Raw genomic sequence first — 117,437 nt, 5'->3', positions numbered from 1 at the left:
TCCTCTTTTTTTTCCTGTAGTCCACAATCATCTCCTTTGTCTTGGTCACGTTGAGGGAGAGGTTGTTGTCCTGGCACCACACGGCCAGATCTCTGACCTCCTCCCTATAGGCTGTCTCATCGTTGTCGGTGATCAGGCCTACCACTGTTGTGTCGTCGGCAAACTTAATGATGGTGTTGGAGTCGTGCCTGGCCATGCAGTCATGGGTGAACAGAGAGTACAGGAGGGGACTGAGCACGCACCCCTGAGGGGCCCCCGTGTTGAGGATCAGTGTGGCAGATGTGTTGTTACCTACCCTTACCACCTGGGGGCGGCCCGTCAGGAAGTCCAGGATCCAGTTGCAGAGGGAGTTGTTTAGTCCCAGGATCCTTAGCTTAGTGATGAGCTTAGAGGGCACTATGGTGTTGAATGCTGAGCTGTAGTCAATGAATAGCATTCTCACGTAGGTGTTCCTCTTGTCCAGGTGGGAAAGGGCAGTGCGGAGTGCGATAGAGATTGCATCATCTGTGGATCTGTTGGGGCGGTATGCAAATTGGAGTGGGTCTAGGGTTTCTGGGATTATGCTGTTGATGTGAGCCATGACCAGTCTTTCAAAGCACTTCATGGCTACAGACGTCAGTGCTACGGGTCGGTAGTCATTTAGGCAGGTTATCTTAGAGTTCTTGGGCACGGGGACTATGGTGGTCTGCTTGAAACATGTTGGTATTACAGACTCAGTCAGGGACATGTTGAAAATGTCAGTGAAGACACTTGCCAGTTGGTCAGCACATGCTCGGAGTACACGTCCTGGTAATCCGTCTGGCCCTGCGGCCTTGTGAATGTTGACCTGCTTAAATATCCTGATTATGGTAAACAGCAGCCTATGCAAGATCTCAGATGAGCTTTAGCTCTGCCACTGATGTTCGTGTTTACATGGCTATCTAGGAGTAATGTTAGAGGCTTTGATTCAGTTAGTCTACTGGGAGGAGAAGATTTGTCTTTCCCCAGGATACCCTTGCTTGTGGAGATAATGCTAGCAACCGAATGCTTTAATAAAGGATGAAGGTATAGTAGACCCAAGTAGCCTATTGTAAACTGTAACACATCTCACAATTAGAGTAACATGCAATTTTATCATTGGGGACATCACACTTTGTGCTATAGAGTATAGACTGTTGGGTTTAACAACATTTCCAAAACTCTATACCTGATCATAGGCTTTTGTTTTGAAATGTGTATGCCAGTAATGTTAATTTTATCACCAGCACTTTTGGAACCATAGCACCACTGTAGCTATATAATCCAACCACCTTGACTGATGACTGTCAATTCCTGCTGGAAGTTTCTAACTTTCACAGACTAACCAACCTTTTCTAACTTTCACAGACTGACCAAACTTTTTTCACAAACGTTTTTAGAGTAAGATTGTTGGTCATGAAGATGTCCCTTTCCTAAAATATTGTAGCAAACAAGGGGCGGGGAAGCGAACCCACGTTACATGCGTGAAAGGCACACACCCTACGCATCGCTCCAACAGATTTAACCCACTTGGTCAGAATTGTAATGTGGCTCACTGTATTAGCGAGGATCACTACACCGTTTCGACCACTTTGACCACCAATATGCAGCCTACAGTTTTTTAGAGAGACAATAGATTTGTGGGAGTCCTTCGTAATTAAAACACTAACCAGCCGTAACATACGCATTCGATTTCTATTGTCTGCCATTTTCTTTTAGCCTCTGATTACTTTTATCTCCTAATGAAGATGTGTGTTGGTGTACTGGTTTTCCTTAAAAGCCACCCTCTTTGGATGTATTATTGTTGCCGGCTGTACAGCCAGAGCTTGTGTGCTCGCCCAGGGTTTCAATTTTAGTCTATTTTAGGATTAGGGTTATGTCATGAAACATGGGCTACTAGGCCTACATTATAAATATGATACAATCAGCATTTCACTTTGGATATGAATAATCCAAATTATCAATCAGTTATCAAAACGCTCAGATATAACCACCAGGGCAGGAGGGCGAAGAGATGAGAAGAGTAGGCTATCTCAGCTGATTTATGCAGGAGATTTAAAATAATAATGTAAAACATATCTGTAGGCTTTTTAGTAACTATTTGAATGATGTTTTAGTCCAATGCATGTTGGTTGAACGCTTTGACACCTTGAACGTGAAAGTGAGTGGTTCAGGTGAGTGTCTCCGCCTAGAACATCACAGAGCTGATGAACGCAGCAACGTTCTTTTTCAGAACCATGGCGAGCGCATTGTGACGCTGTCCCTTCTACTCCTACTCAGAGCCATTGATACAGTATTTTCTAAATGGTTATACTCCTACTGTTCTCTAAACAATGGTTTCATAGTTTACAATTGTATAAACTCCCAAATCATGCTCAAAATTCAATTTAATTGATGTCACTGTTGAGTGTTTTTTAATCAGTTTGATAAACATGTTTGTCCCATTGTGACATAGCCAACCATGACTTATGGAAGAATTTGACGTATTAATGGTCCCTATAAAACCCTGTAATTCTAAGAAAGAATTGTCAGATGGTTTTGAACTCAGTCAAAATCACTGCAGTATGTAGAGCGATAATGAGTAGGTCTATGTTCAGTCGTTTGTTGACAGCGACCCCGCTGAGATTCCTCCGCGAGAGGCCGCTTCTGAGTGCAGCTGGCCTGTTGTTTGCGTCCGGTTCGGCAGTCTACTTTTATAGCAAATATTACGGTATTGGTGAGGATGCACTGGCCACCGTGGAGAGCGTGGACCGTGTTGTCACGGTTGAGGAGGGTAAGTTTACATATTTGACAATGTCTAAATAGTAATAGTCCCAAATGCCACCCAATACCCTATTTCTTATTTTGACCAGGACCCATAGTTCTATGGTTAAAAGGCGCTGGTCAAAAGTAGTGCACTAAATAGGGAATAGGGTGTCATTTAGGTAGCAATCATGGTGATGACATTTTTTACAGTGTAGCCCTAGATTAACAACAACAAACAAACTTGCTCCTTTGAAACCAAACCTTTGCTTTAGGTTTAATTGAACATGTTTGTACATTATGCAGACACATAAATACATTTGATGTCATACAATATAAAACACAAGTAAATATATGATCAGCCTAACTACATGGACAGATGTCTGGTGTCTTGTAGCTAGTATTTCTTAAACTTAGAGAAAACAATCCTTTATTGTTTTTCTTAAAGATAATGAGCCCACCCTGGACCAGGAGGACCCAGTCCTTGTTCAGGTAAGAATGCTGCAGGCCTATCAATAGCTTGGGTGCCAGTCTTTCTGCTCTCTTGCCAATTCCATCGTGGCAATATGATATTGGCATCACAATCCCATAAGGAGTGGACAGAGAGCTGAAACAGACTGGCACCCAGGCTATAACAATACTGCTTCATTAGCAGGATTGGTTCAATAACAATCTGTCATTCAAACTGTCATTTTACTGACTCATAAATTGATCCTGATTTTCTTCCTTAGTATGTGGTTGAGGAGGTTGGGCACCGGCCCTGTCTGGCTTTAATCCCTTGGTCTGGACCTCTGTGGGTTCCCAGCTCTGTAAGTCCATCCATTCTGATACTCTTTGGTCTTCTCTCTGGTCTTAAAACTGGTTTATGTACTTTAAACATAAACATGACGTTTTCTGAAGAACAATATGGAAATACATTTCTGTAAACATATTCCCTATTTTTTATAACTGCAGCCAACATATTACCTTACCCATGCTGGGAGGATGCTGCTGAGAGAGCTGGCAGTGTTAAAAACTCAGGTAACCATGCAGATTATTGGACAAAGCTCATCTGATCTAATAGGCAGGATTACCTTCAGTATCCACTACGGTAGTGAAATACTTTGATGTTCGTTCCCTCATTTTCTCACAGATAGCTAGGAGGATGGTATGGAATGAACTGTCCTCTCAAAATGAACAGGTAGCCATTCATATGCAGGTACCTCAGATGTTTCCTTAACCTTTCAACACAGACCTGTGTAGTGTCTCAGAATCTATCATGCAGTAGCCTCCTCTTGTGATCCTCCCTATAGCAGTCTGTCAGACCTATAGGCTACCTGTCTATCATTCAAACTGACTTTTAATTTGATCCTGTCTTGTTCCTTAGTATGTGGATGAGGAGGTTGGGCAGCGGACCTGTCTGGCTTTAATCCCTTGGTCTGGTCCTCTGTGGGTTCCCAGCTCTGTAAGTCCATCCATTCTGATACTCTTTGGTCTTTAGACTGGTTTATGTAACTTAAACATAAACATGATGCTTTCTGTAGAACAATATGAAAATACATTTCTGTAAACATATTCCCTATTTTTGTAATAGTCTGTAACACTGCAGCCAATTTATTACCTTACCCATGCTGGACGGATGCTGGTGAGAGAGCTGGCAGTGTTAAACACACAGGTAACCATGCAGATTATTGGACAAAGCTCATTTTATCTAATTGGCAGGATTACCTTCAGTATCTACTATGGTAGTGGGATACTTTGATGCCCTTAAAACTGTTCCCTCATTTTCTTACAGATTTGCAAGACTGAGCAGCACATTTTCATCTCTCGTGCTGGCATGATGGTATTGGATGAACTATCCTCTCAGCTTGAAGAGGTAGCCATTCATCTGCAGGTACTTCAGACATGTTCTTAACATTTATATCTCAGACCTGTGTATTTCAACTATTATCATTGCAGTGGCCTCCTCTTGCAATCTTCCCTATGCCAATATTTTACTCCTATACAGTACCAGTCTATCATTCAAACTGACTCTTAAATTGATCCTGTCTTGTTCCTTAGTACGTTGATGAGGAGGTTGGGCACCGGTCCTGTCTGGCTTTAATCCCTTGGTCTGGACCCTTGTGTGTTCCTATCTTTGTGAGTCTATCCATTCTGATACTCTCTGGTCTTTAGAGGATATTAAAGATTAACATCAAGTCACTAGTTTTCTATAAAACCACATAATGAAAAAACATATTCCCTTGTCTTCATAGCCTGTCTTCTCCAAGGCCAAACCAGTCTACTACCTCACTCGTGCTGGGAGAATGCTGGTAACAGAGCTTGCAGTGTTAAACACACAGGTAACCAAACACATTATTAACCAAAGCTCATCTGATCTTATAGGGAGAATTTACTTTACCCTGTTCCCTTTTTTTTCACAGACTTCCAAATTGGTTATTGAGGAGCCTACCATTCACCTCACTGAAGCTGGGAGGCTAGTGCTTGACGAACTGTCAGCACCTTCAGATAGCCATTCACAGGTAGTCAATCACATTATTAGACAGTCATAGCTGATTAGTAATAGTACACATTACCATGTCCTCTATCTCCACAATTGTGTGTCTTATTAATCACAGAGCAATCTCTATAATTAGGGGATGTCTTTGTTTTTCAGCCAAATAGGGAAGACTCTGGTTTTCCCTATGAGAAGTTGCAGCTGGTTGGGAACTGGGGTTCGTTTCATTTCCATTACTGGAATATCCATTATGGACGAGTGCAGGTACTTCAGACATATTCTTAACATTTATGAACACACCTGTGTATTTGAACTCCCAATTGTCTCTGGGTTTTCTTTTGTATGTCTGTCCCTAATTGAAACCTAGGGGAAACTTGTCATACGAACATCATGTGGGCTCTATATCACTGCCAGGGATTATACTCAGAACTGAAATCGCCTGCCAAATGTTATAGACATCTACAGCTAACATATAGAGAGAGGTCTGGAGACTGAAGGAGTTTTTTCTTTATAGCAAAATGAAGAGGACATGCATCACCTGTGCATTGTGAGGGGAGTGGAGAAGCAGCTGTGGTGGAGCAGAGTCATCCAGGAAAAAATCCTGGACCCATGGGTGAGAGATTCTCAACTGGTCTTTCGTCTCAAATGCACCTGATTTGTGTCAAATGACGCACATGCTATAGGTCTACTTATATTTCCTGGATGAAATGTAATGTTTCTCTGTCTCTTTTAAAGGGTCTCGTCCAGGTGGTCCTCACCAACAAGAAGCTGATTGGTATTAAGGTACAGTCAGGCAATTTTTCACAGAAAAAATGTAAAGTGGCAAATGTCCATTTACCTATTTGAATAAATACATGTTGACAGAAAATGAAATTACACGTTCTAATCTCTTGCCTCATTTTTAGTTCCTTGGTAGCAGGATCCATGGACTCATGTCCGGCCTTGTCAAGAGGAGGTCTGAGTTCACCTATTATGAGGATGCCCAGGTACACCCCGTGTTATGATTTATTTCAGTGTTTGGTTGAGGGGTTTTCAATATGGTGGTTTTCAGTGTTGGGCTGACAGTGTCACATGTTGTGTGTTAAACAGCAGGTGGATATCTCCACCACAGTGGAGGGGTACCAGGAGAGGGGGGATGAGATGATGGCATATCAGTTCTCCACCTCTGACATCATCACCACCCCTCATGAGCCGTCCTCTGGCTCCTCTCACCAGTTCCCCCAGAATTCTCCGCCTCCCCCTTTCCCTTCCGATTCCCCTCCCAGTCCCCCTCCACCTTACCACTCCACCCAGGACCAGGACCAGACCCCTGACAGCACTCCTCAGGTAAAACTCTTTCTACAGTCAATAATTCTTATTTCATTTGTACTTGTGTGTACAGGTGTGTGTCATTGTTTTGGTATCGATAGGTTTGTGTTGTCTGTCAAGGGTCAAGTTGTTAGGTCAAGATGAAAGTATTGTTATGATGTCACTGAATGTTTTGTCTGCTTCAGTTGATGTTGCAGGTGAAATGCAGTTTAGTAGAGTTTAAGTTAATGTGATGTCTGTTTTAGGAGTTTGAGGAGGAGTTTGTGGAGGAGCAAAATAATGCTGCAGATGTGCCCCAGTTGCGGTGGGTTCGCTTTCATGTGTTCATCTATAGTAAAAACCTTTGCTTTGAAATAATCTGCCCAATATTGTAGTTATACAGATGTAGGATCTTAATTTGAGACAGTTTGCTACAGCAGGAAAATAATCCTGCAGCAACAGGATACATTTTTCGTTAGGGCAAATCAATCGAGTCTAAAATTTCAAAGTGGAAATTACAAACTTGAAAATTCCAAATACGCTACAAGTTTGCATTTCCTGCCGTGCAGGAAAATTCTCAGCAACAAAAGAGTGATCAAATTAAGATCCTACATTGGTATGGTCTTTCTGAATCCTGCAGTTATAATATAGGCTAACATAAAATTATTTCTTAATTTCATGGCACTGATGTTTTAGCTTCTTAGGTTTAACATTTGTTATTGAACATTTCTATTTACAGGCGTTACTTTGAAAACCAAGGGACAACCAACTTCTCTCTGAGGCTGGCCGCTATCAGACGTGCTATGGAGGTGAGAAAATGTGAATTTAGCACCTTTTGTATTTCACATCATGAACATTTCTGGACTATTTGTAAATGTACTGTCTTGTTCTCACAGGCTCTGACATCCTCAGACAGTACCTCCCTCAATTACCTCACCCACGCTGGGAGGATGGTGTTGAGTGGACTATCCGAGCTCAACCAGCAGGTAACCAATTACATAATTGTGCAACGTTCATCAGACCAGATATATAGTTCCCACTGGGCACAGATGTCATTTCAACGTCTCGTTTTGATTTACATTTGGTTGAGTTGTCAACTAATGTGAATTCAATGTGAAATCCCCCCAAAAATTAACGTAATTGGATTTAGGTTAAAAGACGAAATTCCCTTACGTTGATGACTTCTTTCAAATCCAATCAGTTTCCCACTTTGATTCAACATCATCACATTGACATTTTTTATTGATACAACATTGATTCAACCAGTTCTTGCACAGTGGGTTACATTTAGGCAACAGTGATTCATAGGGTTTAGTTGAAAAGTTTCAACGTCATACTAGCCAAACAATCGGAGGCCCTTTGAATTACAGACCTGAATCTTTGAGTTTATGATCTAAGTTTTAAGGAATTTTATGATTGTTTTGTTTTGAGGATGTGAGGCAGTTTCAGCAGGCCTACGACCTACTGGTGAACTTCATTAATGAGCCAGCAAACAGGGAGCGACTAGAGCAGGAGATGGCTCTCGTAGGAGTAGGTCTACATGCAAGCTTGAGCGTTAGCTGCAGGCACCGTCTTCTCATCTAACATCTACTCAATGAGACTTTCTAAAGTGCTTGTCAATGAAGATTATGTAATTATCCTATTTGTTTGACTTCAGATCGACCGCATCAACTTCGCAGATGTTTTTTATGAATTCGTTCTACTAAGCCTTCTAGAAGGAAAGACATCTCTTCCTATATCTGTAAGTGGCCCTAAGAATGGAACATCCTGTTGTTTATCTATGCTATACACACTGTTGTCATATCAGATCTGAAGACACTCACTCATGTCCCCTGTTCCTTCTCCAGGAGCCTGGTAGCTTCCTTTATCTGCTCCTGCAAGTCATAATGAGGATTGACCCTCCTGGAGGAGCCTGGACAGAGGCTGCTGAGAACTTCTACCTCCTCGTTAAGGTACATTTGTCTCTCTCTCTCTCTCTCTCTCTCTCTCTCTCTCTCTCTCTCTCTCTCTCTCTCTCTCTCTCTCTCTCTCAATAATAGTTGATGATGTGTCTGTTGTCAACAGGACCAGATGAAGGCATGGCTAGAATCCATCTTCAACCTCAATGAGTCAATCTATGAAAGCCGAGATAGGCTCTCGGGGGAGGTGATGCGGAATCTAGAAATACAGGTTGAGTTCCTGCTGTCCAGCCTGGATTAAGGTTCCCAAACTGAGCTGAGGGCCCCATCACAAAATAAAGTGTTTTGCATTTAAACATTATCTGTCAATCGTAAACAAATGTTACATCATGTGTAGGGGAGAGTGGGGTAAGTTTAGCAATTTTTTACATTCAGCATTACTCTGTCAAGGGAAATATAGTATTCTTTCAAAAATATACAGTATCTGTCACGACTTCCTCCGAGGCTGCCCCTCTCCTTGTTCGGGCAGGCTTCGGCGTTTGTCGTCACTGGCCTTCTAGCCACTGCCGCTCCTCATCTCATCATTCCATTTGTTTTGTTTTGTTTATTATACACACCTGGTTCATATCCCCTCATTAGTACCTGTATAAGTGTTCCCTCTGCCCCCTTGTCTTTGTGTGTGATTGTTTATTGTGGAGGAGAGAGAAGCTCGGTGGAGCTCCATGTATTTTGTATCGCCAGGAATATTCCCTGTGTGCCTTGTATTTTCCAGTGCCCCTGTTTTGTGCACTGGAGTGTTTTTACTAGGGGTGTAACGATCCATCTACTACATCGATGTATCGATTTATATTCCTATGATCCAACTACATCGATCTGTGCTCGGCAAGTTGGCCTTTTGGACAACATATATCGATCTAACATCGTTTTAAAATGTAATAAATCGATTGTATCGATACTAGGAAATAACCCATTGGATTTAAGCACGTCAGACTTTATATGGATGTTTTTTCTTAGCACTTTTAATGATAAAGTCTTTAAACATTACTCGATTCACTCTGCCTATCCGTGAAGTCATCGCGCCAGCAGCAGCGCAAAGGCGCCAAGACAACAAAGCATAGCATGGCGGATGACAGAGGAGAAGCCGACGAGCTAGAAATTATCAAGCCACCATTGCGGTCCTTACAAGAAACAGGAATCTAGGAAACTTCACCTGCACTGTCCAGTATCCAGGTATTTATTTCAGTCACACTGGTTGAATTTTTGGCTAAAAGGTTACTGAATCGATTTCAAGTCACTGAATCGTTTCGGATCGTATCGTTCTAAATGAACCAATATCGTCCTTGAATCGTATCGACAACCACGAATCGTGATACAAATCGAATCGTTGTTAAAACGAATCGTTACACCCCTAGTAGTAGGTGCCAGGCACATGCGGTTTGAGTGTGTCAAGGACTGCAACGCTGCTGGGTTGTTCACCCTCAACTGTTTCCCGTGTGTATCAAGAATGGCCCAAGGACATCCAGCCAACTTGAGACAACTGTGGGACGCATTGGAGTCAACATGGGCCAGCATCCCTGTGGAACGCTTTCGACACCTTGTAGAGTCCATGCCCAGACAAAGTAGCTATAACCCTAGCATTAGAAGTTATTGGCTGCATTCACACAGGCAGCCCAATTCTGATATTTTTTCACTAATTGGTCTTTTGACCAATCACATCAGAGCTGATCAGTCAAAAGACCAACTAGTGAACATACTAGAATTGGGCTGCCCGTCTCAACACAGCCATAGTGGCATCAGCGCTGCAAATTATTAGTATTCATAATATTTATTTAAAATCGCCAGTTGATTACAATAGCCTACCATAGCACGTTGAGCGTCATTCCATATTAAACTGCTGAACTAACAATAGTCGAGGCTAGTCTATCCTTTATGGGAAACTGTATAAATCTACTGCAACACAAACTACTAGTCTGAATGAATGTCTATATATGTCATATTTATCAAAATGTTAAAAACCAAGAAAAGTAAAAAACTAAACAATTTCCGATTTATTGAATGAGTCATGCATTTAGTCTCGACATGATAAAAGGTCAGTCTCTGTACCACGTGAATGTTCAAAACAAGGAGAAATAAAACAGTCCAACAGACAGAGGAATGAGAGAAACACTCCCATTATTTACATAATCTGCTCAAGGACAACCCTCTCTCTGGATTGGCCCGATGTCACGAACGTCAGGGTAAGGAGTAGACCAAGGCGCAGCGTTGCAGGCAAACATACTCATTTATTAATCGAAACGATATCAAAAACAACAAAAGACGGAAACGTGACAGTACATGGTATAACACAACCAACTCGAAACAAGAACCCACAAACACAAAGTGAAAACAGACAATTTAAATATGGCTCCCAATCAGAGACAGCCAGCAAACAGCTGACACTCGTTGCCTCTGATTGGGAGTCACTTAGGCCAACACAGAAAACAACAACCTAGAACACCCAACATAGAAACAACCCACACAGAACGAACACACCCTGGCTCAACATACAGAGTCCCGGAGCCAGAGCGTGACAGTACTGCCCCCTAAAGGCGCGGACTGCGACCGCGCCTCAAAAAGAGCAAAACAGGGGAGGGCTGGGTGGGCATACCTCCTCGGCGGCGGTTCCGGCTCCGGGCTTGACCACCACCCCTCCATAATCCCCCCATAGCTTCCCTGGTCCGGTCTGACCCCGCTGGCTGGATCTGGACTGGACATCGACGGAGCAGATTGCTTAAGCTCCGTTGTGGAGCAGCTGACCTGTACCTGATCATGTACCGGACTGACGACGCGCACCCCTGGCTTGGCGCGTGAGGCAGGAACGGACCGGACCTGGCTGACGATGCGCACCCCTGGCTTGGTGCGTGGAGCAGCAACGGACCGGACCGGGCTGACGATACGCACCCCTGGCTTGGTGCGTGGAGCCGGAACGGGCCTCACCGGACTGACGACTCGCATCCCTGGCTTGGTGCGAGTAGCAGGAACAGGCCGGGTCGGCCTGGCGACGCGCACCGTAGGTTTGGTGCGAGTGGCAGGAACAGGCCGGACCGGGCTGGCGACGCGCACCGTAGGTTTGGTGCGAGTGGCAGGAAAAGGCCGGGTCGGGCTGGCGACGCACACCGTAAACTTGGTGCGGGTGGCAGGAACAGGCCGGACCGGGCTGGTGACGCACACCGTAGGCTTGGTGCGTGGAGCAGGGATGGGCCGGACTGGGCTGGCGACGAGCACCACAGACTTGGTGCGGAGAGCAGGAACGGGCCGGACAGGGCTGATGAAACGCACCACAGACTTGGTGCGGAGAGCAGGAACGGGCCGGACAGGGCTGACGAAACGCACCACAGACTTGGTGCGGGGAGCAGGAACAGGCCATACACCAATGGTTGTTATAGTCCTTTTTCCCCTCTCTTCGGGTTGGCTCATTCTTGATAACCACAGAACTTTCAGAGAACAAAGAAAATGTCCATTAGAAAACCTCAGCAATTGATATGTCTTGTGCTTTCGTTGTCGTTACATAGTGGTTTCTCAACTTCTCAAAGTCAATTTTGCTCTAAGAACAAAAATAAGTACATATATTCTATATATATATTCTATATGTACTGCTTTGTGATGCTCTTGCACAATTGATCTACAGTTATTCATTTTTCATCCATTCTGAGAAAAGTCTTCTTGGCTCCTCTGAATATAGACCACTCCCACATTGCCCCTCCCCCTTTTCAATGAAGTACCTTCTCCGATATTGATACTTATCCTTTTCGTGTGTGATTTGAACTGTGCGTTATGCCTCGTTTTAGAACAGTCAATGCGGTAAATGTCCTATGGATAGGAGGACAAGAGGGAGAGGAGGTGCGGACTCCCCCTCCACAAGGCCAAAACAAGGAGGGGGTAAACAGTGGTCCGTCTAAGACAAAGAACATACCGAGTTTGCAAACAGGTCCTGTAGCACTAGTCTATACACAAGTCCATTTTCCTAAATGTGCTGCTATGGCAAGCACACATGCGTGAGTCCATATGCACATGTTCACCACCATCTTTATATGTATGTTTGCTTGCTCTCCCATGTGGTTGTCCCATGTAGTAGAGTTTGGTGTCGAACTGTTCACATGATGCCGTTGGTGAAGTACTGGAAGCCGTCGTAAAGCTTGGTGGTGATGGAGCGCATGGAGCCATCCACCATCTGCTCCACCAGCACCTGTAGCTGCTCCTCCGTCAGGCTCATGTGGAAACGTTCCTTCAGGTAGCGGATGGTGCTGGAGCCATGGAAGCAGGGTAGGTGAGAGCCTGGTGGGGGAGGAGAGAGGGGAGACCCAGGGAGAGGGAGTCAGAGGAGTTGCAATCCCAAGACCACAGAGAAACCGGGCAGATAGATAATGTTTATGGAAAAAAACCACAACACACTGGTCATGCTAATATACCGTTTTAGCTAACAGTACCTTGCTGCATGATCTCCACTATTTGGACCACCTTCTCCATGTGTTTGCGAGCAGCTATAAGGCCCTGGAGCATCAGCATCTTGTAGTAGTTGAACATGTCTCCATCCAGGCCTCCCATCACCTGAGAGAACCACAGACAACAGAGGTTAGTCTTTACACATAAAAAACCAACAGGTTATGCAGGCTACTGCAGCTAACCAGCAAACTCGCTAATAGCATCTTTGAACACTAACAAATGTATGCATTTATGCAGTGAACATTTTGTGAGGTTTCTAGCTAGATTGTTAGGCAGCTAGTTGTATGATCAATTCCACAGTGTTCTCCAGTTTACACTTATATGACAATGCAAATTCGCATGCAGTATAATTCATTTGACTCACATCCACAAATTCGCTGGTGAGCTTAAAAGCGGAGGTCTCAAAGCCCAGGTTCCTGGGCGAGCTGGACAGGATGAAGCCAAAGTCAATGTTGATTATGTGGCCCTGAGTCCAGGAGGATGTTTCCATTGTGTCTGGAGAAAGACAGAAAGGAGATGAGGGATAGGGGAACTGAGTAAAGGGTATAGGAATAGAGGAGAGGGTGGGATGTGGTAGTTGATATCAGACCACAAAAACTGTGTTTACACAGGCAGCCCAATTCTGACCTTCTGACCAATTATTGGCAAAAGATCAGAATTGTGCAGCCTGTGTAAATGTAGCCAAACAGGCTCAAAGACAAAGGAAGCTAAGAGGGGAAATGGAATATGTGAGTAATGTAATGAGTGAAACTGAAGAGGGGTGAAAAGGGAGGGCTGCCCACCTGTCTTTAACCTGCAGCAGGTAGCAGATGAGACTGTAGCCGGCGCAGCTCTCCACAAAGTTGCACTGGGCGGTGAGGAAGGCCTCGGTGGTGTAGCTGCCGTGCTCCTGCAGGAAGTAGTCCAGCAGAGACAGCTGGCTCTGCTTCCTCACCTGGAGCACAGAAACAGCATTTTGTATGAAATAGCAACAGACACAGTATTCCATTAGAAAAAGCTACCGACACGGCATTCCATTAGAATTAGCAACTGACACGAAATTCCAGTGCGTGATCAACCATTACTTAGATTATCAAAATCTTTCATCCCAAGAGGTACTGGATTACATAGCTAAACAACTCGGCTTGAAGTTATTGTTAGGCAACTTTGTCATGAGATTTCAAGTGCACAATTGGGTCCATCTCATTTTCTCTGCTCACCTGGTGCAGAGAGACAGCGTTCAGCACGGGCTCGATCATCCCGCTGTCCGATGACATCACCAGGATCTTATAGGGCTTGATCCACAGGGGGACGTGCTCCTGCTCCCAGATGGACTGGAGAGGAAAGGGGAGTAGTGGAGCGAATTAGTGATTGAATGAATGCTAATAAGAATAAATAATTCAGAGCATTTCTGTGGAATGGGACTCTACTGTGGAGAGTCAAGTACCTGTAGCTGGCTGAGCACCTGGAAGGCCAGTAGCTCTTGCCTCAGGTCGTCCCCACACTTCACGATGACCGACAGCAGCCGCCAGTTTGGCAGGTGACCGTAAGGGGAGCCCTCCCTTATCCGCCTGAGGGATGGAGAGAGCGGAAAGAAATAGTGAGACACAGCAAATGACTTTACAATGCCACAATGTGTTGTCTTCGCTGCACTAAGTGGGACAGACATGTATCCTCGGGTGGGGGATTGTGTATGCCCATCCATTTTGTCTCTTCTAGTAATTACACTGCTCAAAAAAATAAAGGGAACACTTAAACAACACAATGTAACTCCAAGTCAATCACACTTCTGTGAAATCAAACTGTCCACTTATGAAGCAACACTGATTGACAATATATTTCACATGCTGTTGTGCAAATGGAATAGACAACAGGTGGAAATTATAGGCAATTAGCAAGACACCCCCAATAAAGGAGTGGTTCTGCAGGTGGTGACCACAGACCACTTCTCAGTTCCTATGCTTCCTGGCTGATGTTTTGGTAGTGGTAGCATGAGATGGAGTCTACAACCCACACAAGTGGCTCAGGTAGTGCAGCTCATCCAGGATGGCACATCAATGCGAGCTGTGGCAATAAGGTTTGCTGTGTCTGTCAGCGTAGTGTCCAGAGCATGGAGGCGCTACCAGGAGACAGGCCAGTACATCAGGAGACGTGTAGGAGGCTGTAGGAGTGTGCATGTGCATGTGTCTGCTCAAACGGTCAGAAACAGACTCCGTGAGGGTGGTATGAGGGCCCGACGTCCACAGGTGGGGTTTGTGCTTACAGCCCAACACCGTGCAGGACGTTTGGCATTTGCCAGAGAACACCAAGATTGGCAAATTCGCCACTGGCGCCCTGTGCTCTTCACAGATGAAAGCAGGTTCACACTGAGCACGTGACAGAGTCTGGAGACGCCGTGGAGAACGTTCTGCTGCCTGCAACATCCTCCAGCATCACCGGTTTGGCGGTGGGTCAGTCATGGTGTGGGGTGGCATTTCTTTGGGGGGCCGCACAGCCCTCCATGTGCTCGCCAGAGGTAGCCTGACTGCCATTAGTTACCGAGATGAGATCCTCAGACCCCTTGTGAGACCATATGCTGGCCCTGGGTTCCTCCTAATGCAAGACAATGCTAGACCTCATGTGGCTGGAGTGTGTCAGCAGTTCCTGCAAGAGGAAGGCATTGATGCTATGACTGAATCCAATTGAGCACATCTGGGACATCATGTCTCGCTCCATCCACCAACGCCACGTTGCACCACAGACTGTCCAGGAGTTGGCGGATGCTTTAGTCCAGGTCTGGGAGGAGATCCCTCAGGAGACCATCCGCCACCTCATCAGGAGCATGCCCAGGCGTTGTAGGGAGGGCATACAGGCACGTGGAGGCCACACACACACACACACTACTGAGCCTCATTTTGACTTGTTTTAAGGACATTACATCAAAGATGGATCAGCCTGTAGTGTGGTTTTCCACTTTAATTTTGAGGGTGACTCCAAATCCAGACCTCCATGGGTTGATACATTTGATTTCCATTGATAATTGTTGTGTGATTTTGTTGTCAGCACATTCAACTATGTAAAGAAAAAAGTATTTAATAAGATTATTTCATTCATTCAGATCTAGGATGTGTTATTTTAGTGTTCCCTTAATTTTTTTGAGCAGTGTATATTTCTATGTACCAATCACCCACCTGACTTTCTCCTGCCAGGGCTCCTTGAGCGCCACAGCGGACGGGTCCTCCGGATCTTTCCGGAACGTTGTGGGGGTGTGGGCCAGGTTCTCTGATAGACGTCGCCTAAGACAAAAGAAACATGCGGTTGTAAAACAGCTATCCAGACCAAAACTCTATAACAAGAAAGTCTTAAAGACAAACTACAAGCTAGCAGGGCAATTCTGTCAGGCAGTGACCCTGTACCTGATGTCGCCAGCGGCGATGAAGACAGGCTCCTTGCTCTCCGTGCTGGTGATGCTGTCCACAGAGAACTGGGAGATGTTGTCACTGCTACTGGTGTGGCCTTCTGGGAGCTGGAACCATAGAAGGACCCCAGAGTTAAAAGTACATTCAAATCTGATTCACCTCCTCCTTCCCCAACAACCTAGTCATCAAAATGTGACTTAAAGTCAGACGGTGCCACCATGTGGTTGCCATGGGTACCTACCTCCACTTCCAACTTGCCGATGTCATCCACGGCCCAGGCCTCGTCGTCGTTGTCGTATTTGGGCACGGTGGAGAAACTGCCGGCGCGCTGCTCGGCTGTGATGCCAACGCACTCCGGGAGGAGGTTGTCCACAGAGCGGGCGCTGCGGATGCATGTCTCCGGGATGCGCAGGGGAATGCCGGACGTCTCGAACCTCTCACACTCCAGCACCTCCACGTAGATGATGTACGGGGCCTGAGACGAAGGGGAGAATGAAGAGGTCACTGGAGTTCTAGACCTATTTTTGTAAGGTACATTTATGCAGGAAGTCCCATTGACAAAGAGCATTGGGGCCCACTCCATCTAAACTCCAGGCTCCTCAGGAAATAAATAACAAACGAACAAATGAGTTAACTAATTAATCGTGTCAAACTACTAGGCATTCTGGTCACCTTGTTTTTGGAGCCTGTTGTGTGTGTGTACCTCCTTATACATGTGTATTACAACAAGTTGCCTCACCTTATCTTTGGAGTTGAGCACCACGGCCTGTGTGTGGGGCACGCGCACCACGTGGTGGTCGAAGGCTGCAGTGGGCAGCCAGACGCGGGCTGGCAGCTTGTGGTTGAGCTGTGACAGCTCTGAGATGAGCTGCCAGGTCTTCTGCTCCTTGGTGGGCAGCGTGGCCAGCCGCTTTCCGATGCCCATCAGAGACTTGATGAACTCCCTCTGCAGCGTCAGGCGCAACGGCTACAGAGAGGAGGAGCAAGGTTAGGAGGAGGAGAGCTGGTTAGAATCTAGATCAAGACAGATGTCTTTTTGTGTTCTGAAGACATTTACAACAAGCTACAGCAAATAACAAGTGGCACATCTTTTTTTTAGGGTCCTTCCTTGAATGACTGCACACACAAAAAAAAAAAAAAGAGGCTGAGAAAGGAGGGAGGAAGATGTGTATAATGGGAATTGAAAGAAGGATGTTTTAGGAGCGGAATCTGAAGAGAAAACCAAGGGGAGGTATAAGACTAAGAATGCATGGGCACAGGGAGAAAGAAGCAAATAAATTAAATTCTGTCAACCCATTGCAGTACCACATTCCAGCACCAGAGATCAACACCACAATGGTTAAAATGAGAGACTTGAGCGAAACCCAGATACCAAACAAGCTCTTGGGCCTTGGAGATGTTTAGTCAACTTATGGTGTCCAATATCTTCATATTTAAAGTATGAGCAATATTCAATACCATTATAGTAGGTCAAAGTACAAATCTAGGAAGTCCTTTGTTCTACAGTCCACCATTAAGGCTACTTTGAAATTAGATAACATCTCAATCATAAGGTTACTATATAAAAAAAGTACTTACATTTTGTTTTGTTATGGAAACAAGTTCCAATTAAGTAGGCTAACATATGGGACAGTTAACATTTTTGTTAAAATACTTAACACACAAGAAAAAAAGGTTAATTTGTTAGTTCTTAGTTAAAGGTAGACTCAGTGAAATGTATGTTGCCACGAGCAGCACAGGAGATATTGAGATGAGCGAGATAAAATACTTTGCTCACACAGTCGCACTGTTACAGCATGGTAGCCAAGGGACCAAAACAGCGGAGAAGTGTCACGATCGTCTGAAGAAGCGGACCAATACGCAGCGCGTGGAGTGAACATGATGACTTTATTTAATAAAGCAACCACGAAAAACAACAAATGACGATAGTGAAGTCCTCTGTAACACTGACAGAAACATGGAACAAAAACCCACAACCCAAGGAGAAACCACACAGTTTAAATATGGCTCCCAATCAGAGATAACGAGCCGACAGCTGACACTCGTTACCTCCGATTGGGAGTCATATGACTAATCAAGAACAATACCCAAACATAGAAATGAACAACTAGAATACCCAACATAGAAATACACCCAAACAATGAAAGTGAACAACCCTGGCTCAAATAATCAAAGTCCATGGAGCCAGAGTATCACAGTACCCCCCCCTAAAGGTGCGAACTCCGGGCGCACCAGCCTACAGTCTAGGGGAGGGTCTGGGTGGGCGTCTGTCCATGGTGGCGGCTCTGGCCCAGGTCGTGGTCCCCACCCCACCTTAGTCACTATTCGCTTCCGTAGCCCCCTCCACCTGACCACCCCCCAATTAAACCCCACTGGATTAAGGGGCGGCACCGGACTAAGGGGCAGCACCGGACTAAGGGGCAGCACCGGACTAAGGGACAGTACCTGACTAAGGGGCAGCACCGGACTGAATGGCGGATCCTGGCTGGCTGGCTCTGGCGGATCCTGGCTGGACGGCTCTGGCGGATCCTGGCTGGCGGAAGGCTCTGGCTGATCCTGTCTGGCGGAAGGCTCTGGCTGATCCTGTCTGGCGGAAGGCTCTGGCTGATCCTGTCTGGCGGAAGGCTCTGGCTGATCCTGTCTGGCGGAAGGCTCTGGCTGATCCTGTCTGGCGGAAGGCTCTGGCTGATCCTGTCTGGCGGAAGGCTCTGGCTGATCCTGTCTGGCGGAAGGCTCTGGCTGATCCTGTCTGGCGGAAGGCTCTGGCTGCTCCTGTCTGGCGGAAGGCTCTGGCTGATCCTGTCTGGCGGAAGGCTCTGGCTGCTCCTGTCTGGCGGAGAGCTCTAGCGGCTCCGGTCTGGCGGACGGCTCTGAAGGCTCATGGCAGACGGGCGGCTTTGCAGGCTCAGTACAGACGGGCAGTTCCTGCGGCGCTTGGCAGACGGACAGTTCAGACGGCGTTGGGCAGACGGGCAGTTCAGACGGCGCTGGGCAGACGGACAGTTCAGGCCCCGTTGGGCAGACGGCAGACTCTGGCCGTCTGAGGCGCATCGTAGGCCTGGTGCGTGGTGCCGGAACAGGAGGTACCGGGCTGAGGACACGCATCTCAGGGCTAGTGCGGGAAGCAGCAACAGGGCATGCTTGGCCCTGGGGACGCACCGTAGGCCTGATGCGTGGTGCCGGAACTGGAGGTACCGGGCTGAGGACACGCATCTCAGGGCTAGTGCGGGGAGAAGCAACAGGGTATGCTGGACCCTGGGAACGCACATAAGGGCTAGTGCGGAGAGCCGGAACAGGGCATGCTGGACCCTGGGGACTCACATTAAGCCTAGTGCGGAGAGCAGCAACAGGACGCACAGGACTCGGGAGACACACAGGAGGCTTGGGGCGTGGTGTAGGCACTGGTGGGAAAGGGCTGGCGACGCGCACCGTATCCCTGGTGCGAGTGGCCGGAACAGGCCGGGCCGGGCTGGCGAAGCGCACCGTATCCCTGGTGCGAGTGGCCGGAACAGGCCGGGCTGGGCTGGCGAAGCGCACCGTATCCCTGGTGCGAGTGGCCGGAACAGGCCGGGCTGGGCTGGCGAAGTGCACCGTATCCCTGGTGCGAGTGGCCGGAACAGGCCGGGCGGGGCTGGCGACGCGCACCGTATCCCTGGTGCGAGTGGCCGGAACAGGCCGGGCCGGGCTGGCGAAGCGCACCGTATCCCTGGTGCGTGGAGTAGGAACAGGCCGGGCTGAGCTGGCGACGCGCACCGTATCCCTGGTGCGAGTGGCCGGAACAGGCCGGGCCGGGCTGGCGAAGCGCACCGTATCCCTGGTGCGAGTGGCCGGAACAGGCCGGGCTGGGCTGGCGACGCGCACCGTAGGCTTCGTATGAGGCTCAGGAACAGGCCGGGCTGGGCTGGCGACGCGCACCGTACACTTAGTGCGAGGGGCCGGAACAGGCCGTACCGTACTGGGGACACACACTACTGGCTGTACCTCGGGATTAGGAACGGGCCGGACCGGACTGGTTACACACCCCAGTACCTCTCGCCGTGCCTCTACACCTTCCTTCCCTGCTTTTCCCAGTAGCCCCCTTAACCTGGTAGCCTCCTGAATCCGTCCCTTCTCTGCCTCCGTCAGCCCCCTTAACCTGGTAGCCTTCTGAATCTGCCTTGTGGCAGCCTCCTGCTGCTCAGTCGCCCAAGCCATGTGCCCCCCCCCAAAAACTTTTTGGGGTTGCCTCTCGTCCTTCCGACGATGGCCCTGCCGATGCCGTTGCTCCTCTCGCCGTCGCCTCTCCACCGTCTCGTTCCATGGTCGGCGATCCATACCATCCAGGATCTCCTCCCAAGTCCAGGACCCTTTACCGTCCAACAGTTCCATCCATGTCCAGACCCTTTGCTCCTGGACGCGCTGCTTGGTCCTTTTATGGTGGGTTTTTCTGTCACGATCGTCTGAAGAAGCGGACCAATACGCAGCGCGTGGAGTGAACATGATGACTTTATTTAATAAAGCAACCACGAAAAACAACAAATGACGATAGTGAAGTCCTCTGTAACACTGACAGAAACATGGAACAAAAACCCACAACCCAAGGAGAAACCACACAGTTTAAATATGCCTCCCAATCAGAGATAACGAGCCGACAGCTGACACTCGTTACCTCCGATTGGGAGTCATATGACTAATCAAGAACAATACCCAAACATAGAAATGAACAACTAGAATACCCAACATAGAAATACACCCAAACAATGAAAGTGAACAACCCTGGCTCAAATAATCAAAGTCCATGGAGCCAGAGTATCACAAGAAGTTGAGCCTCGCACTTCAACGCTCTTAGTTGTTGTGGAAATTGACCCACTATGCTGTTTACTTTCTGCATCTACGTCATCCCACTGAGTCTACCTTTAATACCAGGTAGGCCAATTTTTGCCACATGAACTACTGCCAGTGGCGTATTTGTTGCTTAGGACTACCATGTAAAATGTGTAAACGTGTGTAATTATGACTGACTTTGACTGACTCTCCTTCAGTAAAGGTTACTCCAGGTGTCTTTACATTTAGCTGAGTCTCCCCATTCCAAAACTCCCAGAAGCATTTTTCAAAAACATGAAGCAAGTTATCCGATTACAGAGAGAAAAACAACCCAAGGGGTTGAGACCATTGCACTACATGCCAATGTCCATACTTTTATACCACAAAGAAATCATGCCCAATGCATACATGTGCTAGTTGGTGTGGACATTGAAACAGAGCCTAGAGGTGGCGTTGACACACAGATTAGGGCTAGGGCTGTTGCGGTGACCTTATTACCGCCAGTCACGAGTCGTGACCGCAGTTAAATTCCCGTTGGTAAAGGTACTCCCAATCCAAAACTGCGCAAATGAACGGTGCTGATGGATAGCCTACCAAACTTGCTAATGGCCTGGAACTCAGTGCTCTATTGTCCCTCTAATCACATCATGATTTAATTTGAATAATCTGAATGATGAGGACAAATAATTATGGGAGTTACAGTTCCTGTTCCGAAATGGACACGGGAAAGCCCCGGACCCAATATGCATACATTTTTAAAAACTCTCCCGAAAGGACAACTGGTCTGATCCGAGTGAGGGAAGCAGCAGAAAAGCCAATTGTTTTGCTACTTTATTCAACGGGACCCATGGGAGGGGAGAGAGCGAGAGCGAGGCTGTTAGGGAGTGGAGGCCGTTCGGTGTGTGTGTGAATGTATGAGTAAGCACCATGAGCCTGAGAGAGAGACCGCAACCACTGTTAACTTCTTGCTAGTTATTTATCATCCAATCCGATTATTCAGTACCTGTCTTGACTGTATCAAACTGAGAGAAGCTAGCTAACTCGGCTAATTGAGCCTAGCCATAACATTACTGCGCTTTTCACCGTCCTACAGTTAGCCTACACATAACTCCACTCAGACTATAGCGTAAATAGCAGCATACCCGTTGGCTTTTGGTCGTGTTAGCCTCTCATTTCACTTTTAATTCCATCTTCCATTGATTAGATCTCCCCCTCTCCAAATCATCAATATATAGAGTTGCATCATGCAGCCCTTTATGTTTTGATTTCTAAGACATTCCCTGGTTTATAAGCCTATCACAACTAAATCAATAATGGATTTTATTGTGATGGCTATATTAAAAATGTACTTTGACTTTTTAAAATCTAGATGTTCCAAAAGCGCGCTAAACATGTTTATGTTACTTAACGGTCAATTACCGTGAGACCGGCAGTCATTTGCATGACAATTACCGCCTGCCAAAATTTCATGACCGCCACAGCCCTAGTTAGGCCTATTCAAAACCACAGATTTTCCAGGACGAGGAACCTGTATTTCATAGCATTTCCTTGGTCTTTTTGTGTTGACAGGCAAACCAAGCAGCTTCCTTAGCATTCTACTTTTGTAGTCAAATGTCAAAATGCCTTTCCTGTGAAGAAGTGTATTTTCTGGATCATGACCAAACGTCATGACTTCCTGACATTACTTCCAGAGTGGACAGGACGTTCTGTTGAGGAAGGGTCCCCGAGTGTTACTGGGATCGGATTTCCCTATTCAAAACAACTGATTCTGGACCCATGCTTAACGAGGCAAAATAATTGGTGTTCCAAGTGGCTGTGTAACACTTCCCAAAATGTAATTCATAGATTTGAAAAGGTAGAGTGGATATCTGCTCTATCATATAGAGTCGAGTCCTGTTAGGGCTGGCACAATTACCGTATATATTTTACCTTTATTTAACTAGGCAAAGTCAGTTAAGAACATATTCTTATTTACAATGACGGCCTACACCAGCCAAACCCAGACGACGCTGGGCCAATTCTGCACCGCCCTATGGGACTCCCAATCACAGCAAGTTGTGATACAGCCTGGAATCGAACCAGGGGGTCTGTAGTGACGCCTCAAGCACTGAGATGCAGTGCCTTAGACCACTGCGCCACTCGGTTATGGATGAAGCAAGCACAAAAATAAAATAACCTGTCTTTTTTTTTGTGGAACAACTGTTCATGGACTCAACAACATGATGAAACTTTGCTCCTTGCTGAAACAAGCAAGGTGTTGTAGTAAACGAGTCTTCTGCTCTATTGCACTCCATTGTAAAGTGCAAGGGTGACAATGTACACTACATTACCAAAAGTATGTAGACACCTGCTTGTCAAATATCTCATTACAAAATCGTGGGCATGTTGGAAGATGTTGGAACATTGCTGCGGGTACTTGCTTCTACTCAACCACAAGAGCATTCGTGAGGTCGGGCACTGATGTTGGGCGATTAGGCCTGGCTCGCAGTCAGCGTTCCAATTCATCCCAAAGGTGTTCGATGGGGTTGAGGACAGGGCTCTGTGCAGGCCAGTCAAGTTCTTCCACACCGATCTCAACAAACCATTTCTGTACAGACCTCGCTTTGTGCACAGGGGCATTGTCATGCTGAAACAGGAAAGGGCCTTCCCAAAACTGTTGCCACAAAGTTGGAAGCACAGAATCGTCTAGAATGTCATTGTATGCTGTAGCGTTAAGATTTCCCTTCACTGGAACTTAAGGGCTTAGCCCGAACATTGAAAAACAGCCCCAGACCATTATTCATCCTCCACCAAACTTTACAGTTGGCACTATGCATTTGGGCAGGTAGCGTTCTCCTGGCATCCGCCAAACCTAGATTAGTCCGTCGGACTGCCAAATGGTGAAGCATGATTCATCACTCCAGAGAACGCGTTTCCACTGCTCCAGAGTCCAATGGCGGTGAGCTTTACACCACTCCAGCCGACACTTGGCATTGCGTATGGTGATCTTAGGCTTGTGTGCAGCTGCTCGGCCATGGGAACCCACTTCACGTTGCTTCCAGAGGCAGTTTGGAACCCGAAGACAGACGATTTTTATGCGGCATGCGCTTCAGCACTCGCCGGTCTCGTTCAGTGAGCTTGTGTGGCCTACCACTTTGCGGCTGAGCCGTTGTTGCTCCTAGACGTTTCCACTTCACAATAACAGTACTTACAGTTTACCGGGGAAGCTCTAGCAGGGCAGGAATTTGACAAACTGACTTGTTGGAAAGGTGGCATCCTATGACGGTGCCACGTAGAAAGTCACTGAGCTCTTCAGTAAGGTCATTCTACTGCCATGGTTTGTCTATGGAGATCACATGGCTGTGCTCGATTTTATACACCTGTCAGCAACAGGTGTGGCTGAAATAGCCAAATCCACTAATTTGAAGGGGTGTCCACATACTTTTGTATATATAGTGTATTTGACCGCAACTGGATCCAAATAACTGAAAATGTAATTCTCATGCTGATTAGATTTTCAAATATGTAATGCATTTCAGGAGTCTAGCCTAAAATGAGCAATTAGCTGTAGGATACTTTCCGGAATGTACCTGTATAGACAGTAACTGCTCACCCAATAGACATGTAACCAAAGTACACGTTGCTGATGACAACTGCCTTGGGGATAGAGTCGACAGGGAGACCGAGCCTGAGGCTTGGGTTACCTGCAGAACACAACAAGGTGTGGCAGAAATGCATTTTCTCTGTGTGCATGTACGTCAGCAGTAGAGCAGACGCCCTTTGCACTTGTTGTCCAGGTGATTGTTGAACACAGGGCGACGTGTTAGAATACCATTTTGTAAGGGCGGAGCTAAAATCGGGTGACAACGCATAGCTCCTCTGTACTAGCCTATCTGATGAGGAAGTCAGTCTAAAGACCTACAACTGATTTTACAGCAGTCAAATCAATGTTGAGGCATTTGCCTGCCACCGAACGTCTTTATGTTCAAGTGAATAATGCTGGGCCCGACATTGATGCTTGACCGAACGGATAAGTAAAAAACAATAAATCACGCTAAAAATCAAACAATTATGCTACCCCAATCAGAATTTGATCAAAGTGTCCTCTGTTATTGTAGGCCTACAGGCACGAGTGGTCTTTCAATCATGCAGTCGCAAGATGTGTTTTTGAGATCAAAGCGAGACTAGCTCCACGTGAACATGTTGATATTTAATGCTAGTTAGTGAGCTATTTACCCAGTTATAGCCAATTTTTGGTCAGCAATGAAAATCTTGGAAAAGTCATGGTGTGTCCATCACCTGCATGTGTTCAAGTGGGTAGTTGCCAGAGGAGAGAGGGGGTGAGAGACATTGCGCAGCAGGTAAAATAATGATATCGCCTATAGACTAACTAGATAGCCATTTCAAAACATAGTGAGTGGCTGGTTCTCGCTAGTTAACTATTAGCATGTATTAATGTCATTGTCATGTCAGATGTCCTATATCCAGATAAACTTTCCACCGGCACTCACGTATAACCGCAAATGGCCGACATGCAGTTGATACAGGTGTGTTGATGAAACCAATATTGCATACTCCGGTTGTAAAACAGTCTCTCAAACGCTCAGAATTTGCTAGCATTCTCCTCTATTCAATACTGGCCATGTAATTCTGACATATATATACACACACATATATATACACACACACACACACACTACTGTTCAAATGTTTGGGGTCACTTAGAAATGTCCTTGTTTTCAAAAGAAAAGCAATTTTTCGTCCATTAAAATAACATCAAATTGATCAGAAATACAGAGTAATACGCGCTTTCTATTCTGGTTAGAGCGCTGTTCTGTGAAGGGAGTAGTACACAGCGTTGTACAAGATCTTCAGTTTCTTGGCATTTCTCGCATGGAATAGCCTTCATTTCTCAGAACAAGAATAGACTGACGAGTTTCAGAAGAAAGTTCTTTGTTTCTGGCCATTTTGAGCCTGTAATCGAACCCACAATTGCTGATGCACCAGATACTCAACTAGTCTCAAGAAGGCCAGTTTTATTGCTCCTTTAAAATCAGCACAACAGTTTTCAGCTGTGCTAACATAATTGCAAAATGGTTTTCTAATGATCAATTAGCCTTTTAAAATGATAAACTTGGATTAGCAAACACAACGTGCCATTGGAACACAGGACAGATGGTTGCTGATAATTGACCTCTGTACGCCTATGTAGACATTCCATTAAAAATCTGCCGTTTCCAGCTACAACATTAACAATGTCTACACTGTATTTCTGATCAATTTGATGTTATTTTAAAAATGGACAAAGAAAATGCTTTTCTTTCAAAAACAAGGACATTTCTAAGTGACCCCAAACTTTTGAACGGTAGTGTATATAGAAACAGAAATAATTTGTGTAAAGCGACAGCTGCATCTGTAGTTAAACTCCTCATGTATGTTTACATTGAATCCCACTCTGGGGGGGAAATGGTGCTATCTGAATCCACCACAGTGCCCCAGCCCGGCGGCTATGTTGCCAAGACGACGCGAGGTGGGCAGGAAGAGGGAAGTATTGTGGCGGAGAGGGCATACCTGGGCACTGACAGCTGAGCCCAGACTGTAAACAAAAAAGGGCTGTAATGCAACACCCACCCAATCTGCACTGCGGGGGTGGAACCACTCACATTACAGCGCGGCTCAAAATTGTGGACATATTTCACAGCATTCTTCTTCCTCTTCACTGTGATTGGTGCCTCTTGGTTTTTCCTCACTGTTGCAATCCAGCCAGAGGCCAAGTAAAAAGATCAAAACAAAATTAGTCAGGTCAGTCCTTAGGCCAATAACCAGGACTAACAAGATGGCGTGTGAAGCCTTATCAATAAGGACTATCAGTACAGTATTTATTATCAAAGCAAAATTGACTGCTTGGCATCCAACTAGTGATCACTGTGTACTAATACCACAGAGTTTCTAAACCCAGAGGCGCAACACGCGAGACTTCCCATAATGCTTGCGAAGCAGACTCAGCAGACCAGACCAGGGTTTGGTAAGTTAATGGGAGATGTGAAAAATGTATTCTTAGTTGTTAAGTTTCTCGAAATCTAAATGCAACACAGATTCAAGCTAGGCTTAAGTAGCGGAAACTGTCATTACTACAACCTCATGAAAGTGACAGGTTTTTATTTGACAAAAACTTTGATATAAAGTTGTTTTTGTTGAAAATAAAAACCTGTCACTTTCATGAGGTTGTAGTAATGACAGTTTCCGCTACTTAAGCCTAGCTTGAATCTATGTGCCTTTGATTTGACGGCCTGCACGACCGTTAAACCCGACAATGTGTTTCTGCACATGAGCTTAGCTAGCTAACGTTGCCAAAACATCACCTACAAGCGTGATCGGGGATTTCTATTGGAGAAGCAGTTTCTGCCCATCTTTGCTAATACATCCTAAAGAGCAAAGTCAATAAAGCGAAGTGCCCTTGAACTCCTTTGGGCTGTTGGTTGCATTCTGTGGATTGTTAATGTGCTCCACCTGCCCTACAGGATTCTTCACAGCACAGACACAGATTAAACAGGGATCACTGGCCACAACAACATCAGCAGGGAGGTTTGATGCAGGCATATGTGGGGAAGGGAGGGGAGGAAAACAGAGTGAGGGAGAGCGAAAGAGAAGGAGAGGAGATTAGCTGAGAGAGGGATGGGTAGAGGATTTTAAAAAAGGATGACAAAAACAGGCACAAAAAACAGAATAGAGAGAGGTGAGAGAGAGACTAGAGGTGAGAGGAAACATTGGTAGTAGGGAGAAAATGCATTACACAGCAAAATGCCTGGGAGAGTCCAAGAAAGCTTTGAACGAGGGGAGAGGGACCGTCTTTCTGCTATAGTTCAGGACCTTGGCCCATCTAAAACTACCCAATTTGATTTCTCATAAAATAACTGATCCCATGATGAGAGAGAGAGAGGACTGACAGAAGGTTGCAAGCCAGACAATCAGTGAGACCGAGAGAAAGGCCAGACAAGAGGAAGCAGAAAACTTCCACCAGAACCATATCGCTCGTCAACACTGACACAAATCATGCCCCAACACAAACATGCTCACAATAGCATCTGCTAAACAATCTAATGTCTGCAATGATAGAAAGTGACCAATTTTTTCACCAAGCTCTCCATTCGAGAGGGACCCACCCTCAACCTCACTCTGACACCAGCTGCAGAGCAATCTGGCTGAGACGTCCAGCCAAAAAGGAGAGGGAGGACACTGCACGCCCAAAACAATAGGGAGGGAACTCTGGAGATGTGGGACAGATGCTACCTAACCCCACCCCCTTCTTTATTAGTTAGACTGAGGGTAGTCTGGCTAGACCATAGAAAGAGCTGGAATAACGCTCTTCAATGTCCAAAACTCGTACTCCTGGGCTCCCAAAGAATGTTCAATTTTGACAGAACAGTTTTTGCACAAGTAATATTATTGTGAGACATGGAAGATGAGCCTGCAAGTCGCAAGCAAACGCTGCACCTGCGAATAATAAAAAGTATTGCTGACTCAGCACACTTCAGCATGGCTGATCCAAGCTTCCCTTGCTGAATCCCACAGTGTTCTGTAGGACAACCATTTACTACTGACACACAGATGGAGAAAAACTTGGTATTCAGGTTACTCAGGGTTTCCTGTGCTTTATCATCCATAGGGACTATAAAAGAGAACATGTATGCAACAGTCCTACTATTAAAGATTAAAAACGTACAAAGACATTCTATACTCTACAACTCTGATCCCACTCTCCCTTCCCTCTTTTTGTATGACAAAATATGTTAAAAAAGGTACTCACCTCATCGTAGCCGCTTTCCACCTTGGGGTTGCTGGCTGTTCTCCTGAGGCTACTCCCCAGGCTTGTGCAATGCGTGGCGTCCGACTTGGATCGCTGATGTGTCCGCTTGGAAGGCGAGAGGTAGGCATCGGCAGGGATGATTTGGCTGTCGGGGGCCGGGGGCGGCTCCACGGTGTGCCGCTGGTGGTGTCGAATGTGGGCAACGTCCCGCAGCCCAGGGCTGGCGTCCGCAGCACCGGCGGGACCCACACCTTTAGAAGCTGAGTGGGGCTTTAGTTCGTCTGAGAGGATTAGCTTGCGCAGCTTGGTGCCGCGCGAGTGGCGCTGGGTAGAGATGTGCATGTCGGAGGAGTAGGCGCCGAGCAGCCATGCCGTCTGCAGGGAGAAGGCAATGCTCTGGCGGCAGCGGTGCACCACGTAGGGCCGGATGGCGTCGCCCATATCCTCGTCCATATAGGAGATGCAAAAAAGTTTGGTTAAAATTAGAGCTAAAGTTAAAGATGACTATATGGGAGTAAGAGAAGAAGAGTCCCATTTAAAGGTCCAATGCAGCTGTTTTATCTCAATTTAAAATAGTTTCTGGGTAACAATTAAGTACCTTACTGTGATTTATTTGAAATTAAAATGGTCAAAAAGAAACTAATAGCTTCTTAGCAAAGAGACATTTCTCAAGCAAGAATTTTGATAGGACTGTCTGGGAGTGGTGTGAGTGGGGAGGGGAAAACTAGCTGTTATTGACAGCGGTTTGGAGGTGTGATGTCACCAGGCAGGCCAACATTTCGTCTCACCACCATAGAATGACATTTCAGGCGTCTTTTAAAATGGCTCTTACACTAAAAACGGCATTGTAATCTTTCAGAATTTCACTGTTATTCCAACCTCAGTGTGGAATATATATAAAACACAGGAAAATCATGTTGACTACACTAAGGTTTTTAAGCAAACCTGGGACTTGAACCAACTATGAGAAGTCGGCATTTGATTTACAGTACTTACGAACAAAGGTCAGTTCAGGCGGTTACTGCAGTTTTGCGAAGGTCGGATATACAGGCCCTTTTGAAGTAGCTTCAGGGGGAGGGAATTTCAGCAACACACTACAGTACTAGACCACACCTTGAAGTCTTAATCGTCGCCACTTCTTGCTTTGTATTTAATTTGTCATGTCAGTAAAGGAAAATCTAAACAAACTCATGGTGTCCAATGACTAATTTGTCTGGTGAATGTCATTCATTATTTCACAATTGACTCATTCAACCAATATGTAATGATACTGTACACAGCTGGTTTTATATCTGTTGTTTTTACCTGCCAAGCTCCATTTTCTAATTCTTGTGGAAACATTTTTGAATGTTCTTAAAGGGTTACAGTGGAACCGGACACTAAAATGGAAGTTACTCACGCATACAAACACACATATTTATTTTCCACTTGTTGCAGGACCATTGCAGTTTTTCCAAAACCAATCATAGGTTTTTCTTCCCTTGCAGCCTCTTCTCTTCTGGCTGCCTTTGTGTTCTTTGGTTTCCACCTTTCTCATATCTTCCTTTGTCTTGAGGTCCTCCTGTTTCTTCTAGTCAGCTTTAATCCGTTTCTGTGTAAGTTTATCCCACTCGTTCTCACTCTTAAAAGCAGCCAGATACTTGTTTCTGACTACCTTGACCCATTTCTCCTTTATGAAATCCTTCTGGGCCTTCTTAAACTTAATATCTTTGTGATGCCTCTTTTGTCCCAACTTCTTGTTCTTCTCCTACTTCTGTCTCTCATTTTCCATCTTTTTCTGCTCCATCTTTGATGGCTCTTTCCATGACAGACCAGGGGAAAGCTATTATCCTATTGATGTCACTTGTTAAATCCACTTCAAATCAGCGTAGATGAAGGGGAGGAGAGGATAAAGCCTGGAGACATGGATTGTGTATGTATGCCATTCAGAGGGTCAATGGGCAAGACAAAATATTTAAGTGCCTTTGAACGGGGTATGGTACACTGATACGTTCTCATACTTACAGCTATACATACTCACACTTTCATACTCACATTCACACACGAACCCCACCTTCAACAGATCTGATCACATACAAGGCCCCTGGATAGGCAATCGAGTAGGCTACTTCCTTACATCAAACTAGATGTAGCTCCGGCGCTGATGTGCTCTGGCATTTACAGGACAGAGCGTACTCACCAATTCTTGCCCTCTCACTGTTTATTCTCTTCCCCTTGTGCCTTATCGCTCTATATTTGTATCTGTTTATGCAACCTATCTTCCTTGGCCATGCATGTATGTGATAGAGACAGAGATACTAATACTTTATGGGAATTAACCCTGTTCTTAGAATCAGCACTGTAGAACATAGCGTGTATAATAAGTATAGTGTTAATTGCAGTGTAGCCTAGGTTGCCTCTGGCTATGAATGTTTCTGTACTTGTATCAGTACATTTTTGGTTAAAAACATAGACCTAAGAATTATTGTAAATGTGTGTTTACCTTGTGTTATAATAACCTATTTTCAATTTAAATGATAGGACTGACTGAAAAGCTGACTTCCTTCATTATAGGCTCCTGGTTGTAATTATTACATGTGTAAGACCACAACAGCATTGCTGTTAGATAGCTTCATTTATTTAGTTAGCTATACGAAATTAATAATAGCCTAAAACGTATATTAGCTATATGGCTAGCTTTATTCAAAATAGCAGAACATACCTGCCAGGCGACAAGTCAGCTCTCCCGCGCTGCCTCTCTTTACGCGAAAATCGTCATGCAGACTTGTGCCCTCATGGAGATTCCGTGCAGTGGATAATTAATACTGAGGTATTAATTTGTGATACTTCACTAGGCTAAAACAAGGTTTACTCGTTCATTCGTGTCGGTCAACCACTGAAAACATAAATGTGTCAAACTTTGTCTGCCTCTTCTTATCCATTTGGTGGAATTTCAACCATGCTCCGTCTTCTCTGCTTCCCACCCCTCCTCGTGCACTTCTCCAATCCTTCCTCTCAGTCTCACAACAAGAGGATAATGCTAGTGTCTCGTTTCCCCTAGCAACCAGTTGCTATAGGAATATTCCTTAGTAATTCAAAGTGTTGATGATGATGATGAAGAGTCCAGATGTATGACCACGATAGTTAGATTAGGCTAGTTATTCAATCAAACACATTTATTTTACAATTATAGACCCCTAACCTAGGAAGAAATGTGTCTCTTATAAACGTCTGTGTGCAGTTACAGGTAGCATACTCCAAAAACTAGAGAAAATTTGACAAAAAATATATTAAATCCACCTTTTGCACAGTCCTCGGCATTTTAGCTGTGCACATCTCACATTTCCCAACACCGTTGCAGTAACTAGTCGTTTCTATGCGAATCGCTCAATACAAAAAGTGGATTTAATATTTTTCTGAATATTCTCTGTTTTTTGGAGTTCCACCTGCAACTGCACACATATGTTCATAAGAGACAAGTTTCTTCCGAATCGAGAACAAAGAAAGTATCGCCAAGGTTTGTAAAAAAATATCCTGATTATGGTAAACAGCAGCCTATGCAAGATCTCAGATGAGCTTTAGCTCTGCCACTGAGGTTCGTGTTTACATGGCTATCTAGCAGTAATGTTAGAGGCTTTGATTCAGTTAGTCTACTGGGAGGAGAAGATTTGTCTTTCCCCAGGATACCCTTGCTTGTGGAGATAATGCTAGCAACCGAATGCTTTAATAAAGGATGAAGGTATAGTAGACCCAAGTAGCCTATTGTAAACTGTAACACATCTCACAATTAGAGTAACATGCAATTTTATCATTGGGGACATCACACTTTGTGCTATAGAGTATAGACTGTTGGGTTTAACAACATTTCCAAAACTCCATACCTGATCATAGGCTTTTGTTTTGAAATGTGTATGCCAGTAATGTTAATTTTATCACCAGCACTTTTGGAACCATAGCACCACTGTAGCTATATAATCCAACCACCTTGACTCATGACTGTCAATTCCTGCTGGAAGTTTCTAACTTTCACAGACTAACCAACCTTTTCTAACTTTCACAGACTGACCAAACTTTTTTCACAAACGTTTTTAGAGTAAGATTGTTGGTCATGAAGATGTCCCTTTCCTAAAATAGTGTAGCAAACAAGGGGCGGGGAAGCGAACCCAGGTTACATGCGTGAAAGGCACACACCCTACGCATCGCTCCAACAGATTTAACCCACTTGGTCAGAATTGTAATGTGGCTCACTGTATTAGCGAGGATCACTACACCGTTTCGACCACTTTGACCACCAATATGCAGCCTACAGTTTTTTAGAGAGACAATAGATTTGTGGGAGTCCTTCGTAATTAAAACACTAACCAGCCGTAACATACGCATTCGATTTCTATTGTCTGCCATTTTCTTTTAGCCTCTGATTACTTTTATCTCCTAATGAAGATGTGTGTTGGTGTACTGGTTTTCCTCAACAGCCACCCTCTTTGGATGTATTATTGTTGCCGGCTGTACAGCCAGAGCTTGTGTGCTCGCCCAGGGTTTCAATTTTAGTCTATTTTAGGATTAGGGTTATGTCATGAAACGTGGGCTACTAGGCCTACATTATAAATATGACACAATCAGCATTTCACTTTGGATATGAATAATCCAAATTATCAATCAGTTATCAAAACGCTCAGATATAACCACCAGGGCAGGAGGGCGAAGAGATGAGAAGAGTAGGCTATCTCAGCTGATTTATGCAGGAGATTTAAAATAATAATGTAAAACATATCTGTAGGCTTTTTAGTAACTATTTGAATGATGTTTTAGTCCAATGCATGTTGGTTGAACGCTTTGACACCTTGAACGTGAAAGTGAGTGGTTCAGTGAGTGTCTCCGCCTAGAACATCACAGAGCTGATGAACGCAGCAACGTTATTTTTCAGAACCATGGCGAGCGCATTGTGACGCTGTCCCTTCTACTCCTACTCAGAGCCATTGATACAGTATTTTCTAAATGGTTATACTCCTACTGTTCTCTAAACAATGGTTTCATAGTTTACAATTGTATAAACTCCCAAATCATGCTCAAAATTCAATTTAATTGATGTCACTGTTGAGTGTTTTTTAATCAGTTTGATAAACATGTTTGTCCCATTGTGACATAGCCAACCATGACTTATGGAAGAATTTGACGTATTAATGGTCCCTATAAAACCCTGTAATTCTAAGAAAGAATTGTCAGATGGTTTTGAACTCAGTCAAAATCACTGCAGTATGTAGAGCGATAATGAGTAGGTCTATGTTCAGTCGTTTGTTGACAGCGACCCCGCTGAGATTCCTCCGCGAGAGGCCGCTTCTGAGTGCAGCTGGCCTGTTGTTTGCGTCCGGTTCGGCAGTCTACTTTTATAGCAAATATTACGGTATCGGTGAGGATGCACTGGCCACCGTGGAGAGCGTGGACCGTGTTGTCACGGTTGAGGAGGGTAAGTTTACATATTTGACAATGTCTAAATAGTAATAGTCCCAAATGCCACCCAATACCCTATTTCTTATTTTGACCAGGACCCATAGTTCTATGGTTAAAAGGCGCTGGTCAAAAGTAGTGCACTAAATAGGGAATAGGGTGTCATTTAGGTAGCAATCATGGTGATTACATTTTTTACAGTGTAGCCCTAGATTAACAACAACAAACAAACTTGCTCCTTTGAAACCAAACCTTTGCTTTAGGTTTAATTGAACATGTTGGTACATTATGCAGACACATAAATACATTTGATGTCATACAATATAAAACACAAGTAAATATATGATCAGCCTAACTACATGGACAGATGTCTGGTGTCTTGTAGCTAGTATTTCTTAAACTTAGAGAAAACAATCCTTTATTGTTTTTCATAAAGATAATGAGCCCACCCTGGACCAGGAGGACCCAGTCCTTGTTCAGGTAAGAATGCTGCAGGCCTATCAATAGCTTGGGTGCCAGTCTTTCTGCTCTCTTGCCAATTCCATCGTGGCAATATGATATTGGCATCACAATCCCATAAGGAGTGGACAGAGAGCTGAAACAGACTGGCACCCAGGCTATAACAATACTGCTTCATTAGCAGGATTTGTTCAATAACAATCTGTCATTCAAACTGTCATTTTACTGACTCATAAATTGATCCTGATTTTCTTCCTTAGTATGTGGTTGAGGAGGTTGGGCACCGGCCCTGTCTGGCTTTAATCCCTTGGTCTGGACCTCTGTGGGTTCCCAGCTCTGTAAGTCCATCCATTCTGATACTCTTTGGTCTTCTCTCTGGTCTTAAAACTGGTTAATGTACTTTAAACATAAACATGACGTTTTCTGAAGAACAATATGGAAATACATTTCTGTAAACATATTCCCTATTTTTTATAACTGCAGCCAACATATTACCTTACCCATGCTGGGAGGATGCTGCTGAGAGAGCTGGCAGTGTTAAACACGCAGGTAACCATGCAGATTATTGGACAAAGCTCATCTGATCTAATAGGCAGGATTACCTTCAGTATCCACTACGGTAGTGAAATACTTTGATGTTCGTTCCCTCATTTTATCACAGATAGCTAGGAGGATGGTATGGAATGAACTGTCCTCTCAAAATGAACAGGTAGCCATTCATATGCAGGTACCTCAGATGTTTCCTTAACCTTTCAACACAGACCTGTGTAGTGTCTCAGAATCTATCATGCAGTAGCCTCCTCTTGTGATCCTCCCTATAGCAGTCTGTCAGACCTATAGGCTACCTGTCTATCATTCAAACTGACTTTTAATTTGATCCTGTCTTGTTCCTTAGTATGTGGATGAGGAGGTTGGGCAGCGGACCTGTCTGGCTTTAATCCCTTGGTCTGGTCCTCTGTGGGTTCCCAGCTATGTAAGTCCATCCATTCTGATACTCTTTGGTCTTTAGACTGGTTTATGTAACTTAAACATAAACATGATGCTTTCTGTAGAACAATATGAAAATACATTTCTGTAAACATATTCCCTATTTTTGTAATAGTCTGTAACACTGCAGCCAACTTATTACCTTACCCATGCTGGACGGATGCTGGTGAGAGAGCTGGCAGTGTTAAACACACAGGTAACCATGCAGATTATTGGACAAAGCTCATTTTATCTAATTGGCAGGATTACCTTCAGTATCTACTATGGTAGTGGGATACTTTGATGCCCTTAAAACTGTTCCCTCATTTTCTTACAGATTTGCAAGACTGAGCAGCACATTTTCATCTCTCGTGCTGGCATGATGGTATTGGATGAACTGTCCTCTCAGCTTGAAGAGGTAGCCATTCATCTGCAGGTACTTCAGACATGTTCTTAACATTTATATCTCAGACCTGTGTATTTCAACTATTATCATTGCAGTGGCCTCCTCTTGCAATCTTCCCTATACCAATATTTTACTCCTATACAGTACCAGTCTATCATTCAAACTGACTCTTAAATTGATCCTGTCTTGTTCCTTAGTACGTTGATGAGGAGGTTGGGCACCGGTCCTGTCTGGCTTTAATCCCTTGGTCTGGACCCTTGTGTGTTCCTATCTTTGTGAGTCTATCCATTCTGATACTCTCTGGTCTTTAGAGGATATTAAAGATTAACATCAAGTCACTAGTTTTCTATAAAACCACATAATGAAAAAACATATTCCCTTGTCTTCATAGCCTGTCTTCTCCAAGGCCAAACCAGTCTACTACCTCACTCGTGCTGGGAGAATGCTGGTAACTGAGCTTGCAGTGTTAAACACACAGGTAACCAAACACATTATTAACCAAAGCTCATCTGATCTTATAGGGAGAATTTACTTTACCCTGTTCCCTTTTTTTTCACAGACTTCCAAATTGGTTATTGAGGAGCCTACCATTCACCTCACTGAAGCTGGGAGGCTAGTGCTTGACGAACTGTCAGCACCTTCAGATAGCCATTCACAGGTAGTCAATCACATTATTAGACAGTCATAGCTGATTAGTAATAGTACACATTACCATGTCCTCTATCTCCACAATTGTGTGTCTTATTAATCACAGAGCAATCTCTATAATTAGGGGATGTCTTTGTTTTTCAGCCAAATAGGGAAGACTCTGGTTTTCCCTATGAGAAGTTGCAGCTGGTTGGGAACTGGGGTTCGTTTAATTTCCATTACTGGAATATCCATTATGGACGAGTGCAGGTACTTCAGACATATTCTTAACATTTATGAACACACCTGTGTATTTGAACTCCCAATTGTCTCTGGGTTTTCTTTTGTATGTCTGTCCCTAATTGAAACCTAGGGGAAACTTGTCGTACGAACATCATGTGGGCTCTATATCACTGCCAGGGATTATACTCAGAACTGAAATCGCCTGCCAAATGTTATAGACATCTACAGCTAACATATAGAGAGAGGTCTGGAGACTGAAGGAGTTTTTTCTTTATAGCAAAATGAAGAGGACATGCATCACCTGTGCATTGTGAGGGGAGTGGAGAAGCAGCTGTGGTGGAGCAGAGTCATCCAGGAAAAAATCCTGGACCCATGGGTGAGAGATTCTCAACTGGTCTTTCGTCTCAAATGCACCTGATTTGTGTCAAATGACGCACATGCTATAGGTCTACTTATATTTCCTGGATGAAATGTAATGTTTCTCTGTCTCTTTTAAAGGGTCTCGTCCAGGTGGTCCTCACCAACAAGAAGCTGATTGGTATTAAGGTACAGTCAGGCAATTTTTCACAGAAAAAATGTAAAGTGGCAAATGTCCATTTACCTATTTGAATAAATACATGTTGACAGAAAATGAAATTACACGTTCTAATCTCTTGCCTCATTTTTAGTTCCTTGGTAGAAGGATCCATGGACTCATGTCCGGCCTTGTCAAGAGGAGGTCTGAGTTCACCTATTATGAGGATGCCCAGGTACACCCCGTGTTATGATTTATTTCAGTGTTTGGTTGAGGGGTTTTCAATATGGTGGTTTTCAGTGTTGGGCTGACAGTGTCACATGTTGTGTGTTAAACAGCAGGTGGATATCTCCACCACAGTGGAGGGGTACCAGGAGAGGGGGGATGAGATGATGGCATATCAGTTCTCCACCTCTGACATCATCACCACCCCTCATGAGCCGTCCTCTGGCTCCTCTCACCAGTTCCCCCAGAATTCTCCGCCTCCCCCTTTCCCTTCCGATTCCCCTCCCAGTCCCCCTCCACCTTACCACTCCACCCAGGACCAGGACCAGACCCCTGACAGCACTCCTCAGGTAAAACTCTTTCTACAGTCAATAATTCTTATTTCATTTGTACTTGTGTGTACAGGTGTGTGTCATTGTTTTGGTATCGATAGGTTTGTGTTGTCTGTCAAGGGTCAAGTTGTTAGGTCAAGATGAAAGTATTGTTATGATGTCACTGAATGTTTTGTCTGCTTCAGTTGATGTTGCAGGTGAAATGCAGTTTAGTAGAGTTTAAGTTAATGTGATGTCTGTTTTAGGAGTTTGAGGAGGAGTTTGTGGAGGAGCAAAATAATGCTGCAGATGTGCCCCAGTTGCGGTGGGTTCGCTTTCATGTGTTCATCTATAGTAAAAACCTTTGCTTTGAAATAATCTGCCCAATATTGTAGTTATACAGATGTAGGATCTTAATTTGAGACAGTTTGCTACAGCAGGAAAATAATCCTCCAGCAACAGGATAAATTTTTCGTTAGGGCAAATCGAGTCTAAAATTTCAAAGTGGAAATTACAAACTTGAAAATTCCAAATACGCTACAAGTTTGCATTTCCTGCCGTGCAGGAAAATTCTCAGCAACAAAAGAGTGATCAAATTAAGATCCTACATTGGTATGGTCTTTCTGAATCCTGCAGTTATAATATAGGCTAACATAAAATTATTTCTTAATTTCATGGCACTGATGTTTTAGCTTCTTAGGTTGAACATTTGTTATTGAACATTTCTATTTACAGGCGTTACTTTGAAAACCAAGGGACAACCAACTTCTCTCTGAGGCTGGCCGCTATCAGACGTGCTATGGAGGTGAGAAAATGTGAATTTAGCACCTTTTGTATTTCACTTCATGAACATTTCTGGACTATTTGTAAATGTACTGTCTTGTTCTCACAGGCTCTGACATCCTCAGACAGTACCTCCCTCAATTACCTCACCCACGCTGGGAGGATGGTGTTGAGTGGACTATCCGAGCTCAACCAGCAGGTAACCAATTACATAATTGTGCAACGTTCATCAGACCAGATATATAGTTCCCACTGGGCACAGATGTCATTTCAACGTCTCGTTTTGATTTACATTTGGTTGAGTTGTCAACTAATGTGAATTCAATGTGAAATCCCCCCAAAAATTAACGTAATTGGATTTAGGTTAAAAGACGAAATTCCCTTACGTTGATGACTTCTTTCAAATCCAATCAGTTTCCCACTTTGATTCAACATCATCACATTGACATTTTTTATTGATACAACATTGATTCAACCAGTTCTTGCACAGTGGGTTACCTTTAGGCAACAGTGATTCATAGGGTTTAGTTGAAAAGTTTCAACGTCATACTAGCCAAACAATCGGAGGCCCTTTGAATTACAGACCTGAATCTTTGAGTTTATGATCTAAGTTTTAAGGAATTTTATGATTGTTTTGTTTTGAGGATGTGAGGCAGTTTCAGCAGGCCTACGACCTACTGGTGAACTTCATTAATGAGCCAGCAAACAGGGAGCGACTAGAGCAGGAGATGGCTCTCGTAGGAGTAGGTCTACATGCAAGCTTGAGCGTTAGCTGCAGGCACCGTCTTCTCATCTAACATCTACTCAATGAGACTTTCTAAAGTGCTTGTCAATGAAGATTATGTAATTATCCTATTTGTTTGACTTCAGATCGACCGCATCAACTTCGCAGATGTTTTTTATGAATTCGTTCTACTAAGCCTTCTAGAAGGAAAGACATCTCTTCCTATATCTGTAAGTGGCCCTAAGAATGGAACATCCTGTTGTTTATCTATGCTATACACACTGTTGTCATATCAGATCTGTAGACACTCACTCATGTCCCCTGTTCCTTCTCCAGGAGCCTGGTAGCTTCCTTTATCTGCTCCTGCAAGTCATAATGAGGATTGACCCTCCTGGAGGAGCCTGGACAGAGGCTGCTGAGAACTTCTACCTCCTCGTTAAGGTACATTTGTCTCTCTCTCTCTCTCTCTCTCTCTCTCTCTCTCTCTCTCTCTCTCTCTCTCTCTCTCTCAATAATAGTTGATGATGTGTCTGTTGTCAACAGGACCAGATGAAGGCATGGCTACAATCCATCTTCAACCTCAATGAGTCAATCTATGAAAGCCCAGAGAGGCTCTCGGGGGAGGTGATGCGGAATCTAGAAATACAGGTTGAGTTCCTGCTGTCCAGCCTGGATTAAGGTTCCCAAACTGAGCTGAGGGCCCCATCACAAAATAAAGTGTTTTGCATTCAAACATTATCTGTCAATCGTAAACAAATGTTACATCATGTGTAGGGGAGAGTGGGGTAAGTTGAGCCATTTTTTACATTCAGCATTACTCTGTCAAGGGAAATATAGTATTCTTTCAAAAATATACAGTATCTGTCACAACTTCCTCCGAGGCTGCCCCTCTCCTTGTTCAGGCAGGCTTCGGCGTTTGTCGTCACCGGCCTTCTAGCCACTGCCGCTCCTCATCTCATCATTCCATTTGTTTTGTCTTGTTTATTACACACACCTGGTTCATATCCCCTCATTAGTACCTGTATAAGTGTTCCCTCTGCCACCTTGTCTTTGTGTGTGATTGTTTATTGTGGAGGAGAGAGAAGCTCGGTGGAGCTCCATGTATTTTGTATCGCCGGGAATATTCCCTGTGTGCCTTGTATTTTCCAGTGCCCCTGTTTTGCGCACTGGAGTGTTTTTATTAGGGGTGTAACGATCCATCTACTACATCGATGTATCGATTTATATTCCTATGATCCAACTACATCGATCTGTGCTCGGCGAGTTGGCCTTTTGGACAACATATATCGATCTAACATCGTTTTAAATGTAATAAATCGATTGTTTCGATACTAGGAAATAACCCATTGGATTTAAGCACGTCAGACTTTATATGGATGTTTTTTCTTAGCACTTTTAATGATAAAGGCTTTAAACATTACTCGATTCACTCTGCCTATCCGTGACGTCATCGCGCCAGCAGCAGCGCAAAGGCGCCAAGACAACAAAGCATAGCATGGTGGATGACAGAGGAGAAGCCGACGAGCGAGAAATTATCAAGCCACCATTGCGGTCCTTACAAGAAACAGGAATCTAGGAAACTTCACCTGCACTGTCCAGTATCCAGGTATTTATTTCAGTCATATTGGTTGAATTTTTGGCTAAAATGTTACTGAATCGATTTCAAGTCACTGAATCGTTTCGGATCGTATCGTTCTAAATGAACCAATATCGTCCTTGAATCGTATCAACAACCACAAATCGTGATGCAAATCGAATCGTTGTTAAAACGAATCGTTACACCCCTAGTAGTAGGTGCCTGGCACATGCGGTTTGAGTGTGTCAAGGACTGCAACACTGCTGGGTTGTTCACCCTCAACTGTTTCCCGTGTGTATCAAGAATGGCCCAAGGACATCCAGCCAATTTGAGACAACTGTGGGACGCATTGGAGTCAACATGGGCCAGCATCCCTGTGGAACGCTTTCGACACCTTGTAGAGTCAGACAAAGTAGCTATAACCCTAGCATTAGAAGTTATTGGCTGCATTCACACAGGCAGCCCAATTCTGATATTTTTTCACTAATTGGTCTTTTGACCAATCACATCAGAGCTGATCAGTCAAAAGACCAACTAGTGAAAATACTAGAATTGGGCTGCCCGTCTCAACACAGCCATAGTGGCATCAGCGCTGCAAATTATTAGTATTCATAATATTTATTTAAAATCGCCAGTTGATTACAATAGCCTACCATAGCACGTTGAGCGTCATTCCATATTAAACTGCTGAACTAACAATAGTCGAGGCTAGTCTATCCTTTATGGGAAACTGTATAAATCTACTGCAACACAAACTACTAGTCTGAATGAATGTCTATATATGTCATATTTATCAAAATGTTAAAAACCAAGAAAAGTAAAAAACTAAACAATTTCCGATTTATTGAATGAGTCATGCATTTAGTCTCGACATGATAAAAGGTCAGTCTCTGTACCACGTGAATGAAAAGTGAAACAGAATTAGAACGCTTCTTAAGTGTTAGTGTTTTGATACAATGTAAAGTGGACAATATTTCTTCCCCTGTACATTCTAAATGTCTTTAGTATCAAGGTCAAGGCACTCCATATCAACCATAGTTAATTTACTGGAATAAATGCTTTGCTTGGTGTGAACCAATTCCGTCTAAAACCATGTCTCTTTCAGGAAGGCACAATGTTCAGAACTTTGAAGGCAAAAATCATACATATAGAGCAGACATCACTTTCGATTTGAAACAAGTGTGATCTATACAATACATTTCTATCTGGAGCAGTCTGAACATTGTTCTGCACTGAATATACCCCTTGGCCTCAGGGCCATCTGAATGGACAAGCATTTATCTGGTGTGACACTGGACGAAGACAAAAATTCTGCTTCTCCATGGTTCTGAATGGGGAGACATCAAAATCAACACCCAGGTTTGACTGACAGAACCCGCTCCAGCAAAGATAAATGCACTTTAGTTATTTATATAATCTTACAGAATAATGTTTGGGTTGGAATGAATGAAGGGAAAGGCAATGAAGTAGTATTTAGAGAAAAGTAAGCAGGAGTGTTAAACTGATAAAAGCACTTCCTGGGTACATGACCTGTACACCCTTGTCCCAACTGTTGCATTGATAAAAGTTGTACCTCCCGTACATCAAGGCATCTGTTTGCTCACAGGAATGACTGCATTTTGGAGAGACAAGTTGTCCGTTTTTCTACACACAAAAGCCCCCCACCAACGACTTAGCTTTCAAACATAAGACATGAGCAGGTAATAAGTTATCCAAGCATGTAGCTCTTGAAACCGCTCTCTTCAATACTGAATACATGCTTGTGTTTGAGACTGCAAAAAAAAAGAAGTAATATTTTAAAAATTCACATAAATCAAGGAAGTTGACTTGTGATAGCGAGCTCATACTGTTCAAAACAAGGAGAAATAAAACAGTCCAACAGACAGAGGAATGAGAGAAACACTCCCATTATTTACATAATCTGCTCAAGGACAACCCTCTCTCTGGATTGGCCCGAGTTATTCACAGGAATGCATCCGAGAGCCAACCAGAGGAACGTTTGAGCATTCTTTAAATATGCAACCTAAGTTAACATAACATACAATAATAATAATGTGTTAATATACACATTTTGTTAGAGATTAAAGACTAACATTAGTGGAACAGCAATGTTGAGTTTTTGCATAAATCCATTGTAATGGTTTTGTAAATTTAACCACAGGTAGCCATTTTGGTTCAACATAACTGTCATCAAGTGCATGAGGCTCATTACTACATTAATGTTCCTTCAAGTATGGTGGTTTACAGAGTGAAACTAGAAAATATCTACATGATGCATGTTGGTATGACACAGTCTGCATATTCAAATGGTAAAATGTCCTGCCCTTTCCTGATGGTTTCAGATACTAGACAGACTGTTGCATGGTGCTTATTCAGTAAGGACAAGAGTCCCTAGAGAATTGAACTGTGACGATAGAGAACAGTCTCTTTTCTATTCATTGCATTTCTATCTATAACACTAAGTGCGTTACAGATGTGCCCTACTGAATGAGCCCCAGTTGTCCAAAACCCAGATTGAAATGAAACTGCACCTGCTATTAAGGATGGGAACAAAAACACTTACAACCAGCAGCTTTGCTGCATGCTTGGACCCCTAATAAGAGATTAGTTGGTCCTAGTTCAATTTTCCAGTTCAAGTTTAAACATCGTTCAAAACACATAAAAACCTTGGATTAAGGAGTTGTTTTCCAGACAGATAACACTCATACACCAATGGTTGTTATAGTCCTTTTTCCCCTTTCTTCGGGTTGGCTCATTCTTGATAACCACAGAACTTTCAGAGAACAAAGAAAATGTCCATTAGAAAACCTCAGCAATTGATATGTCTTGTGCTTTCGTTGTCGTTACATAGTGGTTTCTCAACTTCTCAAAGTCAATTTTGCTCTAAGAACAAAAATAAGTACATATATTCTATATGTACTGCTTTGTGATGCTCTTGCACAATTGATCTACAGTTATTCATTTTTCATCCATTCTGAGAAAAGTCTTCTTGGCTCCTCTGAATATAGACCACTCCCACATTGCCCCTCCCCCTTTTCAATGAAGTACCTTCTCCGATATTGATACTTATCCTTTTCGTGTGTGATTTGAACTGTGCGTTATGCCTCGTTTTAGAACAGTCAATGCGGTAAATGTCCTACGGATAGGAGGACAAGAGGGAGAGGAGGTGCGGACTCCCCCTCCACAAGGCCAAAACAAGGAGGGGGTAAACAGTGGTCCGTCTAAGACAAAGAACATACCAAGTTTGCAAACAGGTCCTGTAGCACTAGTCTATACACAAGTCCATTTTCCTAAATGTGCTGCTATGGCAAGCACACATGCGTGAGTCCATATGCACATGTTCACCACCATCTTTATATGTAAGTTTGCTTGCTCTCCCATGTGGTTGTCCCATGTAGTAGAGTTTGGTGTCGAACTGTTCACATGATGCCGTTGGTGAAGTACTGGAAGCCGTCGTAAAGCTTGGTGGTGATGGAGTGCATGGAGCCATCCACCATCTGCTCCACCAGCACCTGTAGCTGCTCCTCCGTCAGGCTCATGTGGAAACGTTCCTTCAGGTAGCGGATGGTGCTGGAGCCATGGAAGCAGGGTAGGTGAGAGCCTGGTGGGGGAGGAGAGAGGGGAGACCCAGGGAGAGGGAGTCAGAGGAGTTGCAATCCCAAGACCACAGAGAAACCGGGCAGATAGATAATGTTTATGGAAAAACACCACAACACATTGGTCATGCTAATATACCGTTTTAGCTAACAGTACCTTGCTGCATGATCTCCACTATTTGGACCACCTTCTCCATGTGTTTGCGAGCAGCTATCAGGCCCTGGAGCATCAGCATCTTGTAGTAGTTGAACATGTCTCCATCCAGGCCTCCCATCACCTGAGAGAACCACAGACAACAGAGGTTAGTCTTTACACATAAAAAACCAACAGGTTATGCAGGCTACTGCAGCTAACCAGCAAACTCGCTAATAGCATCTTTGAACACTAACAAATGTATGCATTTATGCAGTGAACATTTTGTGAGGTTTATAGCTAGATTGTATGATCAATTCCACAGTGTTCTCCAGTTTACACTTATATGACAATGCAAATTCGCATGCAGTATAATTCATTTGACTCACATCCACAAATTCGCTGGTGAGCTTAAAAGCGGAGGTCTCAAAGCCCAGGTTCCTGGGCGAGCTGGACAGGATGAAGCCAAAGTCAATGTGGATTATGTGGCCCTCTGAGTCCAGGAGGATGTTTCCATTGTGTCTGGAGAAAGACAGAAAGGAGATGAGGGATAGGGGAACTGAGTAAAGGGTATAGGAATAGAGGAGAGGGTGGGATGTGGTAGTTGATATCAGACCACAAAAACTGTGTTTACACAGGCAGGCCAATTCTGACCTTCTGCCCAATTATTGGCAAAAGATCAGAATTGTGCAGCCTGTGTAAATGTAGCCAAACAGGCTCAAAGACAAAGGAAGCTAAGAGGGGAAATGGAACATGTGAGTAATGTAACGAGTGAAACTGAAGAGGGGTGAAAAGGGAGGGCTGCCCACCTGTCTTTAACCTGCAGCAGGTAGCAGATGAGACTGTAGCCGGCGCAGCTCTCCACAAAGTTGCACTGGGCGGTGAGGAAGGCCTCGGTGGTGTAGCTGCCGTGCTCCTGCAGGAAGTAGTCCAGCAGAGACAGCTGGTTCTGCTTCCTCACCTGGAGCACAGAAACAGCATTTTGTATGAAATAGCAACAGACACAGTATTCCATTAGAAAAAGCTACCGACACGGCATTCCATTAGAATTAGCAACTGACACGAAATTCCAGTGCGTGATCAACCATTACTTAGATTATCAAAATCTTTCATCCCAAGAGGTACTGGATTACATAGCTAAACAACTCGCCTTGAAGTTATTGTTAGGCAACTTTGTCATGAGATTTCAAGTGCACAATTGGGTCCATCTCATTTTCTCTGCTCACCTGGTGCAGAGAGACAGCGTTCAGCACGGGCTCGATCATCCCGCTGTCCGATGACATCACCAGGATCTTATAGGGCTTGATCCACAGGGGGACGTGCTCCTGCTCCCAGATGGACTGGAGAGGAAAGGGGAGTAGTGGAGCGAATTAGTGATTGAATGAATGCTAATAAGAATAAATAATTCAGAGCATTTCTGTGGAATGGGACTCTACTGTGGAGAGTCAAGTACCTGTAGCTGGCTGAGCACCTGGAAGGCCAGTAGCTCTTGCCTCAGGTCGTCCCCACACTTCACGATGACCGACAGCAGCCGCCAGTTTGGCAGGTGACCGTAAGGGGAGCCCTCCCTTATCCGCCTGAGGGATGGAGAGAGCGGAAAGAAATAGTGAGACACAGCAAATGACTTTACAATGCCACAATGTGTTGTCTTCGCTGCACTAAGTGGGACAGACATGTATCCTCGGGTGGGGGATTGTGTATGCCCATCCATTTTGTCTCTTCTAGTAATTACACTGCTCAAAAAAATAAAAGGGAACACTTAAACAACACAATGTAACTCCAAGTCAATCACACTTCTGTGAAATCAAACTGTCCACTTAGGAAGCAACACTGATTGACAATATATTTCACATGCTGTTGTGCAAATGGAATAGACAACAGGTGGAAATTATAGGCAATTAGCAAGACACCCCCAATAAAGGAGTGGTTCTGCAGGTGGTGACCACAGACCACTTCTCAGTTCCTATGCTTCCTGGCTGATGTTTTGGTAGTGGTAGCATGAGACGGAGTCTACAACCCACACAAGTGGCTCAGGTAGTGCAGCTCATCCAGGATGGCACATCAATGCGAGCTGTGGCAAGAAGGTTTGCTGTGTCTGTCACCGTAGTGTCCAGAGCATGGAGGCGCTACCAGGAGACAGGCCAGTACATCAGGAGACGTGGAGGAGGCCGTAGGAGGGCAACAACCCAGCAGCAGGACCGCTACCTCCGCCTTTGTGCAAGGAGGAGCAGGAGGAGCACTGCCAGAGCCCTGCAAAATGACCTCCAGCAGGCCACAAATGTGCATGTGTCTGCTCAAACGGTCAGAAACAGACTCCATGAGGGTGGTATGAGGGCCCGACGTCCATAGGTGGGGGTTGTGCTTACAGCCCAACACCGTGCAGGACGTTTGGCATTTGCCAGAGAACACCAAGATTGGCAAATTCGCCACTGGCGCCCTGTGCTCTTCACAGATGAAAGCAGGTTCACACTGAGCACATGTGACAGACGTGACAGAGTCTGGAGACGCCGTGGAGAACGTTCTGCTGCCTGCAACATCCTCCAGCATGACCGGTTTGGCGGTGGGTCAGTCATGGTGTGGGGTGGCATTTCTTTGGGGGGCCGCACAGCCCTCCATGTGCTCGCCAGAGGTAGCCTGACTGCCATTAGGTACCGAGATGAGATCCTCAGACCCCTTGTGAGACCATATGCTGGCCCTGGGTTCCTCCTAATGCAAGACAATGCTAGACCTCATGTGGCTGGAGTGTGTCAGCAGTTCCTGCAAGAGGAAGGCATTGATGCTATGACTGAATCCAATTGAGCACATCTGGGACATCATGTCTCGCTCCATCCACCAACGCCACGTTGCACCAAAGACTGTCCAGGAGTTGGCGGATGCTTTAGTCCAGGTCTGGGAGGAGATCCCTCAGGAGACCATCCGCCACCTCATCAGGAGCATGCCCAGGCGTTGTAGGGAGGGCATACAGGCACGTGGAGGCCACACACACACACACTACTGAGCCTCATTTTGACTTGTTTTAAGGACATTACATCAAAGATGGATCAGCCTGTAGTGTGGTTTTCCACTTTAATTTTGAGGGTGACTCCAAATCCAGGCATCCATGGGTTGATACATTTGATTTCCATTGATAATTTTTGTGTGATTTTGTTGTCCGCACATTCAACTATGTAAAGAAAAAAGTATTTAATAAGATTATTTCATTCATTCAGATCTAGGATGTGTTATTTTAGTGTTCCCTTAATTTTTTTGAGCAGTGTATATTTCTATGTACCAATCACCCACCTGACTTTCTCCTGCCAGGGCTCCTTGAGCGCCACAGCGGACGGGTCCTCCGGATCTTTCCGGAACGTTGTGGGGGTGTGGGCCAGGTTCTCTGATAGACGTCGCCTAAGACAAAAGAAACACGCGGTTGTAAAACAGCTATCCAGACCAAAACTCTATAACAAGAAAGTCTTAAAGACAAACTACAAGCTAGCAGGGCAATTCTGTCAGGCAGTGACCCTGTACCTGATGTCGCCAGCGGCGATGAAGACAGGCTCCTTGCTCTCCGTGCTGGTGATGCTGTCCACAGAGAACTGGGAGATGTTGTCACTGCTACTGGTGTGGCCTTCTGGGAGCTGGAACCATAGAAGGACCCCAGAGTTAAAGTACATTCAAATCTGATTCACCTCCTCCTTCCCCAACAACCTAGTCATCAAAATGTGACTTAAAGTCAGACGGTGCCACCATGTGGTTGCCATGGGTACCCACCTCCACTTCCAACTGGCCAATGTCATCCACGGCCCAGGCCTCGTCGTCGTTGTCGTAGTTGGGCACGGTGGAGAAACTGCCGGCGCGCTGCTCGGCTGTGATGCCAACGCACTCCGGGAGGAGGTTGTCCACAGAGCGGGCGCTGCGGATGCATGTCTCCGGGATGCGCAGGGGAATGCCGGACGTCTCGAACCTCTCGCACTCCAGCACCTCCACGTAGATGATGTACGGGGCCTGAGAGGAAGGGGAGAATGAAGAGGTCACTGGAGTTCTAGACCTATTTTTGTAAGGTACATTTATGCAGGAAGTCCCATTGACAAAGAGCATTGGGGCCCACTCCATCTAAACTCCAGGCTCCTCAGGAAATAAATAACAAACGAACAAATGAGTTAACTAATTAATCGTGTCAAACTACTAGGCATTCTGGTCACCTTGTTTTTGGAGCCTGTTGTGTGTGTACCTCCTTATACATGTGTATTACAACAAGTTGCCTCACCTTATCTTTGGAGTTGAGCACCACGGCCTGTGTGTGGGGAACGCGCACCACGTGGTGGTCGAAGGCTGCAGTGGGCAGCCAGACGCGGGCTGGCAGCTTGTGGTTGAGCTGTGACAGCTCTGAGATGAGCTGCCAGGTCTTCTGCTCCTTGGTGGGCAGCGTGGCCAGCCGCTTTCCGATGCCCATCAGAGACTTGATGAACTCCCTCTGCAGCGTCAGGCGCAACGGCTACAGAGAGGAGGAGCAAGGTTAGGAGGAGGAGAGCTGGTTAGAATCTAGATCAAGACAGATGTCTTTTTGTGTTCTGAAGACATTTACAACAAGCTACAGCAAATAACAAGTGGCACATCTTTTTTTTAGGGTCCTTCCTTGAATGACTGCACACACAAAAAATAAAATAAATAAATAAAAAGAGGCTGAGAAAGGAGGGAGGAAGATGGGTATGATGGGAATTGAAAGAAGGATGTTTTAGGAGCGGAATCTGAAGAGAAAACCAAGGGGAGGTATAAGACTAAGAATGCATGGGCACAGGGAGAAAGAAGCAAATAAATTAAATTCTGTCAACCCATTGCAGTACCACATACCAGCACCAGAGATCAGTACCACAATGGTTAAAATGAGAGAGACTTGAGCGAAACCCAGATACCAAACAAGCTCTTGGGCCTTGGAGATGTTTAGTCAACTTATGGTGTCCAATATCTTCATATTTAAAAGTATGAGCAATATTCAATACCATTATAGTAGGTCAAAGTACAAATCTAGGAAGTCCTTTGTTCTACAGTCCACCATTAAGGCTACTTTGAAATTAGATAACATCTCAATCATAAGGTTACTATATAAAACAAGTACTTACATTTTGTTTTGTTATGGAAACAAGTTCCAATTAAGTAGGCTAACATATGGGACAGTTAACATTTTTGTTAAAATACTTAACACACAAGAAAAAAAGGTTAATTTGTTAGTTCTTAGTTAAAGGTAGACTCAGTGAAATGTATGTTGCCACGAGCAGCACCGCAGATATTGAGATGAGCGAGATAAAATACTTTGCTCACACAGTCGCACTGTTACAGCATGGTAGCCAAGGGACCAAAACAGCGGAGAAGTTGAGCCTCGCACTTCAACGCTCTTAGTTGTTGTGGAAATTGACCCACTATGCTGTTTACTTTCTGCATCTACGTCATCCCACTGAGTCTACCTTTAATACCAGGTAGGCCAATTTTTGCCACATGAACTACTGCCAGTGGCGTATTTGTTGCTTAGGACTACCATGTAAAATGTGTAAACGTGTGTAATTATGACTGACTTTGACTGACTCTCCTTCAGTAAAGGTTACTCCAGGTGTCTTTACATTTAGCTGAGTCTCCCCATTCCAAAACTCCCAGAAGCATTTTTCAAAAACATGAAGCAAGTTATCCGATTACAGAGAGAAAAACAACCCAAGGGGTTGAGACCATTGCACTACATGCCAATGTCCATACTTTTATACCACAAAGAAATCATGCCCAATGCATACATGTGCTAGTTGGTGTGGACATTGAAACAGAGCCTAAAGGTGGCGTTGACACACAGATTAGGGCTAGGGCTGTTGCGGTGACCTTATTACCGCCAGTCACTAGTCGTGACCGCAGTTAAATTCCTGTTGGTAAAGGTACTCCCAATCCAAAACTGCGCAAATGAACGGTGCTGATGGATAGCCTACCAAACTTGCTAATGGCCTGGAACTCAGTGCTCTATTGTCCCTCTAATCACATCATGATTTAATTTGAATAATCTGAATGATGAGGACAAATAATTATGGGAGTTACAGTTCCTGTTCCGAAATGGACACGGGAAAGCCCCGGACCCTGTCACGATCGTCTGAAGGAGCGGACCAATACGCAGCGCGTGGAGTGAACATGATGACTTTATTTAATTAAAGCAACCACGAAAAAACAACAAATGACGATACGTGAAGTTCTATACTGAATACGACTAACAGCAACAAAGAAACAATAACCCACAAAACAAAGGTGAAAACACACAGAATATATGGCTCCCAATCAGAGATAACGAGCCGACAGCTGACACTCGTTACCTCCGATTGGGAGTCATTAACCAATCACCACTAAATACAAACAAAATGAAACTCACCCAACCCCAACACCACCAAATGAGATACACCCTGGCTCACATATACAAGTCCTAGAGCCAGAGTGTCACAGTACCCCCCCCTAAAGGTGCGAACTCCGGGCGCACCAACATCAGGACTAGGGGAGGGTCTGGGTGGGCGTCTGTCCATGGTGGCGGTTCTGGCCCCGGTCGTGATCCCCACCCCACCACAGTCACAACCTGCTTCGGTAGCCTCCTCCCAATGACCACCCTCCAACTAACCCCACCTGGACTAAGGGGCAACACCGGACTAAGGGGCAGCATCGGCCTAAGGGGCAGCACCGGGATAAGGGGCAGCACCGGAACAAGGGGCAGCACCGGGCTAAGGGGCAGCACCGGACTAAGGGGCCGCACCGGGCTAAGGGGCCGCACCGGACTAAGGGGCAGCACCGGGCTAAGGGGCAGCACCTGACTAGATGGCGGATCCTGGCTGGCTGGCTCTCGCGGATCCTGGCGGGACGGCTCTGGCGGATCCCGGCGGGACGGCTCTGGCGGATCCCGGCGGGACGGCTCTGGCGGATCCCGGCGGGACGGCTCTGGCGGATCCCGGCGGGACGGCTCTGGCGGATCCCGGCGGGACGGCTCTGGCGGATCCCGGCGGGACGGCTCTGGCGGATCCCGGCTGGACGGCTCTGGCGGATCCCGGCTGGACGGCTCTGGCGGATCCCGGCTGGACGGCTCTGGCGGATCCCGGCTGGACGGCTCTGGCGGATCCCGGCTGGACGGCTCTGGCGGATCCCGGCTGGACGGCTCTGGCGGATCCCGGCTGGACGGCTCTGGCGGATCCTGGCTAGACGGCTCTGGCGGATCCTGGCTGGACGACTCTGGCGGATCCTGGCTGGACGGCTCTGGCGGATCCTGGCTGGCTGACGGATCTGGCTGCTCATGGCTGGCTGACGGATCTGGCTGCTCATGGCTGGCTGACGGATCTGGCTGCTCATGGCTGGCTGACGGATCTGGCTGCTCATGGCTGGCTGACGGATCTGGCTGCTCATGGCTGGCTGACGGGTCTGGCTGCTCATGGCTGGCTGACGGGTCTGGCTGCTCATGGCTGGCTGACGGATCTGGCTGCTCATGGCTGGCTGACGGATCTGGCTGCTCATGGCTGGCTGACGGATCTGGCTGCTCATGGCTGGCTGACGGATCTGGCTGCTCATGGCTGGCTGACGGATCTGGCTGCTCATGGCTGGCTGACGGATCTGGCTGCTCATGGCTGGCTGACGGATCTGGCTGCTCATGGCTGGCTGACGGATCTGGCTGCTCATGGCTGGCTGACGGATCTGGCTGCTCATGGCTGGCTGACGGGTCTGGCTGCTCACGGCTGGCTGACGGATCTGGCTGCTCATGGCTGGCTGATGGTGCTGGCTGGGCGGCTGGCGGTGGAGGCGGACCCCAGCCTCGGATTGCAGTCATCACCTCCAGCAGGGCGGCTCCCATCTGCAGGAGCTGCTCTTTCTGGTCCCGAACCTGAGCTTCCAGTCTAGTATGGGCTGCGTCGGCTCCTGCTGATTCCATAGCAAGTGTATGATTCTGTCTGGCGGAAGGCTCTAGCGGCTCCTGTCTGGCGGAAGGCTCTAGCGGCTCCGATCTGGCGGACGGCTCTGAAGGCTCATGGCAGACGGGCGGCTTTGCAGGCTCAGTACAGACGGGCGGCTTATGCAGCGCTTGGCAGACGGGCAGTTCAGACGCCATAGGGCAGACGGGCAGTTCCAGCGCCGTTGGGCAGATGGCCAGTTCAGGCGCCGTTGGGCAGACGGCAGACTCTGGCCGGCTGGCGACGCACCCCGTAGGCTTCGTGCGTGGAGCAGGAACAGGCCGGGCCGGGCTGGCGACGCACATCGTGGACCTGGTGCGTGGAGTAGGAACAGGCCGGTCCGTACCGGGAACACACACCACTGGCCTTAACTGGGGATCAGGAACGGGCCGGACCGGACTGGTAACACACTTCAGTCTCTCATGCCGTGCCACAACAACTTCCCTCCTTCTACTCGCCAATGACTCCCGTACTCCATTAGCCTTCTCTCCTTTTCTCCCTGTGGCAGCCTCCTGCTGCTCCGTCGCCCAAGCCATGTGCCCCCCCCAAAAAATTTCTTGGGGTTGCCTCTCTTCCACGGGCTTCCAGCCTCGCCTTCGCGCTGCCTCCTCGTACCACCTCCTCTCGGCTTTGGCTGCCTCCAGCTCTTCACGAGGGCGGTGATATTCCTCCGGTTGTGCCCAAGGACCCTTTCCAGCCCGAATCTCCTCCCATGTCCAAAAATCCTTAGGAGGCGTCCATAACTCCTGTGTAGGTAGGTCCTGTTGCCGCTTGTTACGCTGCTTGGTCCTTTTGTGGTGGGTTATTCTGTCACGATCGTCTGAAGGAGCGGACCAATACGCAGCGCGTGGAGTGAACATGATGACTTTATTTAATTAAAGCAACCACGAAAAAACAACAAATGACGATACGTGAAGTTCTATACTGAATACGACTAACAGCAACAAAGAAACAATAACCCACAAAACAAAGGTGAAAACACACAGAATATATATGGCTCCCAATCAGAGATAACGAGCCGACAGCTGACACTCGTTACCTCCGATTGGGAGTCATTAACCAATCACCACTAAATACAAACAAAATGAAACTCACCCATCCCCAACACCACCAAATGAGATACACCCTGGCTCACATATACAAGTCCTAGAGCCAGAGTGTCACAGACCCAATATGCATACATTTTTAAAAACTCTCCCGAAAGGACAACTGGTCTGATCCGAGTGAGGGAAGCAGCAGAAAAGCCAATTGTTTTGCTACTTTATTCAACCGGACCCATGGGAGGGGAGAGAGCGAGAGCGAGGCTGTTAGGGAGTGGAGGCCGTTCGGTGTGTGTGTGAATGTATGAGTAAGCACCATGAGCCTGAGAGAGAGACCGCAACCACTGTTAACTTCTTGGTAGTTATTTATCATCCAATCCGATTATTCAGTACCTGTCTTGACTGTATCAAACTGAGAGAAGCTAGCTAACTCGGCTAATTGAGCCTAGCCATAACATTACATACATTTACATTTTAGTCATTTAGCAGACGCTCTTATCCAGAGCGACTTACAGTTAGTGAATACATATATTTTTTTATACTGGCCCCCAGTTAGCCTACACATAACTCCACTCAGACTATAGCGTAAATAGCAGCATACCCGTTGGCTTTTGGTCGTTGTAGCCTCTCATTTCACTTTTAATTCCATCTTCCATTGATTAGATCTCCCCCTCTCCAAATCATCAATATATAGAGTTGCATCATGCAGCCCTTTATGTTTTGATTTCTAAGACATTCCCTGGTTTATAAGCCTATCACAACTAAATCAATAATGGATTTTATTGTGATGGCTATATTAAAAATGTACTTTGACTTTTTAAAATCTAGATGTTCCAAAAGCGAGCTAAACATGTTTATGTTAATTAACGGTCAATTACCGTGAGACCGGCAGTCATTTGCATGACAATTACCGCCTGCCAAAATTTCATGACCGCCACAGCCCTAGTTAGGCCTATTCAAAACCACAGATTTTCCAGGACGAGGAACCTGTATTTCATAGCATTTCCTTGGTCTTTTTGTGTTGACAGGCAAACCAAGCAGCTTCCTTAGCATTCTACTTTTGTAGTCAAATGTCAAAATGCCTTTCCTGTGAAGAAGTGTATTTTCTGGATCATGACCAAACGTTATGACTTCCTGACATTACTTCCAGAGTGGACAGGACGTTCTGTTGAGGAAGGGTCCCCGAGTGTTACTGGGATCGGATTTCCCTATTCAAAACAACTGATTCTGGACCCATGCTTAACGAGGCAAAATAATTGGTGTTCCAATCAAATAAAGTGGCTGGGTAACACTTCCCAAAATGTAATTAATAGATTTGAAAAGGTAGAGTGGATGTCTGCTCTATCATATAGAGTCAAGTCCTGTTAGGGCTGGCACAATTACCGTATATATATTTTTATTTTACCAGGCAAGTCAGTTAAGAACATATTCTTATTTACAATGACGGCCTACACCAGCCAAACCCAGACAACGCTGGGCCAATTCTGCGCCGCCCTATGGGACTCCCAATCACGGCAAGTTGTGATACAGCCTGGAATCAAACCAGGGGGTCTGTAGTGACGCCTCAAGCACTGAGATGCAGTGCCTTAGACCACTGCGCCACTCGGTTATGGATGAAGCCGGCACGAAAATAAAATAACCCGTCTTTTTTTTTGTGGAACAACTGTTCATGGACTCAACAACATGATGAAACTTTGCTCCTTGCTGAAACAAGCAAGGTGTTGTAGCAAACGAGTCTTCTGCTCTATTGCACTCCATTGTAAAGTGCAAGGGTGACAATATACACTACATTACCAAAAGTATGTAGACACCTGCTTGTCAAATATCTCATTACAAAATCGTGGGCATGTTGGAAGATGTTGGAACATTGCTGCGGGTACTTGCTTCTACTCAACCACAAGAGCATTCGTGAGGTCGGGCACTGATGTTGGGCGATTAGGCCTGGCTCGCAGTCAGCATTCCAATTCATCCCAAAGGTGTTCGATGGGGTTGAGGACAGGGCTCTGTGCAGGCCAGTCAAGTTCTTCCACACCGATCTCAACAAACCATTTCTGTACAGACCTCGCTTCGTGCACAGGGGCATTGTCATGCTGAAACAGGAAAGGGCCTTCCCCAAACTGTTGCCACAAAGTTGGAAGCACAGAATCGTCTAGAATGTCATTGTATGCTGTAGCGTTAAGATTTCCCTACACTGGAACTAAAGGGCTTAGCCCGAACCATGAAAAACAGCCCCAGACCATTATTCATCCTCCACCAAACTTTACAGTTGGCACTATGCATTTGGGCAGGTAGCGTTCTCCTGGCATCCGCCAAACCTAGATTAGTCCGTCGGACTGCCAAATGGTGAAGCATGATTCATCACTCCAGAGAACGCGTTTCCACTGCTCCAGAGTCCAATGGCGGTGAGCTTTACACCACTCCAGCCGACACTTGGCATTGCGTATGGTGATCTTAGGCTTGTGTGCAGCTGCTCGGCCATGGGAACCCACTTCACGTTGCTTCCAGAGGCAGTTTGGAACCCGAAGACAGACGATTTTTATGCGCCATGCGCTTCAGCACTCGCCGGTCTCGTTCAGTGAGCTTGTGTGGCCTACCACTTTGCGGCTGAGCCGTTGTTGCTCCTAGACGTTTCCACTTCACAATAACAGTACTTACAGTTTACCGGGGAAGCTCTAGCAGGGCAGGAATTTGACAAACTGACTTGTTGGAAAGGTGGCATCCTATGACGGTGCCACGTAGAAAGTCACTGAGCTCTTCAGTAAGGTCATTCTACTGCCATGGTTTGTCTATGGAGATCACATGGCTGTGCTTGATTTTATACACCTGTCAGCAACAGTTGTGGCTGAAATAGCCAAATCCACTAATTTGAAGGGGTGTCCACATACTTTTGTATATATAGTGTATTTGACCGCAACTGGATCCAAATAACTGAAAATGTAATTCTCATGCTGATTAGATTTTCAAATATGTAATGCATTTCAGGAGTCTAGCCTAAAATGAGCAATTAGCTGTAGGATACTTTCCGGAATGTACCTGTATAGACAGTAACTGCTCACCCAATAGACATGTAACCAAAGTACACGTTGCTGATGACAACTGCCTTGGGGATAGAGTCGACAGGGAGACAGAGCCTGAGGCTTGGGTTACCTGCAGAACACAACAAGGTGTGGCAGAAATGCATTTTCTCTGTGTGCATGTACGTCAGCAGTAGAGCAGACTTCCTTTGCACTTGTTGTCCAGGTGATTGTTGAACACAGGGCGACGTGTTAGAATACCATTTTGTAAGGGCGGAGCTGACAACGCATAGCTCCTCTGTACTAGCCTATCTGATAAGGAAGTCAGTCTAAAGACCTACAACTGATTTTACAGCAGTCAAATCAATGTTGAGGCATTTGCCTGCCACCGAACGTCTTTATGTTCAAGTGAATAATGCTGGGCCCGACATTGATGCTTGACCGAACGGATAAGTAAAAAAAAAAAAAAATTCACGCTAAAAATCACAAAAATCAAACAATTATGCTACCCCAATCAGAATTTGATCAAAGTGTCCTCTGTTATTGTAGGCCTACAGGCACGAGTGGTCTTTCAATCATGCAGTCGCAAGATGTGTTTTTGAGATCAAAGCGAGACTAGCTCCACGTGAACATGTTGATATTGATGGCTAGTTAGTGAGCTATTTACCCAGTTATAGACAATTTTTGGTCAGCAATGAAAATCTTGGAAAAGTAATGGTGTGTCCATCACCTGCATGTGTTCAAGTGGGTAGTTGCCAGAGGAGAGAGGGGGTGAGAGACATTGCGCAGCAGGTAAAATAATGATATCGCCTATAGACTAACTAGATAGCCATTTCAAAACATAGTGAGTGGCTGGTTCTCGCTAGTTAACTATTAGCATGTATTAATGTCATTGTCATGTCAGATGTCCTATATCCAGATAAACTTTCCACCGGCACTCACGTATAACCGCAAATGGCCGACATGCAGTTGATACAGGTGTGTTGATGAAACCAATATTGCATACTCCGGTTGTAAAACAGTCTCTCAAACGCTCAGAATTTGCTAGGATTCTCCTCTATTCAATACTGGTGTCACGCCCTGGCTCTGGGGACAATGTTATGTTGAGCCAGGGTGTGTATTCTATGTTTGATTTTCTATGTTGGGCTGAGTGACTCCCAATCAGAGGCAACGAGTGACAGCTGGTTGTCTCTGATTGGGAGCCATATTTAACTATCGGTCTTTTCACTTTGTGTTGTGGTTTCTTGTTCCTTTTGGTTTGTGTATCGAAGGACTTCATGTTTCGTTCATTGTTTTGATCGTGTGATCTAGTTAATAAATATAAATATGTTCACCCGCAACGCTGCGCCTTGGTCCTCCTCATTAGACGATCGTGACAACTGGCCATGTAATTCTGACATATATATATATACACACACATATATATACACACACACACTACTGTTCAAAAGTTTGGGGTCACTTAGAAATGTCCTTGTTTTCAAAAGAAAAGCAATTTTTTTGTCCATTAAAATAACATCAAATTGATCAGAAATACAGTGTAATACGCGCTTTCTATTCTGGTTAGAGCGCTGTTCTGTGAAGGGAGTAGTACACAGCGTTGTACAAGATCTTCAGTTTCTTGGCATTTCTCGCATGGAATAGCCTTCATTTCTCAGAACAAGAATAGACTGACGAGTTTCAGAAGAAAGTTGTTTGTTTCTGGCCATTTTGAGCCTGTAATCGAACCCACAATTGCTGATGCTCCAGATACTCAACTAGTCTCAAGAAGGCCAGTTTTATAGCTTCTTTAATCAGCCCAACAGTTTTCAGCTGTGCTAACATAATTGCAAAAGGGTTTTCTAATGATCAATTAGCCTTTTAAAATGATAAACTTGGATTAGCAAACACAACGTGCCATTGGAACATAGGACAGATGGTTGCTGATAATTGGCCTCTGTACGCCTATGTAGATATTCCATTAAAAATCTGCCGTTTCCAGCTACAACATTAACAATGTCTACACTGTATTTCTGATCAATTTGATGTTATTTTAAAAATGGACAAAGAAAATGCTTTTCTTTCAAAAACAAGGACATTTCTAAGTGACCCCAAACTTTTGAAAGGTAGTGTATATAGAAACAGAAATAATTAGTGTAAAGCGACAGCTGCATCTGTAGTTAAACCCCTCATGTATGTTTCCATTGAATCCCACTCTGGGGGGAAAATGGTGCTATCTGAATCCACCACAGTGCCCCAGCCCGGCGGCTATGTTGCCAAGACGACGCGAGGTGGGCAGGAAGAGGGAAGTAGTGAGGCGGAGAGGGCATACCTGGGCACTGACAGCTGAGCCCAGACTGTAAACAAAAAAGGGCTGTAATGCAACACCCACCCAATCTGCACTGCGGGGGTGGTCCCACTCACATTACAGCGCGGCTCAAAATTGTGGACATATTTCACAGCATTCTTCTTCCTCTTCACTGTGATTGGTGCATCTTGGTTTTTCCTCACTGTTGCAATCCAGCCAGAGGCCAAGTAAAAAGATCAAATCAAAATTAGTCAGGTCAGTCCTTAGGCCAATAACCAGGACTAACAAGATGGCGTGTGAAGCCTTATCAATAAGGACTATCAGTACAGTATTTATTATCAAAGCAAAATGGACTGCTTGGCATCCAACTAGTGATCACTGTGTACTAATACCACAGAGTTTCTAAACCCAGAGGCGCAACACGCGAGACTTCCCATAATGCTTGCGAAGCAGACTCAGCAGACCAGACCAGGGTTTGGTAAGTTAATGGGAGAAGTGAAAAATGTATTCTTAGTTGTTAAGTTTCTCGAAATCTAAATGCAACACATAGATTCAAGCTAGGCTTAAGTAGCGGAAACTGTCATTACTACAACCTCATGAAAGTGACAGGTTTTTATTTGACAAAAACTTTGATATAAAGTTGTTTTTGTTGAAAATAAAAACCTGTCACTTTCATGAGGTTGTAGTAATGACAGTTTCCGCTACTTAAGCCTAGCTTGAATCTATGTGCCTTTGATTTGAAGGCCTGCACGACCGTTAAACCTGACGATGTGTTTTTGCACATGAGCTTAGCTAGCTAACGTTGCCAAAACATCACCTACAAGCGTGATCGGGGATTTCTATTGGAGAAGCAGTTTCTGCCCATCTTTGCTAATACATCCTAAAGTGCAAAGTCAATAAAGCGAAGTGCCCTTGAACTCCTTTGGGCTGTTGGTTGCATTCTGTGGATTGTTAATGTGCTCCGCCTGCCCTACAGGATTCTTCACAGCACAGACACAGATTAAACAGGGATCACTGGCCACAACAACATCAGCAGGGAGGTTTGATGCAGGCATACGTGGGGAAGGGAGGGGAGGAAAACAGAGTGAGGGAGAGCGAAAGAGAAGGAGAGGAGATTAGCTGAGAGAGGGATGGGTAGAGGATTTTTTAAAAGGATGACAAAAACAGGCACAAAAAACAGAATAGAGAGAGGTGAGAGAGAGACTAGAGGTGAGAGGAAACATTGGTAGTAGGGAGAAAATGCATAACACAGCAAGATGCCTGGGAGAGTCCAAGAAAGCGCTGAACGAGGGGAGAGGGACCATCTTTCTGCTATAGTTCAGGACCTTGTCCCATCTAAAACTACCCAATTTGATTTCTCATAAAATAACTGATCCCCTGATGAGAGAGAGAGAGGGCTGACAGAAGGTTGCAAGCCAGACAATCAGTGAGACCGAGAGAAAGGCCAGATAAGAGGAAGCAGAAAACTTCCACCAGAACCATATCGCTCGTCAACACTGACACAAATCCTGCCCCAACACAAACATGCTCACAATAGCATCTGCTAAACAATCTAATGTCTGCAATGATAGAAAGTGACCAATTTTTTCACCAAGCTCTCCATTCGAGAGGGACCCACCCTCAACCTCACTCTGACACCAGCTGCAGAGCAATCTGGCTGAGAAGTCCAGCCAAAAAGGAGAGGGAGGACACTGCACGCCCAAAACAATAGGGAGGGAACTCTGGAGATGTGGGACAGATGCTACCTAACCCCACCCCCTTCTTTATTAGTTAGACTGAGGGTAGTCTGGCTAGACCATAGAAAGAGCTGGAATAACACTCTTCAATGTCCAAAACTCGTACTCCTGGGCTCCCAAAGAATGTTCAATTTTGACAGAACAGTTTTTGCACAAGTAATATTATTGTGAGACATGGAAGATGAGCCTGCAAGTCGCAAGCAAACGCTGCACCTGCGAATAATAAAAAGTATTGCTGACTCAGCACACTCCAGCATGGCTGATCTAAGTTTCCCTTGCTGAATCCCACAGTGTTCTGTAGGACAACCATTTACTACTGACACACAGATGGAGAAAAACTTGGTATTCAGGTTACTCAGGGTTTCCTGTGCTTTATCATCCATAGGGACTATAAAAGAGAACATGTATGCAACAGGCCTACTATTAAAGATTAAAAACGTACAAAGACATTCTATACTCTACAACTCTGATCCCACTCTCCCTTCCCTCTTTTTGTATGACAAAATATGTTAAAAAAGGTACTCACCTCATCGTAGCCGCTTTCCACCTTGCGGTTGCTGGCTGTTCTCCTGAGGCTACTCCCCAGGCTTGTGCAATGCGTGGCGTCCGACTTGGATCGCTGATGTGTCCGCTTGGAAGGCGAGAGGTAGGCATCGGCAGGGATGATTTGGCTGTCGGGGGCCGGGGGCGGCTCCACGGTGTGCCGCTGGTGGTGTCGAATGTGGGCAACGTCCCGCAGCCCAGGGCTGGCGTCCGCAGCACCGGCGGGACCCACACCTTTAGAAGCTGAGTGGGGCTTTAGTTCGTCTGAGAGGATTAGCTTGCGCAGCTTGGTGCCGCGCGAGTGGCGCTGGGTAGAGATGTGCATGTCGGAGGAGTAGGCGCCGATATCTGTTGTTTTTACCTGCCAAGCTCCATTTTCTAATTCTTGTGGAAACGTTTTTGAATGTTCTTAAAGGGTTACAGTGGAACCGGACACTAAAATGGAAGTTACTCACGCATACAAACACACAGATTTATTTTCCACTTGTTGCAGGACCATTGCAGTTTTTCCAAAACCAATCATAGGTTTTTCTTCCCTTGCAGCCTCTTCTCTTCTGGCTGCCTTTGTGTTCTTTGGTTTCCACCTTTCTCATATCTTCCTTTGTCTTGAGGTCCTCCTGTTTCTTCTAGTCAGCTTTAATCCGTTTCTGTGTAAGTTTGTCCCACTCGTTCTCACTCTTAAAAGCAGCCAGATACTTGTTTCTGACTACCTTGACCCATTTCTCCTTTATGAAATCCTTCTGGGCCTTCTTAAACTTCATATCTTTGTGATGCCTCTTTTGTCCCAACTTCTTGTTCTTCTCCTACTTCTGTCTCTCATTTTCCATCTTTTTCTGCTCCATCTTTGATGGCTCTTTCCATGACAGACCAGGGGAAAGCTATTATCCTATTGATGTCACTTGTTAAATCCACTTCAAATCAGCGTAGATGAAGGGGAGGAGAGGTTAAAGCCTGGAGACATGGATTGTGTATGCGTGCCATTCAGAGGGTCAATGGGCAAGACACAATATTTAAGTGCCTTTGAACGGGGTATGGTACACTGATACGTTCTCATACTTACAGCTATACATACTCACACTTTCATACTCACATTCACACACGAACCCCACCTTCAACAGGTCTGATCACATACAAGGCCCCTGGATAGGCAATCGAGTAGGCTACTTCCTTACATCAAACTAGATGTAGCTCCGGCGCTGATGTGCTCTGGCATTTACAGGACAGAGCGTACTCACCAATTCTTTCCCTCTCACTGTTTATTCTCTTCCCCTGTCCCCCTTGCGCCTTATCGCTCTATATTTGTATCTGTTTATGCAACCTATCTTCCTTGGCCATGCATGTATGTGATAGAGACAGAGATACTAATACTTTATGGGAATTAACCCTGTTCTTAGAATCAGCACTGTAGAACATAGCGTGTATAATAAGTATAGTGTTAATTGCAGTGTAGCCTAGGTTGCCTCTGGCTATTAATGTTTCTGTACTTGTATCAGTACATTTTTGGCTAATAACATAGACCTAACAATTATTGTAAATGTGTGTTTACCTTGTGTTATAATAACCTATTTTCAATATAAATGATAGGACTGACTGAAAAGCTGACTTCCTCCATTATAGGCTCCTGGTTGTAATTATTACATGTGTAAGCCCACAACAGCATTGCTGTTAGATAGCTTCATTTATTTAGTTAGCTATACGAAATTAATAATAGCCTAAAACTTATATTAGCTGTATGGCTAGCTTTATTCAAAATAGCAGAACATACCTGCCAGGCGACAAGTCAGCTCTCCCGCGCTGCCTCTCTTTACGCGAAAATCGTCATGCAGACTTGTGCCCTCATGGAGATTCCGTGCAGTGGATAATTAATACTGAGGTATTAATTTGTGATACTTCACTAGGCTAAAATAAGGTTTACTCGTTCATTCGTGTCGGTCAACCACTGAAAACATAAATGTGTCAAACTTTGTCTGCCTCTTCTTATCCATTTGGTGGAATTTCAACCATGCTCCGTCTTCTCTGCTTCCCACCCCTCCTCGTGCACTTCTCCAATCCTTCCTCTCAGTCTCACAACAAGAGGATAATGCTAGCGTCTCGTTTCCCCTAGCAACCAGTTGCTATTGGAATATTCCTTAGTAAATCAAAGTGTTGATGATGATGATGAAGAGTCCAGATGTATGACCACGATAGTTAGATTAGGCTAGTTATTCAATCAAACACATTTATTTTACAATTATAGACCCCTAACCTAGGAAGAAATGTGTCTCTTATAAACGTCTGTGTGCAGTTACAGGTAGCATACTCCAAAAACTAGAGAAAATTCGACAAAAAATATATTAAATCCACCTTTTGCACAGTCCTCGGCATTTTAGCTGTGCACATCTCACATTTCCCAACACCGTTGCAGTAACTAGTCGTTTCTATGCGAAGCGGCTGCGGCCGCTTGTAGAAGTAGCCTTAATGACAGCACTTCCCACAGTGCGACCAAAAGAAAGATCTACACATATGCAAGTGGTATTTATCGCTCAATACAAAAAGTGGATTTAATATTTTTCTAAATATTCTCAGTTTTTTGGAGTTCCACCTGCAACTGCACACAGATGTTCATAAGAGACAAGTTTCTTCCGAATCGAGAACAAAGAAAGTATCGCCAAGGTTTGTAAAAAAATATCCTGATTATGGTAAACAGCAGCCTATGCAAGATCTCAGATGAGCTTTAGCTCTGCCACTGAGGTTCGTGTTTACATGGCTATCTAGCAGTAATGTTAGAGGCTTTGATTCAGTTAGTCTACTGGGAGGAGAAGATTTGTCTTTCCCCAGGATACCCTTGCTTGTGGAGATAATGCTAGCAACCGAATGCTTTAATAAAGGATGAAGGTATAGTAGACCCAAGTAGCCTATTGTAAACTGTAACACATCTCACAATTAGAGTAACATGCAATTTTATCATCGGGGACATCACACTTTGTGCTATAGAGTATAGACTGTTGGGTTTAACAACATTTCCAAAACTCCATACCTGATCATAGGCTTTTGTTTTGAAATGTGTATGCCAGTAATGTTAATTTTATCACCAGCACTTTTGGAAGCATAGCACCACTGTAGCTATATAATCCAACCACCTTGACTGATGACTGTCAATTCCTGCTGGAAGTTTCTAACTTTCACAGACTAACCAACCTTTTCTAACTTTCACAGACTGACCAAACTTTTTTCACAAACGTTTTTAGAGTAAGATTGTTGGTCATGAAGATGTCCCTTTCCTAAAATATTGTAGCAAACAAGGGGCGGGGAAGCGAACCCAGGTTACATGCGTGAAAGGCACACACCCTACGCATAGCTCCAACAGATTTAACCCACTTGGTCAGAATTGTAATGTGGCTCACTGTATTAGCGAGGATCACTACACCGTTTCGACCACTTTGACCACCAATATGCAGCCTACAGTTTTTTAGAGAGACAATAGATTTGTGGGAGTCCTTCGTAATTAAAACACTAACCAGCCGTAACATACGCATTCGATTTCTATTGTCTGCCATTTTCTTTTAGCCTCTGATTACTTTTATCTCCTAATGAAGATTTGTGTTGGTGTACTGGTTTTCCTCAACAGCCACCCTCTTTGGATGTACAGTGGGGAAAAAAAGTATTTAGTCAGCCACCAATTGTGCAAGTTCTCCCACTGTAGCTCAGCTGGTAGAGCACGGCGCTTGTAACGCCAAGGTAGTGGGTTCGATCCCCGGGGCCACCAATACACAAAAATGTATGCACGCATGACTGTAAGTCGCTTTGGATAAAAGCGTCTGCTAAATGGCATATTATTATTATTATAAAAAGATGAGAGAGGCCTGTAATTTTCATCATAGGTACACATCAACTATGACAGACAAAATGAGAAAAAAAAATCAAGAAAATCACATTGTAGGATTTTTAATGAATTTATTGGCATATGATGGTGGAAAATAAGTATTTGGTCAATAACAAAAGTTTCTCAATACTTTGTTATATACCCTTTGTTGGCAATGACACAGGTCAAACGTTTTCTGTAAGTCTTCACAAGGTTTTCACACACTGTTGCTGGTATTTTGGCCCATTCCTCCATGCAGATCTCCTCTAGAGCAGTGATGTTTTGGGGCTGTCGCTGGGCAACACAGACTTTCAACTCCCTCCAAAGATTTTCTATGGGGTTGAGATCTGGAGACTGGCTAGGTGTCACGGTTTCGGCCGAGGCTGCTCCTCCTCCTGGTTCGGGCAGGCTTCGGCGTTCGCCGTCCCCGGAGTATTAGCTGCCACCGTTCTATGTGTCTGCAGTTGATTATGTTTGTCTGTCTGTATCACCTGTGTCCAATTGTGTAATTATTACGTGTCCTATAAGTTCCTGGTTTTGTTCTAAGTATTTTGTGTGTTGTTGCTTCCTGCCTTTGTGTCGGAGCTTTGTGCTTTTGCTCCCGTTTTGTTTCGTGTATTTAGTGTTTACGCGTGTGCGTAATTTCCCTCGCCTCGTTGTTTTATTTTAAGGTCGGAGGTGTTCCTCTTACATTTTATGACTATTAAAGTCTGTTGGACTTTACCTCTGTGTCCTGCGCCTGACTCCTCCACCACATCCACATCGGTAGCCTTGACAGAACAACACACCATTTATGGAGTCAGCAGGAACAGCGGCGGTACCCGAATTCCTGGAGGACCGGATCAATTACCAGGACATCATGATCCGGCAACTCGGGGCCGCCGTGGACGAGGTGTCCAACAAACTGCGCCGTTTGGTGTATCGGGAGGTGCCCACGCCTTCCCACACCATCCCAGCACCAACGGCCAGCCCTCCTCTCTCAGCACCGGAACCCAGTGGCATTCGGCTCTCGCTCCCGAGGGCATATGACGGTTCTGCAGCCGGGTGTCAGGGCTTCCTCCTGCAGGTAGAACTTTACCTTGCCACTATACACCCGGCGCCCTCGGGATACGAGAGCGTCTCCGCCCTCATCTCCTGTCTCTCCGGCAAGGCGTTGGAGTGGGCCAACGCCGAATGGAGGGGAATAGACGCCGCAACCATCACCTACGCGGAGTTTTCCCGCCGCTTCAGAACTGTCTTCGATCATCCACCTGAGGGGAAAGCGGCGGGAGAGCGTCTATTCCACCTCCGACAGGGGAAGAGGAGCGCACAGGAGTTCGCACTGGAGTTCCGGACACTAGCGGCGGATGCGGGGTGGAATGAGAGGGCCCTCATCGACCAGTACCGATGTAGTCTACGAGAGGACGTTCGTAGGGAGCTGGCCTGCAGGGACACCAACCTGTCGTTTGACCAGTTGGTGGACATTTCCATCCGTCTGGATACCCTGCTGGCTACCCGCGGACGTCCCGAGTGGGGGTCGTCCAATCCACCCTCTAGCACCCCCGAGCCGATTCCCATGGAGCTAGGGGGTGCTGGCGCTAGAGAGAGGAGGAGAGGGAACCCGAGGGGGGCCATCCACTGCACCACCTGCGGTCGTGGAGGACACACTGCGGCCAGGTGCTGGGGAGGGTCTCCTGGGAGAGGTGACAACAGGCCACGCACTGGGGAGTCATTTCAGGTGAGTAGGCGCCCCACTCACCCAGAGCTCTCTGTTGGTCACATGAGTATTCCTGTGAGGTTTCCACAGGTGGCACCTCATTCCCAGCATAAGGCGCTAGTAGATTCAGGCGCAGCTGGGAACTTTATTGATCGAGCATTTTGTGCTAGGTTAGGAATTCCCCTTCGGCCGGTAGAAGTTCCATTCCCTGTCCACGCATTAGACAGCCGGCCGTTGGGGTCGGGTCTGATCAGGGATGTCACAGCACCACTGACTATGACGACGCAGGGGGGTCATGAGGAAATCATTCAGTTCTATCTGATTGACTCTCCTGCGTACCCAGTGGTGTTGGGCCTTCCCTGGTTAAGTACCCATGATCCTACCATAGCGTGGCAACAGAGGGCTCTTATGGAGTGGTCTGCCCAGTGTGTAGGGAGATGTCTAGGTGTTTCCATAGGGGCGACCTCGGTAGAGAGTCCGAACCAAGGGCCCGCACTGCGCATTCCCCCCGAGTATGAGGATTTAGCACTCGTGTTTAGCAAATCGAGGGCAGCACGGCTACCTCCTCATAGACAGGGGGACTGTGCGATAAATCTCCAGACCGGAGCGGCTCTTCCCCGGAGTCATGTGTATCCCCTGTCTCAAGAGGAGACTGCGGCTATGGAGACCTACATAGCCGAGTCCTTGGCACAGGGATACATACGGTTCTCTACTTCCCCAGTCTCCTCGAGTTTCTTCTTTGTGAAGAAGAAGGACGGGGGATTGCGCCCGTGTATTGATTATCGTAGTCTCAATCAGATCACAGTTAAATACAGCTACCCACTTCCACTGATTGCGACGATGACGGAGTCATTACGCGGAGCGCGGTTCTTCACAAAGTTGGATCTCAGGAGCGCGTACAATCTGGTGCGCATTAGGGAGGGGGATGAATGGAAGACAGCATTTAGCACCACCTCGGGTCATTACGAGTATCTCGTCATGCCATACGGTTGAATGAATGCTCCTTCAGTCTTCCAATCCTTTGTTGACAAGATTTTCCGGGACATGCATGGGCAGGGAGTAGTAGTGTACATAGACGACATCCTAGTGTACTCTGCTACTCGAGCCGAGCATGTAGCCCAGGTACGCCGAGTGTTGAGACGACTGTTGGAGCATGACTTGTATGTCAAGGCAGAGAAATGCCTGTTATTCCAGGAGTCCGTCTCCTTTTTGGGTTATCGGTTGTCCGCGTCTGGTGTGGAGATAGAGGTAGACCGGGTATCGGCCGTGCGTAATTGGCAAACTCCAACCACTGTAAAAGAGGTGCAACAGTTCTTGGGTTTTGCTAATTACTACCGGAGGTTTATTCGGGGTTTTGGACAGGTTGCAGCTCCCATTACGTCCCTGCTAAAGGGGGGTCCGGTTCGCTTGCAGTGGTCGGCTGAGGCGGACAGGGCATTTGTCAAACTTAAGAACCTGTTCACCACGGCTCCTGTGCTGGCGCATCCGGATCCCTCTTTACCATTCCAGGTTGAGGTAGACGCGTCCGAGACTGGTATTGGGGCAGTTCTATTACAACGGTCCGGCACGCCACCTAAACTCCGCCCCTGTGCGTTCTACTCCAAGAAGCTCAGTGCGGCGGAGAGTAACTATGATGTCGGGGACAGGGAGCTGTTAGCCGTAGTCCAGGCCCTAAAGGTGTGGAGGCATTGGCTTGAGGGGGCTCAACACCCTTTTCTCATTCTGACGGATCACCGTAACCTGGAGTACATCCGGGCAGCTAGGAGATTGAACCCTCGTCAGGCTAGGTGGAACATGTTCCTAACCCGGTTCGTTTTTAAGATCACATACATCCCTGGGTCCCAGAATGGTAAGGCAGACGCCCTGTCCCGGCGATATGACACAGAGGAGAGGTCCAACGAGCCTACTTCCATACTGCCGGTGTCTTGTTTGGTGGCTCCGGTGGTGTGGGAGGTCGATTCAGAAATCGAGCGGGCACTGCGTACCGACCCTACTCCCCCCGAGTGTCCTGTGGGGCGGACGTACGTTCCGCTCGAGATTCGGGATAGACTTATTTATTGGGCTCATACATCACCCTCCTCTGGACATCCTGGTATTGGCCGGACATTGCACTGTCTTAGCATGAAATACTGGTGGCCAACGTTAGCCAGGGATGTGCGGGTTTATGTCTCCTCCTGCTCGGTGTGTGCCCAGTGTAAGGCGCCTAGACATTTGCCCAGGGGTAAGCTACATCCCCTGCCCGTTCCGCAACGACCATGGTCACACCTATCGGTGGATTTCGTAACCGACCTTCCCCCCTCCCAGGGGAATACCACCATTTTGGTCGTTGTGGATCGGTTTTCCAAGGCCTGTCGTCTCCTTCCCATGCCGGGTCTCCCTACTGCCCTACAAACCGCTGAGGCCCTATTCACCCATGTTTTCCGGCACTATGGGGTCCCCGAGGATATTGTGTCTGACCGAGGTCCCCAGTTCACTTCCAGAGTTTGGGGAGCGTTCATGGAACGGTTGGGGGTCTCGGTAAGCCTTACCTCGGGGTACCACCCAGAGAGTAATGGGCAGGTGGAACGTGTCAACCAGGATGTGGGAAGGTTTTTGAGGTCCTATTGCCGGGACCGGCCGGAGGAGTGGTCGAGGTTCATCCCCTGGGCAGAGATGGCCCAGAACTCTCTCCGCCACTCCTCCACCAACTTAACACCTTTCCAGTGTGTTTTAGGTTATCAGCCGGTCCTGGCACCGTGGCACGAGAGCCAGATCGAGGCCCCTGCGGTGGACGAGTGGATTCGGCGCTCGGAGGAGACGTGGAACGCTGCCCATGTCCATCTGCAGCGTGCCATACGTCAACAAAAAGCGAGCGCCGATCGCCACCGCAGCGAGGGGCCGGTGTACACACCGGGAGATCGAGTCTGGCTCTCGACTCGAAACCTGCCCCTCCGCCTGCCCTGCCGGAAGCTGGGTCGGCGGTTTGTGGGGCCCTTCAAAGTCCTGAGAAGATTGAACGAGGTGTGTTACAGGTTACAACTGCCAATTGAGTATAAAAATATTAACCCCTCGTTCCATGTGTCTCTTCTCAGGCCGGTGGTAGCTGGCCCACTCCAAGAAGATGAGATAGGAGAGACCCCTCCGCCCCCTTTGGACATCGAGGGGGCCCCGGCGTACAGAGTCCGGAACATCTTGGACTCGAGGCGCCGGAGGAGTGGTCTCCAGTATCTCGTGGAGTGGGAGGGGTACGGTCCGGAGGAACGGTGCTGGGTGCCCAGGAGGGACATACTAGATCCATCCCTCCTGACTGAGTTTCACCATGGGCATCCCACGCGCCCGGGTCCGCGTCCTCCTGGCCGTCCCCGAGGCCGGGGTCGGCGCACGGCTAGAGCCGCGCGTCAAGGGGGGGGTACTGTCACGGTTTCGGCCGAGGCTGCTCCTCCTCCTGGTTCGGGAAGGCTTCGGCGTTCGCCGTCCCCGGAGTATTAGCTGCCACCGTTCTATGTGTCTGCAGTTGATTATGTTTGTCTGTCTGTATCACCTGTGTCCAATTGTGTAATTATTACGTGTCCTATAAGTTCCTGGTTTTGTTCTAAGTATTTTGTGTGTTGTTGCTTCCTGCCTTTGTGTCGGAGCTTTGTGCTTTTGCTCCCGTTTTGTTTCGTGTATTTAGTGTTTACGCGTGTGCGTAATTTCCCTCGCCTCGTTGTTTTATTTTGAGGTCGGAGGTGTTCCTCTTACATTTTATGACTATTAAAGTCTGTTGGACTTTACCTCTGTGTCCTGCGCCTGACTCCTCCACCACATCCACATCGGTAGCCTTGACACTAGGCCACTCCAGGACCTTGAAATGCTTCTTACGAAGCCACTCCTTCGTTGCCCGGGCGGTGTGTTTGGGATCATTGTCATGCTGAAAGACCCAGCCACGTTTCATCTTCAATGCCCTTGCTGATGAAAGGAGGGTTTCACTCAAAATCTCACGATACATGGCCCCATTCATTCTTTCCTTTACACGGATCAGTCGTCCTGGTCCCTTTGCAGAAAAACAGCCCCAAAGCATGATGTTTCCAACCCCATGCTTCACAGTAGGTATGGTGTTCTTTGGATGCAACTCAGCATTCTTTGTCCTCCAAACATGACGAGTTGAGTTTTTACCAAAAAGTTATATTTTGGTTTCATCTGACCATATGACATTCTCCCAATCCTCTTCTGGATCATCCAAATGCACTTCAGACGGGCCTGGACATGTACTGGCTTAAGCAGGGGGACACGTCTCGCACTGCAGGATTTGAGTCCCTGGCGGCGTAGTGTGTTACTGATGGTAGGCTTTGTTACTTTGGTCCCAGCTCTCTGCAGGTCATTCACTAGGTCCCCCCGTGTGGTTCTGGGATTTTTGCTCACCGTTCTTGTGATCATTTTGACCCCACAGGGTGAGATCTTGCGTGGAGCCCCAGATCGAGGGAGATTATCAGTGGTCTTGTATGTCTTCCATTTCCTAATAATTGCTCCCACAGTTGATTTCTTCAAACCAAGCTGCTTACCTATTGCAGATTCAGTCTTCCCAGCCTGGTGCAGGTCTACAATTTTGTTTTTGCTGTCCTTTGACAGCTCTTTGGTCTTGGCCATTGTGGAGTTTGGAGTGTGACTGTTTGAGGTTGTGGACAGGTGTCTTTTATACTGATAACAAGTTCAAACAGGTGCCATTAATACAGGTAACGAGTGGAGGACAGAGGAGCCTCTTAAAGAAGAAGTTACAGGTCTGTGAGAGCCAGAAATCTTGCTTGTTTGTAGGTGACCAAATACTTATTTTCCACCATAATTTGCAAATAAATTCATAAAAAATCCTACAATGCGATTTTCTGGAAAAAAAATTCTCAACTTGTCTGTCATAGTTGACGTGTACCTATGATGAAAATTACAGGCCTCTCTCATCTTTTTAAGTGGGAGAACTTGCACAATTGGTGGCTGACTAAATACTTTTTTCCCCCACTGTATTATTGTTGCCGGCTGTACAGCCAGAGCTTGTGTGCTCGCCCGGGGTTTCAATTTTAGTCTATTTTAGGATTAGGGTTATGTCATGAAACGTGGGCTACTAGGCCTACATTATAAATATGACACAATCAGCATTTCACTTTGGATATGAATAATCCAAATTATCAATCAGTTATCAAAACGCTCAGATATAACCACCAGGGCAGGAGGGCGAAGAGATGAGAAGAGTAGGCTTTCTCAGCTGATTTATGCAGGAGATTTAAAATAATAATGTAAAACATATCTGTAGGCTTTTTAGTAACTATTTGAATGATGTTTTAGTCCAATGCATGTTGGTTGAACGCTTTGACACCTTGAACGTGAAAGTGAGTTGTTCAGTGAGTGTCTCCGCCTAGAACATCACAGAGCTGATGAACGCATTAACGTTCTTTTTCAGAACCATGGCGAGCGCATTGTGACGCTGTCCCTTCTACTCCTACTCAGAGCCATTGATACAGTATTTTCTAAATGGTTATACTCCTACTGTTCTCTAAACAATGGTTTCATAGTTTACAATTGTATAAACTCCCAAATCATGCTCAAAATTCAATTTAATTGATGTCACTGTTGAGTGTTTTTTAATCAGTTTGATAAACATGTTTGTCCCATTGTGACATAGCCAACCATGACTTATGGAAGAATTTGACGTATTAATGGTCCCTATAAAACCCTGTAATTCTAAGAAAGAATTGTCAGATGGTTTTGAACTCAGTCAAAATCACTGCAGTATGTAGAGCGATAATGAGTAGGTCTATGTTCAGTCGTTTGTTGACAGCGACCCCGCTGAGATTCCTCCGCGAGAGGCCGCTTCTGAGTGCAGCTGGCCTGTTGTTTGCGTCCGGTTCGGCAGTCTACTTTTATAGCAAATATTACGGTATCGGTGAGGATGCACTGGCCACCGTGGAGAGCGTGGACCGTGTTGTCACGGTTGAGGAGGGTAAGTTTACATATTTGACAATGTCTAAATAGTAATAGTCCCAAATGCCACCCAATACCCTATTTCTTATTTTGACCAGGACCCATAGTTCTATGGTTAAAAGGCGCTGGTCAAAAGTAGTGCACTAAATAGGGAATAGGGTGTCATTTAGGTAGCAATCATGGTGATGACATTTTTTACAGTGTAGCCCTAGATTAACAACAACAAACAAACTTGCTCCTTTGAAACCAAACCTTTGCTTTAGGTTTAATTGAACATGTTGGTACATTATGCAGACACATAAATACATTTGATGTCATACAATATAAAACACAAGTAAATATATGATCAGCCTAACTACATGGACAGATGTCTGGTGTCTTGTAGCTAGTATTTCTTAAACTTAGAGAAAACAATCCTTTATTGTTTTGACATTTACATTTTTTTCATAAAGATAATGAGCCCACCCTGGACCAGGAGGACCCAGTCCTTGTTCAGGTAAGAATGCTGCAGGCCTATCAATAGCTTGGGTGCCAGTCTTTCTGCTCTCTTGCTAATTCCATCGTGGCAATATGATATTGGCATCACAATCCCATAAGGAGTGGACAGAGAGCTGAAACAGACTGGCACCCAGGCTATAACAATACTGCTTAATTAGCAGGATTGGTTCAATAACAATCTGTCATTCAAACTGTCATTTTACTGACTCATAAATTGATCCTGATTTTCTTCCTTAGTATGTGGTTGAGGAGGTTGGGCACCGGCCCTGTCTGGCTTTAATCCCTTGGTCTGGACCTCTGTGGGTTCCCAGCTCTGTAAGTCCATCCATTCTGATACTCTTTGGTCTTCTCTCTGGTCTTAAAACTGGTTTATGTACTTTAAACATAAACATGACGTTTTCTGAAGAACAATATGGAAATACATTTCTGTAAACATATTCCCTATTTTTTATAACTGCAGCCAACATATTACCTTACCCATGCTGGGAGGATGCTGCTGAGAGAGCTGGCAGTGTTAAACACGCAGGTAACCATGCAGATTATTGGACAAAGCTCATCTGATCTAATAGGCAGGATTACCTTCAGTATCCACTACGGTAGTGAAATATATTGATGTTCGTTCCCTCATTTTCTCACAGATATTCACAGTGGAGCAGCCCATTTTCATCTGTTTCACTCCTGCTAGGAGGATGGTATGGAATGAACTGTCCTCTCAAAATGAACAGGTAGCCATTCATATGCAGGTACCTCAGATGTTTCCTTAACCTTTCAACACAGACCTGTGTAGTGTCTCAGAATCTATCATGCAGTAGCCTCCTCTTGTTATCCTCCCTATAGCAGTCTGTCAGACCTATAGGCTACCTGTCTATCATTCAAACTGACTTTTAATTTGATCCTGTCTTGTTCCTTAGTATGTGGATGAGGAGGTTGGGCAGCGGACCTGTCTGGCTTTAATCCCTTGGTCTGGTCCTCTGTGGGTTCCCAGCTCTGTAAGTCCATCCATTCTGATACTCTTTGGTCTTTAGACTGGTTTATGTAACTTAAACATAAACATGATGCTTTCTGTAGAACAATATGAAAATATATTTCTGTAAACATATTCCCTATTTTTGTAATAGTCTGTAACACTGCAGCCAACTTATTACCTTACCCATGCTGGACGGATGCTGGTGAGAGAGCTGGCAGTGTTAAACACACAGGTAACCATGCAGATTATTGGACAAAGCTCATTTTATCTAATTGGCAGGATTACCTTCAGTATCTACTATGGTAGTGGGATACTTTGATGCCCTTAAAACTGTTCCCTCATTTTCTTACAGATTTGCAAGATTGAGCAGCACATTTCCATCTCTCGTGCTGGCATGATGGTATTGGATGAACTGTCCTCTCAGCTTGAAGAGGTAGCCATTCATCTGCAGGTACTTCAGACATGTTCTTAACATTTATATCTCAGACCTGTGTATTTCAACTATTATCATTGCAGTGGCCTCCTCTTGCAATCTTCCCTATGCCAATATTTTACTCCTATACAGTACCAGTCTATCATTCAAACTGAGTCTTAAATTGATCCTGTCTTGTTCCTTAGTACGTGGATGAGGAGGTTCGGCAGCAGCCCTGTCTGGCTTTAATCCCTTGGTCTGGACCTCTGTGGGTTTCAAACGCTGTAAGTCCATCCATTCTGATACTCTCTGGTCTTTAGGGGGGCTTAAACATAAACATAACTTTTTCTAAAAGAAACTTCTGGAAATACATTTCTGTAAACATATTCCCTTTTTTTATAGCCTGTCAAACTGCAGCCAATTTATTATCTTACCCACGCTGGGAGGATGCTGGTGAGAGAGATGGCAATGTTAAACACACAGGTAACCATTCAGATTATTAACAATTACTTATCTGATCTAATAGGGATAATTACCTTCAGTATCCACTAGTAGAATACTTTGATATCTTTAAAGCTGTTCCCTCATTTTCTCAGATTTTCACAATGGAGCAGCCCATTATCATCAGTTTCACTCCTGCTAGGAGGATGGTATGGGAGGAACTGTCCTCTCAAAATGAACAGGTAACCATTCATAGGCAGGGACCTCAGATGTTTCTTTAACCTTTCAACACAGACCTGTGTAGTGTCTCAGAATCTATCATGCAGTAGCCTCCTCTTGTGATCCTCCCTATAGCAGTCTGTCAGACCTATAGGCTACCTGTCTATCATTCAAACTGACTTTTAATTTGATCCTGTCTTGTTCCTTAGTATGTGGATGAGGAGGTTGGGCAGCGGACCTGTCTGGCTTTAATCCCTTGGTCTGGTCCTCTGTGGGTTCCCAGCTCTGTAAGTCCATCCATTCTGATACTCTTTGGTCTTTAGACTGGTTTATGTAACTTAAACATAAACATGATGCTTTCTGTAGAACAATATGAAAATACATTTCTGTAAACATATTCCCTATTTTTGTAATAGTCTGTAACACTGCAGCCAACTTATTACCTTACCCATGCTGGACGGATGCTGGTGAGAGAGCTGGCAGTGTTAAACACACAGGTAACCATGCAGATTATTGGACAAAGCTCATTTTATCTAATTGGCAGGATTACCTTCAGTATCTACTATGGTAGTGGGATACTTTGATGCCCTTAAAACTGTTCCCTCATTTTCTTACAGATTTGCAAGATTGAGCAGCACATTTCCATCTCTCGTGCTGGCATGATGGTATTGGATGAACTGTCCTCTCAGCTTGAAGAGGTAGCCATTCATCTGCAGGTACTTCAGACATGTTCTTAACATTTATATCTCAGACCTGTGTATTTCAACTATTATCATTGCAGTGGCCTCCTCTTGCAATCTTCCCTATGCCAATATTTTACTCCTATACAGTACCAGTCTATCATTCAAACTGAGTCTTAAATTGATCCTGTCTTGTTCCTTAGTACGTGGATGAGGAGGTTCGGCAGCAGCCCTGTCTGGCTTTAATCCCTTGGTCTGGACCTCTGTGGGTTTCAAACGCTGTAAGTCCATCCATTCTGATACTCTCTGGTCTTTAGGGGGGCTTAAACATAAACGTAACTTTTTCTAAAAGAAACTTCTGGAAATACATTTCTGTAAACATATTCCCTTTTTTTATAGCCTGTCAAACTGCAGCCAATTTATTATCTTACCCACGCTGGGAGGATGCTGGTGAGAGAGATGGCAATGTTAAACACACAGGTAACCATTCAGATTATTAACAATTACTTATCTGATCTAATAGGGATAATTACCTTCAGTATCCACTAGTAGAATACTTTGATATCTTTAAAGCTGTTCCCTCATTTTCTCAGATTTTCACAATGGAGCAGCCCATTATCATCAGTTTCACTCCTGCTAGGAGGATGGTATGGGAGGAACTGTCCTCTCAAAATGAACAGGTAACCATTCATAGGCAGGGACCTCAGATGTTTCTTTAACCTTTCAACACAGACCTGTGTAGTGTCTCAGAATCTATCATGCAGTAGCCTCCTCTTGTGATCCTCCCTATAGCAGTCTGTCAGACCTATAGGCTACCTGTCTATCATTCAAACTGACTTTTAATTTGATCCTGTCTTGTTCCTTAGTATGTGGATGAGGAGGTTGGGCAGCGGACCTGTCTGGCTTTAATCCCTTGGTCTGGTCCTCTGTGGGTTCCCAGCTCTGTAAGTCCATCCATTCTGATACTCTTTGGTCTTTAGACTGGTTTATGTAACTTAAACATAAACATGATGCTTTCTGTAGAACAATATGAAAATACATTTCTGTAAACATATTCCCTATTTTTGTAATAGTCTGTAACACATTTACATTTACATTTTAGTCATTTAGCAGACGCTCTTATCCAGAGCGACTTACAGTTAGTGAATACATTTTTTATTTTTTTTATTTTTTATACTGGCCCCCCGTGGGAATCGAACCCACAACCCTGGCGTTGCAAACGCCATGCTCTATCAACTGAGCTACATCCCTGCCAGCCATTCCCTCCCCTACCCTGGACGACGCTGGGCCAATTGTGCGCCGCCCATAAGTCTCCCGGTCGCGGCCGGCTGCGACAGAGCCTGGATTCGAACCAGGATCTCTAGTGGCACAGTTAGCACTGCGATGCAGTGCCTTAGACCACTGCGCCACTCAGGAGTACACTGCAGCCAACATATTACCTTACCCATGCTGGACGGATGCTGGTGAGAGAGCTGGCAGTGTTAAACACACAGGTAACCATGCAGATTATTGGACAAAGCTCATTTTATCTAATTGGCAGGATTACCTTCAGTATCTACTATGGTAGTGGGATACTTTGATGCCCTTAAAACTGTTCCCTCATTTTCTTACAGATTTGCAAGATTGAGCAGCACATTTCCATCTCTCGTGCTGGCATGATGGTATTGGATGAACTGTCCTCTCAGCTTGAAGAGGTAGCCATTCATCTGCAGGTACTTCAGACATGTTCTTAACATTTATATCTCAGACCTGTGTATTTCAACTATTATCATTGCAGTGGCCTCCTCTTGCAATCTTCCCTATGCCAATATTTTACTCCTATACAGTACCAGTCTATCATTCAAACTGACTCTTAAATTGATCCTGTCTTGTTCCTTAGTACGTGGATGAGGAGGTTCGGCAGCAGCCCTGTCTGGCTTTAATCCCTTGGTCTGGACCTCTGTGGGTTTCAAACGCTGTAAGTCCATCCATTCTGATACTCTCTGGTCTTTAGGGGGGCTTAAACATAAACATAACTTTTTCTAAAAGAAACTTCTGGAAATACATTTCTGTAAACATATTCCCTTTTTTTATAGCCTGTCAAACTGCAGCCAATTTATTATCTTACCCACGCTGGGAGGATGCTGGTGAGAGAGATGGCAATGTTAAACACACAGGTAACCATTCAGATTATTAACCATTACTTATCTGATCTAATAGGGATAATTACCTTCAGTATCCACTAGTAGAATACTTTGATATCTTTAAAGCTGTTCCCTCATTTTCTCAGATTTTCACAATGGAGCAGCCCATTATCATCAGTTTCACTCCTGCTAGGAGGATGGTATGGGAGGAACTGTCCTCTCAAAATGAACAGGTAACCATTCATAGGCAGGGACCTCAGATGTTTCTTTAACCTTTCAACACAGACCTGTGTAGTGTCTCAGAATCTATCATGCAGTAGCCTCCTCTTGTGATCCTCCCTATAGCAGTCTGTCAGACCTATGGGCTACCTGTCTATCATTCAAACTGACTTTTAATTTGATCCTGTCTTGTTCCTTAGTATGTGGATGAGGAGGTTGGGCAGCGGACCTGTCTGGCTTTAATCCCTTGGTCTGGTCCTCTGTGGGTTCCCAGCTCTGTAAGTCCATCCATTCTGATACTCTTTGGTCTTTAGACTGGTTTATGTAACTTAAACATAAACATGATGCTTTCTGTAGAACAATATGAAAATACATTTCTGTAAACATATTCCCTATTTTTGTAATAGTCTGTAACACTGCAGCCAACTTATTACCTTACCCATGCTGGACGGATGCTGGTGAGAGAGCTGGCAGTGTTAAACACACAGGTAACCATGCAGATTATTGGACAAAGCTCATTTTATCTAATTGGCAGGATTACCTTCAGTATCTACTATGGTAGTGGGATACTTCGATGCCCTTAAAACTGTTCCCTCATTTTCTTACAGATTTGCAAGATTGAGCAGCACATTTCCATCTCTCGTGCTGGCATGATGGTATTGGATGAACTGTCCTCTCAGCTTGAAGAGGTAGCCATTCATCTGCAGGTACTTCAGACATGTTCTTAACATTTATATCTCAGACCTGTGTATTTCAACTATTATCATTGCAGTGGCCTCCTCTTGCAATCTTCCCTATGCCAATATTTTACTCCTATACAGTACCAGTCTATCATTCAAACTGACTCTTAAGTTGATCCTGTCTTGTTCCTTAGTACGTGGATGAGGAGGTTCGGCAGCAGCCCTGTCTGGCTTTAATCCCTTGGTCTGGACCTCTGTTGGTTTCAAACGCTGTAAGTCCATCCATTCTGATACTCTCTGGTCTTTAGGGGGGCTTAAACATAAACATAACTTTTTCTAAAAGAAACTTCTGGAAATACATTTCTGTAAACATATTCCCTTTTTTTATAGCCTGTCAAACTGCAGCCAATTTATTATCTTACCCACGCTGGGAGGATGCTGGTGAGAGAGATGGCAATGTTAAACACACAGGTAACCATTCAGATTATTAACCATTACTTATCTGATCTAATAGGGATAATTACCTTCAGTATCCACTAGTAGAATACTTTGATATCTTTAAAGCTGTTCCCTCATTTTCTCAGATTTTCACAATGGAGCAGCCCATTATCATCAGTTTCACTCCTGCTTGGAGGATGGTATGGGAGGAACTGTCCTCTCAAAATGAACAGGTAACCATTCATAGGCAGGTACCTCAGATGTTTCCTTAACCTTTGAACACAGACATGTGTATTTCAACTGCCAATTGTCTTAGAATATATCATGCAGTGGCCTACTCTTGCGATCCTCCCTATTCCAGTCTGTCAGTCCTATAGGCTACCTGTCTAACATTCAAACTGACTCTTAATTTAATCCTGTCTTGTTCCTTAGTATGTGGATGAGGAGGTTGGGCACCGGTCCTGTCTGGCTTTAATCCCTTGGTCTGGACCCTTGTGTGTTCCTATCTTTGTGAGTCTATCCATTCTGATACTCTCTGGTCTTTAGAGGATATTAAAGATTAACATCAAGTCACTAGTTTTCTATAAAACCACATAATGAAAAAACATATTCCCTTGTCTTCATAGCCTGTCTTCTCCAAGGCCAAACCAGTCTACTACCTCACTCGTGTTGGGAGAATGCTGGTAACAGAGCTTGTAGTGTTAAACACACAGGTAACCAAACACATTATTAACCAAAGCTCATCTGATCTTATAGGGAGAATTTACTTTACCCTGTTCCCTTTTTTTTCACAGACTTCCAAATTGGTTATTGAGGAGCCTACCATTCACCTCACTGAAGCTGGGAGGTTAGTGCTTGACGAGCTGTCAGCACCTTCAGATAGCCATTCACAGGTAGTCAATCACATTATTAGACAGTCATAGCTGATTAGTAATAGTACACATTACCATGTCCTCTATCTCCACAATTGTGTGTCTTATTAATCACAGAGCAATCTCTATAATTAGGGGATGTCTTTGTTTTTCAGCCAAATAGGGAAGACTCTAGTTTTCCCTATGAGAAGTTGCAGCTGGTTGGGAACTGGGGTTCGTTTCATTTCCATTACTGGAAGATCCATTATGGACGAGTGCAGGTACTTCAGACATATTCTTAACATTTATGAACACACCTGTGTATTTGAGCTCCCAATTGTCTCTGGGTTTTCTTTTGTATGTCTGTCCCTAATTGAAACCTAGGGGAAACTTGTCGTACGAACATCATGTGGGCTCTATATCACTGCCAGGGATTATACTCAGAACTGAAATCGCCTGCCAAATGTTATAGACATCTACAGCTAACATATAGAGAGAGGTCTGGAGACTGAAGGAGTTTTTTCTTTATAGCAAAATGAAGAGGACATGCATCACCTGTGCATTGTGAGGGGAGTGTAGAAGCAGCTGTGGTGGAGCAGAGTCATCCAGGAAAAAATCCTGGACCCATGGGTGAGAGATTGTCAACTGGTCTTTCGTCTCAAATGCACCTGATTTGTGTCAAATGACGCACATGCTATAGGTCTACTTATATTTCCTGGATGAAATGTAATGTTTCTCTGTCTCTTTTAAAGGGTCTCGTCCAGGTGGTCCTCACCAACAAGAAGCTGATTGGTATTAAGGTACAGTCAGGCAATTTTTCACAGAAAAAATGTAAAGTGGCAAATGTCCATTTACCTATTTGAATAAATACATGTTGACAGAAAATGAAATTACACGTTCTAATCTCTTGCCTCATTTTTAGTTCCTTGGTAGAAGGATCCATGGACTCATGTCCGGCCTTGTCAAGAGGAGGTCTGAGTTCACCTATTATGAGGATGCCCAGGTACACCCCGTGTTATGATTTATTTCAGTGTTTGGTTGAGGGGTTTTCAATATGGTGGTTTTCAGTGTTGGGCTGACAGTGTCACATGTTGTGTGTTAAACAGCAGGTGGATATCTCCACCACAGTGGAGGGGTACCAGGAGAGGGGGGATGAGATGATGGCATATCAGTTCTCCACCTCTGACATCATCACCAACCCTCATGAGCCGTCCTCTGGCTCCTCTCACCAGTTCCCCCAGAATTCTCCGCCTCCCCCTTTCCCTTCCGATTCCCCTCCCAGTCCCCCTCCACCTTACCACTCCACCCAGGACCAGGACCAGACCCCTGACAGCACTCCTCAGGTAAAACTCTTTCTACAGTCAATAATTCTTATTTCATTTGTACTTGTGTGTACAGGTGTGTGTCATTGTTTTGGTATCGATATGTTTGTGTTGTCTGTCAAGGGTCAAGTTGTTAGGTCAAGATGAAAGTATTGTTATGATGTCACTGAATGTTTTGTCTGCTTCAGTTGATGTTGCAGGTGAAATGCAGTTTAGTAGAGTTTAAGTTAATGTGATGTCTGTTTTAGGAGTTTGAGGAGGAGTTTGTGGAGGAGCAAAATATTGCTGCAGATGTGCCCCAGTTGCGGTGGGTTCGCTTTCATGTGTTCATCCATAGTAAAAACCTTTGCTTTGAAATAATCTGCCCAATATTGTAGTTATACAGATGTAGGATCTTAATTTGAGACAGTTTGCTACAGCAGGAAAATAATCCTGCAGCAACAGGATACATTTTTCGTTAGGGCAAATCGAGTCTAAAATTTCAAAGTGGAAATTACAAACTTGAAAATTCCAAATACGCTACAAGTTTGCATTTCCTGCCGTGCAGGAAAATTCTCAGCAACAAAAGAGTGATCAAATTAAGATCCTACATTGGTATGGTATTTCTGAATCCTGCAGTTATAATATAGGCTAACATAACATTATTTCTTAATTTCATGGCACTGATGTTTTAGCTTCTTAGGTTGAACATTTGTTATTGAACATTTCTATTTACAGGCGTTACTTTGAAAACCAAGGGACAACCAACTTCTCTCTGAGGCTGGCCGCTATCAGACGTGCTATGGAGGTGAGAAAATGTGAATTTAGCACCTTTTGTATTTCACTTCATGAACATTTCTGGACTATTTGTAAATGTACTGTCTTGTTCTCACAGGCTCTGACATCCTCAGACAGTACCTCCCTCAATTACCTCACCCACGCTGGGAGGATGGTGTTGAGTGGACTATCCGAGCTCAACCAGCAGGTAACCAATTACATAATTGTGCAACGTTCATCAGACCAGATATATAGTTCCCACTGGGCACAGATGTCATTTCAACGTCTCGTTTTTATTTACATTTGGTAAATTGTTGTCAACTAATGTGAATTCAATGTGAAATCCCCCCAAAAATTAACGTAATTGGATTTAGGTTAAAAGACGAAATTCCCTTACGTTGATGACTTCTTTCAAATCCAATCAGTTTCCCACTTTGATTCAACATCATCACATTGACATTTTTTATTGATACAACATTGATTCAACCAGTTCTTGCACAGTGGGTTACCTTTAGGCAACAGTGATTCATAGGGTTTAGTTGAAAAGTTTCAACGTCATACTAGCCAAACAATCGGAGGCCCTTTGAATTACAGACCTGAATCTTTGAGTTTATGATCTAAGTTTTAAGGAATTTTATGATTGTTTTGTTTTGAGGATGTGAGGCAGTTTCAGCAGGCCTACGACCTACTGGTGAACTTCATTAATGAGCCAGCAAACAGGGAGCGACTAGAGCAGGAGATGGCTCTCGTAGGAGTAGGTCTACATGCAAGCTTGAGCGTTAGCTGCAGACACCGTCTTCTCATCTAACATCTACTCAATGAGACTTTCTAAAGTGCTTGTCAATGAAGATTATGTAATTATCCTATTTGTTTGACTTCAGATCGACCGCATCAACTTCGCAGATGTTTTTTATGAATTCGTTCTACTAAGCCTTCTAGAAGGAAAGACATCTCTTCCTATATCTGTAAGTGTCCCTAAGAATGGAACATCCTGTTGTTTATCTATGCTATACACACTGTTGTCATATCAGATCTGTAGACACTCACTCATGTCCCCTGTTCCTTCTTCAGGAGCCTGGTAGCTTCCTTTATCTGCTCCTGCAAGTCATAATGAGGATTGACCCTCCTGGAGGAGCCTGGACAGAGGCTGCTGAGAACTTCTACCTCCTCGTTAAGGTACATTTGTCTCTCTCTCTCTCTCTCTCTCTCTCTCTCTCTCTCTCAATAATAGTTGATGATGTGTCTGTTGTCAACAGGACCAGATGAAGGCATGGCTACAATCCATCTTCAACCTCAATGAGTCAATCTATGAAAGCCCAGAGAGGCTCTCGGGGGAGGTGATGCGGAATCTAGAAATACAGGTTGAGTTCCTGCTGTCCAGCCTGGATTAAGGTTCCCAAACTGAGCTGAGGGCCCCATCACAAAATAAAGTGTTTTGCATTCAAACATTATCTGTCAATCGTAAACAAATGTTACATCATGTGTAGGGGAGAGTGGGGTAAGTTGAGCCATTTTTTACATTCAGCATTACTCTGTCAAGGGAAATATAGTATTCTTTCAAAAATATACAGTATCTGTCACGACTTCCTCCGAGGCTGCCCCTCTCCTTGTTCGGGCAGGCTTCGGCGTTTGTCGTCACCGGCCTTCTAGCCACTGCCGCTCCTCATCTCATCATTCCATTTGTTTTGTCTTGTTTATTACACACACCTGGTTCATATCCCCTCATTAGTACCTGTATAAGTGTTCCCTCTGCCCCCTTGTCTTTGTGTGTGATTGTTTATTGTGGAGGAGAGAGAAGCTCGGTGGAGCTCCATGTATTTTGTATCGCCGGGAATATTCCCTGTGTGCCTTGTATTTTCCAGTGCCCCTGTTTTGCGCACTGGAGTGTTTTTACTAGGGGTGTAACGATCCATCTACTACATCGATGTATCGATTTATATTCCTATGATCCAACTACATCGATCTGTGCTCGGCGAGTTGGCCTTTTGGACAACATATATCGATCTAACATCGTTTTAAATGTAATAAATCGATTGTATCGATACTAGGAAATAACCCATTGGATTTAAGCACGTCAGACTTTATATGGATGTTTTTTCTTAGCACTTTTAATGATAAAGGCTTTAAACATTACTCGATTCACTCTGCCTATCCGTGACGTCATCGCGCCAGCAGCAGCGCAAAGGCGCCAAGACAACAAAGCATAGCATGGTGGATGACAGAGGAGAAGCCGACGAGCGAGAAATTATCAAGCCACCATTGCGGTCCTTACAAGAAACAGGAATCTAGGAAACTTCACCTGCACTGTCCAGTATCCAGGTATTTATTTCAGTCACACTGGTTGAATTTTTGGCTAAAAGGTTACTGAATCGATTTCAAGTCACTGAATCGTTTCGGATCGTATCGTTCTAAATGAACCAATATCGTCCTTGAATCGTATCGACAACCACGAATCGTGATACAAATCGAATCGTTGTTAAAACGAATCGTTACACCCCTAGTAGTAGGTGCCAGGCACATGCGGTTTGAGTGTGTCAAGGACTGCAACGCTGCTGGGTTGTTCACCCTCAACTGTTTCCCGTGTGTATCAAGAATGGCCCAAGGACATCCAGCCAACTTGAGACAACTGTGGGACGCATTGGAGTCAACATGGGCCAGCATCCCTGTGGAACGCTTTCGACACCTTGTAGAGTCCATGCCCAGACAAAGTAGCTATAACCCTAGCATTAGAAGTTATTGGCTGCATTCACACAGGCAGCCCAATTCTGATATTTTTTCACTAATTGGTCTTTTGACCAATCACATCAGAGCTGATCAGTCAAAAGACCAACTAGTGAAAATACTAGAATTGGGCTGCCCGTCTCAACACAGCCATAGTGGCATCAGCGCTGCAAATTATTAGTATTCATAATATTTATTTAAAATCGCCAGTTGATTACAATAGCCTACCATAGCACGTTGAGCGTCATTCCATATTAAACTGCTGAACTAACAATAGTCGAGGCTAGTCTATCCTTTATGGGAAACTGTATAAATCTACTGCAACACAAACTACTAGTCTGAATGAATGTCTATATATGTCATATTTATCAAAATGTTAAAAACCAAGAAAAGTAAAAAACTAAACAATTTCCGATTTATTGAATGAGTCATGCATTTAGTCTCGACATGATAAAAGGTCAGTCTCTGTACCACGTGAATGAAAAGTGAAACAGAATTAGAACGCTTCTTAAGTGTTAGTGTTTTGATACAATGTAAAGTGGACAATATTTCTTCCCCTGTACATTCTAAATGTCTTTAGTATCAAGGTCAAGGCACTCCATATCAACCATAGTTAATTTACTGGAATAAATGCTTTGCCTGGTGTGAACCAATTCCGTCTAAAACCATGTCTCTTTCAGGAAGGCACAATGTTCAGAACTTTGAAGGCAAAAATCATACATATAGAGCAGACATCACTTTCGATTTGAAACAAGTGTGATCTATACAATACATTTCTATCTGGAGCAGTCTGAACATTGTTCTGCACTGAATATACCCCTTGGCCTCAGGGCCATCTGAATGGACAAGCATTTATCTGGTGTGACACTGGACGAAGACAAAAATTCTGCTTCTCCATGGTTCTGAATGGGGAGACATCAAAATCAACACCCAGGTTTGACTGACAGAACCCGCTCCAGCAAAGATAAATGCACTTTAGTTATTTATATAATCTTACAGAATAATGTTTGGGTTGGAATGAATGAAGGGAAAGGCAATGAAGTAGTATTTAGAGAAAAGTAAGCAGGAGTGTTAAACTGATAAAAGCACTTCCTGGGTACATGACCTGTACACCCTTGTCCCAACTGTTGCATTGATAAAAGTTGTACCTCCCGTACATCAAGGCATCTGTTTGCTCACAGGAATGACTGCATTTTGGAGAGACAAGTTGTCCGTTTTTCTACACAGAAAAGCCCCCCACCAACGACTTAGCTTTCAAACATAAGACATGAGCAGATAATAAGTTATCCAAGCATGTAGCTCTTGAAACCGCTCTCTTCAATACTGAATACATGCTTGTGTTTGAGACTGAAAAAAAAAAGAAGTAATATTTTAAAAATTCACATAAATCAAGGAAGTTGACTTGTGATAGCGAGCTCATACTGTTCAAAACAAGGAGAAATAAAACAGTCCAACAGACAGAGGAATGAGAGAAACACTCCCATTATTTACATAATCTGCTCAAGGACAACCCTCTCTCTGGATTGGCCCGAGTTATTCACAGGAATGCATCCGAGAGCCAACCAGAGGAACGTTTGAGCATTCTTTAAATATGCAACCTAAGTTAACATAACATACAATAATAATGTGTTAATATACACATTTCGTTAGAGATTAAAGACTAACATTAGTGGAACAGCAATGTTGAGTTTTTGCATAAATCCATTGTAATGGTTTTGTAAATTTAACCACAGGTAGCCATTTTGGTTCAACATAACTGTCATCAAGTGCATGAGGCTCATTACTACATTAATGTTCCTTCAAGTATGGTGGTTTACAGAGTGAAACTAGAAAATATCTACATGATGCATGTTGGTATGACACAGTCGGCATATTCAAATGGTAAAATGTCCTGCCCTTTCCTGATGGTTTCACATACTAGACAGACTGTTGCATGGTGCTTATTCAGTAAGGACAAGAGTCCCTAGAGAATTGAACTGTGACGATAGAGAACAGTCTCTTTTCTATTCATTGCATTTCTATCTATAACACTAAGTGCGTTACAGATGTGCTCTACTGAATGAGCCCCAGTTGTCCAAAACCCAGATTGAAATGAAACTGCACCTGCTATTAAGGATGGGAACAAAAACACATACAACCAGCAGCTTTGCTGCATGCTTGGACCCCTAATAAGAGATTAGTTGGTCCTAGTTCAATTTTCCAGTTCAAGTTTAAACATCGTTCAAAACACATAAAAACCTTGGATTAAGGAGTTGTTTTCCAGACAGATAACACTCATACACCAATGGTTGTTATAGTCCTTTTTCCCCTCTCTTCGGGTTGGCTCATTCTTGATAACCACAGAACTTTCAGAGAACAAAGAAAATGTCCATTAGAAAACCTCAGCAATTGATATGTCTTGTGCTTTCGTTGTCGTTACATAGTGGTTTCTCAACTTCTCAAAGTCAATTTTGCTCTAAGAACAAAAATAAGTACATATATTCTATATGTACTGCTTTGTGATGCTCTTGCACAATTGATCTACAGTTATTCATTTTTCATCCATTCTGAGAAAAGTCTTCTTGGCTCCTCTGAATATAGACCACTACCACATTGCCCCTCCCCCTTTTCAATGAAGTACCTTCTCCGATATTGATACTTATCCTTTTCGTGTGTGATTTGAACTGTGCGTTATGCCTCGTTTTAGAACAGTCAATGCGGTAAATGTCCTATGGATAGGAGGACAAGAGGGAGAGGAGGTGCGGACTCCCCCTCCACAAGGCCAAAACAAGGAGGGGGTAAACAGTGGTCCGTCTAAGACAAAGAACATACCGAGTTTGCAAACAGGTCCTGTAGCACTAGTCTATACACAAGTCCATTTTCCTAAATGTGCTGCTATGGCAAGCACACATGCGTGAGTCCATATGCACATGTTCACCACCATCTTTATATGTATGTTTGCTTGCTCTCCCATGTGGTTGTCCCATGTAGTAGAGTTTGGTGTCGAACTGTTCACATGATGCCGTTGGTGAAGTACTGGAAGCCGTCGTAAAGCTTGGTGGTGATGGAGCGCATGGAGCCATCCACCATCTGCTCCACCAGCACCTGTAGCTGCTCCTCCGTCAGGCTCATGTGGAAACGTTCCTTCAGGTAGCGGATGGTGCTGGAGCCATGGAAGCAGGGTAGGTGAGAGCCTGGTGGGGGAGGAGAGAGGGGAGACCCAGGGAGAGGGAGTCAGAGGAGTTGCAATCCCAAGACCACAGAGAAACCGGGCAGATAGATAATGTTTATGGAAAAACACCACAACACACTGGTCATGCTAATATACCGTTTTAGCTAACAGTACCTTGCTGCATGATCTCCACTATTTGGACCACCTTCTCCATGTGTTTGCGAGCAGCTATCAGGCCCTGGAGCATCAGCATCTTGTAGTAGTTGAACATGTCTCCATCCAGGCCTCCCATCACCTGAGAGAACCACAGACAACAGAGGTTAGTCTTTACACATAAAAAACCAACAGGTTATGCAGGCTACTGCAGCTAACCAGCAAACTCGCTAATAGCATCTTTGAACACTAACAAATGTATGCATTTATGCAGTGAACATTTTGTGAGGTTTCTAGCTAGATTGTATGATCAATTCCACAGTGTTCTCCAGTTTACACTTATATGACAATGCAAATTCGCATGCAGTATAATTCATTTGACTCACATCCACAAATTCGCTGGTGAGCTTAAAAGCGGAGGTCTCAAAGCCCAGGTTCCTGGGCGAGCTGGACAGGATGAAGCCAAAGTCAATGTGGATTATGTGGCCCTCCGAGTCCAGGAGGATGTTTCCATTGTGTCTGGAGAAAGACAGAAAGGAGATAAGAGGGATAGGGGAACTGAGTAAAGGGTATAGGAATAGAGGAGAGGGTGGGATGTGGTAGTTGATATCAGACCACAAAAACTGTGTTTACACAGGCAGCCCAATTCTGACCTTCTGCCCAATTATTGGCAAAAGATCAGAATTGTGCAGCCTGTGTAAATGTAGCCAAACAGGCTCAAAGACAAAGGAAGCTAAGAGGGGAAATGGAACATGTGAGTAATGTAACGAGTGACACTGAAGAGGGGTGAAAAGGGAGGGCTGCCCACCTGTCTTTAACCTGCAGCAGGTAGCAGATGAGACTGTAGCCGGCGCAGCTCTCCACAAAGTTGCACTGGGCGGTGAGGAAGGCCTCGGTGGTGTAGCTGCCGTGCTCCTGCAGGAAGTAGTCCAGCAGAGACAGCTGGCTCTGCTTCCTCACCTGGAGCACAGAAACAGCATTTTGTATGAAATAGTAACAGACACAGTATTCCATTAGAAAAAGCTACCGACACGGCATTCCATTAGAATTAGCAACTGACACGAAATTCCAGTGCGTGATCAACCATTACTTAGATTATCAAAATCTTTCATCCCAAGAGGTACTGGATTACATAGCTAAACAACTCGGCTTGAAGTTATTGTTAGGCAACTTTGTCATGAGATTTCAAGTGCACAATTGGGTCCATCTCATTTTCTCTGCTCACCTGGGGCAGAGAGACAGCGTTCAGCACGGGCTCGATCATCCCGCTGTCCGATGACATCACCAGGATCTTATAGGGCTTGATCCACAGGGGGACGTGCTCCTGCTCCCAGATGGACTGGAGAGGAAAGGGGAGTAGTGGAGCGAATTAGTGATTGAATGAATGCTAATAAGAATAAATAATTCAGAGCATTTCTGTGGAATGGGACTCTACTGTGGAGAGTCAAGTACCTGTAGCTGGCTGAGCACCTGGAAGGCCAGTAGCTCTTGCCTCAGGTCGTCCCCACACTTCACGATGACCGACAGCAGCCGCCAGTTTGGCAGGTGACCGTAAGGGGAGCCCTCCCTTATCCGCCTGAGGGATGGAGAGAGCGGAAAGAAATAGTGAGACACAGCAAATGACTTTACAATGCCACAATGTGTTGTCTTCAATGCACTAAGTGGGACAGACATGTATCCTCGGGTGGGGGATTGTGTATGCCCATCCATTTTGTCTCTTCTAGTAATTACACTGCTCAAAAAAATAAAGGGAACACTTAAACAACACAATGTAACTCCAAGTCAATCACACTTCTGTGAAATCAAACTGTCCACTTAGGAAGCAACACTGATTGACAATATATTTCACATGCTGTTGTGCAAATGGAATAGACAACAGGTGGAAATTATAGGCAATTAGCTTGACACCCCCAATAAAGGAGTGGTTCTGCAGGTGGTGACCACAGACCACTTCTCAGTTCCTATGCTTCCTGGCTGATGTTTTGGTAGTGGTAGCATGAGACGGAGTCTACAACCCACACAAGTGGCTCAGGTAGTGCAGCTCATCCAGGATGGCACATCAATGCAAGCTGTGGCAAGAAGGTTTGCTGTGTCTGTCAGCGTAGTGTCCAGAGCATGGAGGCGCTACCAGGAGACAGGCCAGTACATCAGGAGACGTGGAGGAGGCCGTAGGAGGGCAACAACCCAGCAGCAGGACCGCTACCTCCGCCTTTGTGCAAGGAGGAGCACTGCCAGAGCCCTGCAAAATGACCTCCAGCAGGCCACAAATGTGCATGTGTCTGCTCAAACGGTCAGAAACAGACTCCATGAGGGTGGTATGAGGGCACGACGTCCATAGGTGGGGGTTGTGCTTACAGCCCAACACCGTGCAGGACGTTTGGCATTTGCCAGAGAACACCAAGATTGGCAAATTCGCCACTGGCGCCCTGTGCTCTTCACAGATGAAAGCAGGTTCACACTGAGCACATGTGACAGACGTGACAGAGTCTGGAGACGCCGTGGAGAACGTTCTGCTGCCTGCAACATCCTCCAGCATGACCGGTTTGGCGGTGGGTCAGTTATGGTGTGGGGTGGCATTTCTTTGGGGGGCTCGCCAGAGGTAGCCTGATCTTTCCATGTGCTCGCCAGAGGTAGCCTGACTGCCATTAGGTAACGAGATGAGATCATCAGACCCCTTGTGAGACCATATGCTGGTGCGGTTGGCCCTGGGTTCCTCCTAATGCAAGACAATGCTAGACCTCATGTGGCTGGAGTGTGTCAGCAGTTCCTGCAAGAGGAAGGCATTGATGCTATGGACTGGCCCGCCCGTTCCCCAGACCTGAATCCAATTGAGCACATCTGGGACATCATGTCTCGCTCCATCCACCAACGCCACGTTGCACCACAGACTGTCCAGGACTTGGCGGATGCTTTAGTCCAGGTCTGGGAGGAGATCCCTCAGGAGACCATCCGCCACCTCATCAGGAGCATGCCCAGGTGTTGTAGGGAGGTCATACAGGCACGTTGAGGCCACACACTACTGAGCCTCATTTTGACTTGTTTTAAGGACATTACATCAAAGTTGGATCAGCCTGTAGTGTGGTTTTCCACTTTAATTTTGAGTGTGACTCCAAATCCAGACCTCCATGGGTTGATACATTTGATTTCCATTGATTATTTTTGTGTGATTTTGTTGTCAGCACATTCAACTATGTAAAGAAAAAAGTATTTAATAAGATTATTTCATTCATTCAGATCTAGGATGTGTTATTTTAGTTTTCCCTTTATTTTTTTTGAGCAGTGTATATTTCTATATACCAATCACCCACCTGACTTTCTCCTGCCAGGGCTCCTTGAGCGCCACAGCGGACGGGTCCTCCGGATCTTTCCGGAACGTTGTGGGGGTGTGGGCCAGGTTCTCTGATAGACGTCGCCTAAGACAAAAGAAACATGCGGTTGTAAAACAGCTATCCAGACCAAAACTCTATAACAAGAAAGTCTTAAAGACAAACTACAAGCTAGCAGGGCAATTCTGTCAGGCAGTGACCCTGTACCTGATGTCGCCAGCGGCGATGAAGACAGGCTCCTTGCTCTCCGTGCTGGTGATGCTGTCCACAGAGAACTGGGAGATGTTGTCACTGCTACTGGTGTGGCCTTCTGGGAGCTGGAACCATAGAAGGACCCCAGAGTTAAAGTACATTCAAATCTGATTCACCTCCTCCTTCCCCAACAACCTAGTCATCAAAATGTGACTTAAAGTCAGACGGTGCCACCATGTGGTTGCCATGGGTACCTACCTCCACTTCCAACTTGCCGATATCATCCACGGCCCAGGCATCGTCGTCGTTGTCGTAGTTGGGCACGGTGGAGAAACTGCCGGCGCGCTGCTCGGCTGTGATGCCAACGCACTCCGGGAGGAGGTTGTCCACAGAGCGGGCGCTGCGGATGCATGTCTCCGGGATGCGCAGGGGAATGCCGGACGTCTCGAACCTCTCGCACTCCAGCACCTCCACGTAGATGATGTACGGGGCCTGAGAGGAAGGGGAGAATGAAGAGGTCACTGGAGTTCTAGACCTATTTTTGTAAGGTACATTTATGCAGGAAGTCCCATTGACAAAGAGCATTGGGGCCCACTCCATCTAAACTCCAGGCTCCTCAGGAAATAAATAACAAACGAACAAATGAGTTAACTAATTAATCGTGTCAAACTACTAGGCATTCTGGTCACCTTGTTTTTGGAGCCTGTTGTGTGTGTACCTCCTTATACATGTGTATTACAACAAGTTGCCTCACCTTATCTTTGGAGTTGAGCACCACGGCCTGTGTGTGGGGAATGCGCACCACGTGGTGGTCGAAGGCTGCAGTGGGCAGCCAGACGCGGGCTGGCAGCTTGTGGTTGAGCTGTGACAGCTCTGAGATGAGCTGCCAGGTCTTCTGCTCCTTGGTGGGCAGCGTGGCCAGCCGCTTTCCGATGCCCATCAGAGACTTGATGAACTCCCTCTGCAGCGTCAGGCGCAACGGCTACAGAGAGGAGGAGCGAGGTTAGGAGGAGGAGAGCTGGTTAGAATCTAGATCAAGACAGATGTCTTTTTGTGTTCTGAAGACATTTACAACAAGCTACAGCAAATAACAAGTGGCACATCTTTTTTTTAGGGTCCTTCCTGGAATGACTGCACACACAAAAAAAAAAAGAGGCTGAGAAAGGAGGGAGGAAGATGGGTATGATGGGAATTGAAAGAAGGATGTTTTAGGAGCGGAATCTGAAGAGAAAACCAAGGGGAGGTATAAGACTAAGAATGCATGGGCACAGGGAGTAAGAAGCAAATAAATTAAATTCTGTCAACCCATTGCAGTACCTCATACCAGCACCAGAGATCAGTACCACAATGGTTAAAATGAGAGACTTGAGCGAAACCCAGATACCAAACAAGCTCTTGGGCCTTGGAGATGTTTAGTCAACTTATTTTGTCCAATATCTTCATATTTAAAGTATGAGCAATATTCAATACCATTATAGTAGGTCAAAGTACAAATCTAGGAAGTCCTTTGTTCTACAGTCCACCATTAAGGCTACTTTGAAATTAGATAACATCTCAATCATAAGGTTACTATATAAAAAAAGTACTTACATTTTGTTTTGTTATGGAAACAAGTTCCAATTAAGTAGGCTAACATATGGGACAGTTAACATTTTTGTTAAAATACTTAACACACAAGAAAAAAAGGTTAATTTGTTAGTTCTTAGTTAAAGGTAGACTCAGTGAAATGTATGTTGCCACGAGCAGCACCGCAGATATTGAGATGAGCGAGATAAAATACTTTGCTCACACAGTCGCACTGTTACAGCATGGTAGCCAAGGGACCAAAACAGCGGAGAAGTTGAGCCTCGCACTTCAACGCTCTTAGTTGTTGTGGAAATTGACCCACTATGCTGTTTACTTTCTGCATCTACGTCATCCCACTGACTCTACCTTTAATACCAGGTAGGACAATTTTTGCCACATGAACTACTGCCAGTGGCGTATTTGTTGCTTAGGACTACCATGTAAAATGTGTAAACGTGTGTAATTATGACTGACTTTGACTGACTCTCCTTCAGTAAAGGTTACTCCAGGTGTCTTTACATTTAGCTGAGTCTCCCCATTCCAAAACTCCCAGAAGCATTTTTCAAAAACATGAAGCAAGTTATCCGATTACAGAGAGAAAAACAACCCAAGGGGTTGAGACCATTGCACTACATGCCAATGTCCATACTTTTATACCACAAAGAAATCATGCCCAATGCATACATGTGCTAGTTGGTGTGGACATTGAAACAGAGCCTAGAGGTGGCGTTGACACACAGATTAGGGCTAGGGCTGTTGCGGTGACCTTATTACCGCCAGTCACGAGTCGTGACCGCAGTTAAATTCCCGTTGGTAAAGGTACTCCCAATCCAAAACTGCGCAAATGAACGGTGCTGATGGATAGCCTACCAAACTTGCTAATGGCCTGGAACTCAGTGCTCTATTGTCCCTCTAATCACATCATGATTTAATTTGAATAATCTGAATGATGAGGACAAATAATTATGGGAGTTACAGTTCCTGTTCCGAAATGGACACGGGAAAGCCCCGGACCCAATATGCATACATTTTTAAAACCTCTCCCGAAAGGACAACTGGTCTGATCCGAGTGAGGGAAGCAGCAGAAAAGCCAATTGTTTTGCTACTTTATTCAACCGGACCCATGGGAGGGGAGAGAGCGAGAGCGAGGCTGTTAGGGAGTGGAGGCCGTTCGGTGTGTGTGTGAATGTATGAGTAAGCACCATGAGCCTGAGAGAGAGACCGCAACCACTGTTAACTTCTTGGTAGTTATTTATCATCCAATCCGATTATTCAGTACCTGTCTTGACTCAAACTGAGAGAAGCTAGCTAACTCGGCTAATTGAGCCTAGCCATAACATTACTGCGCTTTTCACCGTCCTACCGTTAGCCTACACATAACTCCACTCAGACTATAGCGTAAATAGCAGCATACCCGTTGGCTTTTGGTCGTTGTAGCCTCTCATTTCACTTTTAATTCCATCTTCCATTGATTAGATCTCCCCCTCTCCAAATCATCAATATATAGAGTTGCATCATGCAGCCCTTTATGTTTTGATTTCTAAGACATTCCCTGGTTTATAAGCCTATCACAACTAAATCAATAATGGATTTTATTGTGATGGCTATATTAAAAATGTACTTTGACTTTTTAAAATCTAGATGTTCCAAAAGCGCGCTAAACATGTTTATGTATAATTAACGGTCAATTACCGTGAGACCGGCAGTCATTTGCATGACAATTACCGCCTGCCAAAATTTCATGACCGCCACAGCCCTAGTTAGGCCTATTCAAAACCACAGATTTTCCAGGACGAGGAACCTGTATTTCATAGCATTTCCTTGGTCTTTTTGTGTTGACAGGCAAACCAAGCAGCTTCCTTAGCATTCTACTTTTGTAGTCAAATGTCAAAATGCCTTTCCTGTGAAGAAGTGTATTTTCTGGATCATGACCAAACGTCATGACTTCCTGACATTACTTCCAGAGTGGACAGGACGTTCTGTTGAGGAAGGGTCCCCGAGTGTTACTGGGATTGGATTTCCCTATTCAAAACAACTGATTCTGGACCCATGCTTAACGAGGCAAAATAATTGGTGTTCCAAGTGGCTGGGTAACACTTCCCAAAATGTAATTCATAGATTTGAAAAGGTAGAGTGGATATCTGCTCTATCATATAGAGTCGAGTCCTGTTAGGGCTGGCACATTTACCGTATACACATTTTTTTTACCTTTATTTAACTAGGCAAGTCAGTTAAGAACATATTCTTATTTACAATGGACAGCCTACACCAGCCAAACCCAGATGACGCTGGGCCAATTCTGCGCCGCCCTATGGGACTCCCAATCACAGCAAGTTGTGATACAGCCTGGAATCGAACCAGGGGGTCTGTAGTGACGCCTCAAGCACTGAGATGCAGTGCCTTAGACCACTGCGTCACTCGGTTATGGATGAAGCCGGCACAAGAATAAAATAACCCATCTTTTTTTTTGTGGAACAACTGTTCATGGACTCAACAACATGATGAAACTTTGCTCCTTGCTGAAACAAGCAAGGTGTTGTAGCAAACGAGTCTTCTGCTCTATTGCACTACATTGTAAAGTGCAAGGGTGACAATATACACTACATTACCAAAAGTATGTAGACACCTGCTTGTCAAATATCTCATTACAAAATCGTGGGCATGTTGGAAGATGTTGGAACATTGCTGCGGGTACTTGCTTCTACTCAACCACAAGAGCATTCGTGAGGTCGGGCACTGATGTTGGGCGATTAGGCCTGGCTCGCAGTCAGCGTTCCAATTCATCCCAAAGGTGTTCGATGGGGTTGAGGACAGGGCTCTGTGCAGGCCAGTCAAGTTCTTCCACACCGATCTCAACAAACCATTTCTGTACAGACCTCGCTTTGTGCACAGGGGCATTGTCATGCTGAAACAGGAAAGGGCCTTCCCCAAACTGTTGCCACAAAGTTGGAAGCACAGAATCGTCTAGAATGTCATTGTATGCTGTAGCGTTAAGATTTCCCTTCACTGGAACTAAAGGGCTTAGCCCGAACATTGAAAAACAGCCCCAGACCATTATTCATCCTCCACCAAACTTTACAGTTGGCACTATGCATTTGGGCAGGTAGCGTTCTCCTGGCATCCGCCAAACCTAGATTAGTCCGTCGGACTGCCAAATGGTGAAGCATGATTCATCACTCCAGAGAACGCGTTTCCACTGGTCCAGAGTCCAATGGCGGTGAGCTTTACACCACTCCAGCCGACACTTGGCATTGCGGATGGTGATCTTAGGCTTGTGTGCAGCTGCTCGGCCATGGGAACCCACTTCATGTTGCTTCCAGAGGCAGTTTGGAACCCGAAGACAGACTATTTTTATGCGCCATGCGCTTCAGCACTCGCCGGTCTCGTTCAGTGAGCTTGTGTGGCCTACCACTTTGCGGCTGAGCCGTTGTTGCTCCTAGACGTTTCCACTTCACAATAACAGTACTTACAGTTTACCGGGGAAGCTCTAGCAGGGCAGGAATTTGACAAACTGACTTGTTGGAAAGGTGGCATCCTATGACGGTGCCACGTTGAAAGTCACTGAGCTCTTCAGTAAGGTCATTCTACTGCCATGGTTTGTCTATGGAGATCACATGGCTGTGCTCGATTTTATACACCTGTCAGCAACACGTGTGGCTGAAATAGCCAAATCCACTAATTTGAAGGGGTGTCCACATACTTTTGTATATATAGTGTATTTGACCGCAACTGGATCCAAATAACTGAAAATGTAATTCTCATGCTGATTAGATTTTCAAATATGTAATGCATTTCAGGAGTCTAGCCTAAAATGAGCAATTAGCTGTAGGATACTTTCCGGAATGTACCTGTATAGACAGTAACTGCTCACCCAATAGACATGTAACCAAAGTACACGTTGCTGATGACAACTGCCTTGGGGATAGAGTCGACAGGGAGACCGAGCCTGAGGCTTGGGTTACCTGCAGAACACAACAAGGTGTGGCAGAAATGCATTTTCTCTGTGTGCATGTACGTCAGCAGTAGAGCAGACGTCCTTTGCACTTGTTGTCCAGGTGATTGTTGAACACAGGGCGACGTGTTAGAATACCATTTTGTAAGGGCGGAGCTAAAATCGGGTGACAACGCATAGCTCCTCTGTACTAGCCTATCTGATGAGGAAGTCAGTCTAAAGACCTACAACTGATTTTACAGCAGTCAAATCAATGTTGAGGCATTTGCCTGCCACCGAACGTCTTTATGTTCAAGTGAATAATGCTGGGCCCGACATTGATGCTTGACCGAACGGATAAGTAAAAAATAATAAATCACGCTAAAAATCAAACAATTATGCTACCCCAATCAGAATTTGATCAAAGTGTCCTCTGTTATTGTAGGCCTACAGGCACGAGTGGTCTTTCAATCATGCAGTCGCAATATGTGTTTTTGAGATCAAAGCGAGACTAGCTCCACGTGAACATGTTGATATTGATTGGTAGTTAGTGAGCTATTTACCCAGTTATAGCCAATTTTTGGTCAGCAATGAAAATCTTGGAAAAGTCATGGTGTGTCCATCACCTGCATGTGTTCAAGTGGGTAGTTGCCAGAGGAGAGAGGGGGTGAGAGACATTGCGCAGCAGGTAAAATAATGATATCGCCTATAGACTAACTAGATAGCCATTTCAAAACATAGTGAGTGGCTGGTTCTCGCTAGTTAACTATTAGCATGTATTAATGTCATTGTCATGTCAGATGTCCTGTATCCAGATAAACTTTCCACCGGCACTCACGTATAACCGCAAATGGCCGACATGCAGTTGATACAGGTGTGTTGATGAAACCAATATTGCATACTCCGGTTGTAAAACAGTCTCTCAAACGCTCAGAATTTGCTAGGATTCTCCTCTATTCAATACTGGCCATGTAATTCTGACATATATATACACACACATATATATACACACACACACACACTACTGTTCAAAAGTTTGGGGTCACTTAGAAATGTCCTTGTTTTCAAAAGAAAAGCAATTTTTCGTCCATTAAAATAACATCAAATTGATCAGAAATACAGTGTAATACGCGCTTTCTATTCTGGTTAGAGCGCTGTTCTGTGAAGGGAGTAGTACACAGCGTTGTACAAGATCTTCAGTTTCTTGGCATTTCTCGCATGGAATAGCCTTCATTTCTCAGAACAAGAATAGACTGACGAGTTTCAGAAGAAAGTTGTTTGTTTCTGGCCATTTTGAGCCTGTAATCGAACCCACAATTGCTGATGCACCAGATACTCAACTAGTCTCAAGAAGGCCAGTTTTATTGCTCCTTTAAAATCAGCACAACAGTTTTCAGCTGTGCTAACATAATTGCAAAATGGTTTTCTAATGATCAATTAGCCTTTTAAAATGATAAACTTGGATTAGCAAACACAACGTGCCATTGGAACACAGGACAGATGGTTGCTGATAATTGGCCTCTGTACGCCTATGTAGACATTCCATAAAAAATCTGCCGCTTCCAGCTACAACATTAACAATGTCTACACTGTATTTCTGATCAATTTGATGTTATTTTAAAAATGGACAAAGAAAATGCTTTTCTTTCAAAAACAAGGACATTTCTAAGTGACCCCAAACTTTTGAACGGTAGTGTATATAGAAACAGAAATAATTTGTGTAAAGCGACAGCTGCATCTGTAGTTAAACTGCTCATGTATGTTTACATTGAATCCCACTCTGGGGGGGAAATGGTGCTATCTGAATCCACCACAGTGCCCCAGCCCGGCGGCTATGTTGCCAAGACGACGCGAGGTGGGCAGGAAGAGGGAAGTATTGTGGCGGAGAGGGCATACCTGGGCACTGACAGCTGAGCCCAGACTGTAAACAAAAAAGGGCTGTAATGCAACACCCACCCAATCTGCACTGCGGGGGTGGTCCCACTCACATTACAGCGCGGCTCAAAATTGTGGACATATTTCACAGCATTCTTCTTCCTCTTCACTGTGATTGGTGCCTCTTGGTTTTTCCTCACTGTTGCAATCCAGCCAGAGGCCAAGTAAAAAGATCAAAACAAAATTAGTCAGGTCAGTCCTTAGGCCAATAACCAGGACTAACAAGATGGCGTGTGAAGCCTTATCAATAAGGACTATCAGTACAGTATTTATTATCAAAGCAAAATGGACTGCTTGGCATCCAACTAGTGATCACTGTGTACTAATACGACAGAGTTTCTAAACCCAGAGGCGCAACACGCGAGACTTCCCATAATGCTTGCGAAGCAGACTCAGCAGACCAGACCAGGGTTTGGTAAGTTAACCCTCCTATTATGTTGTGGGTCAATTTGACCCGTTTCCACTTTTGCGTTGTCTAAAATACTAGTTAACCACTCTTTTTCGCCATGAAATTACATGACTTTTCCTCATTTAGGGTCATGAACCTAACTGCAAAATGTGGACACACTGATGTGTTGTGGAATGTCTGTGTACATTTTGTATACAAACATGATGTTGTGGGTCATTTTGACCCGGAGGCTTTCATGTGTATATATATTTGCACAGGTGCAAAACAAAAAAGTGTCTTTGATTTATTTTGTTTTGACTGGTCCTGGTTGCACTTTTAGAATTGTGTTTGGGTTAAAAAGGGCTTTCCCAAGCTTCTCCTCAGTGTGAGAGCAGCAGGTCCCTGACACAGACACTCAAAAATGAGCTCCAAAAGATTTTCAATCAATGAAGTCTTATCACAAATTCTGGACTGTGACAGTGAAAAAGAAGAAGAGGTTTCAGAGACAGAGGATATTTCAGAGATAGAGGACAATGCTGTTGATGATCCAGATTTTGTCTTCATTGAAGAGGATTCAGAGGAGGAGTCTGCCGTACCATCCCCTACATCAGATGAGAGACAGAGCATGCAACAAGCATCATCAAGAGAAGAGAAGACATGGAAGTCTAAAGATGGTCATATTGAATGGTCACCGTCACCACAACGAGGTCAAGGTAGACTCTCAGCTTCCAATGTAATAAAAATGGTTCCAGGACCTACACGATTTGCTGTCACTCGAGTCCATGACATACAATCAGCTTTTGAGCTCTTTTTACCCCAAGCAATAGAGAAGATTGTTCTGGACATGACCAACTTGGAGGGGAGCCGTGTGTTTCAAGAGAACTGGAAGCCACTGGATCGGATTGACTTGCATGCATACATTGGATTGCTCATATTAGCTGGAGTCTACCGGTCAAACGGAGAAGCAACGGCCAGCCTGTGGAATGAAGAGAATGGAAGGCCAATATTTCGGGCAACAATGTCTCTACAAGAATTCCACATAATTTCTCGGGTGATTCGCTTTGATAACCGTGATACCAGACCGGGTCGACGTGAAAGAGACAAACTAGCTGCAATCAGAGATGTATGGGATAAATGGGTGGAAATTCTACCGTTACTGTACAATCCCAGTCCTCATGTTACAGTTGATGAACGCCTTGTTCCATTCAGAGGACGTTGTCCCTTCAGACAGTATATGCCAAACAAGCCTGCAAAATGTGGCATCAAAATATGGGCAGCATGTGATGCCACATCAAGCTATGCATGGAATATGCAAGTTTACACTGGGAAGCCACCCGGCGGAGTGCCTGAGAAAAACCAGGGGATGCGGGTGGTGCTGGACATGAGTGAAGGGCTGCAAGGTCATAACATCACGTGTGACAACTTCTTCACATCCTACCGCCTTGGTGTTGAACTACAGAAGAGAAAGCTGACCATGGTTGGAACAATCAGAAAAAACAAACCTGAACTTCCCAGTGAGCTTCTGAAAATGCAGGGCAGAACTGTGCATTCCTCTAAATTTGCTTTCTCTGAAAATGCAACTGTTGTTTCATACTGCCCAAAGAAGAACAAGAATGTTCTTGTAATGAGCACAATGCACAAAGATGCATCGCTGAGTGCAAGAGAGGACATCAAGCCACAAATAAAACTGGACTACAATTCCACCAAAGGAGGAGTTGACAATTTGGATAAAGTCACAGCAACATATAGTTGTCAGCGCATGACTGCCCGCTGGCCTTTGGTGATTTTCTACAACATTGTGGATGTGTCTGCTTACAATGCCTATGTCCTGTGGACTGAAATCAACCAGCAATGGAATGGTGGCAAATTGTACCGACGCCGGCTTTTCCTAGAGGAGCTCGGCAAAGCTCTCATCACTCCCAAGATCCAGAGGAGAGTCCGGCCTCCTCGGTCGACAGCAGCTGCATCTGCCGTCCAGAAAATTCAAGCTGGACCATCAACACATGCCTCCAATCAACCAGAAATGGATCCAGTGGATACAGGCAGTGGCAAGAAACGGAAAAGATGCCAGCTCTGCCCCCCTCGACAAGACAGTAAAACAAGCACCACTTGTGTAGAATGCAATAAATACATCTGCAGAAAGCACACACACACATTGTGTTCAACATGTAGAGAGAAAGACTGAAGGGATAATATGGACCAATAGGGGGGGAAAAAACCTACTTGGGGAAACTGAAAAATCTTGTTTGTGAGAAAGGAAATATGTTTAACAAATAGTTCTTAAATATTGTTTAAAAAAAATAAAAAGTATTGTATTTCTTCTTTCTGAAATGTCTGATAAGACAAAATAAAGTTGTTTCTGTTTTTACTTAATTCTTTGACTGTCTTGAGTGTGTTTAAACTGTGCGGGTCAATTTGACCCGTAACATAATGGATGTCATTTTTTTTCCAGCAAAGCACAAGGGTTAATGGGAGAAGTGAAAAATGTATTCTTAGTTGTTAAGTTTCTCGAAATCTAAATGCAACACAGATTCAAGCTAGGCTTAAGTAGCGGAAACTGTCATTACTACAACCTCATGAAAGTGACAGGTTTTTATTTGACAAAAACTTTGATATAAAGTTGTTTTTGTTGAAAATAAAAACCTGTCACTTTCATTAGGTTGTAGTAATGACAGTTTCCGCTACTTAAGCCTAGCTTGAATCTATGTGCCTTTGATTTGACGGCCTAAACGACCGTTAAACCCGACGATGTGTTTCTGCACATGAGCTTAGCTAGCTAACGTTGCCAAAACATCACTTACAAGCGTGATCGGGGATTTCTATTGGAGAAGCAGTTTCTGCCCATCTTTGCTAATACATCCTAAAGAGCAAAGTCAATAAAGCGAAGTGCCCTTGAACTCCTTTGGGCTGTTGGTTGCATTCTGTGGATTGTTAATGTGCTCCACCTGCCCTACAGGATTCTTCACAGCACAGACACAGATTAAACAGGGATCACTGGCCACAACAACATCAGCAGGGAGGTTTGATGCAGGCATACGTGGGGAAGGGAGGGGAGGAAAACAGAGTGAGGGAGAGCGAAAGAGAAGGAGAGGAGATTAGCTGAGAGAGGGATGGGTAGAGGATTTTTAAAAAGGATGACAAAAACAGGCACAAAAAACAGAATAGAGAGAGGTGAGAGAGAGACTAGAGGTGAGAGGAAACATTGGTAGTAGGGAGAAAATGCATAACACAGCAAGATGCCTGGGAGAGTCCAATAAATCGTTGAACGAGGGGAGAGGGACCGTCTTTCTGCTATAGTTCAGGACCTTGTCCCATCTAAAACTACCCAATTTGATTTCTCATAAAATAACTGATCCCCAGAAGGTTGCAAGCCAGACAATCAGTGAGACCGAGAGAAAGGCCAGACAAGAGGAAGCAGAAAACTTCCACCAGAACCATATCGCTCGTCAACACTGACACAAATCCTGCCCCAACACAAACATGCTCACAATAGCATCTGCTAAACAATCTAATGTCTGCAATGATAGAAAGTGACCAATTTTTTCACCAAGCTCTCCATTCGAGAGGGACCCACCCTCAACCTCACTCTGACACCAGCTGCAGAGCAATCTGGCTGAGACGTCCAGCCAAAAAGGAGAGGGAGGACACTGCACGCCCAAAACAATAGGGAGGGAACTCTGGAGATGTGGGACAGATGCTACCTAACCCCACCCCCTTCTTTATTAGTTAGACTGAGGGTAGTCTGGCTAGACCATAGAAAGAGCTGGAATAACACTCTTCAATGTCCAAAACTCGTACTCCTGGGATCCCAAAGAATGTTCAATTTTGACAGAACAGTTTTTGCACAAGTAATATTATTGTGAGACATGGAAGATGAGCCTGCAAGTCGCAAGCAAACGCTGCACCTGCGAATAATAAAAAGTATTGCTGACTCAGCACACTTCAGCATGGCTGATCCAAGCTTCCCTTGCTGAATCCCACAGTGTTCTGTAGGACAACCATTTACTACTGACACACAGATGGAGAAAAACTTGGTATTCAGGTTACTCAGGGTTTCCTGTGCTTTATCATCCATAGGGACTATAAAAGAGAACATGTATGCAACAGGCCTACTATTAAAGATTAAAAACGTACAAAGACATTCTATACTCTACAACTCTGATCCCACTCTCCCTTCCCTCTTTTTGTATGACAAAATATGTTAAAAAAGGTACTCACCTCATCGTAGCCGCTTTCCACCTTGGGGTTGCTGGCTGTTCTCCTGAGGCTACTCCCCAGGCTTGTGCAATGCGTGGCGTCCGACTTGGATCGCTGATGTGTCCGCTTGGAAGGCGAGAGGTAGGCATCGGCAGGGATGATTTGGCTGTCGGGGGCCGGGGGCGGCTCCACGGTGTGCCGCTGGTGGTGTCGAATGTGGGCAACGTCCCGCAGCCCAGGGCTGGCGTCCGCAGCACCGGCGGGACCCACACCTTTAGAAGCTGAGTGGGGCTTTAGTTCGTCTGAGAGGATTAGCTTGCGCAGCTTGGTGCCGCGCGAGTGGCGCTGGGTAGAGATGTGCATGTCGGAGGAGTAGGCGCCGAGCAGCCATGCCGTCTGCAGGGAGAAGGCAATGCTCTGGCGGCAGCGGTGCACCACGTAGGGCCGGATGGCGTCGCCCATATCCTCGTCCATATAGGAGATGCAAAAAAGTTTGGTTAAAATTAGAGCTAAAGTTAAAGATGACTATATGGGAGTAAGAGAAGAAGAGTCCCATTTAAAGGTCCAATGCAGCTGTTTTATCTCAATTTAAAATAGTTTCTGGGTAACAATTAAGTACCTTACTGTGATTTATTTGAAATTAAAATGGTCAAAAAGAAACTAATAGCTTCTTAGCAAAGAGACATTTCTCAAGCAAGAATTTTGATAGGACTGTCTGGGAGTGGTGTGAGTGGGGAGGGGAAAACTAGCTGTTATTGACAGCGGTTTGGAGGTGTGATGTCACCAGGCAGGCCAACATTTCGTCTCACCACCATAGAATGACATTTCAGGCGTCTTTTAAAATGGCTCTTACACTAAAAACGGCATTGTAATCTTTCAGAATTTCACTGTTATTCCAACCTCAGTGTGGAATATATATAAAACACAGGAAAATCATGTTGACTACACTAAGGTTTTTAAGCAAACCTGGGACTTGAACCAACTATGAGAAGTCGGCATTTGATTTACAGTACTTACGAACAAAGGTCAGTTCAGGCGGTTACTGCAGTTTTGCGAAGGTCGGATATACAGGCCCTTTTGAAGTAGCTTCAGGGGGAGGGAATTTCAGCAACACACTACAGTACTAGACCACACCTTGAAGTCTTAATCGTCGCCACTTCTTGCTTTGTATTTAATTTGTCATGTCAGTAAAGGAAAATCTAAACAAACTCATGGTGTCCAATGACTAATTTGTCTGGTGAATGTCATTCATTATTTCACAATTGACTCATTCAACCAATATGTAATGATACTGTACACAGCTGGTTTTATATCTGTTGTTTTTACCTGCCAAGCTCCATTTTCTAATTCTTGTGGAAACATTTTTGAATGTTCTTAAAGGGTTACAGTGGAACCGGACACTAAAATGGAAGTTACTCACGCATACAAACACACATATTTATTTTCCACTTGTTGCAGGACCATTGCAGTTTTTCCAAAACCAATCATAGGTTTTTCTTCCCTTGCAGCCTCTTCTCTTCTGGCTGCCTTTGTGTTCTTTGGTTTCCACCTTTCTCATATCTTCCTTTGTCTTGAGGTCCTCCTGTTTCTTCTAGTCAGCTTTAATCCGTTTCTGTGTAAGTTTATCCCACTCGTTCTCACTCTTAAAAGCAGCCAGATACTTGTTTCTGACTACCTTGACCCATTTCTCCTTTATGAAATCCTTCTGGGCCTTCTTAAACTTAATATCTTTGTGATGCCTCTTTTGTCCCAACTTCTTGTTCTTCTCCTACTTCTGTCTCTCATTTTCCATCTTTTTCTGCTCCATCTTTGATGGCTCTTTCCATGACAGACCAGGGGAAAGCTATTATCCTATTGATGTCACTTGTTAAATCCACTTCAAATCAGCGTAGATGAAGGGGAGGAGAGGATAAAGCCTGGAGACATGGATTGTGTATGTATGCCATTCAGAGGGTCAATGGGCAAGACAAAATATTTAAGTGCCTTTGAACGGGGTATGGTACACTGATACGTTCTCATACTTACAGCTATACATACTCACACTTTCATACTCACATTCACACACGAACCCCACCTTCAACAGATCTGATCACATACAAGGCCCCTGGATAGGCAATCGAGTAGGCTACTTCCTTACATCAAACTAGATGTAGCTCCGGCGCTGATGTGCTCTGGCATTTACAGGACAGAGCGTACTCACCAATTCTTTCCCTCTCACTGTTTATTCTCTTCCCCTTGCGCCTTATCGCTCTATATTTGTATCTGTTTATGCAACCTATCTTCCTTGGCCATGCATGTATGTGATAGAGACAGAGATACTAATACTTTATGGGAATTAACCCTGTTCTTAGAATCAACACTGTAGAACATAGCGTGTATAATAAGTATAGTGTTAATTGCAGTGTAGCCTAGGTTGCCTCTGGCTATGAATGTTTCTGTACTTTTATCAGTACATTTTTGGCTAATAACATAGACCTAACAATTATTGTAAATGTGTGTTTACCTTGTGTTATAATAACCTATTTTCAATTTAAATGATAGGACTGACTGAAAAGCTGACTTCCTCCATTATAGGCTCCTGGTTGTAATTATTACATGTGTAAGCCCACAACAGCATTGCTTTTAGATAGCTTCATTTATTTAGTTAGCTATACGAAATTAATAATAGCCTAAAACTTATATTAGCTGTATGGCTAGCTTTATTCAAAATAGCAGAACATACCTGCCAGGCGACAAGTCAGCTCTCCCGCGCTGCCTCTCTTTACGCGAAAATCGTCATGCAGACTTGTGCCCTCATGGAGATTCCGTGCAGTGGATAATTAATACTGAGGTATTAATTTGTGATACTTCACTAGGCTAAAACAAGGTTTACTCGTTCATTCGTGTCGGTCAACCACTGAAAACATAAATGTGTCAAACTTTGTCTGCCTCTTCTTATCCATTTGGTGGAATTTCAACCATGCTCCGTCTTCTCTGCTTCCCACCCCTCCTCGTGCACTTCTCCAATCCTTCCTCTCAGTCTCACAACAAGAGGATAATGCTAGTGTCTCGTTTCCCCTAGCAACCAGTTGCTATTGGAATATTCCTTAGTAATTCAAAGTGTTGATGATGATGATGAAGAGTCCAGATGTATGACCACGATAGTTAGATTAGGCTAGTTATTCAATCAAACACATTTATTTTACAATTATAGACCCCTAACCTAGGAAGAAATGTGTCTCTTATAAACGTCTGTGTGCAGTTACAGGTAGCATACTCCAAAAACTAGAGAAAATTCGACAAAAAATATATTAAATCCACCTTTTGCAAAGTCCTCGGCATTTTAGCTGTGCACATCTCACATTTCCCAACACCGTTGCAGTAACTAGTCGTTTCTATGCGAAGCGGCTACGGCCGCTTGTAGAAGTAGCCTTAATGACAGCACTTCCCACAGTGCGACCAAAAGAAAGTTCTACACATATGCAAGGATAATTTATCGCTCAATACAAAAAGTGGATTTAATATTTTTCTGAATATTCTCAGTTTTTTGGAGTTCCACCTGCAACTGCACACAGATGTTCATAAGAGACAAGTTTCTTCCGAATCGAGAACAAAGAAAGTATCGCCAAGGTTTGTAAAAAAATATCCTGATTATGGTAAACAGCAGCCTATGCAAGATCTCAGATGAGCTTTAGCTCTGCCACTGAGGTTCGTGTTTACATGGCTATCTAGCAGTAATGTTAGAGGCTTTGATTCAGTTAGTCTACTGGGAGGAGAAGATTTGTCTTTCCCCAGGATACCCTTGCTTGTGGAGATAATGCTAGCAACCGAATGCTTTAATAAAGGATGAAGGTATAGTAGACCCAAGTAGCCTATTGTAAACTGTAACACATCTCACAATTAGAGTAACATGCAATTTTATCATCGGGGACATCACACTTTGTGCTATAGAGTATAGACTGTTGGGTTTAACAACATTTCCAAAACTCCATACCTGATCATAGGCTTTTGTTTTGAAATGTGTATGCCAGTAATGTTAATTTTATCACCAGCACTTTTGGAAGCATAGCACCACTGTAGCTATATAATCCAACCACCTTGACTGATGACTGTCAATTCCTGCTGGAAGTTTCTAACTTTCACAGACTAACCAACCTTTTCTAACTTTCACAGACTGACCAAACTTTTTTCACAAACGTTTTTAGAGTAAGATTGTTGGTCATGAAGATGTCCCTTTCCTAAAATAGTGTAGCAAACAAGGGGCGGGGAAGCGAACCCAGGTTACATGCGTGAAAGGCACACACCCTACGCATCGCTCCAAATAGATTTAACCCACTTGGTCAGAATTGTAATGTGGCTCACTGTATTAGCGAGGATCACTACACCGTTTCGACCACTTTGACCACCAATATGCAGCCTACAGTTTTTTAGAGAGACAATAGATTTGTGGGAGTCCTTCGTAATTAAAACACTAACCAGCCGTAACATACGCATTCGATTTCTATTGTCTGCCATTTTCTTTTAGCCTCTGATTACTTTTTTTCTCCTAATGAAGATGTGTGTTGGTGTACTGGTTTTCCTCAACAGCCACCCTCTTTGGATGTATTATTGTTGCCGGCTGTACAGCCAGAGCTTGTGTGCTCGCCCAGGGTTTCAATTTTAGTCTATTTTAGGATTAGGGTTATGTCATGAAACGTGGGCTACTAGGCCTACATTATAAATATGACACAATCAGCATTTCACTTTGGATATGAATAATCCAAATTATCAATCAGTTATCAAAACGCTCAGATATAACCACCAGGGCAGGAGGGCGAAGAGATGAGAAGAGTAGGCTATCTCAGCTGATTTATGCAGGAGATTTAAAATAATAATGTAAAACATATCTGTAGGCTTTTTAGTAACTATTTGAATGATGTTTTAGTCCAATGCATGTTGGTTGAACGCTTTGACACCTTGAACGTGAAAGTGAGTGGTTCAGTGAGTGTCTCCGCCTAGAACATCACAGAGCTGATGAACGCAGCAACGTTCTTTTTCAGAACCATGGCGAGCGCATTGTGACGCTGTCCCTTCGACTCCTACTCAGAGCCATTGATACAGTATTTTCTAAATGGTTATACTCTTACTGTTCTCTAAACAATGGTTTCATAGTTTACAATTGTATAAACTCCCAAATCATGCTCAAAATTCAATTGAATTGATGTCACTGTTGAGTGTTTTTTAATCAGTTTGATAAACATGTTTGTCCCATTGTGACATAGCCAACCATGACTTATGGAAGAATTTGACGTATTAATGGTCCCCATAAAACCCTGTAATTCTAAGAAAGAATTGTCAGATGGTTTTGAACTCAGTCAAAATCACTGCAGTATGTAGAGCGATAATGAGTAGGTCTATGTTCAGTCGTTTGTTGACAGCGACCCCGCTGAGATTCCTCCGCGAGAGGCCGCTTCTGAGTGCAGCTGGCCTGTTGTTTGCGTCCGGTTCGGCAGTCTACTTTTATAGCAAATATTACGGTATCGGTGAGGATGCACTGGCCACCGTGGAGAGCGTGGACCGTGTTGTCACGGTTGAGGAGGGTAAGTTTACATATTTGACAATGTCTAAATAGTAATAGTCCCAAATGCCACCCAATACCCTATTTCTTATTTTGACCAGGACCCATAGTTCTATGGTTAAAAGGCGCTGGTCAAAAGTAGTGCACTAAATAGGGAATAGGGTGTCATTTAGGTAGCAATCATGGTGATGACATTTTTTACAGTGTAGCCCTAGATTAACAACAACAAACAAACTTGCTCCTTTGAAACCAAACCTTTGCTTTAGGTTTAATTGAACATGTTGGTACATTATGCAGACACATAAATACATTTGATGTCATACAATATAAAACACAAGTAAATATATGATCAGCCTAACTACATGGACAGATGTCTGGTGTCTTGTAGCTAGTATTTCTTAAACTTAGAGAAAACAATCCTTTATTGTTTTTCATAAAGATAATGAGCCCACCCTGGACCAGGAGGACCCAGTCCTTGTTCAGGTAAGAATGCTGCAGGCCTATCAATAGCTTGGGTGCCAGTCTTTCTGCTCTCTTGCCAATTCCATCGTGGCAATATGATATTGGCATCACAATCCCATAAGGAGTGGACAGAGAGCTGAAACAGACTGGCACCCAGGCTATAACAATACTGCTTCATTAGCAGGATTGGTTCAATAACAATCTGTCATTCAAACTGTCATTTTACTGACTCATAAATTGATCCTGATTTTCTTCCTTAGTATGTGGTTGAGGAGGTTGGGCACCGGCCCTGTCTGGCTTTAATCCCTTGGTCTGGACCTCTGTGGGTTCCCAGCTCTGTAAGTCCATCCATTCTGATACTCTTTGGTCTTCTCTCTGGTCTTAAAACTGGTTTATGTACTTTAAACATAAACATGACGTTTTCTGAAGAACAATATGGAAATACATTTCTGTAAACATATTCCCTATTTTTTATAACTGCAGCCAACATATTACCTTACCCATGCTGGGAGGATGCTGCTGAGAGAGCTGGCAGTGTTAAACACGCAGGTAACCATGCAGATTATTGGACAAAGCTCATCTGATCTAATAGGCAGGATTACCTTCAGTATCCACTACGGTAGTGAAATACTTTGATGTTCGTTCCCTCATTTTCTCACAGATAGCTAGGAGGATGGTATGGAATGAACTGTCCTCTCAAAATGAACAGGTAGCCATTCATATGCAGGTACCTCAGATGTTTCCTTAACCTTTCAACACAGACCTGTGTAGTGTCTCAGAATCTATCATGCAGTAGCCTCCTCTTGTGATCCTCCCTATAGCAGTCTGTCAGACCAATAGGCTACCTGTCTATCATTCAAACTGACTTTTAATTTGATCCTGTCTTGTTCCTTAGTATGTGGATGAGGAGGTTGGGCAGCGGACCTGTCTGGCTTTAATCCCTTGGTCTGGTCCTCTGTGGGTTCCCAGCTCTGTAAGTCCATCCATTCTGATACTCTTTGGTCTTTAGACTGGTTTATGTAACTTAAACATAAACATGATGCTTTCTGTAGAACAATATGAAAATACATTTCTGTAAACATATTCCCTATTTTTGTAATAGTCTGTAACACTGCAGCCAACTTATTACCTTACCCATGCTGGACGGATGCTGGTGAGAGAGCTGGCAGTGTTAAACACACAGGTAACCATGCAGATTATTGGACAAAGCTCTTTTTATCTAATTGGCAGGATTACCTTCAGTATCTACTATGGTAGTGGGATACTTTGATGCCCTTAAAACTGTTCCCTCATTTTCTTACAGATTTGCAAGACTGAGCAGCACATTTTCATCTCTCGTGCTGGCATGATGGTATTGGATGAACTGTCCTCTCAGCTTGAAGAGGTAGCCATTCATCTGCAGGTACTTCAGACATGTTCTTAACATTTATATCTCAGACCTGTGTATTTCAACTATTATCATTGCAGTGGCCTCCTCTTGCAATCTTCCCTATGCCAATATTTTACTCCTATACAGTACCAGTCTATCATTCAAACTGACTCTTAAATTGATCCTGTCTTGTTCCTTAGTACGTTGATGAGGAGGTTGGGCACCGGTCCTGTCTGGCTTTAATCCCTTGGTCTGGACCCTTGTGTGTTCCTATCTTTGTGAGTCTATCCATTCTGATACTCTCTGGTCTTTAGAGGATATTAAAGATTAACATCAAGTCACTAGTTTTCTATAAAACCACATAATGAAAAAACATATTCCCTTGTCTTCATAGCCTGTCTTCTCCAAGGCCAAACCAGTCTACTACCTCACTCGTGCTGGGAGAATGCTGGTAACAGAGCTTGCAGTGTTAAACACACAGGTAACCAAACACATTATTAACCAAAGCTCATCTGATCTTATAGGGAGAATTTACTTTACCCTGTTCCCTTTTTTTTCACAGACTTCCAAATTGGTTATTGAGGAGCCTACCATTCACCTCACTGAAGCTGGGAGGCTAGTGCTTGACGAACTGTCAGCACCTTCAGATAGCCATTCACAGGTAGTCAATCACATTATTAGACAGTCATAGCTGATTAGTAATAGTACACATTACCATGTCCTCTATCTCCACAATTGTGTGTCTTATTAATCACAGAGCAATCTCTATAATTAGGGGATGTCTTTGTTTTTCAGCCAAATAGGGAAGACTCTGGTTTTCCCTATGAGAAGTTGCAGCTGGTTGGGAACTGGGGTTCGTTTCATTTCCATTACTGGAATATCCATTATGGACGAGTGCAGGTACTTCAGACATATTCTTAACATTTATGAACACACCTGTGTATTTGAACTCCCAATTGTCTCTGGGTTTTCTTTTGTATGTCTGTCCCTAATTGAAACCTAGGGGAAACTTGTCGTACGAACATCATGTGGGCTCTATATCACTGCCAGGGATTATACTCAGAACTGAAATCGCCTGCCAAATGTTATAGACATCTACAGCTAACATATAGAGAGAGGTCTGGAGACTAAAGGAGTTTTTTCTATATAGCAAAATGTAGAGGACATGCATCACCTGTGCATTGTGAGGGGAGTGGAGAAGCAGCTGTGGTGGAGCAGAGTCATCCAGGAAAAAATCCTGGACCCATGGGTGAGAGATTCTCAACTGGTCTTTCGTCTCAAATGCACCTGATTTGTGTCAAATGACGCACATGCTATAGGTCTACTTATATTTCCTGGATGAAATGTAATGTTTCTCTGTCTCTTTTAAAGGGTCTCGTCCAGGTGGTCCTCACCAACAAGAAGCTGATTGGTATTAAGGTACAGTCAGGCAATTTTTCACAGAAAAAATGTAAAGTGGCAAATGTCCATTTACCTATTTGAATAAATACATGTTGACAGAAAATGAAATTACACGTTCTAATCTCTTGCCTCATTTTTAGTTCCTTGGTAGAAGGATCCATGGACTCATGTCCGGCCTTGTCAAGAGGAGGTCTGAGTTCACCTATTATGAGGATGCCCAGGTACACCCCGTGTTATGATTTATTTCAGTGTTTGGTTGAGGGGTTTTCAATATGGTGGTTTTCAGTGTTGGGCTGACAGTGTCACATGTTGTGTGTTAAACAGCAGGTGGATATCTCCACCACAGTGGAGGGGTACCAGGAGAGGGGGGATGAGATGATGGCATATCAGTTCTCCACCTCTGACATCATCACCACCCCTCATGAGCCGTCCTCTGGCTCCTCTCACCAGTTCCCCCAGAATTCTCCGCCTCCCCCTTTCCCTTCCGATTCCCCTCCCAGTCCCCCTCCACCTTACCACTCCACCCAGGACCAGGACCAGACCCCTGACAGCACTCCTCAGGTAAAACTCTTTCTACAGTCAATAATTCTTATTTCATTTGTACTTGTGTGTACAGGTGTGTGTCATTGTTTTGGTATCGATAGGTTTGTGTTGTCTGTCAAGGGTCAAGTTGTTAGGTCAAGATGAAAGTATTGTTATGATGTCACTGAATGTTTTGTCTGCTTCAGTTGATGTTGCAGGTGAAATGCAGTTTAGTAGAGTTTAAGTTAATGTGATGTCTGTTTTAGGAGTTTGAGGAGGAGTTTGTGGAGGAGCAAAATAATGCTGCAGATGTGCCCCAGTTGCGGTGGGTTCGCTTTCATGTGTTCATCTATAGTAAAAACCTTTGCTTTGAAATAATCTGCCCAATATTGTAGTTATACAGATGTAGGATCTTAATTTGAGACAGTTTGCTACAGCAGGAAAATAATCCTGCAGCAACAGGATACATTTTTCGTTAGGGCAAATCGAGTCTAAAATTTCAAAGTGGAAATTACAAACTTGAAAATTCCAAATACGCTACAAGTTTGCATTTCCTGCCGTGCAGGAAAATTCTCAGCAACAAAAGAGTGATCAAATTAAGATCCTACATTGGTATGGTCTTTCTGAATCCTGCAGTTATAATATAGGCTAACATAAAATTATTTCTTAATTTCATGGCACTGATGTTTTAGCTTCTTAGGTTGAACATTTGTTATTGAACATTTCTATTTACAGGCGTTACTTTGAAAACCAAGGGACAACCAACTTCTCCCTGAGGCTGGCCGCTATCAGACGTGCTATGGAGGTGAGAAAATGTGAATTTAGCACCTTTTGTATTTCACTTCATGAACATTTCTGGACTATTTGTAAATGTACTGTCTTGTTCTCACAGGCTCTGACATCCTCAGACAGTACCTCCCTTAATTACCTCACCCACGCTGGGAGGATGGTGTTGAGTGGACTATCCGAGCTCAACCAGCAGGTAACCAATTACATAATTGTGCAACGTTCATCAGACCAGATATATAGTTCCCACTGGGCACAGATGTCATTTCAACGTCTCGTTTTGATTTACATTTGGTTGAGTTGTCAACTAATGTGAATTCAATGTGAAATCCCCCCAAAAATTAACGTAATTGGATTTAGGTTAAAAGACGAAATTCCCTTACGTTGATGACTTCTTTCAAATCCAATCAGTTTCCCACTTTGATTCAACATCATCACATTGACATTTTTTATTGATACAACATTGATTCAACCAGTTCTTGCACAGTGGGTTACATTTAGGCAACAGTGATTCATAGGGTTTAGTTGAAAAGTTTCAACGTCATACTAGCCAAACAATCGGAGGCCCTTTGAATTACAGACCTGAATCTTTGAGTTTATGATCTAAGTTTTAAGGAATTTTATGATTGTTTTGTTTTGAGGATGTGAGGCAGTTTCAGCAGGCCTACGACCTACTGGTGAACTTCATTAATGAGCCAGCAAACAGGGAGCGACTAGAGCAGGAGATGGCTCTCGTAGGAGTAGGTCTACATGCAAGCTTGAGCGTTAGCTGCAGGCACCGTCTTCTCATCTAACATCTACTCAATGAGACTTTCTAAAGTGCTTGTCAATGAAGATTATGTAATTATCCTATTTGTTTGACTTCAGATCGACCGCATCAACTTCGCAGATGTTTTTTATGAATTCGTTCTACTAAGCCTTCTAGAAGGAAAGACATCTCTTCCTATATCTGTAAGTGGCCCTAAGAATGGAACATCCTGTTGTTTATCTATGCTATACACACTGTTGTCATATCAGATCTGTAGACACTCACTCATGTCCCCTGTTCCTTCTCCAGGAGCCTGGTAGCTTCCTTTATCTGCTCCTGCAAGTCATAATGAGGATTGACCCTCCTGGAGGAGCCTGGACAGAGGCTGCTGAGAACTTCTACCTCCTCGTTAAGGTACATTTGTCTCTCTCTCTCTCTCTCTCTCTCTCTCTCTCTCTCTCTCTCTCTCTCTCTCTCTCTCTCTCTCTCTCTCTCTCTCTCTCTCTCTCTCTCTCTCTCTCTCTCTCTCAATAATAGTTGATGATGTGTCTATTGTCAACAGGACCAGATGAAGGCATGGCTAGAATCCATCTTCAACCTCAATGAGTCAATCTATGAAAGCCCAGAGAGGCTCTCAGGGGAGGTGATGCGGAATCTAGAAATACAGGTTGAGTTCCTGCTGTCCAGCCTGGATTAAGGTTCCCAAACTGAGCTGAGGGCCCCATCACAAAATAAAGTGTTTTGCATTTAAACATTATCTGTCAATCGTAAACAAATGTTACATCATGTGTAGGGGAGAGTGGGGTAAGTTTAGCAATTTTTTACATTCAGCATTACTCTGTCAAGGGAAATATAGTATTCTTTCAAAAATATACAGTATCTGTCACGACTTCCTCCGAGGCTGCCCCTCTCCTTGTTCGGGCAGGCTTCGGCGTTTGTCGTCACTGGCCTTCTAGCCACTGCCGCTCCTCATCTCATCATTCCATTTGTTTTGTCTTGTTTATTACACACACCTGGTTCATATCCCCTCATTAGTACCTGTATAAGTGTTCCCTCTGCCCCCTTGTCTTTGTGTGTGATTGTTTATTGTGGAGGAGAGAGAAGCTCGGTGGAGCTCCATGTATTTTGTATCGCCGGGAATATTCCCTGTGTGCCTTGTATTTTCCAGTGCCCCTGTTTTGTGCACTGGAGTGTTTTTACTAGGGGTGTAACGATCCATCTACTACATCGATGTATCGATTTATATTCCTATGATCCAACTACATCGATCTGTGCTCGGCAAGTTGGCCTTTTGGACAACATATATTGATCTAACATCGTTTAAAAATGTAATAAATCGATTGTATCGATACTAGGAAATAACCCATTGGATTTAAGCACGTCAGACTTTATATGGATGTTTTTTCTTAGCACTTTTAATGATAAAGTCTTTAAACATTACTCGATTCACTCTGCCTATCCGTGACGTCATCGCGCCAGCAGCAGCGCAATGGCGCCAAGACAACAAAGCATAGCATGGCGGATGACAGAGGAGAAGCCGACGAGCTAGAAATTATCAAGCCACCATTGCGGTCCTTACAAGAAACAGGAATCTAGGAAACTTCACCTGCACTGTCCAGTATCCAGGTATTTATTTCAGTCACACTGGTTGAATTTTTGGCTAAAAGGTTACTGAATCGATTTCAAGTCACTGAATCGTTTCGGATCGTATCGTTCTAAATGAACCAATATCGTCCTTGAATCGTATCGACAACCACGAATCGTGATACAAATCGAATCGTTGTTAAAACGAATCGTTACACCCCTAGTAGTAGGTGCCAGGCACATGCGGTTTGAGTGTGTCAAGGACTGCAACGCTGCTGGGTTGTTCACCCTCAATTGTTTCCCGTGTGTATCAAGAATGGCCCAAGGACATCCAGCCAACTTGAGACAACTGTGGGACGCATTGGAGTCAACATGGGCCAGCATCCCTGTGGAACGCTTTCGACACCTTGTAGAGTCCATGCCCAGACAAAGTAGCTATAACCCTAGCATTAGAAGTTATTGGCTGCATTCACACAGGCAGCCCAATTCTGATATTTTTTCACTAATTGGTCTTTTGACCAATCACATCAGAGCTGATCAGTCAAAAGACCAACTAGTGAAAATACTAGAATTGGGCTGCCCGTCTCAACACAGCCATAGTGGCATCAGCGCTGCAAATTATTAGTATTCATAATATTTATTTAAAATCGCCAGTTGATTACAATAGCCTACCATAGCACGTTGAGCGTCATTGCATATTAAACTGCTGAACTAACAATAGTCGAGGCTAGTCTATCCTTTATGGGAAACTGTATAAATCTACTGCAACACAAACTACTAGTCTGAATGAATGTCTATATATGTAATATTTATCAAAATGTTAAAAACCAAGAAAAGTAAAAAACTAAACAATTTCCGATTTATTGAATGAGTCATGCATTTAGTCTCGACATGATAAAAGGTCAGTCTCTGTACCACGTGAATGAAAAGTGAAACAGAATTAGAACGCTTCTTAAGTGTTAGTGTTTTGATACAATGTAAAGTGGACAATATTTCTTCCCCTGTACATTCTAAA

At 44.6% G+C, this 117,437-nt stretch overlaps 5 protein-coding genes and 1 pseudogene across 6 annotated transcripts; 3 read left to right on the top strand and 3 right to left on the bottom strand.

Moving 5' to 3' along the window:
* Nucleotides 1–5,744: 5,744 nt before the first annotated feature.
* Nucleotides 5,745–8,701, top strand: LOC311132468 (uncharacterized protein; the record flags this gene model as incomplete). Its single annotated transcript, XM_084165755.1, has 9 exons — nt 5,745–5,828; nt 5,951–5,998; nt 6,121–6,201; nt 6,769–6,827; nt 7,242–7,311; nt 7,399–7,488; nt 8,160–8,243; nt 8,350–8,454; nt 8,567–8,701. The coding sequence occupies 9 exons, from the start codon at nt 5,745–5,747 to the stop codon at nt 8,699–8,701; spliced, it is 756 nt and encodes a 251-aa protein (XP_084021881.1).
* Nucleotides 8,702–12,023: 3,322 nt separating this feature from the next.
* On the bottom strand, nt 12,024–29,301 carry LOC311132022 (phosphatidylinositol 4-kinase beta-like; annotated as a pseudogene). The gene is made up of 11 exons: nt 28,849–29,301; nt 16,999–17,226; nt 16,501–16,734; nt 16,257–16,366; nt 16,032–16,136; nt 14,309–14,432; nt 14,082–14,195; nt 13,665–13,816; nt 13,247–13,377; nt 12,867–12,987; nt 12,024–12,714 (listed from the first exon to the last, which is right to left on the bottom strand). The product of its transcript is annotated as a phosphatidylinositol 4-kinase beta-like (transcript).
* A 7,964-nt stretch (nt 29,302–37,265) lies between these two features.
* LOC311132467 (uncharacterized protein) lies at nt 37,266–40,208 on the top strand (the record flags this gene model as incomplete). The annotated part of the gene is made up of 9 exons (XM_084165754.1): nt 37,266–37,349; nt 37,472–37,519; nt 37,642–37,722; nt 38,290–38,348; nt 38,759–38,828; nt 38,916–39,005; nt 39,677–39,760; nt 39,867–39,971; nt 40,074–40,208. 9 exons carry the CDS (start codon nt 37,266–37,268, stop codon nt 40,206–40,208), a joined length of 756 nt encoding a protein of 251 aa, XP_084021880.1.
* Nucleotides 40,209–44,525: 4,317 nt separating this feature from the next.
* LOC311132466 (phosphatidylinositol 4-kinase beta-like) lies at nt 44,526–62,144 on the bottom strand (the record flags this gene model as incomplete). The annotated part of the gene is made up of 12 exons (XM_084165753.1): nt 44,526–44,707; nt 44,860–44,980; nt 45,225–45,357; nt 45,645–45,796; nt 46,062–46,175; nt 46,289–46,412; nt 48,118–48,222; nt 48,343–48,452; nt 48,586–48,819; nt 49,082–49,309; nt 61,367–61,767; nt 62,060–62,144. 12 exons carry the CDS (start codon nt 62,142–62,144, stop codon nt 44,526–44,528), a joined length of 1,989 nt encoding a protein of 662 aa, XP_084021879.1.
* A 16,916-nt stretch (nt 62,145–79,060) lies between these two features.
* LOC311132465 (uncharacterized protein) lies at nt 79,061–83,845 on the top strand (the record flags this gene model as incomplete). Its single annotated transcript, XM_084165752.1, has 9 exons — nt 79,061–79,114; nt 81,129–81,176; nt 81,299–81,379; nt 81,947–82,005; nt 82,416–82,485; nt 82,573–82,662; nt 83,336–83,419; nt 83,526–83,630; nt 83,711–83,845. The coding sequence occupies 9 exons, from the start codon at nt 79,061–79,063 to the stop codon at nt 83,843–83,845; spliced, it is 726 nt and encodes a 241-aa protein (XP_084021878.1).
* A 4,321-nt stretch (nt 83,846–88,166) lies between these two features.
* Nucleotides 88,167–104,488, bottom strand: LOC311132464 (phosphatidylinositol 4-kinase beta-like; the record flags this gene model as incomplete). The annotated part of the gene is made up of 11 exons (XM_084165751.1): nt 88,167–88,348; nt 88,501–88,621; nt 88,866–88,998; nt 89,288–89,439; nt 89,705–89,818; nt 89,932–90,055; nt 91,788–91,892; nt 92,013–92,122; nt 92,256–92,489; nt 92,752–92,979; nt 104,036–104,488. 11 exons carry the CDS (start codon nt 104,486–104,488, stop codon nt 88,167–88,169), a joined length of 1,956 nt encoding a protein of 651 aa, XP_084021877.1.
* Nucleotides 104,489–117,437: the final 12,949 nt, after the last annotated feature.

Source organism: Coregonus lavaretus, assembly GCF_964263955.1.
Source record: "Coregonus lavaretus genome assembly, chromosome: 7".
Lineage (NCBI taxonomy): Eukaryota > Metazoa > Chordata > Actinopteri > Salmoniformes > Salmonidae > Coregonus > Coregonus lavaretus.
Note: the sequence above shows the minus strand (reverse complement) of the source record. Positions and strands in the feature narration are given on the sequence as shown.